This window comes from Delphinapterus leucas, chromosome 21, assembly GCF_059928025.1.
Source record: "Delphinapterus leucas isolate spDelLeu-1000000601 "Yukka" chromosome 21, BTC_Dleu_Yukka2, whole genome shotgun sequence".
NCBI classification, from domain to species: domain Eukaryota; kingdom Metazoa; phylum Chordata; class Mammalia; order Artiodactyla; family Monodontidae; genus Delphinapterus; species Delphinapterus leucas.
Window position 1 is genome coordinate 10,712,806 of NC_143149.1, and position 144,179 is coordinate 10,856,984.

General features: G+C 47.7%; 1 protein-coding gene across 1 annotated transcript; it reads right to left on the reverse strand.

Annotated features, from left to right (window-relative positions):
• Positions 1 to 8,468: 8,468 nt before the first annotated feature.
• DLGAP2 (DLG associated protein 2) lies at positions 8,469 to 104,730 on the reverse strand. The gene is made up of 11 exons (XM_030762544.2): positions 103,699 to 104,730; positions 90,675 to 90,886; positions 61,929 to 62,076; positions 56,844 to 57,063; positions 35,430 to 35,779; positions 34,485 to 34,526; positions 28,489 to 28,574; positions 26,454 to 26,869; positions 17,285 to 17,376; positions 11,109 to 11,261; positions 8,469 to 8,687 (listed from the first exon to the last, which is right to left on the reverse strand). Exons 1-11 carry the CDS (start codon positions 104,698 to 104,700, stop codon positions 8,469 to 8,471), a joined length of 2,940 nt encoding a protein of 979 aa, XP_030618404.2. The 5' UTR covers positions 104,701 to 104,730.
• Between the last annotated feature and the right edge of the window lie 39,449 nt (positions 104,731 to 144,179).

Sequence of the window (144,179 nt, forward strand, 5' to 3'; positions counted from 1 at the left end):
GATAAATGCTGGAGAGGGTGTGGAGAAAAGGGAGCCCTCCTGCACTGCTGGTGGGAATGTGAATTGGTACAGCCACTATGGAGAACAGTATGGAGGTTCCTTAAAACACTAAACATAGAGTTACCATATGACCCAGCAATCCCACTCCTGGCATATATCCAGAGAAAACCATAATTCAAAATGATACATGCACCCCAATGTTCATTGCAACACTGTTTACAATAGCCAGGTCATGGAAGCAACCGAAATGCCAATCGACAGACAAATGGATAAAGAAGCTGTGGTACATATATACAATGGAATATTACTCAGCCATAAAAAGAATGAAATAATGCCATTTGCAGCAACATTGATGGACCTAGAGATTGTCATACTGAGTGAAGTAAGTCAGGTTGAGAAAGACAAATATCATGTTATCGCATATATGTGGAATCTAAAAACATGGTACAAATGAACCTATTTACAAAACAGAAATAGAGTCACAGATGTAGAAAACAAACTTAAGGTAACCAGGGTGTGAGGGGAGGGATAAATTGGGAGATTGGGATTGACATATACACACTACGATATATAAAATAAATAACTATTAAGGACCTACTGTGTAGCACAGGGAAGTCTTCTCAATACTCTGTAACGGCCTCTATGGGAAAAGAATCTAAAAAAGAGTAGATATATGTATATGTATAACTGATTCACTTTGCTGTACACCTGAAACTAACACAACATTGTAAACCAACTATACTGCAATAGAAAGTCATAAAAAAAATAAAGAGGTACGGTGAGTGAAGGCTAAAATATTAGGTATGTGCTCTCAGTTATTTTGAAATGGTTTCTCTTAACTGAAAACTTATAAATCATGATTGTTCTCAGGCGGGTTGAACGGAAAGGATTCGTAAATGGGTTCAGTTTCCCGAACAGTCCTTACGCGGAACTCACGAGCCTCGGCAGGAATTCTCAACAAACGGCACACAACTCACCGAGGGAAATCAGACCACAGTCTCACCCGTCCTGACTAGAGACTTTTTTTCTCCATCTTGCCGCCGCCATCAACTTACCTCGAAACCTCAGCGAGGCCGGAGCGGGTGGAAGGAAGAAAGCAGTTTGCAGAGACGGGAAGCAAGTCCGGGGTGAACATGGGGCAGGTGCTGAGGAGCCTGGTTGCCCCCACCAGACTGTCCATGCTTCCTGGGGGGCTGGAGGGAGAGGCTCAAAGGGGGAGCCGCCTGCACTGACCTCCTGCAAAAGCCAAGGGGCCAGAAGCACGGAGGCGGCAGAAGCCACGGGAAAGCAGGGATTCCCAGCAGGCAGCGCGAGACTAATTGGCAACAGGCGGGAGAAGGAAGCACAGGTGCCCTCGATCACGCTGATGCGAGAAGAGCTACCCAAGCAGAGCGGCGCCCAGCCCGCGCCCACCCAGGGGCTTTTCCCCGCGGCGGCCTGGGGGTTCCGCGGAGACAGCATCCCCCGCTCCCTGAGCCTGAGTGGCAGACCCCACACGTGCCCTGACACGCCTCTTGTCCTGCAACGCAAGAGAATCTAAAACACGCCTTAACTGGTTACCGTCGTACTTACTAGTTTTAAGCTCATTTTCATCTGTGCCATTTTTTGCATCCATAGGAAACCTGTCGCCTTAATAAATGTCCTTTTCTTTTTAGCAGGTAGAGGAGGCGAGTCCATTTCAACAAGGAAGTATATACTGGGGGAAGGGTGCAGTTCTCCAGATAAGATTCTTTGGTCTATATAATTATTCTGAGTTTAAAATCACACGAGAATTCACTCCAATAAAAAGTAGACATTACTTTTCTCCAAAAATTTAATTGCAGAACTATTTACAGGAGGTGAACATCAACAATACAGAAATCGGATGAGAGAGGCATTATCCTGGAAGAAAAGGTGAGCGCGTTTTTCTTATAATCAGCGGAGAGTGAAAAGAAGTCAGGAGGAAAAAGAACCCAAATGACACAATCCTTCAACGCCTTGAAGTAAGGACCAACATTCTGAGAAGAAGTTATTGACAAGAAGAAAGAAAGTGTGGTGTGGACTGCGTCCTGTACATTCAGCGTAGGCATCCTGCATGCTAGGAAACAGAATTTATCAAAAGAACCAGAAAAGCATGAGAAAGAGAATTCCATAAAATCGTTTAATTCCAGTGAAGAGTAACTTTGTACAGATGTCGAATATTTGGCTCTCTGTTCATCCTCATTGTTGATGTGACTTCATATGTATATATATTTATATACTTTAAAAAAAAAAAACAAAAAACGTTAACAGCTCGTTTCCTGGTTCTAACTTTCCTTGACTTTCTGTAGGAGGCATTTCCTTTAGTCCTTAGGCCACACCTGGGTATTGTGGCATGTGACATGGGGGGTGGGTGTGTGGACCGCTCTCCGGGGCGGGGAGGACCCGCACGGGGAGGAGAGTGACAGCATTGGGAAATAAGAGTTCAGAAGTAGCCTAGGATTCACTACCGGCGAGGGGAAACTTTTTGAATTCAGCAAACCAGTTATAAAGTGGAGGGAGAGAGACGTACTGAGCCCTTTAAGTGATGTGATAGTAGTCAAGCGATGGGCTGGGCCGTGGCGGGGTGAGATGGGCAGGGGGGTGTCAAAGAGCGGGTGAATGGCACCTGTGAGGTACCACAGACAGCCTTGGAGCTCCCTTCTTGCCTGTTCGCCAGCACGAACCGACATCCTCTCCCTGGTCTGCTTGAAAGACAGAAATGTGTACACAGATCTGGCAGAGACCTTTCCTTTCACCGTCGCCTCTCCTCCACTGAGGATGTGATCGCTTGCGTTCCCGAGGCTTTTCAGGTTCAGGATAAGCACCCATGATGAAGAATCACATAAAATCTAAGGGAGGTAAACCCCTGTTACCTGTGTGTGTGTGTGTGTGTGTATATATACAAAATCTTTTAAAAAGTAGTGTTGTCGTAGGTAACTAACATTTCCTCTGCAAAGAAGTCATCTGTCAAGAGTTGAGATTGAAACTTGAAATAATTTCTTTAAATGCTGGATCAGAATGCCAGGGTTAGGACAGCAATTCAGGAAATTACGTGGATTTCTCGATGTTGCAAGGATGAAGAGGTGGAGTTTCCTCGGAGCGTTCCCACGGGGCACTTCACGTTCTCTGAGGTGTGAAACGGGGTCATCATAAAAAGCCAGGCCAGAGGGGCCAGTTTCACAAACCTTCAGCGATTTTGGTACGTCTGATTCCATCCTTGGCACTGTCCCACATGCTCAGCTTTCTGTTTCCAAATTAGTTTTTCTTTCTCACGTTCACGTCTCACTCAAGAGCTCGTCATTTCATCTAAGATGACGCTGTGCTTAAGCAGTGGTGAGGACATCACCTCATTCTGGGCGGTGCCTGGTCCTTGTTCGTGGAAACATCTAGAAGCGCTTGCCACCAAAGCCAGAAGAATCGGAGAAAGGCCCCCGGTAGTTCTCCATTTCCAGGCCTTCACGGAGCTCCTGGCAGCCTCCTGCCGAGCCCAGACAGCCCTCTCAGGAGGGGACCGCTGCGTTTGGTGGTCCTGACCATCTCTGAGATGCTCAGGAAGTGACTTGACCTCCGCAAGCATCCGCCACACAGAAGGGGGCCGTGGGCATCGGCTTTATCAAGAACGGACACTTTCACACCTGATTCCAAGGAGCTCAGAGAACGTGAATGTCATCAGTCTTCACAAAATGTCTGTGAGGGCGACGGGGGTGGGAGAAAACTGAGACGCGGGGTCAAGAGAAGTTGCGGCTGACGTAGGAACAGAAGCCGGGCTTCTCATTCGACTCGAGAACCGTCTGCAGCCGCTCTGTGCTAAAGGGCGTTTCCTTAAACTGTAAAAGGGCGCCTTTCCCAGCATTGCGTCCACTGCCCACACTTACTGCAACTGTCAACTTCGTAAAGGGACCAGGTGGACCCTTGCTGTGAAGGCACAGGGCTCTGACGGGACCTGATGCCGCGAGCTTTATGACAAATGGCGCAGGGGGTGCTGGTGAAGCCGCTTCCACGGCTCCAGCCTGGTGGTGAGACGTACCTACTAACCAGCAGCTGCTATGGTCTTGGTTACTTACGCTTGAGGTTTTCTATTTTATTTTCAAATTCTGGAACCCTGTATTCAACCGAAACTTTCAAACAAGTGTAAACAAGTATGCGGATGAAAACAAAGGAGAACCTCAGGGGCTAGTATATGAAACCACTGTCTTCAACTACCCGATTAGTATGTTAAATTCGCAGTAAAAAGAGAAAAAAAATCAGCGCTTCAGGCTCTGAAAAGAAAGGAGGTGCCTGGGAAACGTGCACAGGTGAAAGACGTGGGATGGAGCCATTTGGCTCATTGCTGGGAGACGTGACAGCAATGTCCCACTTTTCAGAAAGGCAGGGAGGTGCGACATCCAGGTGCCCTCCCCAGGCTGAACCGTTGGGGCTGCCCTTCTCCATCCGAGGTGGGCACGTCCCTGCCTCACTGGCCGAAGTTCTTGGAGGCCTCCACTCCCCTGGACCAGGTGCTGGTGACTCTGGCCAGCCTGGGGGCCCACACGTTCCCAAGCTGGTTCCAGATGAGGCACGTGGGACCTTCCGGGAACCCGACAGAACCCTGAACGAGGCTGATGGCTCTGCCAGCAAAAAGCAGCTCAGGCCTTGGCCACGTCTCCCTTGAGATGCCCCAGTGGCCTCCAGATCCTCAGGGCGCTCGAGGTCTGTGCGATTTGACCCAGTTACTGCCGATGGGAAAAGGCTTTCTGATGAGGACCGTTCCTCCTTTCTTCTGCTCCCTACTCGCCACTGAAAGCTTTGGCCCAAATCAGGCAGCTGCTTTGAAGAGCCCACATTCAGAGTCGCTCCAGGCACTTGGACCAAACGTCTGCAACATGACTTTTCTTGCCAGGCAGAGTCCATCCTGGATCGGGCCGTGGATTTGGGTGAATATGCAGCGCGGGATCTTCGAACCAAAGCGATGGATACAGTGGTTGCTGCACATGGTATTGGGAAAGGCAAGCGGGAGCACAGGCCCCAAAAGAAATGTCCAAAGCCCGAGCGTCTGCGGGCTCTGGAATCGTGTTGTCTTCTGGTCATAAATTTGGCCACTTCTACAGGATCTAGCAGGGAGAGTCCCTCTACTTTTAGGGTCACTGACTTGCTGGTTACTTTTTTTGAAAGAGGGAATCTTAAATGTAATCTCTTATTTTTCCTAATACACTTTTCTACTATTTACTGCTGGAAGTCTTTAGTATCGATCTTGAGGTGCAAACATCAACATTTCCTTTTAAACAAAAATGTAATTTTTTGCTATCACACAACAGTTCGATCCTTCATGCCCCGTTCTAGGATGGTTCTATAAATTTGCCGAGAAAAAAATGGTAATGATGGTCACTGAGAACAACTACTTTTAAGTTAAAGACAACAATAACAAATGAAGACGTATGAGATGAATTACATCGAAAGCGCACTTGTGAACAAGTGACATTTGCCTTGTTTGGGTTTTGTTAAACTTTAGGACCCTGTTTATCATACTTGTGTTCTGACTTGGAAAGTTAAGTAGGGCCTTCAGCATGGCAACATCAACTTGTTGGCTGTGAGGAAAATGATTTCTAAAGGGGTACCTGGGTTATAACGGTTATGGGCTGTATCTTCAGGGAATACAAGTCTGTGATCACAGAGAACATGGCACTTTCCATCACAATGTTCCTAGAACATCGTGCGTTATCATTTTCAACCATATTCTCAAATTTACGTATAATCTTTTAGTAAAGTTATATCCACGACGTGGTGAAACGATCACAGGATAGTTCTGTGTCTGTAGAAGTGACTGTAATAAGTTAGTGTGATGGACTAACACAGTATTATAAACAGTTTTATTTTTCTTTACATGTACAATGTGTAAACATGGCTTATCGTCTGCATTTCATGATGGGATGTCACCATGAGAACGGATATATTGCACTTGGTCGTGTCACACAAACGGGTACCATTCCATCAGACCCAGCCGCAAGCATCCCCCCTGCCCCCCGTCACACGACCTTCTTTGGAACAACGTGGACCAAACAGGGGTTCGTACACGTTCCCCACTTCGCATCAACAACTGATGTCAAATTTAGTTGTAGGTGAACTTGCTCACCAAGGGATGGTTTAGGCCAAGACTTTTGGGGATTTTAAGATAAAAATGAGTCTACAAAACATAAAGAAAATTAATCCAAATCCAGTGAGTACTTTGGTTTAAGTCAGCATCAGAGAATCTGGGATCTAAAATCATTATTGTCTAATTTTATAATTTGTTGGTATATATTTTGTACAAGTTCAAGGAAATGAGATAAAACCCATCAGCTTCCAGGCGAGGCACACGTGAGTAGGTTGGCAAACACGTATGCAGTTTACATTTCCCCATGTGAATGAGGACACACCGAGTTTTCTGTGGTTATTCCTAAAGAACTGTTCGTCTTAATAATACATCATGTTTAGAGTCTAAAATGCCAATGCTTGCAAATACATTTGTCTTTAACATAGTATACTGAATATAGGAAGAAGCATCATTATTGTATACTACTCAGGATTTAGGTATTTATTTAGGTAGAAAAAATGTTTAGAATACTCTGGGGGAAATAGGATTCATTTATAGAAGAATATTTCAGGGAATTTTTTTTTTTTTTGCATTTTTCAAGGATATACATTCGTACTGATTTTTGCTTCCAAATATATTTTAAGGCTGTTTGGTAAAATATATACCAGATATGAGGTTCCATTTACAGGGTTTTGTCCTTACAGGGAATTCTTAACTACTCAGCTTTAAAAAAGTAAAACTTTGAAGCTAAACATGCTTTAATATCATCTGTGCTCCTACGAACCCCATGCTTCGTGAAATGTAGAATACGAGGAAAAAGAAAAGCTGCAGGCGTTAAGGCGCGCCCCAGCTGTGCAAGGACCTCACCGAAGGCTCTCATACATTATCAGGCTGCAGGGAGAGCTGGGTGCGTCTTAAAGTGCGAGTCAAGGTAGGAATACAAAGTGCTATGGGGGAGGGTCTGTGCTGCTGGGCTGGGGGCACAGCACTCGGGGGGCCACAGGGGACCCGGCGTTCGGGCGGAAACGCCGCGTCACCTGCTTTTACCTGGAGTCACAGCGAGGACTCTAGTATGGGGTCAAATGGATAAATCCACAGGCGCTTCCTCTGAAGTGATGTCTGAACAGACACACACACCGTCGGATTGGAACAACGGTCACGGCATCTAAATTTCATGAGACGAACGGGAAACCTTCCGTTAGAGACCTTCCTATTTTTCTCTGGTGCCAATCAGAACCACGAAAACGAAGGACTTTTGCTGAAGTCCACAGGTGGAAATCACCATGTGCCCTTGTTCTTTTTGTCTAAAACAGGCAAGAAATGTATTCTTGACTTTAGCCATACTGCATAGGACAAACGAATTCTGGAAAAATACAAATGTAAACTACGTTTCTTCTTTACCATTTAAACTGAGAGATACTTACCACTCACATTCATGTTTCTTAAACTTTTTACAACATCACGACTGTCATTTTAAACAAGCAAACGTTTTGTTTTGTTTTGTTCTGTTTTTTAAGGATACCCTGGAAAGTCAACTGACAGAGCATTTGAGAATATATATACATCTATAAAGAAAAAAATCACATGGTGCATAAAGGGTGAAACTTAAAGACAGAACCATGTGTGACATTTTAAGTTACAAAGGAATAAAAAATAAATGACTCTTTTATCTGAGTGAGGACAACTCTTTGCTCTTTTCTACTCCTGCTACAGAAGTGCCAGCCTTTCTTAAGACTCTGCTCTGTTTCCATCTGTCTCTCCCTGTGTGAATGAACATTCAGCTGACTTTCTGACTGTGTAGATGCTGCGCTGAATATCTGTGGCGGGGGCGGACTCCTCACCCCCCAGGTTTCTGGAGAAGCACACGGCGGGGAGATTGGTGGCTGGAGAGATGACTTCTCATCACCATAGACTTGGCACAAAGAACCACGTGAGGGGTCAGCTGGGTTCAGGGCACGGTGACCCCAGGCCACGGGTGGGGTCTTTCTTTCCTGCACTCAAGCTGTAGCACCTTCCTCTTGGGTGTCTAATGCCTTGAGTGAGTGGTGAGATGCACCCATTCATAGTTTTTTTTGTTATTCTTGCCTCTAATATCACACAATTTATAAAAATATAAATAACAAAGTGTGAACTGGGTTCCATCTCGAGAGGTGTTCCTCGTACCCCTCTGAGAACAGAGTGGGTATGTCAGGTGTCCCCATGCCTCTCCATCCCTGCTGACGGGAAGCCAGGCCATCCGGGGAGAAGTCCTCATGGCCGTGAGCTCGCAAACCGTGGACGTCAGGGTGTTCCAGGGTGTTTATGGCACAAACACAACAGCCGGGGCGAGCTCGCTGGAGGAGTGACACAGGAGTGACCAGGGATGTGATGCACGGCACGGGTGATGGGAAGAAGGGGAGGGAGGGGCGGGCCCGGAGCCCTAGAGCCGGGTCTGGGCCTCGGGGATATAGATCTCGATGCTGTCGGCCCGCTCGCTGGCCGAGCTCTGGCGGAAGGACGCTGCCCTCTTGGCGGCCGCCAGACGCCTCCGGGCCTCCTGGCGCTGTCTGTCCGGCAGGTCCAGAGACTTCTCTCTGGTGATGGGAAGTTTCCCTTTGGGGGGCTTCTTTGGTATTGGAGGGGGGACCTTTCTTTCTTCCTGAAAAGCATCACAAGTCAAAATTGGGGCAGTCAGAGGAGCCCGGCCGTCCCCCCAGCTCACAGCCCCGCGCCCACCCGATGCCGCGTGACCCTGCCCGGGGTGGACCTGCTGTGCCTGCCCCCAGGTCCCCGGGGGGGGGGGGGAGTGTTTACACACGAGGACATCCATCCTGCATGTGTGCGTGGGACGCCGCCCTAGTCTTAGAGTTATTTTGACCCTGCTGCTGGGCGAACACTTGACAAGTGCTCACAGGCTCGCTCACGTTCTTGAGTTTCCCAGGGGTCTCGGAAGATGCCGCCCGACAGCCCTGTCCTACGCGACAGTCTCTTCAACAGACTCCAAGGTCCAAGGACACGGAAACCTTCTCGCAGGGTGTCCCAGGGAACCGATGTCCAGATGCTCTACTATGGGCCTTAAGCCCTTTGACATGAACTACATGTGATGTTTCGCTTCCTTGGTAAAAGGATGCAAACAACTATTTCTGACCCTTAGCTCGTGTTCTCAAACAAGTCACCCCAAGATACGTGTATGCCTCTTCCAGAAAGAGAAATGGCACAATTCTGCAGCAAAGGAACACACAATGCTTGCAAGGGTCCTGGTGGAAGGCCTGTGTCCCACACTGTGTTCTCTATTTGCTGTGGCCCCTCGCTAACAAGGCTGGACCTTCCCAGTGGATGGAGGGCGGGAACTCCGCAACCAGTATCCTTGTCAGGAAAGGGGATGTTACATACGGGGCCCGGATGCTGCCTTTTCTGAGAAGATAGCTGTTGGGGGGGCACCCACTCCTCTCTTTCCCTTCAGCCTCCAAAAGAATCCGAAGGGCACTAGATGGGCCCGGGCTTGGCCATTAGCACAGGTTCAGGTGAACACATGGCAGAATCTTGATGTTGTGTGCTATTGTTTTTGGCAGGACGATCGTTTTGGTGTCTGAAACTTTGTTCCCATGACTTATTTTAAAATGACTTGGACCAGAAGCAACGTCCCTCCCGGCTTTTTGGCAGGGGTACCATCAGGGGTAATTAATTTGTGAAGACTTGCAGCTATTTCAAAATTTAACCCCTGCCTTAAGTGCTTGACTGTGATTATCTCTCTCTCTCCTCTCTTTTCGCAGCCTCTGAAATATGGGACTGTAAGAAATCAACCATTCTTGTGAGTCTCCGTTTTCAAGAGGCTCACAGACTCCCTGCAGTGGAAGCGGGGGTGGGGGGCAGGTGGCCGAGCAGATCTATGAGGCAGAGGGTCAGGACTTGTGTCCCGAGTGCAGGACACGGAGCCTCGGCCGCGTTCAAGGGCTGCTCGCCTTCTGGACGGGGTGCTGTACCCTCAGCAGGAACCGTGTTCATTTTGAGGACTACTCTCTGTGTACAGTTGAGGCGGAAGGGATTATATTAGCTGTCAATTACCGAAGAATGAAAAATAGGGAGGATTTTTGCATATCATCAGACTAGTTTAATAAGTTGTATTTTTAGTGATTTCTTTGAAGAACTTTTTCATTTGGGATCATTACTTATGATTTCCTTCACTTCAAAACCGAACCATAGATTTCCTGGACTTGCTTATGTACAACCTGATGGTTTGCGGGCCCCTCAGCCCCGTTATCTGCGGTGAGGACTTTTTCAGCCACCCGCAATGGAGCGATGGCCTCCAGCCTGGAGCCCCGCAACGATGGTGGGCAGCACGTTTCTGGGAAAATGGATGCTGCTGCTGCTGCTTTCATTCTAGCTATCTAGATGTACACCCTGAACGACAGATTAAACACCACTGTCCCAAGTATGTTGGATTAATTTTCTTTATCATTTTAATTGATAATGTCTGTCCAGAAACATCAGATTATAATTACGCAGAACTTCTCTAAAATGTGTTAGGAAGTCAATGTCTTTATAGCTAATTCACACTTATCTATCAGCCCCAGTAAAGATGATCTCTAGAGGGAAGAGGTGAAACCATAGGTTCAAACTTAATGGACATTTTCAGCCTATTTCAGGGCCAGGAAGTTTACATCTTCAAATTGTTCAGGGAAGTTTCAAGTGTTCCCTGTCTTCAACTGCAGATGTGCAACTGGAAAGTTTATCTCCACAGGAGGCATTGTAACTGAACTGAAACTTCCCCGGTGGGAAACCGTCTCAGTACAATCCAAACAGAGGTTTGATGGCGATAACGCAGAGGACAGACCCTACCGGAAACCAGACCGCGGCAGACAACGTGAGTTTTGTTGGTGTCTTCCGGGAATTGTCAGCAAGAAAGGGTCTCATTACACATGCTGACGACTTTAGCTCCACCCCGATCACGTACACATGGGTTTATCCCTGAAAATCGGATCCCGTACTGTTAATCAAACACCGAGACACACATAATAACGTGGCATTTGGAGCACGTGGCCTGGACGCCGGGAGGTGGCAGCGGCAGGTGGGGGGTTACCTTCCTCTCCGGGGACGCCAACTCCTTCCAGTCACTGAGCTTCAGCTGGTGCAGCTCGTCAAACTTCATGCTGACGTCCTGGACAGACAGCTGCAGCATGTCCCAGTACCCGGCCAGGTCCTGCGAGGTGGGCCTGGGCATGGCGCTGGGGTCCTGCCGACACATAGGCGCAGGTTAGAGCTGCTCGGAGGGCGGTTAGAGAACTCGGAGCGCGGGGGCGGGGCTGCTCTTCCCAAGGAAGCGGGTTAGGGAGAAGCCCCACGAGTTCAGAATCGGGTGCAGATATACCCGAGGGCCCACGAGGATTCAGGAACATTTCCCTTAAGTATTTGCTGACAGTTAAAAAGTCTGAAGAGGCTACATTCTGTATGGTTCCAACTCTAGGACCTGCTGGAAAAGGCAAAACTATGGAGACAGTAAAAGACCAGTGGCCATGGGGGTTGGGGGGAGGAGGGGTGACCAGGTGGAGCACAGAGGATTTTTAGGGCAGTGAACCTACTCTGTGGGATGCTGTAATGGTGGATAGGTGTCATGATAACTTTGTCCAAACTCGTAGAATGTCCAACACCGAGAGTGAGCTCTGATGGGAACCACGGACCCTGGGTGGTGACGTGTCACTGGAGGTCCATCAGTTGTAATAAAGGACCACCTGGTGGGGATGCTGATGGTGGGGAAGCTGTGGTGTGTGCGGGCAGGGGGTGTATGGGATTTTTCTCTGTATTTTTCTGTATTTTCACTCAATTCTGTTGTGAACCTAAAACTGCTCTAAAAAATAAAGTCTATTAACCTGATTAAGAAAATGGGCAGAGGATCTGTCTTCCAAGGAAGACATACAGATGGCCAACAGGTGCATGCAAAGATGCCCAACATCACTGATCATCAGGGAAATGCAAACTGAAACCACAATGAGACGTCACCTCACACCCGTCAGAATGGCTACCAACGAAAAGACAAGAGATAACAAGGTTAGTGAGAACGTGGAGAAAAGGAAGCCCTCGTGCACCGCTGGTGGGAATGTAAATTTGTGCAGCTGTGATGGAAAACAGTATGGAGTTTCCTCAAAAAATTAAAAATAGAACTAGCACACAATCCAGCAGTTCCACATCTGGGTATTATGTGAAGAAAACAAGAACACTAATTCTAAAAGATATATGCACCCCAACGTTCATAGCAGCATTATTTATCAATACAATAGCCAAGATGTGGAAACAACCTAAATGTCCATCAACAGATGAATGGATAAAGGAGATTACATATATATATATATATATATATATATATATATATATACACACACACAATGGAATACTACTCAGCTATAAAATAGAATGAAATCTTGCCATTTGAAACAACATATAAGTCAGATAGAAAAAGAAAGATACTGTATGATTTAACTGATATGTGGAATCTAAAAATTAAAATGAGTGAACAAAAATCAAAATGAGTGAAATAGAGTCATAGATACAGAGAAGAAACGGCTGGTTGCAGAGGGAAGGGGGTGGGGGGAAGAGAGAAATAGGTGAGGGAGATTAAGGGCTATGAGCTTCCAGTTGCAAAATAAATGAAATGTACAGTGTGGGGGATACGGTCAATAATTATGTAATACCTCTGTGTGGTGACATATTGTAACTAGATTTACTGTGGTGATCTTGAAACATCAAATCACTATGTTGTGTTAACAGGAACTAACAGTGTCGTAGGTCAGTTGTATTTCAAAAACAAACAAAGAAACAAACTCTTAGAAAAAGAGATGAGACTTGTGGTTACCGGAGATGGGGTGGGGAGTGGCAGAAGGGAGTCAAAAGGTACCAACTTCCAGTTACAGGATAAACAGGTGCTAGGGATGCGATACCCAACACGATAAATACCACCAACGCTGCTGTGTGTTATACAGGTAAGCTGTTAAGACAGTAAATCCTAAAAGTTCTCATTGCAAGGAAAAATATATTTTTTCTATTTCTTTACCTTTGTACCCACAGGAGATGATGGATGTTCACTAAGCTTATAGTGATAATTATTTCATGATGTATGTAAGTCACATCATTATGTGGTACCCCTTACATTTATTCAGTGCTGTATGTTAATTCTATCACAACACAACTAGAGGAAATGAGAAGAAGAAAAATAAAGTCTACTGAAGAATACACGTGTAGTTACAGTCCTTCACTGTTTCATTTTGAAAACGCTTTCTTGGAACCTGGGGATGGTGGCACGTGTTAAGGCTCCAGCCGCTTGACAGTTTATTCAGGCCCCAGGGTTCTGGTCGCCTGTGCGGTTACTGGGAAGCTGGTGCCCGGGGAGGGTCTGCAGTGCTGCTGGTGGTCATAGGCGCTGGGGAGATGGGCCTGGAGCCACGGCCGTTTCTGTTTGTTCCCTGAGCGGTCTCAGCCCTGCTTCTGAAGGTCAGGGATGCCCTACAAATGTACCATGTATATTTCGTCGCTCCCATGTGGAGGGAGGGCAGGCGCGTCGATCTCCTGAAGGGTCAGAACTGTCTCGGGGACAGGTCCCCGCCCTTGGAACGTGCAGGTGATGTCACGGAGCGGCACACGGGCAGCCAAGGGCGCATGTGGCCCCAAGGTGGGTTTGCTTCTGCACATGGCACCTGATGTATGTGTAGTTTCAATGAGTAGTCTCTACTTAAAGCTGGGTGACTCCACAGGAGCAGAGAGCCAGTGGCCTGGCCACGCCCCCGGCGCCCAGTGATGGGTGGTGACCACGGCCTCAAGTTCCCCGGGCCGCGTGACCTGCCTGCAGGCACCTGAGTTTGCCACCCTCGGTGTGTGGATTTTTCTGGTGTGGTTCCCTTGATTCAGTGTGGGGCTATCTCAGGTTAAAGAGACAGAGAAATTTCTGATAGGTAAACTTTTATCTGAATTTGCTTAAAATGTGTCATTTCCGGCTTGTTCATAAGTCCTTCCCATGAAGCACATCAGGAACTTCTATTTGGTTGGGTTTAAACTTCCTTTAACCTTTGTCTTAGTCCATCTGGGCCGAGAGAACAAGAAAACCACAGACTGGGGGCTTATGAACAGCACAGTCTACTTCTCCCAGTGCTGGAGGCTGGACGTCCAAGGTCAAGATGCTGGCAGATCCTGTGTTGGGTGAGGACCCCCTTCCTGGTTCACAGACGGCGTCTTCTCTCGTGTCCTCACGTGGAGGAAGGGCTGGGGGCTCCCTGGGGTCTCTGTTATGAGGGCACTGATCCCAGCATGGGGGCCCCACCCTCATGACCTCGTCATGTGAATGTTTGGGGACACATTCAGTCCTGGTTCCACACCCACATCCACTAGGTCACTCTTTGAGCCCCGTCTGTTCTGCTGATGCAGCCAGATGGCAGCTGTGCTGACCTGAGGGCAGACGGTAAGAACCACTGTCCAAGCGACTTGCACAAAACGCCCTCGTTTTCTCCTTCTCCGTCTGGAGTGAAAGTTGCAACCCAGGGCCATTGTCTGCGGTTTGAAGCTCGTTCTCCATTGAGCCACCAGCAGGCGAACTGGGCGTGTGGATCGAGGAGCCCAATGGGCAGGTGCAGGGTCAGGTGCAGGGTCAGGGTCAGGTGTAGGTTCAGGGTCAGGGGCAGGTGCAGGGTCAGGTTCAGGGTCAGGGTCAGAGTCAGGGGCAGGTTCACGGGCAGGGTCAGGGTCAGGGGAAGGTTCAGGGGCAGGTGCAGGTTCAGGTGCAAGGTCAGGTGCAGGCTCAGGGGCAGGGGCTGGGGCAGGAGGTTCCTCCAGTCGCCTGGGTTGTCATGTACTTGCCTGTCTGAGCTCAGCCACTGCTTGTGAAGAAAAGCAGAGCGAAGGTCTTGCCTCCGGACCGTGCTCTGCAGGTGATGGGGGTGCACAGGGGCTCCCTGGACAGTCGGGGCTGGGGGGACTCCTCCCCCCAAAGGCGGGTCCTCAGCTGCTCTTCCGGAAGATGACACAAGTACAACGTCCTCTCCCGCAGGTGCAGGCGTGATGGGGCCTGAACGTGTCTGACGGATGGAACGGCTCCCCAAGTGGGACTTCGGGCCCTGGTCCTGCCCCACGGCTGTGCTGAGGCTCATGTCGCCCGAGAGTGGACTCTGTGGTCACCTACCCTCCCCGTTGGACCGGCGAAACCTTTGTCCTCTGGGCTCCCAGGGAGCAGAGGCCGTGGTGTCGGTGGAACTGGGCACGGCCAGGGTCTGGCTCTGCACGGGAGGTGGCTGCGTCTGCGTCCAATGGACATTCAGACGCCCGATCTGTTTGTCTCATTTTTTCATGTCAGTGGTGAGCCAGGCCGGTCCCCTACCCCAGCAACGTGTACAGAGCCATCCGTCCTTGCTAACCGCAGGCCGTGGGGTCCAGGTGGGATGTGGGCTCTGAGGCTCCATGTTCCAGAACATTCTCTGGGAGCTGTGTGTCCTGAGAAGGGCTGAGAAGAGACCGTGGGTCGTGTTCAAGTACACTGTTAGACCAGCCGGTCTGAGCGTGACTCCATTTCTCCCTGCTCTGGGGTGCTGAGCCGCTGGCCCGAGAGGTACCGGTATCGACCCGCCAGCTTCAAGGGTGGGTCCTGCCCGGTGTCGTCCATCCTAAACAGCTGGTGGGCTCTTGATGTATCTCCTTGACTGAAAACTAGTCACCGGCCTAAAGTTGCAAAGTGTGGACAGTGTGGCTTTGCTGAGCAAGGCCCCTGCTTGTACGGTCAGCATTTCAGCATTTCTGCTGACAGGCCTGCTTAGGGCCCCAACCTGACCTCCTCCAACAAATGCTCCAGACTCTTTTGGTCTAATCCTAGACGGAGGTCAAAAGAAATGGAAGCAGTCACGCCAGACTTTTGAAGGTTAACACAAAACGCAATCTGACATGTATAAGAGGGATCAAAACCATAAGAGGGTGGATAATTTTTAAGTCTAGTATAGCTGCTCTGGCAGAGAAGACACGCAGGTTTTATAAGCTTGAATAATGTGTCTCTGCTGAGTGCAGGGTGCTGAAGATGGGGACGACCCTCCCCACCAGACTCGGTGGAATACGGACCGTGCTCTCCAACGGCCTAAATCAATTCCTTAAAGATGATCCATTAAATACACACGACGGAGGATGCTAGAACATGCCCAGTAAACATAATAACTGAATGTTTCCACAGCTGTATGTTTCTTTCAGGGACTCTAAACCTGCCTGTTTCCCCTTTTAAATGTTGATTATAACTTCACGTCATAGGCAACCAGGCGGTAACTCTTTAAATTTCATGATGAACTTGAATGGGATTAAATTGGAAAATATTAGAGAAAACATACTTTTTAATGATCCTGATTAAAAGGGATAAATTGGCAACTCTGACGTGCTCTGCTGCCTTTGATGTGGAAGAACGCTCTGTAAATCCACACGCCTCCTTGTACATTTAAAAGCCGAACAAAACAAAATCAAATCACCTTGAACCATTGCTATGGGGGACCTTGCAGAGACTTACTTGTGTTTTAATGAAAATGTTTGGTCTGAAAGAAGTCAGTGTATGGATTATAAATAAAAGAACCTGTAACGTAGTGTGATTACTGTTTAGTTATTTCTCCAAACAATATCAAGTGAATATTTTCTTTAGTCAGATAAGGAAAAGTGTGTGTGTAACAATATACATTTATATTTATTTATACATAGTATAGTATACATATAAGCATACATATAGGTAAGAGTGTCCCCTTGATCTTTTCAGGAAGATCAGAACCAAGTTTAATGCCAACCGTATTACCTAATTTAGTCCATGGTATTTCTGTTCACTCCTGACTGTAACATATAAAGCACAAATTATTTCTAAAATCTCTTCCTAATCTCTTGCACTGTGGTTGTTTACGTGTTTCTATTCAAGCCACCTCCTAGCACCGTCCTCACTGTGACATCCACCGTGACAGTGATTTACGCTTCCCCTCCATCCTGGGGTCCCCTGGGGGACAGCCAGGTGGCGGAGCACACCCCTCACGGCTGGGGAAACACCTGTCTCCTTCCCACCCCTGCCCCTCCCCTGCCCATACCCCCATGGCCTCTCTGCTTTGGCTGCACTTTGAAATCACCCCCAAAGCTGGGAGTGTCCCCCTACTCATTCACCAGGCTGCACATGTGCAGGGATCTTTTAACAGGCGGGAACGCGGTGAGCACAGAAAGAACGGACGTTCAGCTTGGTTACAAGGGGCCGAGGTTACCTGAGGATCCACTTACCATGTTCTGTTGGCAAAGCCAGTAAAACTGTTGGAATTTCTGTGACATCAGAAGCTGGGCACTGCCAACAGCGCTCCTGATTTTCCCGAGAGCTGTTAAGAAAAAAACAAGGTCAATTAAAAAACAAGAGCAAAAGCATCACACAAAGGGGATATGACCCAAAGAGCAAAAGCTATTATTCTATCATCTCTGTTACTGGAGGTGAAACTGTTGAGTTAATTATGGCCACGGGCTGAACTGTCTTTCTGTCTGCTCCATTCCTGAGCAGGAAGGAAATTCAAAGACGACCTGTCCTACGGAGAGAAGCAAGTCAGAAAGAGAAAGACAAATACCGTGTGCTGACACATATATATGGAATCTAAGAAAAAAAAAAAAAGGTCATGAAGAACCTAGGGGCAAGACGGGAATAAAGACACAGACCTACTAGAGAATGGACTTGAGGACACGGGGAGGGGGAAGGGTAAGCTGGGACGAAGTGAGAGAGTGGCATGGACATATACACACTACCAAATGGAAAATACATGGCTAGTGGGAAGCAGCCAACAGCACAGGGAGATCAGCTCAGTGCTTTGTGACCACCTAGAGGGGTGGGATAGGGAGGGTGGGAGGGAGATGCAAGAGGGAGGAGATATGGGGACATATGTGTACGTATAGCTGATTCACTTTGTTATAAAGCAGAAACTAACACACCATTGTAAAGCAATTATACTCCAATAAAGATGTTAAAAAAAAAAAAAAAAAGACGACCAAATGCCAGCTACTAGGATGCTTCAGTGTTGGGGGAAATTTAGCTTAGAAAGGTACTGCTAACACCACCAAGCCCTTCGGGGGTCAGCAGGGTGACCAGTTCCCCCGACCTGCTCACATCACCATCCGTTCGGTGGTCGTGAGAACATCCCGCTTTGGGGCACCCTGTGGGCCAGCTCAGCTTTCAGGGGGTAGGAAGTGTCAGTTTAATCCAGGAACGATTTCTAAGTTGTAAGACTTTAATCAAATAGCACTTAAAAAATGTAAATAATATAGTTTTGTCAGTGGAAAGGATTTAACCAATTATCCGATAGCTGTGACAACTCTGGGATTTTCACTGGGCAGATAAAAGACTTTGGGCATGAAATTTCTGGGAAAAACCCACACCTGCTACCTCCAGGGGCCTCCATACTTCCCATCTTTCTGCCCCAGTCCTTCCTTAGCCTGTGTAAACGTAGTCATTATTTTGGAAATAATAGCTTTGGTGGATCCCAGCTCCCGTGATCCTCAAAAGCACGTAGCAATCTGTAGGAGAACGTTTCTGGCGACTATACCCAGGCCCACTTATCTCTGATGTTTTGTCTATAAGCAACAGTTCCCAGCTATTTCACTGAGCTTACACAGCATCTTCCTCTGATGGCCAGAAGCATCTTCTCTTCTGGGTCCCCCTCGAGACTCTGTGCAGAACACAGATAACAACCAGCCACACGGACCCCCTGAAGCTCAAAGTCGGGCCAGTTTGCTAGGCTGGCCATTCCCTCAGGCTTTCAGGAGAGCAGGGCAAGCTTGTCTCCAGTGCCCTGCGGGCAAGCCTTCAGGAAAAAGGGGGTTTTAGCCTGGAGGTTCGTCCGTCAAGCAGACACAGCCATCACCACTAACAGGCTAGTTAAGTACTTACTCTGGACAGAATGCTTACGTCCTTGAGGTTTTATCTGGAGAAGAGCCCACAAAGGCCAGCTCCATCAGCACGTGAGTCACCTGGGGGTCTGGTTACAGGCAGATTCTGACTCAGGGGGTCTGGGGTGGCGCCTGAGACCTGGCATTTCCACAGAGGTGGAGCCTGAGTCCAGAGAAGTAAACTCAATTTCGTTACCCTTCTCCCCAATTTCCCAAACATTAGTAATTTTGACAGGCAGCCTTCAATAAAATGACTTGAGACATTTAACGTGCGTTAGAAAGTGGCATCAAAGACTGATTCCTGAGCCTGGCCACACAGCTGCTGAGACCCTGTTCCTCGGCCTCCCTCGAAGGGAACGGAGTCACAGACACCGTTGGGAAGGGCCTCGATACCACGTAACCAAGTGTCACATGTTGGAACTGATGTCCCAGAAATAAACCCATTGCTGTGAGGGGTGCTGAGGACACATCCTAATGTAACAGAAATCAGCCACACAACAGAAGGGATAGCACAGCCTTCATTTTTACAGGGTGAGGATGTGGCCCCACAGACAACGTGTTCGTAACACGATGCTCTCCTGGGGAAGTTAATGGACTGCAACACTTCTTAGTTTGCCTGTGTTTTCTTACTTGTCCAGATTGTTGCTCTCCAAAGTTTTATTATGGCAAATTTCACACGCAGAAAACTTGAAAGAAAGTATCACAAGCAACTCCACCCCATCCCTTAGAATCACCAATCTCGGAGCGCGTTTATTTTCCTGACCCACTTGGATAAGCTGTGGCCAGAGCCCCATCTGCCATCATCCTGTACGACCACAGCGCCATGACTGCTCCTAAGAAATGAATAGTTCCCTAATATCATCCAATTCTAGCTTGCTCCTAAAATATGAAGAAGAATTAAAAATGTAACTTTTAATACAAGTGAGTTAGCTGGATAACACTCTGGCATCCTTTCAGACTTTAAAAAAAAATGTTGTCTTGTCAGCATCTTGACACCTGGGCCCTCGTGTCTCCTACCAATCCACTGCGGGAGGGGCTTACTCCCCCAGACCCCCCCATCCCGCCCACCTCCTCTGTCTGCTTTGCCTTCAGCCTTGCAGGAGGGCAGTGGGGTTGGAGCACCTCCTGGAAGGGCCGAAAATACTTCCTACTTTGTTTCCCCAAACTGAATATGTTTCTGCAGCTCTGGTCCCACTGCTGCTGAGTGGAAGAGTTAGTTTTGTTTTTGAAAAGTTGAATTTTCACTTGTAAACCCCTGTAACTTGCATGACTGACGAAAACCTTTCAAGAGACTTGTTTTAACCAACCTGTCACTGCAGGAATATATAGAAGTGACTCACGGATAAGTGCACTTCTTTTCACTGACTCTATGCTTCCTGAAATGGTATTTATTTATTTATTGTTAATTTCTCTAAGCCTCAGTTTCTTTTTTTTTAAATTTAATTTTATTTATTTTTTTATACAGCAGGTTCTTATTAGCTATCCATTTTATACATATTAGTATATATATGTCAATCCCAATTTAAAAAGTCAGTTTTACCCATTTTGAGGTTTTAATCCCCAATCTTCATATTCTTCTTTAAATGTACTTCCACGGAAGTGTTAATATAAAGTACTTCACTTTATCATCTTTAGCACAACATGGATAGGTGGGTGACATGTGGGTGTTGACTTAATGCAGTGGAGACTTATTATAAAGGGTATAAATTGATGATTGCTAGAGAGAGATAATAGCTGTGAGAGTGTAGCTAATGACCTGATTGCAAATGGCAGGAGAATTTGCTGCTCAGTGAATGGGGATGATTCTATCTGATACCTATAATGTAAATAGCTTCCTATAATTGCAAGGAATTTGAGGCGAAAATTCAATTTATTCTTTTCCACTATCCTTCCCTAATTTTGTCACAGTTTAGACACTTTCTTTCAAGAGCTACAGATTAGGACGTATGCTCATCAGAATGCAAACCTACAAAGAACCTGAGACAACCCTGGCCTTTGATGTACAAAGAAATTTGATGAACTGACTTTGCTCCTTTAATTTATTTTTCACGCGTGTTCCACAATTTTCAATTCTATCTAAATTTGCTGTGAAATGCCAGGACAACATTTACACTATTCTTTTCTTTCAAAATTCGAGGTGGGTTTTTCTAAAATCGGCAGACTGTTTGAAATGATCATTTGAAGATGTATTACTCCGGGATCTCTTGGGATTCCTGCCTGACTCATTTCGTAGAGCAGGCTGGGGGACACGGCTGCTTCCACAAACCGCCTCGCTTCCGGACCTCTGGCTTTATCGTTTTCGTTTCGTTTCGTGTTTCTTGAGCACACGTTTCTTTTTATGCTCCAGTTTGCCTGCGGCCACTGGGTGGCTGGGCTGTGTGGGGACATCTCCGTCGGGCACTTACCACATCCTTAGCAAGAGCCGGGACACAACCAGGCTTGTGTGTCCTAGCAGGGGTCTGGAAGCAGTGGCTGTACGTTCCCTGGAGGACTGGTCAGATCTCAGAGGCTGTAGCAGCTGTGCTGCTCAGAAGCACCATCATTAGCTCTGGTCTTCAACGTGCTGTCTTTGCCGATGGGGACTCCTGGGCAAACTGCAGACCCAGGGGCAGTTTCTCTGTGGCCCATGATCTCCTCGTCCCCTGCATTGCCACGTGGCCCACGAATCCTCGGGGTCACTCTACTTGTTGTCTGCTCTTCCCTGGGCACAGCGACCGAGCCACGCCCCCTGCCACCGCCGCCATCCAGGGAGCATCGCCCCTCCGCACGGAAGGACTGGGGGACCCATGCTGGACACCGAACCCCGACGCCGGCGTTAACGTGACTAGTGAAGCCGGGGTCCCTTAGATGAGGAAGGAAATCATCAAAGCCCCCAGCTCTGTGAGTCTGTGGGTCCATGCATCGGACTTGGTGATGTTCAGATTATTAGCTTTGGGGCAGAGCTGTTTTGGGGGCGAGAGAACGTCCCAACACCTCTCGAGAGACCCCATTGTTGAGTTCCTTATACCATTCATATTTCTACAGACCTGCTGAGTAAGATCTTTGTGGTTCTGGAATCATTTCTTTTATCTCAGAAAACATACTATTGTTTTTATGCCACTTACCCGTTTGGTTTAACATAATTAACACAAAAATCCCAAAACACTAGTCTAGTGATGGTTTACAATCCCTCCAGAAAATATAAATATATTATAAATATATATAATATATTTATATATTTATATAATATAAATATATTATAAATATATATTTATATATCTATATAAATATAAATCTAAATAAATATATATTTATTATATTTATATATAATATATAAAAATATATTATAAATATATATGAATATATTATAAATATATATGAATATATTATAAATATATATTTATATATTATAAATATATATGAATATATTATAAATATATATGAATATATTATAAATATATATTTATATATTTATATAATATAAATATATTATAAATATATATAATATTTATGTATTAACAATAGGAAGCCTGCTTTAACATGACTTAACTTAAACCAGTATTTAACTGGGCTCACGATGTTATTATTAACCACAGAGGGCTGAATGAATCTAAATTCGTTCAATCGATTCAGTGAGCTGTGATTATAAAATTACAGCTCGGGAGAAAAGTTATCTCATGTAATGGAAATTTCAATATTCCAAGCTCAGGGTTTTGGTTCAACAGCCATTTAATTTAAGCTTCGCTTTTTGAAAGGGCCGTAACCAATAACCCTGTATCTGTTCTTAAAATGAGGACTGGACTTGCAGGTGATCTGACCTTTAAACATGACTAGGGAAACAGCTAAATGTGACTGGTACGGTGCTAGTTTAATGGGCAAAGCATACAGTTCAGGTTCAAAACAACTGTTCTGTCATCCTTGGCCACAAAAAAAGAAAGCCAGGCAAATAAGAGAAGAAATTAAGAAAATCATAAAAAGGATCCAGCAGATCTGTTCTCTGTTCTTTGCCTCTGAGCCTCATAGAAATGCAGTCACACGTAGTTATTAAACGGTGGTAGGAAAACCCACGCAGAGTCATGATTATTGAGCTGGTGCCTGAGGAACGGGGTCTTCCCCAGCCTGGCCGAGGGCGACTGCAGGATGCGTGGGGTTTAGATGCTACGCTTTAAGAAGGTGTGAGCAGGGCTCTGACCCCACCCCCCCCCCCCGCCGGGTGTGAAGGCTGCACCTCTTCCCGCCTTCTTCCTCTCTCTGACCCTCAGCTGCACAGGGCTTCTGCCAGGCACTGCTGGTGGATAATCGATGTACCAAGTGTGAGCCTTCCAGGAGCCTAAGATGTCAAACGACAGCGGGGCCGGGCGGTAAGAGCTCTGGGAAAACGCAGAGCCGACCCCGCCTTTGAGCAGCACGTCCCCAAGGCAGTGGAGGACGACAGAGCCCAGGGACTCGAAAGGTAGTGGCTCAGCCTTCCCCTCGGTCAGGTGCAGAGTCCACGTCTAAGGGAAGGTCTTCCTGGTGGGTCTCCCAGCCAGTTCTCTGCCTCTGCTTGTGCCCCTGATCCTGCTCTCTCATCACCATCCCCCCACCCCCACCTGCTTGACCAAACCCACCTCCCCGGAAGGTCCAGCCCAGATGCCACTGTCACCAGGAAGCCTTCTCGGACTTTCCCTGCTGGCAGCATCTCTCAGGCTCCTGGGAGGGTCTTTTAAAAGCACTGGATCTGCACTGCTCTTGCTACACTTTATATTTCTCACTCGCCATGAGCAGCTCTGCCCTGGTCTTACTTCACCCCTTCTTAGGTCACTGCAGCTTCCGTGCTATACACTCCTTTTCGTATCCACCTGCGGTCTATCGAACGGCTCATAGTATGGGTTCAGCAAATATATGCTGGGTGTTTACAAGATACAGAGAGTCCAGAAGAAGGTCCCAAAGGTGCGAAAAAGGAAAAAAGCTTGTGTATGGAAATACAACTGAGGGACGGCAGAAACTCCCTTCCCTCTCTGCCTTGTTGAAGGAAAAATGTGTTCTCCAGATGTCCAGTAATAAGACAACTGAACATCCTAAGTGATGGACTGGGGTCACTGCAGATCATCAAATCGTATTTTAGACACAGTACACTTACGGCATTACTCCCAGAATTTTCTTGAACGCCCCAGTGGCAAGAAAATCATAACTTAGGACAATGCTTCAGCGCTGAAGCCTTTTAATTTCACCTCTTAATTTCCAAGGGCTGAGGCACAACCCAAGTATGTATTTTAAGGCTCAGGGATTCTCTCTGGACCACAAATGGGTGTCACAGATTCAGAGAATCAGAATGAAGTAAACGGCCAGGGATAGGGGCTCCGCATCTTCTAAAAGAGCAGAAGAAGACAGTGTTAGGATACAAAGGACAAGTTCCCAGGAATGGAACATCTGGATTGAAGAATATCGGGCAGCGTGGTGGGAAAGCACGGCTTTTGACAAAAGACAGCTCTGACTTCGAGCCTGGATTCCACTGCTCTACTCTGTGGAATGTGGTGCAAGATTTTAACCTCTCTGAACCTGTTTCTTTAATTCCATAAAGGTGACAGTATTTTCTAGGTATCATGATATGCTGAGCCCTTGAAGATGTAAGTGATGCACTTAGCGTAGCCCTTGGCACTGTGTTCAGTACATGACGGCTTAGAGATTTCTTTTAAAAAACATATCTTTAAAAAAACTATAATCCTTGATAAAATCATAACTGAATTAATGGTACACACTAAATATGGAAAATCATGACACGGCAGGTTTTGCTCTGTGTTGTCTTACAAACACAGCAAGGACTAAAGGCCTCCATCTCTTCCACGCACAGAGGGAGACCAGAATCCTGTGGATGTGTCCTAAATGGTGTAAATCCACATGATTCTAGAATAAAATGCTACAGACATACTGTGGGGTAAGCCCTGACAAGGGTTACCTCTTGCTGAACTGTCCCCCCATCTCCTCCCCTTCAAAGGCATTTCATGGAGGAACCACAGGGTGTAGGAAACACATCCCGACTCACCAACCTCAGGCTCACGTCTTACAAGCCCCGAGGACCGCTCACCAAGCCCGGGCTGAACGCGGGGGTGTGTACAGAGCGGGAGCTGACAGTCTCCTTCAAATCCCGGGTCAACTCTGGGTAAAGAGTATAAATCCCTGATACAATTCAAACGGTTTCGCCCCGTTGAAGCACATACTGACAAGTGAAGAAAGGCTGCGGGAAACGAGGGATTTTTAAACATCGGATTGAGCGCAGTCACCGTCGGCTGTGCCCTCGGCAGGTGACACGTGTGGACAAACGCATGGGGGCGGTGTGACTTTGGCAGCTACATGCAGCGATGCCGCATGGCCGGGGCACAGGCTATGCTTCCTCCAAAACCCTCAGCGTCTAGTACCCACTCCGGTGAAGGAGGCGTGGGGTGTGATGACTGACAGAGGGATGTGGGAGAAGAGAATTGGGGATCTGGAGGCATGGCGCCCTCCCCTTTCTTCCTAAGTTAACGATGTACATTTTAACAACTCAGGATCAAAACACCAACCATTCTCTTGGGCTCCTCAGTGGCCAGGGCCGCTGTGTCTATAAGTTACCGTCCTGATACTTTCATCCTTATGCCTCCACTGCCAGGATTATTGACATATTCTCCTACAGCAGAGTTCTGGACATGCAATGTCAGGGCGACATTTCCAAGGACATCAGGTGTGCTTTTGAACTTCAGGATTTATAGTGATCTAGCAATTGTACAAAGGACTTCATGGAAAAAGAAAAAATTTAAAAGAGCATGCTTTGTCGAGGTAAGACATTCAGAAACGCCTCTGTGAAACTGTATTTGGTAAAGACAAAATTTGTTAGTTGTATGTACGTTGCAATCATTCTTGTGGTATTCTTGGTCTAGAAACAAAAGTCAGGAGGTATCTGTTTCGAAATCAACACAGCAATTCATAAAGGATGCTGCTTCCGGACAATCCTGACAATAAGTTTCTTCAGGGAAAGGGGAGGCTGGTGCCTTTCTGCGCAAGAGCCGGAGACCCACCTGGCATAAAGGGTTGGGAGCAGATCTGCGCTGCCCACACGAGGTCGGGGAACTTAGATCCCCACCCGCCCGGGGATGGGGAACCGGGAGCCGCCATCACCAGCTGGCTGGTTAGTCGTCTACCGTAGCCAACGTTTCTTTGGCATAAAGCCAATGCAATTTCTTATAAACACCGGACAGTCATGATTCTAGAAAACAGCTGAACTGCTCCATATCAAGTCTTTGCCAGAATTCAAGAGAACCGGCACGTGGAACATGAGATAAACTACATCCCTGTGAGCACAAGCCATCCTGTTATCCAACAAACAAAACAAAACAAAAGGATGCCCTTTAATACTTTAGCGATTGCTTTTCTTCTCGTTTACTGTGTCTGAGAATTGGGGGGAGGCAGTAGGAAGCCCACTCATTTAAATTTACTCAGGGACCCAGGGACTCTGCCTGGGGATTCTGCCATTTGTGTTACGGCAACATCAAGAGTGTCTACAAGCCTCAGAGGAGACCTGGGCCCTTACTTTCCTCCGCGAGGTCGTTCTCCTCCGCTTCCCTCTCCATCTCTTTGCACCAGCCTTCCATCCTCTTCGTCTCGCTGTGCAGCAGCTTCAGAAACCAAGCGCCGTCCCTGTGGCACGGAGACATGCGGCCGCCATCCACCGTGTCCATGGACGGCTCCAGCCAGGGGTCGGGAGGGGGCAGGTCGGCAGTGTCCACGGGGGTCCGATAGTCCTCTCGGTAGCTGAAGAGCCCCTGGGTCCGGACGGTCCGCACCGCCCCGTACTGGGTCGGGGTGCTGGGCTCCGAGTGCCTCTGGAAGGAGGACCCGAACTGTAGGCCCTTGTCCTCCGTGGCGACATGTCCTGGGAAGCCCTCCAGCTCCAGGTCCGCCTGCACCGCGGCCGTCACGCTGTTGGAACGCTTAAAGCGTCCGCACCTGCAAGGGAGGCAAGGGGGACAAGTGGGGCCTTTGCGAGGTGGCCTCGTGTGGCAAAACCTGGATGCACTCATCAGGAGTGCGCCTGGGCCACAAGCCAGCACCTCGCAGGGAAGACGAGTGTTTTCACCTCTATTCCAAGCACTTTGGTGCTTCATCTATGGCAGAACACCATTTGGCTTTGCAAACAATGAACCTCTACCTTCTACCTAAGTTTCAATGTCTAAATAATGCCCACTTAAGACTTAAGTTTATTGCACGACACAAGGAGGCTTGATGTATCCCGTGAAACCACTATCTTGGAGTGGTCACTTGCCTTTCAGAAAGACGCTACAAGTTTACTGTCTTGTTTGTGGCATACACGTAAAACGAAGCCCTGCTGCTTCTTTTATGTCTACAATTCTTTTAAGTAATAACATCTGTGTCCTACTGAGTTTTGGTGGCTATTCCTGCCACAGCTTAGGACATGAGTTTCTTCTCCTATCTGAATAATGTAATATCATCCCGATTTTGTCTTTTATGCAAAACAATGAATCCAAATTCTGACCTCAGCAGGTGTTTAAAAAACATTTTCATCGTATGTATTTAAATGTCAGTCATTCCACACAGCCAGTTACTGAAATGACTGGCAGAAGTGAGCTTATAACAGGCGTGCAGATTTTGCTGGTGAGAACTGTGTGTGTGCGCGCGTGCGCGCACGTGCATGTGTGTCTACACATCCAAACTTTGCCCATGCTACATGTTTTGGCTCCGCAGCAACTGGCCCCCCAGATGGCACACAGCTGTGAGTACAGCTGGTTAATGGACCTGCCACCATCTCCTGCCCTGGAGGCAAAGGAGCTGAGAACAAGCCACCGCGGGGGATGGAGACAGCCAGCCCAGGTCCCCAGGTACAGACGATGACGACGTGCGGGTTCTGAGAGCTTGGCGTCCTGGGGAAGCCATCAGTTTGTGTTCTGAATTCCTTGGCAATCAAAATCTTTGCAGGTTGGTCCTAAAGCCCTCCACTGTGAGCGAATCACCGGGGCTTCGCGATGTAATGTGCTCATCAAAATTTGTGCTTATGAAATTTACAAGATATGCTATTTTAAATATAAAATAAAATAGTCATCCTGTTTTTGTTACAAAAACAACACTCCTGTAATGGACTTCTCTGTGTTTGACAGTTTGAGGGGTTCCTTTGAAGTGTCACAGTCCCAGCACAGCTAAGGTCTTAAACTTCTTTCAGTCTCCCTCCCTCTCTCTCTGTCTTTCCTTTTACTTTTAACATGATAAGGTGAGAAAACCTGTGTTTGTTTCACCCTCAGCCTGTTTTTTCCCTTTGGATAAAGGACTGTAACATTCAGAGCTGCCAGCCCCCCTGCTTTCGTAGGTGGTAAATTACTTTAGAAGAAGCGGGTCCCCTGCCGCTTGCAGAAACAAGGCATAGGAGGACGTTAATTCACACTTACAATGATATACGTTGAAAAGTATAAAGATATGACCCTGTTTCCTGGCCTGAATTATTGATGGTCAAATGGCCTGAATTATTGATGGTCAGTGTCGTCTAGACACTTGCAGTCAGGTTACAAACCAAGAGCCCCGCTCGGGAGATGGCGGGTATTTGGGGGGCTGGTTACCGTTTCTCGTTCTCCACCTGCACGCCAACAGACTGGTACTCCCGCAGGCCACGGCTCTCCGTGTCAGAGTCGGTAGCGGTTTCCACCTAATTCAACACAGAACACCTTATTTTAGAACCGAGACAAGGGACCTGGGTCAGGGACTATTTTTGTGTGTGTATTCATTTGTGGTAATTAATTATGTATCTGTTTAATTAATGCAGAGATGCACCTGACCCAGGAAAATGACAGAGGGAGGGAAATGCACTCATAGTGGTATAAGTTGCTACTGTGTTTCATCAAATTCTGTGTCACCACTTGAACTCAACACGGCACCTCAGTCTTTTAAATGTATGCAAATGAAATGGCTTTGTTTCGCTCCGGCAAAAAATAGGCTTGGTTAGATTGCATTATGAGAGGACTTAAAAGCTCTTATCACACCCTACAGGTACAGCATGAACCAGAGAGAGCTAAAAAAACACACACGCGATTTAATAGGACTGTGCTGATGGCTGCATCCACATACAAGAACACACGGAAGGAATTTAGGCATTTACCAGGAGCACCGAGGCAACCTCTCCATCTGCGCCTACACAGAGCTGTCTCTCTTTTTGCTAATGATGTGCCCAGAGCAGGGCGATGTCAGGACAGAACAGAAATCGTACATTCTACACACAATCCTTATGGCGGCTGCGCTTGCCAAAAAGTCTCCCCAAACCCAAAGAAGCATTTATGATCACCACTGGTGTAAAGTTAACTCATGAGAGAATTCTAGTAGCGCAGGTTTTCTAAACAAATAAACAAACAAACAACCCCCCACCTGCCCCGCAAACTCTCAGTATGAAAAGTCTGCAAAACCAAAGGTTAGTTTAGTCAAATATTATCCCAGCTACTACACTGTCCCTTTTCCTTTTCACAAAGAATATTGCCTATTGTCTCAAAAGGACTTTTGACCCCAATCCACAAATGTCATAACTAAACTGTCAAACACATCTTTTCTTAAAAATATTAATGATCGCTGCAAAGGTAAGATACAAACCATTAAACGAATAATCAGGACGCTCTCCTGTGAGTTATGAGAAAAAAGGTGTACTTAACAATCGTGCCTGTAACTTGGGATGCCCCTCGGCTAAGCCTTTGTCACTGGGGGCTGACTCATTTTGTGGCGAGTAGAAGTCGTGGTACTAAGAGCGAGCTGGCATTGGTTTTCCGCTGACCCCGCACCGGGTACCATGCTAAGAGCAGACAAGTGTTACTACACCTGGTGCACATGATACCCTGTGTCGTTTCCAGCCACATCGAACACTGAGGAATCAGAGAAGGTGAGTAACTTGCCCAGGGGTGCACAGCTTGTCGGGGGCAGAGCCATGCTCTGCACTGATCCGCTGTGGCCAGAATCAACATGGCCACATGGAGACCCTGCAGCTCCCGGTGGGCTGCGGAGCTGGGGACAGCAGCCGGGGGCTCCCCACTGTTTATTGGTGTAATTCTGAAAACATGCACAGAAGTCATCTCTCATTTGTGTTGCATATTTTGGCGGCTGGAACAGGAAATAGGTTGACTGCAGGGGGGAACGTGCTTGAATAAAATTCCTAACCTTGCTATTGATCACCACGTCTTTCGAGTTTCAAGTGGGTCATGGCTCACATAAATGTTACCTTGCTGGGTGGGGAGACTGTTATTGTTTTACACAAAAAGACTGCAATAAAAGTTAATATATTAAAAATGTTACCCCATGTCAGTGCAAAAGGAGCTGCCTTGTGCTTTAACTGCTATTCTACTCTATGGCTATAACCTGATTTATTTAATCAGTCTTCAATGGAGGGATAATTTGGTTATTACTAGTTTTCTGACATTGTCAATGACACCGCTATAAATACATGTCTGCACGTGCATGGACTTTGGTGACTATACTCCCAGCCCATGTGGTGGCTGAGGCAAAGGTATCCCATTTTACAATTTTGGTAGGTATTGTCGAGTTTGATAGATACATAATATGGGTGAATTTGCTTCATTCGTATAGTTTTAGAGAGGTTTGTAATGGAAAGAGCATTAGCTTTTCATCATAAAAATGTTCCAAGTATTCGCCTTACTTTTTCCAGTCTTAGGATTCTGGTCTAAAGAAGTTACCTCAACTTCTAACAAATTATAAGGTGACACGTGGGGACAATAGGAGGCTAGGAAAGTAGGATAATAGTAACATATGGTAAGTTTTCATTTCTCATGACACAGAATAGCTGTGCAGCTATGAAAATGATGGCTTAAGAATGACACCACGAAAGATGCTTACGATACAATGTCCACTAAGGAATGTAGACTAGCAGGTGGCGTGAGCGGTCAGATCACAAGACGTGTGTGCACACATACAACATACACATCTTCACAGATACATAAACATGCCATAAAGTGACGAAAAAATACAACCAAGGTATCACAAAATGCTTTTTTCTTCCTTTCTCTAGTGTGTACGTTTTCTCTTATAATTCTCTTATTTTTACAGTGAATGAGGAAAAGCAGCTTTGGAGGCAGTCAAATCCTGCCGCTTGCCAGCCGTGTGGTACTTGGGTAAATCTCTTAAATTCAGTGGAGTCTTTTCTTCCCACTCTCAAAAGCGAGGGAAGCGCTGGGCACCTGGTCTGATTGACGTTAAGACTCTTTGGGTGGAGCCAGATTCAGCTCAGTTTCTCCACAGCACATCTAATGCTCTGCCCTCTCACGCCCGCTTTTAAGATCATCAGCTATATTAACAATAAAGTATTAAATTCAAGGAGTTTATATTTAATGAATTTTTTAGATTTTACAGTGTTTGTCATATGAAGCCTTTGTCAGAAACACATGAAGACAGCTCTACTTTTCAGAAGGTAAAGGTGAAGGGGGATATGATCCAGTGGTACAAGGCCAGGATGAGCTAAATATTTATCATTTCAGAAATCCTGGGACAGCTCTATGTAGATGGGGAAAAAAAGTAAATTTGGGACAAAGAAAATGAATTACTGTTTCGCACGGTGGAAAGGAAATCAAAGGGATCTTTTCCCGAGAGAAAATCCTGCCTAGGAGGGTAAAAGGATTCTAAAGGTTTGGAGAAATATATGCGTACATTCATTTTTTTACAAGATCCACGGTGTTCCAGGCATTGAGAAGAAAGATGAAATCAGCAAAATCCCTGTATTTTAAGCGAACTGTCTGTGAAGCAAACGCTGTACTGGAGGTGCTCACTGATGAAAGGGGAGAGGGCCACCCCAGCACTGCAGGGAGTGGTGGGCGCCGGGGTCCAGAAGCCCCCGCCTCACTCTCCCCGGGCCCAGTGGAGGGACGCATGCTGAGCTCCGGGCCAGGAGGGCGGTCCCGCACAGGCCAGTTAGGGAACAAGGAGTTTGGTGTGGCCGGTGTGTGTGTGAGTGCACACGTGTGTGCGTGTACATGCCTGCACGCATGTGTGCAGCGCACGCATGTACACGTGAGTGCACACGTGTGACTGTGCACGTGTGCGCGTGGCCCGCGTTTTTGGGAGGTGAAGGCTGATCGCCGGTAGTTGGAAGCACCAGAGAGAAGCAAGCTGTTACCAGGATATTTGCTGGAGCTCCAATCTCAAGTTTTTGCTCTAAGCTGAGCTTATTTTAGGCTCTGCCTTCAAAACTTCACACAGAGCAAAGCGGGTACATTGCTTCCCATACAAAGTCCCCGGAGTTCCCTCAGGGACTTATTACAAGTCCAACAGTTAAATATGATTTGCCAGCCCTGCTCTGTGAGATGCTTGCAGCCCCAGCAGAAGCAGTTAGGAAGGTGGGCGGGGGGGGGGGGAGGGAAGGCTTGCTGGAAACATGAAACGGCTGGGACTCCGAGGGCGTCCTGGGTCAAGGTAAATCAGCATCACCACAGAGAGGACGTTTAAACCCAGTAGCCAGCTGGTGACACCGCAGAGTGGGAATCGCTCCCATTTTAGAGATGGGGTGACTGAGGCAGACGGGATTGAAGGATCCCTGACATTAAACCACATCACAGGGTCTGGGAACAGTAAACGTGTTCTACAGTTTCACACGCACACACACGCGCACACACACACACACACACACACACACAAGTAGAAACTGCAATAACAGACAAACCACAGATAAAAACAAAAGTGAGCACAAAGAAAATAGCTAAATGTCACCACCATCGTGAGGAAAAGTGAGGTAGGGCCAGGTGTGGGCTCCAGGTGAGAAGACAGGTGTGCTGGCCGGCATATGTCACCAGGAGGGACCCAGGTGTAGCGCACACCTGCAGGGCCTGGGGCAGGATGTCACGAGAGGAGCCCTGAGCTGAGCCCCTGAGGACCCTACACATCAGTGCTCATCCTGGGCCCGGGCTCCAGGGAAGGTGCAGGCAGGAGGGCGCACTCTGCTCGGTGGGAAGGACAGTGTCTGTACAATGAAAAGACTCTGCACTGTCTAAGTTTCCCCGACAGCTGTGGTTCTGGGAACCCGTCAGGTCCTGGTTCTGGCAGGCCAGGCGGGAACCCGCCCCCCAGCGCTGGACGGGCTCGCAGAACACCAGCCACCCTGCCCTGCAAGCTGAGGACAGCGTGATGGGGCCGGGGGCGTTGCCGCCCTCCACGAGGGGTCATGGGGTGAGAACCACAGCAGGCTCCCGGGGGGGTGTCACCGCAGGACCCTCATTTCTTCCCCTTCTGTGTGCAGCAGGAGACTGCAGGCTGGGGTCCCATCCGCCCCCTGTGGCTGTCGACCTGTAGGCAAGTCACTCACTCCCAGCCTCGGGCTCCCCGTCCCTGACAGGGATGTGGCTCCAGCTGGCCCGTGGGGCTACCGTGAGGATGAGGGCAGCTCGGGGCGGGGCTGGGACGCAGACTCAGCAGATCCACACGTGGCCCCAAGCCAGCCCCCTTCTTCGCCCTCAGCGTCACCTCTACTTTGTGCCCTGCCCATCCTGACGCCCTCGAGCAGTCTTCTAGAGCTTTCTAGGCATCTAGGGGTGGTGCTTCCATCGGCTCGGTCTTCACTTCATCCCTCTTCCCCCCTGTGCCCTCGAGCTGGCGCCCCACACCCATCTATCTCCCAATTATCCTGACACTCGAGTTTCTTGGACGACATCTTCTTTGGCTTCCAGCTCACTTCCCTTGGCCACCGCGAGGTGACAAGCTCGCATCGTGCTGTGACATGCCACCAGGAGGAAAGCGGAACCCCTGCATTCGCACGCTTGCCCACACTCGCCCACCGACACTGACCGAGAGCTCGCTATGTGCCAGGCGCTGTGCTAGGCGCTGGGTACCAAGAGGCGGCAGGTGCGCCCGGCCGGCACGCGATGCGCAGCTGGGGGCGGGTCCGGCGAGGCTGGTAGGGAGGGTGGCCTGGGCAGAGCGGGGGACCTTCTGGGGAGAGGCACTGCGGCCGGAAGCAGAATGGGGCGTGGGGGGGGGTGGCTCCTGGGGTGACTTGCAGGCAGGAAGTGGTGGCCGGATAAACTCGCTTTATGGGCGTCTGGAATTACCTGAAATTATCTGAATTACCTGGAAAGTTCCCGCTATTTTCGGGTAAGTTAGCAACTCCTCGTGTTTGGAAGTCGACACTCCAGCCTTGTTTGTGGCTGGGTGGGCCGCGCCCCTGTGGGAGGGGGCGGGTGGGCAGACCGGGGGGCACACGCGCCCAGGAAGGTGACCTTGGCCTCCTGAGCTTGGAGGCCTCACAAGTCTCGTCTGGAGACGTGAGTCTAACGGCAGAGCGACCCCCGAGTGAACGCCAGCTGACCCCGTACCAGTACCCCCCGCCTGGCCAGGCCTCGGCTGCAGCAAGTCGCCTGCCCGTTTGAGCCCCAGTTTCGTCCTCATCAGAGTGGGGCTGATTCTGTGTCATCACGGGATGCAAGGGTTCCCTGCAGTAATATGGGAGCACCTAGCATAGAGCCTGGCATATAGAATCAGGACAGAGAGAGGTGACATAAGCAGTTGTATGAATAATCCAAAAAGGGAGAAAAAATAAAATTCATGCGTACTTGGCTTTGGAGTATATTTTGGTACTTACATCTGACCTTGGGTATGGCTGATGCTCTGGGAATTCAGAATCCTAAACAAAACAACGAAGCCACAGTGTGGAGAACGGGTTCAGAGGACCCAGACCAGCGGGCAGTCTCCCCAGCCTGCGTCCCCCGGCCCCCGACGCCCAGGACACGGCTCCCCCTCACACCTGCTGAGCTCGCAGGCCCTCCTCCCTGGCGCCAGGGAAGCCCTCGGCTGGACTTGGGCTGGTGGAGGCGCCCGTGCTCGCCGAGGACGCCACGGGGAACCTGCCTGGCTGGCCGACACCACCTCTTGCAGGGAGTCACAGCAGAAATCTTGGGAAACGTGGTCCGCGCGAGGCCTGTCCTGGGCCGTCCCCGGGTTGGGGCAGGAGTTGGATGGTGCTCTTCCTAGCCAGGTGCCTTCCCCGCCCCTGCGCCCGAGTGGACGCGGTGGTGGGAGCTGGCGCAGGGGCAGCCTCTGCGGCCTGAGCGGAGGTGGCTCGGCCCTCAGTGCTCAGAACACAGTGAACCAGAGCTAACCCACCAGCGTCCTGGGGTCGGCGCGGGGACTTTCGGGGTCACCTCGAGTGGCTGTGAGCCCCTTTTTCGTACAAGCAGCCCTTCCCTGTCATTCACCTTTGGTCCCAACGCCCTTCCTCCCCACTCTACTGCTCGGCCACAAGACTAAAAATCAGGTTTCAACCACAAAACCTCCTTCTTAAGTGTCAGAATAACCTATTTCCATACTCTCCAAGCAGCTGGCAGCCCCTGGAAATGCCTGGGGGGGGCCCTCTGGGTGGCGGGTGGGCCTGGCCGGGGCATCCCGCCCGCTGCACCCACAGGCCGGCCTCCCCTGAAGGCCGGGCCCCGGCTCTGGATCCTCTGGCCCCCGCGGGGTCCCTGCGAGGGCCCGGGCCAAGGCCAGCAGTGCTTGGTCTGTGTCACCGTGGGGGGCACGCGGGAGGTACCTGGACCCCGATGGAGGAGCGCCGGCTCTGGAGGAAGCTCTCGGCCTTGGACACGAGGGTGGCCTTGTCACTGGTCCGCGCCGAGCCGCCCTGGCCCTCGGCGGCATGGCGCTGGGCCGCGGCCGTCTCCAGGGCCAGGCTCATGGCCTTGTTGCTGTCCAGACTGTCCGTGGAGTTGTAGAGGCCGCGGCCGTCCTGGGGCCACGGGGCCATCCTCTGGGCGCGGCCGTCCTGGTAGGCGTCCTGCGTGGACTCGGTGCTGCTCTGCGCCGTCACCGAGATCAGAGGCTTGGAGGTGGCGCGGGGGGGGACGGGCGGTGGCGTCTTTTTGTAGTTGGTGTAGGACACGGCTGGAAGAGAGACAGAGGCCCGTCAGCGGGGCCGGGGCCCCGCCGCCCGCAGGGAATCTGGTCCACGACCGAGCCCTCCCTTGGCCACTGGGCAGGTCTCTCCCCGACGTCTAGCCTAGCAAAATGAGGCGGACTGTGGGGAAAACCCTTTATGCTCAGAGAGAGTCGACAGGGATGTGTGTATAACCGCGAAAGATTATAAAAACACCCCCAAATCCAGCAGAATAAGTAACGTCTGACTCAGCAGGGCAGGAGGAAGCCACACCATCGTCTACACGCCGGTCATGGTAGCAGGCGAGATGCTTATAACTCCAAGTTAAAAAAGCGGGGCCTACTCGATTCTATCCAGCCTAAGATGGAATATATTGTAAAGAAAACCTGTGAATGAAGAAAGGTGAGACGCACATTTTAACCACGGGCATCATTCCTACTAACGCTTCTGATGAACAGGTATTCTTTTAATCACGGAGGAAAACACACAGTATCAGAAAGCTCTTTGCTCTCCATAAGTACACGCTCCCTGGGTACAAACCGTAGGAGGCAACTGAGAAGGGACCCGGGTCTCCACGTCTACCTGGTTCATAACCACCACTTCGCCTCCTCTGAGCCCTGCACACACTGGAGTTCTACACATGACGCTGACAGTAAACCCCCCAAAGAAAATAAGTGCAATTCGACATGAAATGATATTAAATGCCTCTTAGAAGGCACCCAAAATTCATCAGATATATTTGCTGGGCTCTGGGTGTTACCAATTTTCACAGCAGGAATATATCACATCTGCTCTGAAGGAATGGGTTTTCCATAGGTGCTGGTCGTGTTTCTTTACCTGGAAGGAAGGATTGGCCGAAGTGTTTCCGAGAGGGACCCGGGCACCCTCATCACCACGCAAAGCATGCACACCCACGCAGGGTGCAGGCGTCGGGGGCTGTTGGCCTGGGGACCAGACGTGCCCAGGAGGACGGCCTGGGAGGGCCGAGCCTCGTCCGTGAGGGCAGACGGAGCAGCTGTTTCCTTTCAGGGCCTCCAGACACTGTGCCCGGAGATCACCATCCTGCTGCGGTGTGGAAATGCACCATTTCCTCTCCTGTTTGTGGGGACTTCAACCAACATTCCTAACCTTTACCCTCTGCGCCAGTGATTTTTAAATCTGCGTGAATGGATTTTCCCAAGAAATAAAGCCTCAAATGTCATCCCAGATGAACACAGGCAAATAAAACAAAATGAGTTTGTCATGTCAGGATGATCTTAAGACATAACAACTTCGCATGAAAATTTATGAAATGCACACATTTTCGAAAGGATGCACGGGAAAGAGGCGCTGAAGGGTAGGAAGCACAGGGGGGCACACGATTATTAGAAAAATGGGCTTTGAATATGGTTTACACCCGAGAAACCTCTAAAAGCATTCTCTTTAAAGACACTCACCAAGCTCTAGAGGAAAACTGTGGAAAGCTGACTTTATTCAGGGCTTTACTGTGGGAGATTCCGGTGTTTAAGGAAAGGCTCCCAACCTCCAGCACTTACCACTAGTTGCTGTTCTAAATAAGCCCGAGTCCGGAGGCTGTGTCGCCAGCCGAAGGAAGTGGCCCTCCCGGACGTGGGGCTGCGAGTGGCTCTTCCTGTTTCCCCCGGAACGTCATCCACACCCCAGGGTCCTTGTGCCTCAAGTCCGCTTCTTAAGGGCACCTTCAACATCCTCTCAGCAGGCCTGTCCACCTGTGCTGTCCTAGTGGCTAAAACACTTTGGTTTAAGCAGACCTCTGTCCATCCGGGTTCAGTCAATCACAAGGCACCCACCACCGACCCTGCGGTCCCTCCTGCCCTGGTCCCGCCCTCTGTCCTGTCCTCTAAAGCCTGCAAAGCCTCGGGACCGCCAGACCTGCTCGACGCAGCCTTTTAACCTCCCTCGCACACCTACCGTCGCGGCCCTGCCAGGCCCCCTCAGAGCACACCCAGGACTGAACGGGCTTGCTGAAAGCCCGGCATCGTTCCCATGGGGCCCAGGTCACTAGGACACAAGGTCCTAGGAGTCAGGGAGCCCGGCCCCATCACCAGGCTAAGGAACTGCTCCAAGAGAGGAAAACTGCAAAGCAAAGAATACCTGCCTCTTCAAGAACGTTAACTGGTGAATGTTTTATAAAAACATGCTGTCACAGACATAGAGAATGGACTTGAGACACGGGGAGGGGGAAGGGTAAGCTGGGACGACGTGAGAGAGTGGCATGGACATATATACACTACCAAATGTAAAATAGATAGCTAGTGGGAAGCAGCCGCATAGCACAGGGAGATCAGCTCGGTGCTCTGTGACCACCTAGAGGGGTGGGACAGGGAGGGTGGGAGGGAGACTCAAGAGGGAGGAGATATGGGGATATATGTATATGTATAGCTGATTCACTTTGTTATAAAGCAGAAACTAACACACCATTGCAAAGAAATTCTACTCCAATAAAGATGGTAAAAAAAAAAAAACCAAACACGCCGTCAACCTGTGGATGCTGTGACTCCGGATGCTTGGAGTTTGCAGCTTCTTCCCCGTGGGCACGAAAGTCACCGGCTGGAGAGCGCGTGGAGAACAGGGAACCCGCCTGCACTGTTGGTGGGAATGTCAACTGGTGCAGCCACTATGGAGAACAGTGTGGAGGTTCCTTAAAAACTAAAAATAGAGCTACCATATGATCCTGCAATCCCACTGCTGGACACATACCCAGAAAAGACAAAAGCTCTAATTTGAAAAGATACACGCATCCCTATGTTCGGAGCAGCATTATTTACAAGAGCCAGGACATGGAAACAACCTAAATGTCCATCGACAGAGGAATGGGTAAAGATGTGGTACATACATACAATGGAATATTACTCGGCCATCAAAAACAATGAAATCTTGCCACCTAGAGATTATCATGCTAAATGAAGTAAGCCAGACAGAGAAAGACAAATATCATATGGTATCACTTATACATGGAATCTAAAATATGATACCATGAACTTATTTACAAAACAAAAACAGAGTCAGACATAGAAAACAAACTCATGGTTAACAAAGGGGAAGGGATAGATTAGGAGTTTGGGATTATCACATACAAACTACTCTATATAAACTAGATAAACAACAGGTCCTACTGTATAGCACAGGGAACTATATTCAATATCTTGTAATAAACTATAATGGAAAAGAATATGAAAACGAATATATATGTGTATATATATCTGAATCACTTTGCTGTACACATGAAACCAACACAACATTGTAAATTAACTATACTTCCATAAAAAATAAATAAATTTTTAAAAAAGAAAGGGAAATCTCCCATATTTCCATTCTGGTTCTTTTAGAGCTACAGTAAATCTTCCTTGCTTCAGACATAAAGTGATGTAAGTGATGTAAGCTGCCTTCTCTCAGCCTCAGTTTGCTCATCTGTAAAAGGGAAGCAGCCACAACGTCACTTATCTGCGGTCGCGAGGATGACGGGGAACAAAGCTCACGCAGGGGCGGCGGAGCGCGGTCTCGGGGAGGGCGGCCCTGACAGCCGAGGTCGCTTACAGCTGCTCATGGCTCCTTCCCCAATGGATAGAAAGACAAACACCCACAGCAACCAGCACTCGGCGCCACCTCATTTCTTCGGAGGCTGTTACCAGGTCACCGTAGGGGTGTTTATGAGACACAGCCTCGGGGAAGAACGATCAGTGTGCACCCCACCAGGAGCACACCCAGGGGCACGGCTATAACTGGGAGAGCGTCTCTGTGGCCATCTGAGCTCTCCACCCTTTAGCCTCATGGAAGCTGCAGAGCAACCTTGCCCGTTGATGGCACTTGTTCTTCCATTTCCCAGATGAGAAAACGGAGGTTCCAGTATCTTTAAACATTTTCCTGAGGGCAGCCAGAGAGTCAGCGGCAGGACGGGACCCAACACACCCCCAGCTGCCGACTAGAGAGACTCCTTCCTCCTTTCCCTGACCTCGACCCGGCTCAGCCTGCTCTAATCCCTGGGGTATTCTGGATGGGACCCCTGCATCTAATCCCCCGCCATCCTCTGAGGCAGCTGTCCTCAGGTAGGCAGTGTAGACTCGGGTCCCGGCAGCCTTGCCGGCTGGTTTGCACCACTGGCTGTGGAGTTCCAGGGCTGCCACGCTTCCACGATCTGTTCCAGGGGACGACCACGTGACGTCCCCCCAGAACGTGGGGCTCCCCTGAAGACATGTGGGCCGACGTTTAGCTGAGTGGCCCAGGGACCGTTCCGGCTGAACACGTGAGGATGTCCCACCCCCTGGGATCCAATCACCATCTTCTCGATGGGGGAAGTATGTGCAAGGGTGGGACAGTTTTAAGCCCCCGAATGTATTTATCACTTGTCACTTGATTCCCCTTGAAATGGCGCCAGTGAAAATCCAACACATACATTTATAATGAAATAAATAGGCACTACCTAACGTTTTGAGAATAAATTTACACAAGTTAAAGAAACACATTCAGAAAACACACATAAAGATTTCCAGGCACCCAGATATCAGATCCATTAGTACACATGAGTACAGAAGTCCAAATGGGGTTTGTAGCTTCAGACGTAAGACAGGCGTTTAACACACATTTTGAATGTCCCTTTTGCCACCCTCTCAGGCCCTATAGGCACACGATGTGATCCCTCGTGTGACTTTGAATGAGGCTGTTTACTGCTGACAAGGCAACACTTTTATATTCTTGGTCAACTGCATGCTTTTGAATTGGATAATTTAAAAATTAAGCGTCGGTTGTCAGTCTTGGGTAAATAAAAATTAATGTACACGAACTACTTTAGATAAGTAAAATAACACGGTGACAGAATTTTTGAAAAATAAAGTGTATCGGTGTACTCATTCATAAGTCCATTCTTTTGACCAATACATGTTGGTACCTACAATCTCATGGAGTAGAATTGTATATTCTTAAACGCCTCCTTAGAATTCGAATTAGAAGCTGGGAAACATAGTAAAGAAAGGACTAAAAATGCTAATTTGAGCATGTTAATTTGCTGCCACGGATTAAAATAAACCACTATAGGTAACATTTTACACATTCAAGAAAAATATTCGATTATTCAGTTGAACAGTTTAGGTAATGATGAGTGAGCTCATTGTTAGTTACAGGCTGTATCATCTATCATTTTCTACATGTAGGTCAGACAAACATTATATACGAATGAAAATTTTAATTTTAACTTAGCAATGTAATTCTGTCAAAGTGTATACAGCTTCAAAAAGCAGATGAATCAACAGAGAGATTTCGAAACATCCCAAGATTTGTTTCAATAAAAGTGATCGAAGATAAATTTTGAAGTAAAAAATGAAATGATTACTTAACATCTTTAGGTGTCTGACGGCCTGACTACTCTATTCTTATTTTTTAATTGCGTCCAGGCAGGAACATTCTTTTGAGTTTAAAAGCCTGTCATCGATCTCTTTCACCATGTGTCTAATGCTGTGAAAATCCCTGGAGATTTTCGAGTGGCTTCCTGATTCTAGGGAGAGAGATTAAAAGGCACTTGTGTTTTAATCCATTTCCTGAGTTAGTCTGGACTCTGCTTATGTCTTGGGGATCAGATGAGTTGGTGAGACTCACCCTGAAAATAATGGGGGTGACAGAAAGCAGCGGCTCTGTGACGTGCCTTCTCTCAGTCTATTGATACCAATGTGAGACTTTGTGCCACCAAGAAAAGGTTAATTACACTATTTAAGATGGAAGGAGCCATGCATATAATACATTTTAGGGAGATTTCTATGAAAATTGTACTAAACTAATAGTAGTGATACTTAAGGGACATGTTTCTCTTCCCTGTTAGAGCGGAATGAGAACCACGTTAGAGGCAGGTGAAAACCGTACTTTCCCAGATATATGCGGTATATATATGCGGGATTGAGTTAATCTCATTGGGACCCTTTCTGAAGAAGTGGCTCAAAGCCCTGGTCAGGAGGGTGTGAGCTGGGCAGATGGGGAGAGGCTGCAGCTGACCCTGCTGGCCAAGTGAACTGTGCCCAAAATCTCGTAGATGATTTATCCTGATTGCGTGAGAAGGGCCGCATTCCAGACGGCTTTGTCCAATAGCATAGCCCGGAGCCAAATTTAAATGACCTAAACTTCTGAAATATCTGAACACCTCAACTCCACTTAAACATCAGTTCCTCGGCATTTGAGCTGCATTTCAACTGCTCAAGAGTCACGAACAGCCAATGGGGACAGTACTGGACAGAGGCCAGAGAACATTCTCATTGCTGGACGGTGCTGGTCTAGAGGTTTTCTCCAGGCAAAGTTGAATCAGTATGAGCAGCCCCCATCTGTTCAACAGATGACATAAAGCAGAGGACATCGGTCATAAGGACTTCCCTTTAGGTCTTCAAAGTGTTGGGTTAGCAAATCTACTGACGGAGAATTTGGAGAAACACATCTTATTGGAGGTAAACTAACTTGAATGGGATGAGATACACTGCTGCTCAGTCTATACTTCCACATGGCTCTGAGTAATCTCAAATGTGAATACATCGTTACTTTAAATGCGTGCCTAGTTATCCCTCCACACCTGGAATTCTGGACACCATTTCTGAATTCAGTCCTTACAAGTCATTTGCAAGCCAAAAAGGAAATTTAAAAATTAGCATTCTGTCATATAAATACGTAATCAAGATAAAATATTTTTCGAAAGTCAGGCATCGCCGTTCTATATGAATGTAACAGCGACACTTAAATTCACTGCACTCTTAATTAGAACTTCAAAGATAACAGCATAAAAGGAATTACAGTCATCAAGCCCATGAATGTCTAATGAGAGTCTGGATACTGGAGAAACCAAACCAAAGGCAAAGATTCGACATAAAACATTAAAGCTATTTTGACACTTTAATTAATGTTAGTCTCAAAACATAAGCGTAGATCAAACAGGACACAGAAGTCTTATCCCACCGGGGTGCACACAGTGGTTTCCCTAAAGTTACAAAAACTTGCCTGGGTCCCCCAAGTTCTGGGGCAACATTGATGGGCTGGTGGCACAGACATCTACCTCGGATGTGTTAATTGGCAAGAAATTATAGTCTAACCAGCATCTAACATCTTGCAGACAGTAAAATGAAGTGATGACAGCTGTTTCACGGTTTGAGGCACTTCCTGTTTTCATTTTAAATATTTAAAACTCACTTTGCACAAGAAGAACTTGGATTTTCTGAAAAAAAAACTGAGAATGAGCCAACTTTTAAGGATGTGAAGAATCAGATAAGTTTCTAAGTACAGAATTCTGAGTGTTCAAGGGCCCAGGCAGTAAACAAAACGGTAACACAACAGGGAATTGATTATAATGACGGTAAGCGCTGAGCTTACAGAGATCAGATAACAAGACAAAACGATGAAAACGTACGGGTAGCAGAGGGTGTCTCTCCCCCCCCCCCGCCCAAATCAAGTGTCCAGTGTGACACAACCGTGTCCCGCGTCTTTTGAGAATGGGAGGCTTTAAACTTAGATGAAAAAATTTTTTGAAAAGAATGATTTATTTCAGTGGAAAAGCTGACAGACCAATCACAGGGACACAACTGGGTGACTTGGGTCAATCTGTTCGTGGAGAATTTGCAGATCAAGTAGTGGAAGGCGCTGTCCTGTCCTCACAAGCAATATGTGCGCTGCTCTTTGTTTCACTTGGGACGTTTAATCGTGAATAAAGTCTACATTAAAATTGTGCCAGAATTGTATTTTTACCACCAAGATGTGGGAGGGGGTAATTCTTGGGTGGGGTTTTGTTTGATGGTGAAATCACCGATTTTCATGTCTGCTCATGGCAAATAAGGAGTATGTAGCTGTGACCCACTGGAGTTAAAGTATCCAGAGTTACTACACTACTGTCTCTTGACTCAAGGAAAGAAAACGACCTTCCAATGAAAAAATAAATAAAATGATAAAGCTGATGCTACTTTCAAGGGTAAAATCAACCCATAACTTCTGAGCTATTTACACCTACTGATGCTCAGCGTCTAATGAATACATCCTAAATACTGTCTACTTCTCCCGGAAAGTTCCGTAAGAAGGTTGGAAGACCCCCCCAAACCTCTAATACGGACAACGTAGTCACAATCTCAAGGTGACTGCAGTAGAAACAGATACACAGTCATCGATCCTGACGCACAGGACAAGCGTCAGAGGCATCTTCTGTGTGTGCCGCGTTGAGATCAAGCAGTCAGCTGTGCCAATAAATCAGAGCTCCCGGCTGGGGGCTTCCCGGTGGCCTTTCTGAGCCTGCTTGAATCAGTAACCACTAACAGTTTGAGCACGAACAGCTCGTGCGGCCAGGATGCTGGCAGCCACTAGGGGCGTGGGATGGGGTGTAGCGGCTCTGCCTGGACGCAGTGAGACGGCCGTCAGCGGCCATGGGGCTCCAGGCCCCGCTCACCTTCTGCAAAGGATGGATCCAACTCCCTTACGAAGCTTGCAGACCCAGCACAAGGACAAATACTGTGCAAAGACAACGTGTCTGTGAACTCCTGCTTCGTCCTGGCCATGGAGCTATATCTGCTCTGAATTCCCCATTAATAATGGGACCCTGAAAACCAGAGGCCTCTAACAGCGTGAAGGGCTCACTGCAGCCTCCGATCTCCAGGAAATCGTGTCCCTCCCTGGCCTGCAGGAGAGGGTGCATTGAGAGGAGAGGTTGGCATGGAGACTGCACAGTGAGTCATCCCCGAGCCCGGCCCTGAGATAAAACAGGGAGGAGATGAGACATGGACCAAAGTGGCCATTTACTGTGCTTTTCAGAAACTGCTGGCAACGTGTCGGTCTGCCAGCTGCCTTCCATTCCTGGGCTCCACCTCCCACGATATTCTTTATTAAAAAGAAAACCTGACTCTGACACCTGGAGCTGGAAAACAGATGACGCAGAGTCTGTAATGAAGCACAAAGAGATTCTAAATGAGTCCCCACAAAGGGCTGGTTTGCTGATCCGTGCGTCCCTGGGTGTTTGCTGGTGACTGCAGTGTGCTGTCAACGTTACATGAAAAGTTTTATTCTCAGCTCTAAACTCGTAACATCAATCACAGAGTCAAAACCACCTGCACTGGGAACAGCGCTACCACCTGAGGGCAGCTCAGAGAGGAAAACATCCCTTACTAATTAACCCGTTTGTTCATTGTTTTCATTAAAAACTCACAACTATTTCTTCAATGTTTAGCACATTCCAGGCCATGGGGACCCAAGAGTGAGGAAATCCTGGCTTTCCTGGTCTTTTGTCCCAGGAGAGGAGACGCTGAGCCAGACGCATCATTAAAACACACAGGATGCTCTAGGTGACAGACTCCAAGTGCAACTTCATGACATGTTTGTGAAAAGTACCACGGTGTGTATAAAACCCAATTGACTTTTCTAGTTTAATATTCAGTTAGCACCAGGTTCATGGAATTATTTTCTTAAAGGAGAGAGAGAAAGAAACACAAACATCTCTAAATTCCACACCTGCATGTTAATGAATGCATGACTAGAAAAAAAGCCAACTTAACTGAAGGGAAAAGAGGAATCATTCAAATGGGGCTTCAGAAAAGGAACTCCCTGATCTCCAGTCACGGGCAGGGCTTCTAAGTGCCTGGAGTGTGGGCGGGGCTTGCCGTGGGCGTCCACACCTGCAGGACAGCATCCATCTTTCTTCTCCCTAACCTTTCATATTTGGCTCTGATGAGCACAAATCCAGACTGAGACTAGAAACAGAAGCTTTTCTGCAGCCTGGAAGGTGCCCAGTCAATCAGGCATTTTCCTGCGTCTAACTCTCAGTGGGGAGAAGACTCCACCTGCCCCGGTGGTTCTGCGGATTCGCGCAGTGAACAAAGACATCAGGGCGGCGTGTGAGGTGTCTGGTGGCCGAGCACTGCAGGCAGGAGCTGAAGGGCCACGCGGACCATCCTCGCGAGGGATGGAAGTCCAGTTGCCCACAGCTGCCTCTGTGGCCTCCACCCTCTGGGCACCCTGGGGCTTTGGGCCTCCCTGACGATGGAGCTGACACCTGACTGAAGACCAGGACAGCTGGGGTCGCTGATCAAGAGCTGAGCTGAGCTGAGCTGGAAGACACTCTAGCCTTGACGCTGAGGACCCTGGACTCCCATGGGACTTTCCCGCTGCTGTGACAGGTCTCGCTCATTTCTGCCAGCCTCAGGGCTGCCCACTGAACACATGGAACCTAGCGGGTTCCCCGTTTCAGCCACGCAGGACACCTGTCAATCCTATTGGCTTCAGCACTTGGACCTTGGGTTGTAGGTTTGAGAGAGTGAACGGGTTTCTTTGTTAGCACTACTCCCCAGATGCTTGCCGTGTGATGCCAGAATTATGCTGAGTGGGGATTTTCTTGGCAGAAGTGGGTATGGAGACCTAGATTTGGAGCAATAGTAATGGAGCCTGTATCTGTCCTTTCCCAAGTATCTCTGCTTCAGAGACTCTGTCCCCACGCTCCTGTCATCTACATACGAGGGATGCAGATGTAGGCTCTGAGCATCCTTTGAGAAGCACACAGCACCTGCCTCTTCAATGACCCCAAGTGCCAAAGTAACTCATTTCCTTTTGCCACCGTCTGCCACCTAGTACAAGCCTTCCAGAAAATTCCCTCACAGTGACAGCTAAGCCTCAGTCTGCAGGAAAGAGTGTGTGGGAGGAGACTTCTCTGTCCCACAGTTAGGATCTAAGTCCATGCCGTAAATATTCGGAAGAGAAGAGAACTTAGAGCATTTCGTGAATCATAGCCCACTTTGTAATAACTCACCATAGGGATCAAATGTTAACTACCAAGTATTAGCAGAGAAAATTTGAGCATGGTGATTATCTATTTGCAGATGTGTCCAGAGCTTCTAAATCTATTTCAAATTCTGTTTCCCTTCATTTCATGAAGCATCCCTTTAGTACTTTAGAGACTTCAGACACAAAATAAAAATCTGTGGATCTGATTCCGTTGATTGTGTGACTGATCAAAATGGCAGTGCAGGAAAGACCTGCTATAAACCCATAAACCGATAAAGAAAACACCAACTGTCCATTAGAGAAAGCGATCACAGCACACACAGACAATTTAAAGAACTGGAAAGGTGGCCTTGCCCCATATTTGCCGTATGGGTTTGTCTCCAGGAATTCAGCGGACCTACACCTGTTCATGCCAGAAACGAGCACTGTTCCTTAGCTGGCGAACCTTTCCCTTCTTATGTCTTACACTCATGGTAACACTGGATACGATCAATCAGTTCATTCTTCCTTATGTAAAAAAGTAATAGACTTCCAAAAAGTAATAAACCGATACAGAGAAGTATAAATGTTCTTTACGATAAATCCGCTGGGAATTTCAAAGCTCTCCCATTATTTGTGTTTAAAAAGCACAGCATGGCTCTGCATCTTAGTGGCTATGTTAGGATGAAATAAATCCAATGTTATTTATTTTATAAAGGAATGCTTTACACATATGAATATGTGTTTCCTATGGTCCATAGAACTACTTCCTTACTATGTTTCCCTGCCACCTATCTGTCATCTGAAAGGAATCCAGGCAGATATAACCCAAATCCCTAAAACCATAAACCAAGCCCACCATGTATATGTGTGTAGCACTCTACTTTTCTTGGCTTCTGAAAAGGGGTTGAAAGATTAACCTCAACCTCATTCAATCTCTTCCTCCAAACCTGGGAATGTTAAAATGGCCTAAACAAATTCTGTTTTGGCCTAATACCTCTACTGAAAATAAATGATAACCAGCCAGCACTAACTATAAGGTCGAGTTTTGAATAGCTCCAGTATCTTCGTAAAGGCAAAAGGAAGTTAGCGGTGGAATTTTTTCCTCACTTAAAAAATATTTTTAGCTATGTGTATTTGGCTTTTGGACATCCTCAATGTTAGAGAAAGGCAGTTCCCTCAAATTCAGTTATATGCCTGAATAATTCTTACCTTTTCAGGGAATCAAAATCAAAATTGGAAGGATCACCTGAAATGATTTTGCAATTAGTGGGCCGCTAAGGACCTCTTTTCAGAAGTTCTCAAATGTCATCTGAGGAGTAATTAACAGGCATGGGTTGCTGCCATTCTGGGAAAACCTCTGCACTTGACCTACATTGCAGGATAAAACTTCGGGATATTATTTGTATGTCTTTTCCCACAATCCTTCCCGTTGCAAGCAGCTCTGGGGTTCCTCTCTGCAAAGATTTTGTTGGGGGAAGGTAACTCCAGCTTAACCTTGTCTTGACTTTGGTAAAAACCTAGACTCAACAGAGGTTGCCCAGGGGTCAGCGGGGAGAGGGCAGAGAGCAGAGTTCTGCAGAGAATGGCGGCAGGAGGAGAACCTGTGCGTCTCTGAGAAGCTGAGTCCTGACCATGCAGTGGAGGCCCAAGAACCCTGAGGCCACGCGGAAAGGGACACGGAGACCTTAGGGCAGCGGGTGTCCGTGACCGGGGGCCTCCAGATGCCTTGATGCCACATGGGAATCCTGGCCTTGTAATGCCCTGGGTTCACCCCAAAATGACCAAGGCTGAATATCAGGCAGGAGGGGTGGGACACTCAGAATTGGTATTGAACTGATTTAAAGAAAATAAACTACTGTGTTATTTCTTGCCCAGCTAAGTTGTAGGTGATCCACTCACATGTCACACTGAATATCTGATAAAGAAGTTGGTGGGTACCATGAGTTGGTACCGTCCAAAGAAAAACATCGAGAGAAAAAGCAGAACGGGAGGTCTGAGCGAAGGGCTTAGCAGAGGGGGAGTTTAAATACTGAATTTTAAATATTAAGTGAGTGCAAACTGTTAGTGTAAATAGATTTAAATATTTCATACACTGTAAATTCTCAAGTCAACCATTCTTACATTCAACAAATATTTACTGAGTCCTGTACAGCCCAGGTGTACAGATCAGGAGACTGGGCAAATCGAAACTCAGCGGCAGCAAATCCCAAAGTGCCCAAGTGTGGTCCTGACCTTGGCTGATACTAGGGAATACAGTAACCAAAGATCAACGACGCCCCAGGACCATGGGTTTGTGCACTGTCTTGGGCAGGATGTGCCAGCCTGTGAGTGGCAGCCTTGCTTAGTAGTGACAGTGGCATTTGTGATCTCCAGCTGCTTTCACCAGAGCCTGGTGGGGTAAGACTGGTCATGTAGCTGCAGGTGCCCGTGTGGCCAGCGCGCCATCAGTGCACCATGAAAGACCCCACCCCGAGCACACCTCGGGCCTCCTCGCCCTGCGGTGTTTGCACACATGCTGCTGCTGCTATCAGAAGGCATGTTCTCTGTGACTAGCAGTGAGAGGACAAAGAAACCCTGGGCCTCTCTGGATGCATACTGCCCCCCTGTTGTGTACTGTGTCCTTTGATGCAAACTGAACACTCGTGGGTGGTAAACTCCAGCCCCTGCTCTAGAAGTTTCTGATACAGTGTTTAACAGCCCCTAAAGGTGCCCGCTCTCGTGGCAGTGGAGGAAAGACAGTCAACAGTAAAAGTTAAAATAATTTCTGATATCGATTATCTATAAGGAAACCCAATACTGCAAATACTGAAAACTGCACACATCGAGCAGAGAAATCCTGTGATACCTGCCGCTGGGCTGTGACCCGTCAGCAGCTCGGTCAAGCCGACACCCTCCTTCTCAAGACAACGTTTTAAATTCAAAAACTAAAGTGCAGAGGATTAAAAAGTTACATAAAATATAATCATCAAAATGTTAAAAACGTTTGTGATATGTTCCTGTCCATTAATGCAGTACATGATGAGATCCGGCGACGGGACTAATAACTACTGTAATTTCAAAGCCTGATGAGCGTAAACGGTGTTTTCAAGATCCCTGCAGGAATCGTAGGGCGACTCTGAACTGACACTCCCGCACGCTGAGTCAGACGCACTGCTAACGTGAGCGTGTTCCGTAGCATTCCTAACCCAGGGCATTGTGAGTTACAGTTAGACATCAGAAAAAATAAAGATCCACTTTTTATCCCAGCTCAGTTCATGTGGCCCCGAATTCCTGGATATATTAGGGACCCCCAGGGGCCCATGGATTCCAGGTTGGGGACCTCAATTCTGGAGCCCGTGGCCTCTGTGGGGAGACTGTTGCCAGCTTCCTTGTTACAGTTTCCTGCAGGGCATCAGCTGTAGACCCGCCAGGTGAGGGTGGGAACCTTCTCCCTGGAACTACATGCCCTTAACCCAGCGGTCAGGATGAGCTCCGGGCCCTGCAGCTCTGCTCCTGCTGAGTCCTGGGCCCTCCCTCAGCCAGCTGACTGTCTCTTGGTTGCGTCTGATGCTGGGCCTCTCACTCCCTCCTTTATGGTGATGGACACTGGCTTCTCCGGCTGCCACCCTCGGTTCTCTTCCTAGACCAGAATTTCACTTGCCCTCCGGCTCAGGCACGCTGACAGCCCTGGTTAACGAGTCACCCATCCAGTGCCAACCCAGTCCTGGCAGCGGGGACACTCTCAGGGACTCACCTGAACCGCCAAGTGGGACTTCTTTTCTCTGATGTCCCCGGGCCCCAGGGGAGGGTGTGGCCCCCAGAAGGTAGCATTTGCTGCCTTGGGTGTGAGCCTGGGCCACGCATGTCCACAGGGAGCACACTGTCCTGTAGGCCAGCTCCCTGGACGTGCCTAAAACCTGTCACGTGATTGTTGGTAACCGCCGGCCTTCTGAAAACGAATAGTGTTTTCATACTTTTAGATCTACCTGATTGACCATTTTCAACGTAGCTTATCAACATCTGTGAAAACACCTTTCATCTTAATGAACCCTCCCCCTGCCCCGTCCCCCCAGCCACAAGGACAGAAGATTCTGATCCATCTCGTTAAAGTCCAGGTTTTTGCCAGAGAGAGAGAAGGCCTGCTGGTGAAAATTCTCTGTGTAAATACTCTGACCATTTAAAATACAGAACCTGAAGAAATATTCTTTGGAGATACTGTATTAGTCACGTCCGTCCAGAGAAACAGACCAAGAGAATGTATCCATACATAGAGAAAGAGGTTTCTTGTGAGGCATTGGCTCATGTGACTACGGGGGCTGTCAGGACCGGAGGTCTGGGGGGCCTGTCAGCCAGCTGGGAGAGACAGCTGATGGGTAAGTTCCAGTCCGAAGGCAGGCAGGCCCAAGACCCAGGAAAAGCTGATGTTTCAGTTCAAGTTCTAAGGTAGGAAAAAGCAGATTTCCTACAGTCGGGCAGGGGGAATCCTCTCCTACTCTGGGGAAGGTCAGCTTTTTGTTCTGTTCAGGCCTTCAACTGATTGGGCACGGCCCACCCACATTACGGAGGGCAATCTGCTTCACTCAGTCTATTCACTCAAAAGTTAACTTGTCAAAGAAACACCCTCACGAAAACACCCGGAATAACGTTTGACTAAACATGCAAGCCTGGCAAGTTGACACATAAACTTAACCATCACTGGTATCACACATAGAATTTTCCAACGTTCCTCAGCTGGAAACACCTTAGTCCTCAGCCACGAGTCCAAAGCAAACATCAACCAACCACTAGCAAACAGAATGGGAAAGACAGTGATAGCATAAGACAAACAGGCTTCAGGCAGTCTCCTCTTCCCTTTCTGAACGATGCTTCAAAGGATAATTTTTCTTAAAGGCGAATTCTCCAGAAAATAGAAATACCTAACAGGAAACCATTTTGTGTAAGTCCAAATACACCACATTAAATTGTCAAAGTGTTTCTTGGAAACCATAAGCAAAGAAGAAAAATCTGAAGTTGCAAAAGTAACAAGTGCATTATATTTTTTAGTACATTTTAAAGATAATGTATGGAAAATTATTAAGTCCAGATAATCAATAAACTCTGTGTACATACAGGACTTTATGCACACATTTCTCTGATTTCCAATGTTAATTCTTTTCTACCTCATCGCAAGGAAAGAAAACTAAATCCTGACGGTGAGTGATTTGATTGAAAAGCATTGCTACACTCTTTCTTCCTGAGAGCAAAATTATTTTCTTTTCGAAGTTCTTAGAATATTTTATAATTTTGTGAATTTAAATAACTTGCTTTAATTTAATGTTTTTTAAACTAACATTGTAAGAAATAAAAGCCATAGTATTGATGCTTTCTAAACATATTTATAAGAGGATGTAAGTATATGCAAATAGTGAATATAATTTGCTACCGTAGCCTAAATGTTTTGCCATCTCATATCTCTATATCTTTAAAAAGGGAAGTACTTTTTTTTATTTTTTATTTTTTTGTGGCCAAGCTCACGGCTTGTGGGATCTTAGTTCCCCGACCAGGCATTGAACCCGGGCCCTCGGCAGTGAAAGTGTGGAGTCCTAACCACTGGACTGCCAGGGAATTCCCAGTACATTTTAAACATAAATGAAAATTAGGATTTTTTTGTTTTAGTAAATATGTACTTTTGTTGGAATGCATCTGATAGGGGGGTAGGAGGGAAGGAATTAGATGAAGAGCAAATCAGTGAAGGCTTCCTGGAGGAAATGATTCCTCGGTTGACTCTGAAAGCATAGCTAAGAATCAGGCAAAAAAAAAAAAAAAATCCGAAAAAGCAAATTCTGGTCTCAGCAAATAGGATATGCCAAAGCCCAGCAGTGAGAGACTGTGAGGAGGGGTGAGTGCCAGGCGAGGGGGTGAGAGGGCAGCTGGGGGCCGGGCCAGGTCATCCAGGTCACACACTGAGTGCAGACACTGTCGCCTCGGCTCATGGAAACCAGGAAACCATGGGGGTACCAGGTGGGCAGTGCTGGACCAGGCTGAATTTTCAGAAAGTTGGGTGGAGGGTGGGTGAGAAGGCACTTAGGGGACCAGCTGGAGGGCTAAGCAGAGCTCCAGGTAAGCACGGCCAGGTGCGCAGCAAAGAGGGGGACGCAGGTGCAGGGGGTGGGCTGCCTGGGAGGCCTGAGGGGTCGGCCCCACAGCGTTTGGATCTCTACAGGATCCTAAAATCTAGCTGAATGATTCATTCATCCATCCGTTTCTTTATGCCAGCATGAATTCATTCATTGAATCACCGATTATTCAGGACGTAGGATGTTAAATGTTAAATCCGACTGGTTCACTTCTCCACAAGTTAAGCAGTTATTTCTTACAGTGACTGATCACTCCTGCTGTCGTGATGGCCCCACGGAATCCCCAAGGGTCCTGGCTCGAGGAAGGAAGGAGGGTGGGAGTTGGAGGGGACGTCATGGGGGAACAGGCTGGAGTCACGTGGCCAGAGCTTAGGAAGGCGCCTGACTGCACACGATGGAGACTGTCTTGGGAACTGGAAATCATGATGTGTGCTTCAGGGACAAGGTACCATAGAAACATAGACAACCAAATAAAACAAGGTTTATGGCTGTTTCCTCTGTCGTGCTTTGAATGGATTTTCCCTTCCTTGTAACGACTTCTGGAATCAGTTCTGACATATGTTGAGACAATTTTTGACCCAGAGAAAAATCAGTATAATCTAATTTTATAGAATTTTCCTCCATGATACCAATAACCTTCTCTCCCTAGGAAAATCGGGTGAAATGCATATTTAGACAAGTAAATCTATCTGATAAATCATTTCACAGATGAGAAAGAAACCATGTGTGAAATGAAAGTAGATGTTTTCAAAGCCACTTCATTTAGCGAGAGGACCCTAATCAGTAAGTGGGTTTTTTCGTAACAAGAGAAATAGTGGGATGGAGATACGCCCACGGTTGCAGGTCCCAGGGCTGAGCAGTGGATTCTGGTCCTATTTCAGCTCCCTGGAGATTAGATCGCAAGCATCTGTTTCAGCTGAATCACCACCGCCTTGAAGGGTTGAGGGAAAAACCGGTGAACTCAGCCCCCCAAACAAGCAAAACATTTACTAGCAGCATGAACCTGGCAGGGTTGAAAATAGAATGCCTAGCATCAGAAAATCTACAAACAACAAACGCTGGAGAGGGTGTGGAGGAAAGGGAACCCTCTTGCACTGTTGGTGGGAATGTAGATTGACACAGCCGCTATGGAGAACAGTATGGAGGTTCCTTAAAAACTAAAAATAGAGCAACCATATGACCCAGCAATCCCACTACGGGGTATATACCCTGAGAAAACCATAATTCAAAAAGACACATGCGCCCCCCAATGTTCATTGCAGCATGATTTGCAATAGCCAGGTCATGGAAGCAACCTAAATGCCCATCGACAGATGAATGGATAAAGAAGATGTGGTGCATATATACAATGGAATATTACTCAGCCATAAAAAGGAACGAAATTGGGTCATTTGTAGACACGTGGATGGACCTAGAGTCTGTCATACAGAGTGAAGTAAGTCAGAAAGAGAAAAATAAATATCATATATTAACACATATATGTGGAATCTAGAAAAATGGTACAGATGAACCAGTTTGCAAGGCAGAAATAGAGACACAGATGTAGAGAACAAATGTATGGACACCAAGGGGGGAAAGTGGCAGGGGTATGGTGGTGGTGGGATGAATTGGGAGATTGGGATTGACATGTATACACTAATAGGTATAAAATAGATAACTAATAAGAACCTGCTGTATAAAAAAATAAAAAAGAAAATAGAATGCCTAATACATATTCTAAAGCTCTTAATGAGGCTTTCATGCATATGGTTGATATTTAATTATTATTAGAAGAATATTAATACTACATATTTGCATTCATATAGGTGAGACAACAAAAGAACACCAACTTTCATGTTTCAAGCTCAAAAAGAAACATTTAAATAAATCTTATTCTTCAAAATAATCACCGGGAATGTCTTTGCAAATAACGTTTTTGGGGAATTATTTTCAAAAGCTAATTTTAGAAGTATAAAAGAAAATCAATGTGTCAAAATAATCTCTCTCTCCACACATATGCACACGTCAACCAAGGATAGCAATTAAATGTTATATGATCTTCCAAGCAGTATTTTAACACAAAACCATTGAAACCCCGTTTTTGCCTCTCTGACAGGAGACTCTGAATCTAACTGGAAGTTCAGCTTTAATAGAAAGTGGGCATTTACATTCTGCTCACTTGCATGCTTTCGTTTTTCTACGTTTTTCCAGACAGAGGTTTCTCATTTCTTTGGTATTTTTCACAGTCTTATTAAGTAGGCTACTGTTGCATGCCATCTCAATTCTATTTAGGAAAGAAATATAAATATTCAGTTTACAATGCTTAGAGTAAAAACAGGGAAGGGAGGAATTAAGGATTCATCTGCACCTACATTTCTTCAAAAAGGCAACTTGTAATTCGATATCTCAATTATTTCAAGGCAACTCGATATTTCTCCTAAGGTTTTCCATCTCTTCTCTTACTTCCCAGACCATTCCCTAACTCTGGAAGGCACACCTGCTCTCTGGCTCTACCACAGTCTTGAGGAAACTGTGACTCCATAACTAGGCCAAGATCCAGGAGACACTTTGAAGAGAAGCATTATGGTTTTTTTTTTTTGGTGCACACATGTTGGGAATACAGAAATGTACTTGGTAAAATGATACGTACATAAATTAGAACTGTAGTCTGAGCTCTGCACTGGTTCTTGTATTACCTCTATGAAACCTGTTTTATTTTTATTCTCCCTGGAATGACAGCTCTATAAACTATAAAGTCATTTCCCACTAGGTAATTATTGTTTCAAAGCATTTCTGAAGGCCAGGAGAGAGCTTAATTGTCACTTGCTCACAGGAGACACTCAGCGAATACGGGTGACTGTATCAGTAATTACCCCTTAAGTGTGTTTTTATAAACTGCAAGGACGGTAAGGCTCGTTACTTCCCTAAGTTTGCTCATTTTCCACATTTTTTTCCACCCCTACGAGGGGCGGTCCCCAACTTCACGGACAACAGGGTCCCCAAGGGGTGCAGTCCTGCCACCCGCAAGCCCCCGACGGCCGCCCCTGCAGCCCCGCGTGGCTCCCGCAGGGCCGGGCTTCCTGAACAGCACCCATGGTGACTCCCGGCGTTTCTTCGGAAGGAAGGCCCCGGGCTCAGCCGTCGGAGGGCACCACCACCTCCACCCCGGGCCACAGGACAACATAAAAAGATCACCGAGGCCCACAGCACTCTGCTCACTAATCCTCAGGCTGACCTAATCATTTACTCAGAGCTACCACTTCTCTTGGACACCACGGAGAACCGCGAATCTGACAAGCTAACCTGCCCAAGGTCTTAGAGGGATGATGGAGTGGGTTTGAATCTGGTTCGCCTTGCGTCCCACCTACAGGTGCTGCGTGGGACAGCAGAGGTTTACAGCAGCGGCCTGAGGCCTGCAAGTTGTCATTACACGCAGTCGCCCCAAAGTCGTGCTCACTGTCTTGGCTTCAGACACACCCAGCTCCGTCCATGGCCCGGTGACACGGGCCCTCCCCCACTCTGGTCCCCAGTGCTGTCACCTGAGCCAGCTTCTCTCCAGTCCTTCCCAGAACTGTCCCTGTTCCCCCTACCCCACACGACCGCAGGTCCAGATCTCACACTCTTCGCATCACTGCTTGTGCCTGGGCTGCTTGGCTTGGCCTTTCTATGCGGCTCGGCGACTCTGATGCTGGCTGTTTTAGGGGTGCTTATTCACTGTGTTGTATAAATAACCATAGTGCAGTGATATTTAGTTTAGGTGGTAAATTTTCAAAGGGGTGGATGTGGTTTTCCCTAAGAACTGAAGGAAACTGTGACCTTGAACCTGCACAGCTCCGAAAAGATGAGTGAATTTACATTAACAATCGATTTGCCCTGCAGCACTGAACCGTGGTTATGCATCTCCTCACCAGGCCACAGAGACTCAGGCTGGACCTGCGCCGAAGGACCCTAGGAGGCATCGCACGTCAGCTGAGGCTTTCCTGCAATCTGTTAATCTTTGGGATTTGAAACACAATCACCATCCAAATTTTCCTATATAAAACTTTATGAAGACTCTACTTGAGTATTGTAAAGTACCTTGACAAGCAACAGCTTTCACCCTAAGAAGAAGAAAGGTTATCTAGGAAAGAAATGTTTCAAAACATCATTGCAAACAGGACCATGTCACAAGCGTAACTGGGAAGTGTTCAAACATTTGGAGGGTAACTTACACCCACTCCTCGCAGGACAGAGGTGGCACATGCCTGTACGTGCCCCCGGAAGGTCAGAGGGTGTGCCTTACCTGCCGAGGGTCTAGCAGTTGAGCTGACGTCAGAGGGAATCACCATGGGGATACGTTCATCGTCTTGGGAGTAACCAGCTTGAATGGCTCGGAGGTAACTGTGACTCCGCGTGCGGAAGCCTCCCGGGAGGTCCAGGGCATCCATGGCCTGAGACTCCACTTCACTGAAGACGGATTCACACACCGACTCGAGCTGCCCATTGACGTCCGCCTCGCTCATCTGGAACGACCGACAGCCCGGGTGACGGCGAGACCCAGCCGAGGTCATCACGGCCACGTCGCAAAAGAAAAGAGAGCACAGGTCACCCCCACCTTCACTTACCAGCTTCCATTTTCAGCGTAATTAATGTGAAATCAGCACTGGGAATCGTTACGCTTGGGAAACAGCTTATTGTGTTATTTCTTACAAAACACTAAGGAAAACCGCCAACTCCCAAGATGTCCTTGAAAGCCTGTGGACCCCGAGGCAGAACTTTAAAGCATGGCTGGTAGTTACTACCAGCGCAAGAGAGACGGGGAGCTTAAGAGTTTCGCACGCTGTTCACAACGTTAGTCTTCCCTCTTTCTCCATTTCCAGGTGATGCCTTCGCGTCCTGGACTGTTTACAGCTCAGACAACCCCAGGCGTGGAGGCTGTACCCGCGAGACTCATGGAAACGGCTCAAGCTATCTCACGCTGCTTTCTCTCAGCGTCCTGGAAACTAGCGCCCAGCTCGGCAATGCGCTCACATCCTTGTCCCAGGAGAGCAGCACAGGCCCGTGTCCGGCACGGTGCTGCTGGGCACACACAGCACGGGTATCACCCAAACTCCGGCGGTGCCGTTTCCCTCCTTCAGTCTGGGGTGGTAGTGCCTGCGCTTTGTCTGATGGTTCCGCAGGTAAAGTCATTATTTTCAAGCCTGAGATTTAATTTCCAGGTAGAGAGTCACCCTGGGAACCTAAACGTTCCAACTGTATTTAAAAAAGGAATGATCAGGCTTTGGCTGGTGGAGGGGTCGTAGGAGGTGTGCGCGCAGGGGCCCGACCGTCGGGGGAGCTGAGGGCCTCCGTGCGTGCAGCTGATGGCGGGACATGCCTTCTGAGGTTTCTAGGTGGGAACGCTCGTGTGTTTCCCAGGCGCCAAGTCTAGAGGTTTTAACTGGAAACCCAACAAAGTGACATAGAACACTAATGCAAGGTTAAAGAGCACGGGGTGGGGGAGGGATGGAAATTTTAAGAACGAAAAGCCCCAGTTGGGCAGGTGACGTGCAGCTGCTCCCAGGCCCAGGGTTCGTGGGCAGAGGCGGGGGTGGACCTGGGGGGCTGGTGTTTGCCCCGTGGTTGGAGGGGACTTGGATGAACGGCCCCGCCCTCACTGCTCCTGTATTTAGGGCCCACCCCCCAGGGGGCACCGTACACGTTAACACGGAAGCGTGTGTGGGGATGCTTGCGGTGACCCTGACACGGGAGGGCTGAGGCTCTGGGGGGCGTGGGAAGGTGTGAGTGGAATCAGGGCTCAGGCAGAGGCCACAGACGGGGCTCGCGGAGGGGCCCGGAAACCTGGGCTGGTCTCCCTGCGCAGGCAGACCCTGCCCTCCGACCCCCTCTGCTCCCCAGCACCCAGTGACCCCTCCCAGCCGTGTCCTTACAGCTGCCACGACCTGGTCACTGTCTCAGGCCAGCACGTCCATTAGTCATTCATTCCACTGCTTGAAATGTCACCCACAACTTCCTGAACACCCCCGGTTATGCTGACAGGTAAATTAAAAAGTATTGTTTTAAACACCAAATTAATCCTTTCCCTCTAATTGTTCACAGAGTAAAAGCAGGTAAAAGAATCAGATTTCCCCTTCAATAAGGAAGACACCTTCTGCCCACCTCTAATTTCACACTTGGGTATGGGTCCTGGCTTCTACCTGAGATGCTTTACCTGGCTCCCCTGCTTCTACCTGAGATGCTTTACCTGAATCCCCTGCTTCTACCTGAGCTTATTCAGGAGCTAGAATAATGGCTCCTTTCCTTTCACTGGACAAATCCCAGTGAGAACAGCCCATGGAGGAAGGTGCTGAGAGGGACTTAAAGGCGGGACTGCTGGCCCGAAGCCCAGGGTAAGAAAGAGAATCTTCAGGTTGTTCAGTCAGAAAAGACCAGAGAAAAATTAATGCGCGACTGCATCACCCGAGGGTGTCTGACGTCGGAAAGAGACACACAAATTCAGGGCAAAGACGAATGACGACACCCCACCACGATCGCCTTGGGTGCCTAGTGAGGGAAACGCATCTGAAACACTCACACTGGTCTGAAATATGACATTTTCTGGAGTACAACTTCCTTTCAATCTAAGTTTTCCCTTATGTGGAATTATATCAAAAAGGCTCAGATTGTGTTATGTCATTTACGTCAAAGATCCACGTTAGACAACCTGAAAAAGCCAGAAACAGTCATGCTGCCAGCGTCCACCAGCTCCAGGACGCAGGATTTCGGTGGATCCCTCCCTTTCTGCAAACCCGCCTGCGCCCAGGAGCTTCTCCATCGGGAAGAGACACTATCGACCCTGCACGTGCATTCCACAAACGAGTGATGGACATTTCCGTGAGGACCATTCGGCCAATGCTTCCAGCTACAAAACTGATCAGTGAGGTTCTAGAAATGAAGGGGACTTTTTTTTCACCCAAACAAGTAGTTGAGAAGGATCTCAAACTGATCTAGACAGGAACTGAAATGACCTGTTCTCTGAGAGCTGATTGGTTTACTAGCTTGAGGGAGATTTGGAAAAGTGGGTGTTTTGCTTGGCAACTCAAACCACAGCTCGGGCCCACTGGAAATGTCCCAGGAGGACGTTAAGCCAGTGCGGTAAATAACCAGTGTGGGCTGAAGCAACCAATTTCTTTTGTGAACTATAAACGCAGAAAAGCACTTAAAGTGCTTCTGGAGAATGTGGGCACCGAGAAACGAAAGAAGAGAAAATTGGGAAGATGGTGAGAAAGGTGACTGTCCCGTTGGTAGCAGAGAGGTCGACATACAGCTGGGGGCGGGCTCCTCGGGCGTCAGGATGGATGACAATTCCAGAGCAAGCATGACGGTGAGGGTATGGGGGCCCTGGGACCGTGCGCACAGCTGCTAGGGGTGAAAAATGGGGCGGCCGCTGTGACAAACCATATAGAGTTTCCTCAGAAGGTTAAAACTAGAACTCCTGTCTGATGCGGCAACGCCACTTTTGGGTATACGTGCACAAGAACTGAAAACAGGGACGTGAACAGACACTTGTACACCCGTGTTCACAGCCGTGTTACTCACAGCAGCCAAGAGGGGGAAGCAACCCAAGTGTCTGTTGATGGACAAACACAATGTGGTCCGTTCACACAATGGAACATAATTCAACCTTAAAAAGGAAGCAAATTCTGAAACAGGCTACCGTATGGATGGACCTGGGGGAAAGTGAAATAAACTAGACACAGAAGGACACATACTGTATGAGTCCCTGGAGGCCTCAGATCCACAGAGACAGAAAGTAGGCGGTGGGCAGGGGCTGGGGGAGGGGAAAGGGGAGTCAGTGTTCAGTGGGGACAGTGTCAGTTTGGGAAGACGAGAAAGTTCTGCAGATGGCGGCGGTGTTCGCCCAACAATGTGAATGTACTTAATGCCACTGAACTGGACACTGAAGCGTGGTTAAGATGGTAAATTTTATGTTATGTATATTTTACCATAATTAAAAAAGGGTGCGTGACAGAGAGAAGCTACGATCACACGGAAACAGCTTTTCAAAGATGAGAAAAAGATAAGAGACGACGGCAGGAGCTGACACGGAGGAAGACAAACGTCCTTCCTTCAGTGAGGGAGGATGCAGGGGGCCCCCCGCCCCCGTTCGGGTCTCCTGACATCCCCCTGCCCCGGCACCCGTCCTGATGTGTGCCGCCGCAGCCCTGAGCCTCCCGCGTTCCTGGGAAAAGGGAGCATCGTCAGAATTATCCGAATGGTGGATGAGCAGAAACAAAGCAAACGCAGACTGTCTAGGGACCGTGACCTCAGGAGATTCGGCCAGGCGGAGCCTCAGCACAGATGCCGCCCCAGGGGCAACAGGAGCAGCTCAGAGCCTCACTCACGCCCTTGGCCTCGGGACCTTTTTTTTTTTTTTTTTTTTTTTTTGGCTGTACGCGGGCCTCTCACTGTCGTGGCCTCTCCCGTTGCGGAGCACAGGCTCCGGACGCGCAGGCTCAGCGGCCATGGCTCACGGGCCCAGCCGATCCGCGGCATGTGGGATCTTCCCGGACAGGGACACGAACCCGTGTCCCCTGCATCGGCAGGCGGACTCTCAACCACTGCGCCACCAGGGAAGCCCCTCGGGACCGTTTTGTCTTCCCGCCCAGGGAGTGGGCGTAGCTGTCCCGTCCCCAGAGCTTGCCCGCTCCCATGGCAATGGCCACATTGTGAATCCCAGGGCGAGACTGAAAATATTCCATCGCACTGGCCATACGTTGGGTCATAGGCACACTGAGAAGCAGGCAGCGGCGTGCACGAAGCGGCGACTAGGATGTGAGGGGTGAGGAGGGCCGGGTCCAGTGGGGAAGAGGGAGAAGGTCTGTAGGGACGCGGTGAGGCCCCCCGGCAGGTCCTCCTCTTCCATCTGGGGCCTCCGTCTCGCTCAAGCAGTAAGAAGCCAAGGGGGAGGTTTGGACACACCTGCCACCTGGCATCTTCAAAGCATAAGGGAGGGTGTGACCTTGCCGTCTTTCCTGGAGCTGAGAGGGTGTCTGTCCCCAGAAACACCAGCAAACTTGGGCAGCTGGCGCTGGGAGATCCTGTGTGTCCCCTCGGGGTGGGACCCAGACCCTCCACATGGGGGGCGTGACACAGGGAAGGAGGCTGCTCAGCACGGAGTGGACGGAGGCCAAGACGGCCAGCTAGTCAGCCACCCCGGCTCAGAGCAGGTGGGAGAAAGAATGACAGAGCCATAAATGCAGCCCCTGCCCCCCGCAATTAACCTTATAATGTTCCCGGGGGCGCAACCAGGCCAGGATGACTCCAGGCTGGAATGTGCGTCTGCTCGCGGCCTGCGGCCCTGGCAGGGGCCGACTCAGGGCGGGGTGGGAGGGCGGAGGGACCCCACCTGGCTGACGCAGCTGGCCTGGCTGAGGGTGCTGACGGCCCGCATGTAGCTCTGGTTCCGGGAGCGGAATTTCGGGGAGCTGTAGTTGGCAGAGGGGTCCAGGCTGTGGCCGGCAGGCCCGTCGCTGGCAGCTTGCAGGTAGCTCTGGCTACAGGAAAGACACGGAGAGAAGAGAAGAGGCTTCCGTGAGCATTGCCGCAGGGCCTGTGCGAGCATCGCCCGGAGGCTGTTACCAAACTTCGTCCTGCGGTGGACACACCTTTGCCTCATGTAAACATGCCTGACAGACACTCGCATAGATGCGATTTCCTCAAAAGCAACAGGGGAGCCTATTTACAAACTTGCTTTGAAACCTGACTTTTTATGATCGGGTAGTGACATCAGGATCACTCCACATAGAATAAAAAAGTGCTGAAAGCACAGGTAACTCACACACCGTAAGAGTGAATTGGGGTCAAAAAACCATGAGAGTCTCATAAAAATCACGGTAGCTTTTAGCAACTTTACACACTCAGAAAAATAAAAGAAAAAAATCAAAGGCTTGCCTTCAGTTTTAACTTATGAGAAGTTGTGCAGATCACGCGATACAGGCAGAGAGCAGACTGAGAAATCAAATCCACATTTTGTTATCATAATGATCATTTTCTCTCAAACAGCTTTAAAAATCTATTTCCTCTGGTATCCCTTCTTGTTATTTTGCAAAATGTTAGAAGTACGGGAAAACCTTGAGGGTGTCTGGCATGTAGAAGGTTCGGCTTAGCTTACGTTTCTGACTAACTGAACTCCTTTCAGGTTTTGGTGACAGACTTTCCACAATATAGTAAGAATTCCTCTTATTTGACCCCAAACTGGAATAATGTGGACACAGATCATGAGTTTATTCTTCTTTCGTATTGCAGCTCACAATGGGAACGTGAAATAGGATCAGTGCACAGGCCTGTGTATAAAAATCAGGTTGCTAATTCTGACTCTGTACTTGGCTGAAGAATGTTCCCTTGTTTTTCAAAGTAAATTCTTGATGTAAATTGTTTTCTCTGTGTCTTACTTCTTTAGAAATGGGGCAGAAGAGAAAAAAATGGGCTCAATGAAAAGTTCTGATTAAGCAAAGCCCATTTCTTATAAAGTCATTACTTTGGGTAAAATTAATAATATGTATTTTTAGATATTAATAGAATACAATTTATATCATTACTTATTATAATAATAATTTTTGTTTTAAAACCAGGTGTATAACATATTCCAGCTCCTACCTTCCTTCTCTCTACTCAAAACAAAAAAACAAAGAAAAAAAAAGAAAAGAAAGGAAAGGGAATGGGAGAGAAGTGAGTGTGGAGCCAGCTCTGACCTTGGCTCGTAAAGGGTGCAAGCCCCTGCCCACGTCCTCGTCAGCCCCGCTGCTCCGGGCTGGGGTCTGCACCAGCACGGCCGCGGGTCCCTTTGCGCCTCCGTGGGCCCGCAGCTGTAAGCAGGCAGGTGTGCGACCACCCACAGCGCCCACGGCCGCCACGTGGGGCGCAGGCTAGCTTGGACGTGACCTCGTCAGCCTCACCTGCACCGTGTTTAGTCCAAGGCCACCTGCAGGGGCCTGAGCATCGCGGCCTTGGTGGTGTGTGTGGAGGTGTGCTGCCCGGACCCTCAGGCTCTCGGCCTCATGTTTGTGTTTGCAAAAATGAAACCTTTCTGGGTTCCCCTCTCCTTCTGTTTCCTTGAATCGCTGACCTCACACTACGATTTCTACCTGTTAGCACTTTTAGCTTCCTTCCTTCCGATAGAAGAGCTTTCCCTGCTGAGTAACACCGCTCTTCACCGTTTCAACATTCTCAAATTGAAGTTCTGAGAATCTTTAAGAGAAGGGCTGTGTCTTCTTGATCTCTGTATCCAGATTTCCAGCCCACAGCCTGGCTCCGTGAGCCGGGGGCTGACTCAGAACTACAGCAAATGCCCCTTTGGTGGTGGCTGGGTGGGACCCACACACGATTCCATGTATTTGTGATTCTACGTTTCAAATGCATTTTAAAAAACTCCCAGCTATCTCCTTATTCCAACACAGGGTAGCCCCTTAAAGAAGAGCTTCCGCTATAGAAAGCTAATCAGGTTGTTTTCTTTTACAGACTCACAACAGTTAACGTTTGCTATACACTGTTATGCTGGATCCCTGCAAGCTTCTGACCCGGTACCAACCCATTCAGCGCTCGCGGGAACCCCACACGGTAGGGCCTCGTTGTGCAAACAGGCAGACCGAGGCGCACCTTGCCCAGGTGCCCCCGGGACGAACGCAGAGCTACACTCCGGGGCCAGGCAGCCTGGCTCCGAAACTCACACTTTTAGCCCCAAGATTGCGGCTGGTGAGTCACAGGAGCAGACGGCCCGAGAGGTCTGGTCCTCTATCACCAAATGCTTTACACAGTTTTAAAAAAAACCCAACTGTGCCTCATTAGGGTTAATAGCACTTTCAACATTTTAATAGCTTGGCATCTTCTAATACTGCCCAGGAAGGCCAGCGATCCTCAGGAATCCCAGACCCCAGATAGATCAGGAGCTGAGACGGGGAGGAGAGTCGACGGTGGAGGGGCAGGGCTGCCGGGACCCACTGGAACCGGGGCCGGGACCCCAGGACCTGTCCCTCTCCCTCAATTCCTGACGACAGAGTTCTGCTCTTCAGAAATCCGTCTTCGGGAGTTGATACCATTTTGAAGTTCCCTTGAAGCCCCTCAGTTATACCCTCCTACTTCGACATCCCAGTTGTCAGGCGTGGAAATACATCTTCATGCATAGACTTTCCGGTGGCTCAGAAATTCTTAAGAGGAAACCATAGAACGTTTTCTAAAATAACATGAAACATTTTTTTCCAGGTTTTTTCCCTTTCAAATGATGCCCATGTTAGACAGTCATATGTGCGTAAATGAGATTGGAAACCTATTTTGGAAAGCTGTAAGAGTGAAAAGGAGTCGTACAAAAGAGGTTTCCTAGTTTTCTACTTCTTCCTTTCCCTCTGCAGACTGTGTCAGAGTTGTTTGCTGGATCACAGGCTCACAAACCTCTTCTGTGACTCTGGATCACTGTAAAAACAAATTCACGTAACAAAATACATGCCAGGCCTCTGTATTCAGCTATTCAGATCCACGTGGATATGCTTGAATATTTAGACAAAATAAACAATTCTCTTTTTGTCACCTTAGAAAAACAGTAAAGACTCTAAGTAGGTTGTATGAAGGAGAAATAAAAGTAAACAATTTTTTCTAACTAAATGTTTATTCTAGATACAGAGGGCAACTTTACATCTTTATAAATGGAATCTGACTGGAATGGCGTGCATATATGACCACTGTCTTCACTGCATTACATGGAGAATGGAACATTCTAAACATCATTACATCATAGGGGTGTGAGAAAGTGTGTGTGTGTGTGTGAGATATAGATGTGTGTGTGCTACTCCTCCTACAAAATGGAAATTATTCTAATGTCTTTCAGCACGCATGTCACATAAGCTTGCAATTAAGTGATTTCAGAAAATTTTTTTTCCAGATTATTTCCATATTTAGACTAAAAGTGTCCTTTAAGCTTTAATTGGAGTCGCAGGAGATGAAGGTGTGCTTGTGCCCTAATTACACCATGCTGGGCCGGGGTGTCTGTTGGTGACAACGCAAGCGCTCAGACCCTAAAAGTGACACTGGAGGACCTGGCACTCGGGGCCTGGGGACAGCTGAGGCCTTCCCGCCTCTATGGAGCCTTCTGAAACGGGTCAGGAAACAGGCTCAGAATCAGGTTCCTTCACCTGACTTGAAGGCTGGCGGGGCTCACGGAGGAATGGCTCATGTCACGTGGCTGGAAACGCATCCGGAGAGGAGGTGGCTGACGTCCGGGGTTCATTTGCAGCCCAGAGTCCGTGAACTTCCTATGCTCTGCCGAGGGTGCCCTCGCGTCCTGCACTTTCCCCTCGTGCCTCGCTCGACCGTTTGCACCTGCCGCTCTGATTCTGCTCCTCTGTTCCTCACGTGCATTATTATACTGACCAGCACCCCCTGCGGGGTAAGGCCTTTTTACCTTCCCACTAAATTCTGCAGATTTCCTCGAGCGGGTGCAAGGAAAAGCGTCAGGCACGGAAGACAGCAAAGATGGAGGAATAACTGCTGGATAAAAACGCAGGGCACCCAGTTGAGTTCGATGTTCAGAGGAACAGCAAGTACCTCTTAATATCAGTATGTTCCAAACGTGTCCCAAATGGGATATCCCTATACTAAAAAAATGCACTGTTGACCTGAAACTCAAATTTCACTGTTTGTCTTTCTTACATCTGGCAGTGCTACAATGGAGGTGTGCTCAGGGTCATGGTGTCGGGGACGCAGACGGGAGCGTAGGTGTTCCTAATGCACAATGTCTGGGAGTTTGGTAGAAACGTCTTAGGACACACCTGGGGGAGCTGACGGGGGGGGGGGCTGCTCAGATGGGGCCCTCATTATTCCGGGTCAGATTTTGTCCGAACGAAACATTTCAACCGTTTGATTTTTTTGAAAAGAACAAACCTATGTGAAGTCATCAAAAGAACATATTTTTTTCTAAAATAGAAATCAAGGAATAGAAAAATAAATACCACTACATTGTGATAAATTGAGACAAATTGATACACGTGAAATGCGCAGATCTCATATTCAGGACTCAGGGAACTCTGACAGTTTCTTTTCTGTAACCCTCAGCCACGTGCTCATCGGCATTCTGGGTTGTCACTGTCCTCAAGCTGAGCCATTGTACTGAAAGTGAAGTGGTGTCTCGTTCAAGTTTACTCCCCATTTCCTGGATGACTAATGATGTGATGATCGGTTATTTGTACATCTCCTTTTGTGAAGTGACTTTTCAACTTTTGACCCCCATTTTTAATGGGGTTATTTGTCTTTATAGCTTTGTTTTGTGGGAGTTCTTTATGTATTCTGTATTCAAATCCTTTGTCAGATATGCATTTTAAACATTTTCCTTCACTTTGTGGCTTGCCTTGTCCCCTCCTTATTGGAGTCTCTTGGTGAGCAGAAGTTTTAAATTGTGATGGTTAGACTCACTCTTCTGTCACATTGATATATTCTGTCTTTTTGAGTTTTCCTTATCCTGAGAGATTTCACCTCCTGCGGGGCAACTGGAAATGCCTGGAGATATTCTGTTGTCACAACTTGGGGGGGGGTGCTGGGCAGAGGCAGAGATGCTACCAAAACTCTATCGTGCACAGATAGTCGTCAACTGAAAAGAGTCGTCTGGCCCCAAATATCACTAGTGCTGAGGTTGAGAAACCCTGGTCTATTCTGACACCAATAGCTCTCTGTCTTAAGGGCAGATGGTCTCCAACCCAAAACAGCATCATCCATATTCTTCTCCAGTGAGTGCACATTGGGCATTCATCAAAATAGACTATATTATAAAACAAACCTTAACAAATTTGAAAGAACAGAAATCATACAAAGTATGATCTTGGACCAAAATAAATTAAACTAGAAATCAATAACAGAAAGATTTCTGGAAAATGCCCAAATATTTGAAAGTTAGGTCTGCAGTGACTCAATTTCGATATGAAAACAGGTTCTGAAAAGCGACCTGTTTGGTCCATCTGATTAGACTATTTGATGTCCATGTGATGAGTATTTGTTCATCTTTATTGGCAAGGATTAAGAGATGAGCAGATTATCAAGACTCCTACATCTTTTGGTCAGACTATGTATTTTGGCAGAGTATGTGAAGAAGAGACTCAGTTTCTAACTGAAGAACTCTACCTTTTCTCTGTCATGCTGAAAAGCTGATATATAATACTATGTAGGTAATATTCCTCCCCTTAACTATGCCTTTCTTGGTTTTGTATATGTTGAAAGAGATAATATCTTTTGAGGAACTTTGGCATGGATTTGGTTTTAGTTGTTTTAAGGAATAATTAATGAAATGCCTTTATCCACTTTCCAAACTTTTTTTTAAATATATGAATAAAACAGACCAAGGAGCTGGATCTCCTGCTATACTCACATGCCTGCTATCTATCAACTAAAGCTATCATTACCGTCTTGGACAAAGTGGCAAAAGATAAAATAAAATCTTTGTGTGAATTAGTCAGTAGGGTCTGACACATGCTAACAATGTTGCTGACTAGCATAGCACCTCAGTATTTCAGCACCTTAGTACAATAAATTTCAATCAGTCGACAATAAAGTGAGTGTTTCAACTAGAAAAAACAAAGACAAAACAAAACAACATCAGTCTTCTGAACTGGTTCAAAGAGGAAGTCTCAATGGAAATTTAAACCTGTCCTGTACAGATAAGCAAGGGGAGGGAGAAAATCTAGAATGAACCATGTTGTATTAGATTACAGTCAGAGACATCGGTATGAATTCATGTTCAGCTTGATACAGATGCAGATGGGTAGACAAAGTAAATGATTAGAGATAGAAGCGTGTACACCAGCTCTGCCTGCTAAGGAAAGCAGCAGTGAGCACACCCAGTGCCCAGATCTTGGTTTCTAAACACCATTCTCCTGAAAGGCAACAGGGGTCCTTGAAGAGACAGCTGGTTCCAGGGCTGGAAAAAAATCAGATAGTGCAGGTTGTCTAACTTTGTTCTTCTTTGTCAAGATTGTTTTGGCTCTTCTAAGGTCCTTTGCATTTTCACACACATTTTAGAATCTTCCTGTCCATTTCTCTAAAAAGTGAGGCTGCTTTGAATGGCATCGGCTTTGACTGAGGTTGCACTGAAATGACCTCAATCTGCAGAGAATTAACATCTTAGCAACACTGCAGTTTCCATCACAAGTTCTCTCTCCATTTGTGTTGGCCTAATTACATGCATACATGCTCCATGTATACGTGCACATCTCATACATATACAGTGAATTCACAGATAAATGTCTCACACAGATATCTAGCACATTCATAACACACTCCAGAGTGTATGGCTGCTTTCTGTAGCAGAGGTAGTTCTCCGGAGCTCCTACCTGGGGTGTTTTATTTTTACATTATGTGGTGGTGGTCTTTGTCATCTGTTTGGCTCACAGACGTCTCGGTCCTTTTGTTGTTGTTTGTTTAGAGAATTCGCCACTGTGACAGGCAGAGGTGGGCTCCTCTTGCAGGACTACACACGTTAACTAGTTCCTTTCTCAGACTCCCCTGGAGCTGGGGGAAGGGCACATGACCTACGCTCCTCTGATGAGATGCATTCCCCCAGACCTGGGTGAAAGCCAGGATCACGAAGCAGGGTCCACGCTAACGGCCGTATCTCGTTTACAAGGTCATGTGGCCGGGGTTCAGCCCGTGGGTGTCAAACCGGGAGGTGTCTGCACAATGGGGCTGGCAGGCACTGGCTTCACTATGGCAGTTCCTCCCAGTGAGGCTCTTTCCCTGCTGGAGATCCTCCCTTATTTTCCCATACATGTCCCTTCTGCTTATTTTAAGAGCCCGCTGTTGAGTTTATGACCCTCTAAGCCCTCTGTGTGATGATGAAACTGTGTTTCATGGATGCCGAGTATTCCAAGTGGCAGCTGAAGCCACACCTGGATTTTTACAGAGAACAGCGTCCCCCAGGGTCCCTCTGGCTCCACTGAAAGGCTCCTCGGGTCCATTTTACTGAAAACACCGTTGATCCCAAGACCCTCTAAGGCACATATCACAAAACTGGCCTTACTACCCATATTTGTATTAGAAATTGCTGAGTGTAACCAGAATAGAAGGTATCCACTTAAACCTCTGACATTCAGCATTTCTGAGGTTTATTCTTTGAAATTCAATTTGCTAGCATCTTTCACTACAATTTATTTTTCCAAAGAGACACAAAATAGAGGTCAATATTAGTGAACTGTGTACGCAGAGTCCGTATAAACAGAGAGGAACCCAGAGGCCTGCAGACCAACATCATCAGTAAGGACCACAGCAGAACAACCTCTCTGAGGAGATGTTTTTCGGTGTCAAAATGCTCTCCCCAAATATGTTTACCCAGCAAAATGAGTCATTCATCTAACACACATTTATTGGGCACCAAGGACAGAAACAAGATGATTGAATACTCGCCCTTGTTCTCAAGGAGCTTGCTGGGTGGCACATAAATTTTAATAGAATTTGATTTTCCAAAGGATATATTTAAAGAGACCCAATGTCTTTTGAAAAATCCTCTTCTTTTCCATTCAAATTGCCTTATAGTTCAACTTATGAAATGTATTTTAAGGAAAAGGTGGCACTATTGCTCAAAGGATTATGAACTAGATTCCACTGTAAGGAAAGCAGAGAGATTAAAAAATCAGAAAGAATGACGAGTATTAAGGAAAAGCTCCAATTATTTATCTTTCATGTTATGACACTCTAGCAGCACCAATGCTCTTGTTACAAAATGATGTGCCTGTAAGCCTTCAGAGATGAAAGCATAAATGGATATAAATAAGAAAATTAAAAAGGTAAAATGAGGGATACATTTTATACAAACATATTTATATTTATACATACAGCACAATATAGTATAGAATACATTGAAAATTTACATTATTAAGTAGATGAGGCTCAGCCAGTTTAAAAACAGTCTGGGAGCACAATAGCCAGGACATGGACGCAACCTAAGTGTCCATCGACAGAAGAATGCATAAAGAAGATGTGGCACATATATACAATGGAATATTACTCAGCCATAAAAAGGAACGAAATTGAGTTATTTGTAGTGAGGTGGATGGATCTAGAGTCTGTCATACAGAGTGAAGTAAGTCAGAAAGAGAAAAATACCGTATGCTAACACATATATATGGAATCTAAAAAAAAAAAAAAAGGTTCTGAAGAACCTAGGGGCAGGACAGGAATAAAGACGCAGACATAGAGAATGGACTTGAGGACATGGGGAGGGGGAAGGGGAAGCTGGGACGAAGTGAGAGAGTTGCATGGACATATATACACTACCAAATGTAAAATAGATGGCTAGTGGGAAGCAGCTGGATAGCACAGGGAGATCAGCTGGGTGCTCTGTGACCACCTAGAGGGGTGGGATAGGGAGGGTGGGAGGGAGACGCAAGAGGGAGGAGATATGGGGATATATGTCTATGTATAACTGATTCACTTTGTTATAAAGCTGAACTAACACACCATTGTAAAGCAATTATACTCCAATAAAGAGGTTGAAAAACAGAAAACAAGCAAACAAACAAAAAAAAACAGTCTGGAAGCTCCTCAAAAGGATACATCTGATGTTCCCAAATGACCCTGCAGCTCCACCCCCAGGTATGAGAGAATGAAGATAAGCGTCCATATAAAAACTTGTGCAAGAATGTTCACAGCAGAATTATTCATAAGAGCCCCAAAGTGGAAACAACTTAAATGTTCATCAAGTGATGGATGGATAAATAAATGGTGATGTAGCCACATGATGGAATATCATTCAGCCAGAAAAAGAGAGGAAGAACTGACACCCACCACAAAGTGGAGGAACCTTAAAAACATGCTGAGTGAAGGAAGCTGGACACACAGGGCACGTATTGTAGGATTCCACGTCCATGAAACATCCAGAACTGGCAAACCCGCGGAGACACAAAGCACATTGGTGGCTGTGGCTGGGGAGGGATCTGGGGAGTGACTGCCGGTGGGTGCGGGGCTCCTTCAGTGTGAAGACACGTCCTGACATTGATCACAAGGACCTCTGTGAATATACTACAAGCCACTGAATTGTATACGCCAAGTGGATGAATTGCATGATCTATAAACTATATCTTAGTAAAGCTGTTAGGAATCAGACAAGAAAAGGACAATATTTAGTTTTCTGTCACTTGTCAATTGAAGTGAAATGTATGTCCACAAGGATGATTTGGGAGGAATTTTCCAAAGGAAGCTGAGGCCCCACCCACCAGTTCACGGTGTGTTCACGGGCCCTGGGCATCACCGAGAGGGGAGGGCACAGGTGACCACAAAACGGTTTCATTGTGCTCATCGCCTTTGAGGCTGTCTGTGATTCTCTGGGGAAGGGACGACAACCCACTTACTTCATGAAGGCAAGGGGATCCTTCCTGAGAGGGGACCCAGGGCCCAAAGGTCCCAGAGCAGGCGCTACAGATTCTGCACAAAGATCACTACCTCCAAAGCCTGCACGTGTTACTTTAGTTTTATACATATATTTTAAAACATTTGCAATGCATTATTACAACTGTGTGATAAAATAATATTTCAGAAGAATACAAAACCGCGCAACGGTTTCTCTCCAGAGCAGAGAGCTGCCAGCTTTGGTTCTGGCGCCATCACTGACCCAGGGCCTCAGAGCCAGCACAGGGCCTCGTGCTTTGTTTCCTCCCTTAGATGAGAGAACTTTAAGTCACGGGGCTGGGGGTGGTCGCTGAAATGGAGCAGAGTGCAAGGTCTCAGATTGCTAAGTGGAAAAATCCTACCCTGAAGCGGCATCTTAGGCAAACAAGGATGGGGAAAGTTTGTAAAGCTAATGGAAAAAGTACAGGCTGGTCTCACTAGACGGTCCGATTGGTGCAATCGGGAGAATTTCTTGCCACCATCCGCTTTCTGAGCTGTGAACAAAAAGACCTCATGAGGATATGGAAATGGCCTTCCTTCTCCGGGTTGTGATAAACCTTCTACTCTGAAAGGACCTGCACGTCACCATCCACGTGACCGGAGACAAACACAAAAGGAGGGCTTTCAGCTTCACCTTAACATGAGCCCCCCAACCAACCCCTGCAAAGAGGGAGGGGCTGCGGGCCGAGAAGAGCAGAGGTTTGCAGCCAGGGGACCTGGGTCCGGGGTCTGAATTTCCCTCTGTCCACCCTCGCAGTGTGAGGCTGAGCGCGTCGCTAACGTGCTTGACCCAGACTTTCTCCCTGTGACAACAACCAGCCCAGCCCCACGCACTTCAGGGTCGTGCAAGCGGTTCAGTGACTCGGGCCGCGGCAAAGGTTCAGAGAAGCTCGCTGCCGAGTCATGACCTCCATCCCAGTTCTCTTACCAGAGCTTCAAAGACAGAGGCGACCGCAGTATGTACCTCGTCACACCACGAGCCCCGTACAGAGTGTCAGGCTTCCCTCCGGCAGTGCTGGGCAAGGGCTCCGCTCAGCGACTATTCTCAAGACCATCGCAGGGGAATCTTCCTCTGGCCTGAGATCCTTTCATTGCTATTTACATCCACACCTTCTTCTATGTTTGAGATGGTTTTTTAAGCAAGTACAGAGCTTTTTTCTTTATTAAAATTTCTGACAGTTGCCGGTTTATAGTAAAGGCTAGTGTCGGGGCAGCAGGAAAACATCCATTTAATGGTCTCACAAGTGCTAACCTGTATCACAATCCCCTGGGGGCTTGCCAATAATGCAGGTTCCTAGATCACATTCCCAAGATGGATTTAAGGGTGGGGTCAACCCCAAATCCAAATTTTAATAAACATTCTAGGTGATTCTATGCCAGGTGGTCTATGGACCAGCCCTCACTGTGAGAAACGCAGGTCTACTTGGATAGAAGAAGAGGGGACCCCACTGAGGGACCTTTTGGAGAATCTAGATGTTTATTTCATCCACAAACAATAATAAACACACTCTTGGAAAGTCTTTCCGCTGGTGCTGGGAGACGAGGTTTGTATCTGCGTGACGGGCAACCGCCGAGCACTTAGAGCTGGGCCCCCAGGGCACAGTTCACTCAGCCCTGCTTCCTGGAGAGAAAGCCTGAACCCACACAGATGCTGACCACCTCCGGTCAGAGTCCAGAGCGTCTGGTCACCGGTGTGGTCGTTGTTTAAACATCTCGGGCACCCCTGTGCCAACTCTGCTCTGAGCACTGAGAGTGGTGACGTGTGACTGTGGAATCCCTGACACAGGGCAGGTGGGGATGCAGAAATGGGGCCCTGAGGTCCTTGTAGGGCGGGGAGGCAGGGTCGGGAACTCTTCTCTTGGAGGAGACTCGAGTGTAGTCATTGCTCTGGAGCTCATCAGACATTAAACAGTCACGTGTTGACTGGCGTATCCTGCCCGGAGAACAATGAGGGAACGTGCAGCCCGGCTTAGAAGCATCCTAACCCTTTCCCAGGCCTGGTCCCTTAGACAAATAATCACCAAGACAGGACGTATTGACTGTTCAGCCCTGAGCTGGGCTCGGTGCCTCACCCGAGGGCGGGGAAACAGGACACCAGGTCAGTGACGTGACGCTTATACTGATGTCATCGCCCGGCCCAACGGTTTTACCAACGGCCAGGACATTAGGGGTGTGGGTCAGACAGACCTGCGCCTTCAGGAAAGGCGCTCTCGGGGCCTGTCCGAGGTGGCGTGCGGTCCAGTGACCAGCTTTCCGAGTCCCTGCTACGTAAACATTCAGAAGAAGCCTACTAAATGGGACAAAACGAGCACTGCTGGTCGGGCTAACCAACCTGTATGGCTTATAGGTAATGGCGGTCCCTTAGGGAGTTAATTCCATTAACATGCTAACTGGTACATTGGATGAATACCTTACCACTGATTAACTTGTTACCTATGTATTTAACTACTGTACCTCTTGGGTGCCACCACGCTGGGCACAGACGTGAAACACAGAACTCGCCTGCATGTGCACGGAGCTCATGCTCTCGGGGGGGAAGAGACTGCACACAGACGATGATAATCGACGCTAACTAAATACCTTTGGATCGTGGTGCTCAAAGAAAAGTTAAAGTCCACATTCAATGACTCCAACGTACAGTCGGCAAAAGGAAGCAAGATAATGGCAGTGTGGAAGAAAACGGAGAACCCCGAGAATTTGGAAGTGACGGGTGCAATCAGCCAGCCGTGGAAACAGCTGGCTGCCCTGGGAAGCACTGCTACGGGTCCAGCACCCGTATCGTAATCGTTTCTGGATTATCCAGCACAGTTATTGCAAGGACGGTGACTTTCTCAGAAATTCTGCTGTCTCACACCCAGAATCTGACTGTTTCTTGCTGTGGCTTTTTCTGCCCTGCTGTGGCCTCCATCACCTGAATCAGGAAGGCTGGTTACTGCAGCATGACTGGTCTCCCTGCCTCTGCCCTTGCAGCTTCTCCAGGCCAACTTCAACCCTGGAGCCAGCGTTCCTGCTGACAAAGAACTTCTCCTTGACAGGCTTCAGTTGGGCCCCTCCGAGCCCCGGCCTCCTGACTCTGCCCCCAAAGAGCCCAATTTTAGGGAGAATCCAGCCAAGTCGGAGTAGCCAGCATCCCTCACCCGATATCTGCTCACTCCCGGTTCCGATGGGGTTCCCTGTGCCCCACTCTCCTCCAGGTGAGGTCTGATCACCTGCCCGCCTGCAGCAAGAATCCTGTAAGGTGAGTTTGGCCTTACTGAGCCCTGATGTTTCCTCTTGGAGACTTTCCGTCCGCGACCCCACCCTGCTCCCGGGCTGGAACCCCTGCTTGTCCTTGTGTGTTCACAGTTGGGCCTGGTCCCTCTACCCCTGTAATACCCATCGCAGTGGTGGCCACACCCACCGTGATGGCTCTGGACAAAGTCGGCCTCACCCTTCTAATCAGGGTCATGGGTGACTTTTCTCCCTAAGGCTGTTAAGACATGAATTAGATGACTTCACCTATCTGCTCAAACCACTGGCTCCCTCTGCCCCCGAAGTAACGCGCCAATGGATTTGTGATCGTGTGGATGGTGGGGCCCGCTAAACTGCCCTCCCACCCAACCTATCGCCCCTCGCCTCTCTGACAACGTTTCCCCTCCTGGTGACTTATTCCAGCCTCACCGGACCCTGCTTCTCCTGTGACTCTGCAGCACGCCCCGCTCCCCACCAGGAACTCAGACATCCTCTCAGAGGTCCTCATGCCAACACCTGCGCCTGGCTGTCCCCTTCCCGGGAAGCCCACCCTGACCAGGCCACTTCAACTGCAACCCCCTCCCCAAGCCACCCACATATCCACACTCGCAGGCCTACCAGACCCCCAGACTCGGATCAGTTTTCCCTGTGGCACTTCCCGCCTCTAACATGCGATGCCCTTCGCTCATTTATTACTGACTAGTTATCACGTGAATGGTGTGTCTTCCTCTGTTGCACACTAAGGACCACGAGGCCTGGGATTTCCGTCTGTTTTGTTCATTATGTTTCTAAAGCACCTAAGCAGTGCCTGACACCTCACAGGAGCTCGGTATCTGCTTGACGGGAAATGAACAAATGCCCTGAACTGGACTGGGCAGTGCCAGCCTGGATGGGCCATGGCCATCCCTGCCTGGCTTGGGAGGGTCTGGATGCAGCCAACACACAGCAAAGCAGGAGTGAGTCTGCAGGATTGCTGCCTGGACCTCTGCGGATGCAGGCCTCAGGGTGTCTCCAGCCCTGGACACTTTGGTTTTATCAGTCAGCACATTCCCCACTTTGCTTGAGCCTTTCACCTTCAGAGCTAAAGATCCTGGATCAGACATGACCTCCAAGCAGTGATGTGTAAACGGATGGCGGAATTGCTGAAGAAAGACCCGATTTCAGTGACATTTACCAGCCACAGCATATCATTAGCTACAAACAACGTTTTGCAATAATTTTGAACCTACAAAAAGTTCCAAGAATATTGCAGAATGTTTCCATACACCTTCCCCCACCGCTCCTTAATGTTCACATCTTACATAATGGTAGTGTAGTCAGAAACACCAGGAAATTGGAACTTATTAGAATTTGACCAGTTTTCCCACGAGTGGTCTGTTCATGGTCCAGGATCCATCCCAGGCTGCATTTGGTTGTCCTGGCTCCTGAATCTCCTCCAACCTGTGACGATTCCCCTGTCCGCCCTTGTCTGTCATGACGGATCTTCGGAAGAGTGTTCATCACTTACTATGTAACTATGCCCTCACTTGGGGTGTGGACTTTTTCCATCATCAGGTGGAGGTGATGCATTTCTGGTGAGAACCCCTCAGAAGCTTGCTCTGTGCATCGTATCCAGGGCGTATGATGTCTTTGCATCTCAGAGGGTTGATGTCAACCCTAATTACCTGGTTAAGTGGGGGAGGGTCCTTCTGGTTCTCCACTGTGACATTTCTACTGTTCCCTTGATAACTAATACACGTCTTGAGGCCAAGCAGACATGAGCCTTCGCTCGCCCATCGGTCACTCTTGCTGCGTCAGTTAACGTGGCGGTGCCGGCCCAGGCGTGCTTTTCTTTCCCCTAATCCTCCTATGTTAAAAATTCTACTGCAAAAAAGCACTATCCTGCTTCCCCATCATTTATTTATTCAGTGCTTTGGAAGTATCAGTATGGACTCACGGGCGCTTCTTTTGTGGATGACAATCCAATACTTTTATTATTTCTTCTGTGGCTCAAACTGTCCTAGTTTTGGCCACTGGGGCTCCTTCAGTTTAGTCTGTGTCTTTCTGACATGTCCCCACCATGCCCACCCCTCCACCAGGCCCAGAAGACAGAGAGAGCGGGCACTCGGCAGGTAGGCAGCACCGGGTCTGGGAGGTCTGGTCACCAGGACTGTGGGGGCCACTCCTCTGCGCCACTGTAGACTCAGTGTGTCCAGGCTGGACTCAGCACCTTCCCGATGTCTGCTTCTCCTGCCCCCTCTCACTGACGCACACCCCCAGCCCCACCCAAGTTGCAGCCTTGGGGGTTCGCCTGTGCCTGCTCCTGTGTCCGGCTCTGTCCCTAACGTGTACCTCCCAACACATTTTCTCCACCCCGACTGCCATCACTAAGGCAGCCCCTGACAAGTCATCTGGATTTCCTCATAGACACCTAATTCTGTCCACCCAGACAGACCGATCTCTCTAGAATAGAAATCTGCTAGCCTCCTTGAAATCTTCAGTGGCTCTGTATGACCTTCAGGAACCATTTTTAAAGACAATTATTAGCCTCACAAAGGAGCTGAGCGGGACACAAAGTTACAGTAAAAATTATCTCTAATAACCACACATAATGGGCCCCAGCTAAAACTTCCTTATAAGCAATGCCATCCATCAAATATTATTAAGCACCTAGTCTGTGTCAGGATAACGAAGACGTGTTCTGTGCTCTCAGGAGACTTAGAGGGAAGTCTGGTAACGGAGGCCACATCGAATAAATAAATTCCACGTCAGCTGGTGTGCACAGAGGACGGGGTATGTAGGGAGGACACATTCTGTTCTACCCTGCAATCACCGCCTTTGTTCCAGTATTTTCCCTACTAGCACCTGAGATTAAATGCCACTGAGGCAGTTAAATACGTATTTCCATTTTTCTCACTCCATTATATTTTCTGACTCTTGATTTTATAGGTTAAATATTTGATTACCTACCACTGTATAAAATAAGAGGTACACGCTACTTAAGAAGAAAGGGTTCTTTGACTATTGCAACGTTTAATGACAAATGCTGAATTTAATAACTATTTGATACTCACTGTACAAACGTAAGAATCAATAGTAGAATCTACTACCCTGTCGTGATAGGAGATAATCACTAAATGTACCTCCATTTGAAATAAAAATAAGAGTGTAACTGTACCACAAAGAGATCATAAATGGGGTCCCAGTCAGCTAGCAATGTTTGCTGAACATTCACTGGATGACAATTACAGGGATAATAAAAAGAAATGAGCATACACTGTCATTCAATTTAATCAAGAAGTAGAGAAAAACACAGAAGATAAAAAAGAAGAATTATGACATCAACTGTGCAGGAAAATGACAGATGGAAAACTCTCAGTATGGGAACTCACCCGATGCTGGGAAGGGGGCCCGATGCTGGGAGGGGCATCCGTGCTGGGAAAGCCCTTGACTGTCTGGACCAGGGGTATGTTGGAGGCTCCTTTTCCAAGTACTCCTTGTGGTGTTGGACTTAGAAGTGATTTTAGAGAACTCCAGGTAAGTAACCCTCAAATGCTCATCCCTTTCACTCCATCATGGAAGAGGTTCCCTGGTGACAACACCAAGCCACAACTACTCCCAATGACACACATCTCTCCACCAGCATCTCTTACTGTAAGTCTCACGTAACATGACTCTTGGAGACACAAAATGTGGGAATACTACTGGGAATAAATTTCATTTTATGGCTTTAAAATCCACATAAAATTATAATTCCACTTGCAGCTGAAAAGTCTAATGAAGTCACTGAGCATAAATTTATTACTATTGTAACTTTACAACACAAGAAAATTCATTTAAATGCAGTGTTATTATTGGAGAGACAGTAATTACAGGTTACGAGGGGGCTTAGAAGACAATACAACTGATTTTCGATATCTTTTCTTATTTTAACATTAATATATGCTTTTGGAAAAAGTTTAAAAATATTAAAAAAAAATAAAATTCAGCTACAAATCCACCACCCAAAGATAACCATTACTAATATTTTAGCAACTTCCTTTTTTTTTTGGCTGTGCCACTGGTTTTCAGGATCTTAGTTTCCTTACCAGGGATTGAACCTGGTCCAGTGGCAGTGAAAGCGTGGAGTCCTAACCACTGGAGTGCCAGGGAATTCCCTAGTGACTTCCTGTATTAGTTTTCCACTACTGTGTCTGATGGTTCATTTTATGTATCGACTTGGCTACACTGTGGGACCCATATATTTGGTCAAACAGTATTCTAGATAGTGCTGTGATGGTTTATTTATTTATTTTTTGGGCTGCAATTAATATTTAAATTGGTGGACTTTGAGTAAGCAGACTGCCCTCCATTATATGGGTGGGCCTCATCTAATCAGTTGAAAGTCTTAAGAGGAAAGACTAACCTCCTCGGGAAGAGAAATTGTGCCTCCAGACTGTCTTCAGACTTGAGCTACAGCCTAAATTCTTCCTTGACCCTCTAGCCTGTCAGTCTGCCCTGCAGAATTTGAACTTGCCAGCCTACACAATCATGAGAGCCAGTTCCTTACAGTTAATCTCTCTGTCTCTGTCTCTCTCTCCACACACACACACACACACACACACACACACCCTATGTTTCTGGAGACCCTGACTAATACACTGCATAACACATTACCATAAATTCACTGGCTTAAGGCAACACTCAAGGGTTAGCTCACATCAGAACTGTAGGTCACAGTCTGGCCCGTCATGACCGGGTCCTCTGCTCACGGTATCACAGACGGACACCAAGCCTCCAGCCAGACTGAGTTCTCACTGGAGGCTCTGGGAAGAATGAACATAAGTGTTTTTTTGATACATATTGCCAAATTTCGCAATAAGAGAGATTTTAAAAACACTTTTAACCATGATAAAATGATTATTTCAAAAGCAGTTTAGCTCATCAAAACCTCACTTTTTAAACTCTGTGAAAATGATTTCTGTCATTTAAAATTAACTGTTTAGTTTTAGATGCCTAGTTAATATCCTGGCACTCTGTACATTTATTCATTTATTTACTTGATATCTTATTTACACACCCAGCCCTTAACATACACTTACTTATTGGATGAACAAATAAATGAAGAATTCATATATTAATTATCATACACCAAGGAAGACGATGATTTCAATAGACTAAATCATCTTTACTACATTTGGGAGAACTGCATATAATGTGATTTAGTAAAAGTCACTGCTGCTTCAGGTTTACTATTCGGCTTAATTTTATTTAATTTTGCACCCAGATCTTACAGATTTGCCTCTCTTTGCTCTAATCTCTTTATTCAGTGCATTCTCTGGAAACAGTCAGTGCTTTGACAGCCACTGGCTTCTGGTTTATTAACAGAAAGCCCTGTCTGACCTCTCACAAGTGCTCAGCTGATCCATCTGTGTGTCACTGTTAGACGTTTGAAGTCCACAGAGGTAAAGACAGTGACTTGTGTTTAAAGAGTGATTGCTTTCAACACTCTTCACTGTTCAAGTGTGACAAATTCTTTGTCCATTATGCTATCTGAACTCCGGCACTCAGCATGGGGTGAACTGAGGAAACGTCCTCAGCTCTGTGCTGGAAAGCACATGTCACACTTAGATGAATGGGAGCACAAAGGCCAAAAGTAGCTCTGCGGTAGACTGAAGAGTGAGTGAATGCATATGCAGCCGTGAGAGTGACCGGGAATGACGACTTTTGGGGGAATCGAGAGCTCATACAATGAGAAATGGGAAGACATTGGAAAAAAGAACAATATTTTATCTGTTTCTCTAAAATCAAGTTCCCTGCCCAAAGGGCTGGAAAGGAAAGGTGGTCAGTATTAAAAACTCTACACAATACTTAAGTTTCAAAAAGTAATTAAAAGGAAGAAAAATAGTTACTAGTGGCTACTACATTTATCCTAGTAAGTTGATCTTTCCTTCATTTAATTCATTCAAACCCTTGATCAAGGTGAAAATCAAAACAAAATTGCAGACTATCCAGAAAGTAGGGACAACAAAAGCATCACCTATCAGGGTATGTGTGAGGCAGGTATAGGTACACCCTTAGGGGTATTCATCATAGTCTTAAACACTTTCACTACTAGTAAGCATTCAGCTGAAGGACGAGAGAAATAACAAGTTAGATCTAAGGAAATACAAAGAAAAAATTAACAATAAGAGCATAATTACTGAATTAGAAAACCAGAAAACAGTAGAGAATAACAACTCAACACAGAGCTGATTCCACAGTCTGAGAATCAAAAGCTGAGCATTTACTAGAGAAACAATCAAAATAAATGAAGAGGTGTGAGGGTGAGATCCTGGTGACATCCATGAATAGAGACAGAAAAAGGCCACAGTGCTGTACAGGTCCACCTTCCTTCACAGGCAGACGCCTGCGGAGTCTGCAAAGCCTGCAGTGGGATTGCTTCGCCAGTGAGTGGAGACCTGAGGGGCACAGCTCCAGGTGTCCCTTGGTCCCTACCTCCTGTTCAGTCTCTGATGAGAGACATTTTCAGCTACCTGGGAAGCCAGGAGGTCGCACTCTTCAGAGCTGCAAATACACACTCGCAGTGCTGGCAACAGCTTTAACGTGACCTGGCACAGAAAAAACCCCCATGGTTTCCTCCAGCTGAAATGGAGGGTGTGGAAGTCACCAGACCATGGGTAGCAGTGGAAACTGTGAAAGAGAATACTTCTCCATGGAGCATATGGTTCCCTATTGGTTGAAGATTTGCACACTTAAGGTGCGTGATATTTTCAAGGAGGCTAGCATCTGGTCCTTTTGGGACTAATTATTAGAGAGTTTAAGGGGTTGAGTGAATGTGAATGGGCTTTCACACATCTTTTCAACTTATAAGTTTTACTTTTAGAAACTTTAAAAATGATGATTTTACTGGTGCCCTTAATAGCAGTTCACTTATTAAGTTGATTAACAATGATCCCTGACTAGGGATTCATAAGAAGTCAGTTTTCTTCATTCATTCAGTGTGTATGGGGCCCGTATAAAATGCCACACAGTGAAGATACGATGGCTGTTATAGACAGGACATCTCTCTGTTAGGGAAAGCAGACACGCGTATGGCAGAGGCAAGGGCGGAGGACTCGGGAAGCGCCCGGCAGGGCACTGACTCAGGAAGACCCCCAGAAGGAGGGAACCCTGAGCTGGTGCTGAAGGGTGAACAGGAGCGCGGAAGTGTGAGCCGATGGTGCAGTCAGGAGACTGCAGGGAGTTCAGCAGGGCTGGAAGGCAGATTGCCAGGAGGCTTGGGAAGGGTGAGAAGAAAGGCTTGCCAAGCTGCGAGGGGCTGGAGGGTGAGGGATCTGCCCTGGGGCTCAGCCAGGTGCCCTGGGTGCGAGGATGCTCAGAAACTGGACGCTAAGGGGAGACAAGCCTGTGATACACTGGGCCTGGGGTCGGTATGTGAGAGATGCTAGGAGCTGGCGGGGGGTTTTGCCAAATTCAAAAGGGAGCCACACATCAGGAAAGAGCAGAAAAGTCAAGATTGATGGCCCTAGAAATGGGGAAAGTGGCCTTGCGGGATGCTCAGTGAGCTGTTCTAGATGGATCCTGCACGCCCTGTGCCTTTCGGGGTTTCTCGGGTTGACCCCACTGTGGCCCCGAAGCAGACCTGACCCCTCCCCAGCAGCCAAGGGGCACGACCAGTTACTACCGGCCAGTGAATTCCAGGAGAGTCACAGGGCAGGTGTCTAGGTCATCGAGATGACCAAGTCAGTGTACATCTGGAGAAAAGGAAGCTCCCTTCTCCGAGCGCACATGAGGAGCCAGAGGGCCCATCTGAGCGCATCTTCCCAGCTCTTCTCCAGCGCTCACCTCCCAGCCGGGGTTCTCTCCTGTGACTCGTTCGATCTCCTCTCCAACCAGCGGCCAAGGGGAATGTCTTATGTTGCCTGATGTGAACCAGCAAAAAGGGCGTGAGGCTGCAGGGCTCTCCCCTCCTCCTGTCCCGGATTAATGTTTATGCCTCGCCACAGAGGAGCTGCTTGCACACACTCCATTTTACCGCCCTCTGTTTTTGATTTCGCAGGATTGGGTTTTCCAGTTCTGGTTCAGTTGCCCACTGTCAGCATCCCTCCCTTTCTGCACAGCTCTGGGCATGGTGGCAGGCGCACGGTCCTGTAGCTATCATCACAACGCAGATATGGAACGGTCCTTTTTTTGCACAGCCCCAGATGTCTGTCTGTCCTCGTACTATCCCATATTCGTGCCTGAAGAACTTCCTTTAATATTTCTCCTAGTACAGGTCTGATGGCAATGTTTTTCTCTGCTTTTGTTTTTGTGAAAAAGTCTTTATTTCACTTTCATTTTTGAAAGATACTTTCTCTAAGTCTAGAATTCTGGGTTAATAGGTTCTCTTTTAATACTTCAAAGATGTTACTTCATTATTTTCTGGCTTGAATACTTTATGACAAAAAGTCTGTGAAAATTTTTTGTTCCTCTGTATGTAATGTGTCTTTTTCTCCAGCTTTCTTTAAGATTGTCTCTTTACCCTTGGTTTCTGGTAGTTTGAAAATGATGTGTGTGGCTTTTGTTTTGTATCTGGTACTTATCTTTCTTGAGATTTTCTGAGATTCTTCAATCTGTGATTTAATGTCTTTCATTATTTTTATGAATTCTTGGGCGTTATGTCTTCAAATGTTTCTTCTATTGACTGCTTCCCCTTCTCTTTTCCTCCCAGGATTCTGGTGTGTTGGGCAGTTTGATATTTTCCCACAGTTCTTGAATGCTCGTTTCCACTTTTTATTTCTTACATTTTTTTCTTTGCGTTTCAGTTTGGTGATTTCTGTGGACCTATCTTCAAGCTCACTGATTATCACTCAGTTATGCTGAGTCTGCTGAAGAGCTCAGCAGCAAAATTCCTTACTTCTAACACCATGATTTTCATCTGTAGTATTTCTAGCCGCCTCTTTCTTCTAATTTTTCTCTCTCTGCCAACTTCCCTTCTGTGTATGCGAGTAGTCCACGTTTTCCCTTAGATCCTTTGGCATTAATTCGTTATTTTTAGGTTCTCTCTGATAGTTCTGTCAGCGGTTATCTCTAAATCTCCTCTTGGCTGCTCTGTTTTTTGAGAGTGGCTTTTATTTTCTTTTATTGTGTCTTCTAAGTTCTGATATTTCTGAATAGATGGCACATTTGCATAAATGAAGGTTAACACTATATACAGAAAAGGGACCTATTGAGATGTGCTGGTCCCAGCCCTATTGCACCTACTTCCTCTTTACTCCTTAGAGGTAAACATTTTTATTAGTTTCTATTTATCCTTCTATTGTTTCTTTATGTAATGTAAATATGATTATTTATATTTATATAAATATTTATACTATAATTTATAATTTATAAAAATTTATCATATAAATATGATATGAGTTTTAATCTTATCTTCCCATTTTATTATAGAAAAGTGGCAGCTATATACTAATGTCCTATGCTTTGCTTTTTAAAGGTGATGTAACCTGGATCGCTCCAAATCGGTACATAGAAATCTTCCTCATCTTTTATAGCTGCCTAATATTCTAGTATATTCTATGAATAATATTCTACCATTTTAATGCTTGTATATCTATTAGTCAATCAGTACGATAGTGGTGAACTCTGGATCGTCTTAAACTTCTGCTATTACTGATGATGTTGCAATGAACATCATCTTACTTGTGTCACCGCTTACAGGTGTATCCAGAGGCTAGGCTGTCCTTACAGTGATATACAATGGAATTGTGCGCATGCTTGACAGCAATTTCTTTAGAATAAGATTTTACATTTTTAGCTTTAAGTGGAATGCTAAAATACTCTCTAAAAGTTTCAATTATCGATAAGGTATGTAAACAGTCTTGTTAAAAAACTAAATTAAATTATTTTTGGCTGCATTGGGTCTTCGTTGCTGCACGCGGGCTTTCTCTGCTTGCGGTGTGTGGGCTTCTCATTGCAGTGCCTTCTCTTGTTGAGGAGCACGGGCTCTAGGTGCGTGGGCTTCAGTAGTTGTGGCACCTGGGCTCAGTAGTTGTGGTTCGCAGGCTCTAGAGCACAGGCTCAGTAGTTGTGGCACGCAGGCTCAGTAGTTGTGGCACACGGGCTTAGTTGCTCTGCGGCATGTGGGATCTTCCTGGACCAGGGCTCGAACCCGTGTCCCCTGCATTGGCAGGCAGATTCTTAACCACTGTGCCACCAGGGAAGTCCTGTAAATAGTCTTTTCTGGCCTTTGTCCATTTTTATAGCTACAGTGCTCACTTTTTCCTTACTGATTTGTAAGGCATCTCTTCGTATTAAGAGTACGAAAATGTGTCACCTGTATTATGGAACATTTTCCCAGGTTTTTATGGTTGTTTTACTCTGGTGACAGTACTTTTAGCTTGTTGATTTGTTTGTTGGCTTTTACCATGAATACGTTTTTAGTTTTATGAATTAAAATCTGTCAGTGTCTTGTAGTTTCTCACTGTGGAATAAGGTTTGGATATGCCTTCTCCAACCCAAGATTGTAAAATATTCATATATACACGTTCATGTATCTATATACACATATACATATACATACACATGTATATACACATACATGTATACACACACGTATATATATATACACACACACACACATACCTGTATATACTCACACATACAAATATGATTCTTATGCTTATATCTGTAACCCACCTGAGTTTATCTTTACATATGAAGTAGTTCTTAAAATAAGCTCTCCTTTCTCTATAAATTTAAAATGCTACCTTCTTGAGAGAATGACTCAGAGATGTTCAAAATTATTCGAGCTTTGACTTCTCAATTCAACTAAGCAGAAAAAAATGCCCCAAATTAAATTAGTTGGTCTACCTTTCATAATTATAAAAAGTGAATTCTCCAGATACTAATACATAAGCTAATTTAAAAATCTAGTAAATCAGATTCAGTAGCATCTTGAAATTTGCACTTCATTTAAAATAATTCTAAATTGTGTCTGCCTATGGGCAGGGTCTGACCCACAGAGAGACAGGGTCTGTCCCCGGCCTGGGGGTCTGATTTTCCTGATCAGTCAACAAAACTGTTGAGAATTCTGAGCAGTAAGACAGCTGTGACAGGTCTTTACGTGTCTGTTTTTGTTTCATTTTTCTTTCGAGAGTGAAAAGACTTTCTCTCACCTTGCACTCTATAGAGAACACAGCAAGGTGAAAGCGAAAATCCTTGTATGTGTAATAAGGACATGCACTCAATTATTAATGAGAAGACTGACTTTTTTCTCGGTTTAACAGCAGGAAGACAAGACAGTGTTCAACAGAATCACTGTTCCCAGAGGTCAAGCATTTTGAGTGCGTGCAGCCTTCACAGAAGGGGTTTTAGATTATACGGCTCAACAGGGCTGGTAACAGGCAACTAAACAGCCAATCTCGTTTCAGGTCTTAGCTGGGCAGATTGAAGAAGGGCTGCTGGGAAAGTTCATTTTATACCAGTGTTTACTGTGACTTGGGAGGCTCGTAAAATTCCTAAGGTTTCAGTGTGCCCATATGATAATTCAACGATAAGAACATCATCAATCCATCAAATTAAAACTAAAGTATAATTACTAGGTTCATCTGACTATTTCATCTGCATTCTTAAATACCATTATGAGTGTGAATAGAATTAACGGTGCATACTGAGAATAAAACCTAAAGGAGGTTGGCAGACACCAATTCTTATGTTTATCACTTGGCTCTTAAACCGTTCTGTCAGTCAGCTCCTGCTGGTGAAGTTCTGTCTGTGGTGCCAGAGGGAAAACATTCAGTGCACTGCTAAATCTGATGGCTTTCAGTCATATTTTAAACACAACTTTAGAACTACCACTTCCTTTCCCTCAGAGGTCATGCTGGGCCCCAGGCACACGACCCTGCTATTTGGGTGAGATACTTTCCTCGGACATGGGATTAAAAGAACTTTTCATTTCAAACCCCTGGTCCCTTCCGTGGCCTTCAGTACCTTGTTCCTCTGACTCAGGGTTCTGTTCCATAAAATGGGCACAGTTTTTATTTCCCTGGGTAAAGAGTTGAGTTTTCATGATGCCATTTAGGACGAAAATAAGTGAAATTATATTGAAACCTATAAAATCCTAAGATGTGCTAAGAGCCTAACAGGCAATAATAACAACTTACTTGATATACCTCCCAGTAACATATTTTAAAGAGAAATTTCATATGTTAACACAAAGAGCGACTTGTTATGGGAGTTTCACGGACTTTGCAAATTAGCAGAGGAGTCCTGCAGGGCACGGTGTCGTCTGGACATGTCACAGGGTGCTGCCCCCACCCCTTCACATCTCCATCGCAGTGTCAGATTTGGGGGAAAAGAATAATCCACACACTTGTAAGGAGAACTTAGCACAGTGCCTGGCACGTGTCGGAGGGATGAACGGAGTGATAAACACAGAATAACGGGAAGAAGGGCCCGACCGAGGGCTTATCTCTGCAGACAGAGTGGGCAGTGTTTGCAAGGCCAACGCAGACGTAAGTGAGCTGAGAACAGGAGCAGGTGTTAGGCAGCATCTTCTATTCATTTCCCCCCAAGTTTCCCGAGGTATGAAGTGCAGTGGGTGTGCTGGGGTTAGAAGCCTCTGTGGATGAACCCCCGGCTCCACTTCCACACGCGGATGGTGAATGGTTACTCTGTCCGGTGGCCTTGCCTCTCCATCACTCTCTTGGGTTTTTGAGGGAATTTTTACGATGGTGGGTAATGATGCGGGTTTTACGAATGTAAACTCCTAACAATATCTTCTGAACATCGTCAGCACTGGCGCCTGGTACAGATGAGGGGAGGGACGAGAGGCAGGTGCTGACCGCTGAAGAAGGGAATCGTGGTCCCGCGGGGAGGACTCAAGGGTTGGGGACAGGGCTCCAGGGAGCACGACCAGTCTGGGGTCAGCAGACAGGGGTAAGGGACTTTGTCAATAGGAAAACAAAGTGCGTAATTCTTTTTTTTTTTTTTTTTTGCGGTACGTGGGCCTCTCACTGTTGTGGCCTCTCCTGTTGCGGGGCACAGGCTCCGGATGCGCAGGCTCAGCGGCCATGGCTCACGGGCCCAGCCGCTCTGCGGCATGTGGGATCTTCCCGGACCGGGGCACGAACCCATGTTCCCTGCATTGGCAGGCGGACTCTCAACCACTGCGCCACCAGGGAAGCCCCAAAGTGCCTAATTTTTTTTTTTTTTTTTTTTGCGGTACGCGGCCCTCTCACCGCTGCGGCCTCTCCCGCTGCACAGCACAGGCTCCGGACGCGCAGGCCCAGCGGCCATAGCCCACAGACCCAGCCGCTCCGCGGCACGTGGGATCCTCCCGGACCGGGGCACGAACCCGCATCCCCCGCATCGGCAGGCGGACTCCCAACCACTGTGCCACCAGGGAAGCCCCCGTAATTCTTAAAAGGCCTGATCCCTGCTCACAGTTCAAACACTGCTTGCTTTTATTTCTTTTTCATGGTTTGCTTTCAAAGTGCACAATCATGAAATGAATCACGAACTTTTAAGATGAGGAGTTAAGTCGGTGGCCCTACCCAGTGGATCAGAACCCCGAGACCTACTAAGCACAACTGCTGCCCAGGGAGGTGGGGTTTTCAGATAACCCAGGGTTCTCAGATGTGTCTTCAGGCACCCCCAAATGAAGCTGGGGAGACCGATGCCTGGTCCAGCCCTCGACGGCTGCGTGCCTGGGTCAGGTGATGCCTCTGGTTCCCCACCCCTAACCCCTCACTTCTTAAGTTCCCAGCACAACCTTCCACTGACAACCTCTTCCAACGGTTTGCTTTCTTTGCTTACACGCCCCCTTCCCGTTATCCCTCTGTGAGCTCCACAGGGCGAGCCTCTGGCTTGGCTCCTAGGCACTGATTCACAAACCTCCCCTGACCACCTCCTCTGTGTAAGGCAGCGCCTTACCTTAGGGGACCCGTAAGGGACGAGACAGGCGTCGCTGCCTCCCTCATCTGTTCGTGCCTGGCATCCCCAACACAACTGCCGAGGGATTTAAGTCAACGAGGTCATAAAGGTACCGTTCACGTTTGTCAAATGTAGGATACGGGTCAATTCAAAATTTAAATTTTTCATCCTGTGAGGTAACATTTAACGGACGACTGGATTTATCAGGAGAAATCACACCATTGTTTCACATGTCGCCATGTGCACGGGGCACGGGTGGGGGATGACACAAAGGTGACACCCTGGTCACAGCCTCATCCTCTCACTACGTTACAAGAACAACTCTGGATGCAACACTGGCAAAGCACTGAGCTGCTGTTTCACCCTCTTGCTGAACCTTCACACCAGAGAAGCCACAGCTCGTGGTGGGAAAAGCAGACAGTTCTTTGCACTTGTATCCAGACTTAGCTGGAAGGACCAAAAACACACAAGGTGACTGCTAAGAATTACAGTCATATTTCCATAGTTCAAATGAATAGCCGAGTTCCTAGTTTCCTCTGTTTATATTTTGGAAATTAGTTAAATTTATCAACAGTGTGTCTTTGCATGCACCCCTATGTTCATTGCAGCACGATTCACGATAGCCAAAACATGGAAACAACCTAAATGTCCATCGACAGAGGAATGGATAAAGAAGATGGGGCACATATATACAATGGAATACTACTGAGCCATGAAAAGAATGAAATAATGCCATTTACAGCAACATGGATGGACCTAGAGACTGTCATACTACGTGAAGTAAGTCAGAGAAAGACAAATAACCATATGATATATCACTTACGTGTGGAACCTAAAATATGGCACAAATGAACCTATCTATGAAACAGAAACAGACTCACAGATACAGAGATCAGACTTGTGGTTGCCAAGGGGGAGGGAGAGGGATGGAGTGGGAGTTTGGGATTAGTGGATGCAACTAGTATATATAAACTGGATAAACAACAAGGTCCTACTGTAGAGCACAGGGAACTATATCCAGTCTCCTGGGATAAAACATAATGGAAAAGAATATCAGAAAAGAATGTCTCTGTGTGTATAACTGAGCCACTTCGCTGTACAGCAGAGACTGGCACAACATTGTAAGTCAGCTACACTTCAGTTAAAGAAAAAACAAAAAAAAAACCAATGTATTTTTGGACAAATATATAAAGTACATGCTATGATATTTGTAAAATTAATCCAGTTCCTGCCCCTACCCTGCAAAAAACGTGTTGCCTACATGTGCACTTGTAAAGTTATAGTAAACAAAAAATTCCCCATTGTGATTTTCACACACACACACACTCACACAGATGTGCTCCTGATCAATTGCTGGAATGATCTGAGAAGACACGGATGGGTCATTGGCTATGATAGGTACTTGAAAATTAATATTTGACATAGAAACTGCCCAAGTGTATTTCCTTAATTACTATGCAATGAGTAAATAACCGAAGGTCTGATTGCTTTTTTTTTAAAGGACTTGAAAATTGACGGCCATTGAGCCTAATATTTTCAACCCAGGGCTTTTTCCAGCGTGTTTGGACAACCGGCCGCAGTCAGTGTGAGAAGAGCCCTGGGCTGGGGTGAGGGAGGCACGTGGGGGGCTTACGTTTGGAGGTCTCCCGGCGGCCTCTGTCCGATGGACTTGAGCAGGGGCTCTGGCCGGAGCGCCACCTTGGGGGGCATTTTGGGGCTGGAGTCCGACTCCCCGCTTTCCTCGTCACCCATGGCTTTGATGTAACTGCCACTCCTCGTCCTTCTGCAGGGAATTTCCTCGTCTTTGCCCCCCGTGGGGTACCCTCCCCACTCGTCCTGGGGCACCTAGGAGAAAACAGATAGGGCGTGCGTCAGCCTTGGCGTCAGAATCCCGTTACTGCCTCTTTGGGGACAAATCCTCGGAGCTCGTGAAGACACAGCTTGTTATGGTCACTCAGCTGTGAAAGTCACACGCTTCTTAGGGGTCTGTCATTCAAATCCCCAAAGGACATTAATATACAACTATTGTTTTCTCCCCTGTTATAAAAGTAATAAACGTTATGGGAAAAGTGAGACAATGTTAGAAAGAAAAACCCGTTTGTAGTCTCAAAACCTGGAAAAAAGCACCACTAACATTTAGATTTATTTCCTTCTGGTACGAAGGCAGTTGAAACTTGAGAAAACTGGAAAAAGAGGTCCCCAGTGTGGAGAACAAGAAATAAGAGGAAGAAGGAGACCAAAGGAGGACGCCCTGCTGCGTGGTGAGGGCTGACAGGGGCGCACCCCACAGTCGGGCCCCCACGCCAGGGCCCTGCACTCCCGGGAAGCACACACTGCACTGGGTGGGGACTCAGACCCCGAACGCTGTCCACGGTGTGGGTCCCAGCAGAGCGACGCCCCCTCAGCGCTTCTGTGTCACTTCCGGGGTGCATGGGCTACGCCGCGTAGAGGATGAAGCAGGCCTGTAACTCCGTGTCCACCCCCCATCTGGGAAACCCGGCATCCTCACAAAGCACAGACAAGTCGCAGGGTGTCTACACCGCATGCGCCTGCCCCATGCAGCTCACCTTCCACCAGCCATGACCCTTACAAAGACCCAAACCACGCCAAGCAGCGGCCGAGGGTAGAGGGCTGCACGATTCCGCACGTGCCCGCACCGTCACACGGAGTTCTGCAGTCCAAGGACCTAACACACGTGCTCTCTGTGCTGCAGGACGTGATCTCCCAGAGTACTCTTCACGGAGACAGAGGACAGTGCAAGTCTGTACTGACAGTCTTCGGAGACAGGGTTCTTCCTGTGGTGACTATTCAGAGACTTACGGACACTCAGATCATCCTAAGAGGAGTCCTGCCATTTTTCCAGGGTTTTTAAAAAATTTTATTGAAGTCTAGTTGGTTTACAATGCTGTGTTAATTTCTGCTGTACAGCAAAGTGACTCAGTTATAGACGTATATATATATTTCATATTCTTCTCCCTTATGGTCTATCACAGGAGATTGAATAGAGTTCCCTGTGCTATACAGTAGGACCCTATTGTGTATCCATCCTATATATAATAGTTTGCACCTGCTAACCCCAAGATCCCAATCCACCCCTCCCCCAGCCCCCCTTCACAACCACAGTCTGTTCTCTGTGTCTGTGAGTCTGTTTCTGTTTCGTAGATATGTTCCTTTGTCATCTTTCCAGTTTTGATGGTGCCAGTGGGCCCATTTGTCACCATCCCCGCCAGGGAAGCGCATGCCTGGATGGAAAGGCAGAGTTTTCAGCTGAAGGCACCTTTTCTCCATTTTCTTAAAACACATCTTCAGACATCTCGCATGTTACAGCCCAGGAGGGGAAACGGGGGATGGGACAGGATGTACCTTCTGCGGTTCCGGCCAAGACAAGCAGGGACAGGGCGGCCCCTCACTGAGAGGTGAGGGGGCGGGCATCAAGCCCCTCCAGGCCCCATGGGGACATGTCGTGGGTCCTGCCTGCAGTTTGTGTTTTAAAACAGCTCCCCCTCCGCCCACCCCAAGCTGGCTTAGGTCCACGGGAAGTGCGTGGAGACATCGCAGCCACACACAGGAAGAGGAGGGGGCTTAACAGGGTGGAGATTCCAGGTCCTCAGTGGACCTTGGGGGTCCGCAGCCGAGTCCCTGCAGCTGCAGAGCAGGGGCCGTGTGGGTGGCGTTTCCAAGCTCCTTGTTGCCGGGTGCTGAGTGCCTGTCTCCAGGGGGTTTCAAGAGGACAGTGACCCTGGGGGTGGTCCAGAGTGGGCGGGCGGGCACGAGGCCACAGACGGCAGTGCAGACCCGCCAGAGACACGGTGGGAGGAGAGAAAGGCCCGGTGACGGAGCAAGCAATCAGCCCCCGGGGAAACAGGCGTAGATTTACACACATAGAAGGTATATCCTGACGCTCAGGATTTGGGGCACGAGGAAGAAATGACTAAGGAAGAAGGAAGACTGAGCTTCTCTGGGCATTTAGGTCCTCATCCATGGGTTTTCTTACCAAAAGTCAGTTTTCCACCATCAGAACAAATTACCAGGATGGAGACAGATGTGGGCACAGGCATTTCCACGCCATTTCATGCCAGGTGGTAATGTGGGTCCAACATTTACAGCCACGTATCAGAAGACTTCAGACTGTGGGCGCCTCTGACCCAGCAATGTCCCCAGGCAACAGGATTCATGCCAGGGACTGTGAACCATTCATTAGGGTCAAAGGAGGAAAACTGATAATATCTGATGGGGTGGCGTGAAATATTTACTACAAGCATGCCATGGATACTGTGCAGAAGAACTAATATTTAGCCGACGAAGGGTGTTCATGGGTGGGAGCATTTTTAGAGTATGCACTCCATGTTCTTATACTTTAACGACAGATATGCCTGCAACATGCATAGACACATAGCCAGAAGGATGTGGAATCATCCCTGGGAGATACTGACTGCGGGTTTCTCAATGATTTTTCTTTATACTTATGTCTTCTCAGTTTTCTACATGGACCATATATCTTGCTAGGGTAGTAAGAAGTAAACTTTAGAAAATTTAGTCCCGAATGACAGTACATTTCAGCAGGAAGGCAGGCATAAAAGAAAGTGAATTACGGTTTAATTAGGGCTACAGAAGCAGGTGTGGAGGGAAAACAGGGAAGCAGCCAGTGGAAGCTGTGGACAGAGAGGAAATGATCTGGGAAGGCCTCCTGGAGGAGGGGTGTGGGCTCTAATTTCCTGGGATTTGAGCAGCAGGCAGATAGCCAGGACATGGAAGCAACCTAAGTGTCCATCAACAGATGAATGGATAAAGAAGATGTGGCACATATATACAATGGAATATTACTCAGCCATAAAAAGGAACGAAATTGAGTTATTTGTAGTGAGGTGGATGGACCTAGATTCTGTCCTACAGAGTGAAGTAAGTCAGAAAGAGAAAAACAAATACCGTATGCTAACACATATATATGGAATCTAAGAAAAAAAAAAGGTCATGAAGAACCTAGGGGTAAAGACGGGAATAAAGACACAGACCTACTAGAGAATGGACTTGAGGATATGGGGAGGGGGAAGGGTGAGCTGTGACAGGGCGAGAGAGAGTCATGGACATATACACACTAACAAACGTAGTAAGGCCGATAGCTAGTGGGAAGCAGCCGCACAGCACAGGGAGATCAGCTCGGTGCTTTGTGACCATCTAGAGGGGTGGGATAGGGAGGGTGGGAGGGAGAGAGACACAAGAGGGAAGAGATATGGGAACATATGTATATGTATACCTGATTCACTTTGTTATAAAGCAGAAACTAACACACCATTGTAAAGCAATTATACTCCAATAAAGATGTTAAAAAAAAAAAAATGAAGAGGGAGGCACCAAAGGCCCAGGAAGGAGGAGGCCGGGGGTTCCTCTATGGGCCGGGCGCTCCCGGGAGGGAGGCTGCAGACGGCAGGAGACAGATGGAGAGGAGCCGGGAAAGATGCGTCCCCACTGGCAGCTTCATGGAGTTTTTGTGAATTAAAAACATGTTTCCGTAAAAAAAACAAAGATTTCTTCCCCAGCAGCTTGTGAATTAACTAACAAATGAGAGCAGCTTGTATTTTTTTGTTTCTGATGTAAGCCGCCAATTTCGCAGTCTCTGACAGGAGAGATTTCAATACAGAAGGAGTGTAAACCAGAGTCAAGCGTGGGCTCTGAATACCGCTTCCAAACCACATGTCTCCAGACTATCAAAAGAACAAGGGAGTGACACGAAAATGCCACCGTGCCTGAGTCAATAACTCTTTCTTGGGTACATTACAGCATCAAAAACCTGCAATGGCAGGTAAGGGTGGCCAGGGTTGGCCCCAAACCAACAAGTGCTTTAATGAACGAACAAATGAACTTCCTTTCACAGTGACCACTGACCTCTGCTAATCCATGCGGGAACTTTGCTGCAGTTAGCGATAATTATTACTTTAGTTCCTACTTGCACAGTGTGATATTTACGATGTCTAAATAGGCATTTTCCTAAGGTTGAGTTGAGTGTACAGTTCAGTGTCTCCTGCTCCTTGCTTGAAGGAAACTTCAACGCGGCAGGTTAAAATGTCCTTTCTTCCTTTCAAGCAGCAAGGCACGGGTGACAAGGGCCGGGGTTTCGTAATAATATTCTCTTTCAGGTGTTGAAACAAGGAAGAAAATGCCATCAAACGCTGCGTGTCCCTGTAGGGAAATGTCTTCTCCATTCATTCCAGAAAGTTTTTGTGTTTTGTTTTAAATGTATACCAGGCACGCTCGCCACTGGGAATATAATTGAGAGCAAGACAGCTGGGCTTCTCAGTTCCAGGTTGTTACAGTAAACAACAACGGTTCCAAGTGGGGACACCCTCTAGGGCCACCCAAGACATCCATCGGGGGCAGCCGTGAGTGCCACATACTTGGGGGACACGACCAGCATCCTGGGGGCCAGAGATGCTCGTTCTCAGGAAAGCACGACACAATCCCATCCCCATGAAGAACTGGCTTGTGTGCTGTATGCTTTTCTGTCTATAATGACCTGAGCCTTGAATCTAACTCTTCTTTGTATGTAAACTAAAGTCTTTTTGCTTTTTTCATTTGCATGGTTTTAATGAACAGTGGATTTTTCAGGAATGCAACTAACCACGTAAATCAAGGGAAGAGAGAACTTTGTTTGGTGTGATGCTTCCCCAAGAACTGTTGACCATTGCCGATAATCCCATCTGGTGGGTGAATCTGCTGGTGGTGCGTGAATCATTACTACTCCCTCCACGGGTCTAAATTATTGTGTCTTCATCCGGAAACAAGCTTCCGAATACTTCCTTCTGTACATGTTTGTCATGTGCCCAGACATTTTTATATTAAAATTCATGTTCTTAGTTAAAAGTGACCCTCCTTTTATTTCTCTGTTTTATTAGCGTTTGGGCACATTATACACGTAAACAAACCTATACAGCTGACCCTTGAACAATGCAGGTGTTGGGGTGCTGACCCTCCATGCAGCCAAAAATCCGAGTATAACTTGTAGTCAGTCCTCCATATGCTTCGCTCAGCATCTGAGGAGTCAACCAGCCGTGGATCATGTAGTGCTGAGCATTTACTACTGAAAAATTCCACCTACAAGTGGACCCATGCAGCTCCAACGTGTGTCGTTCAAGGGTCAAATCTATACTCAGAATAGTGTATGTAGGTCGGTTACACATGAATTTCATTTTAGAATAGTCCAGGAGACACCGTGAAATATTTGCTATAAACAGGATACTTGGTTTGACATGTTTAGGAGCCATGGTTACAGGCAGGAAAGTTGTTTAAACAATAGCGCAATGGGTATAAATGCGTGGACTTTGGAGAGGGTTTGGTTTAGCTATCAACAAGCCTCCTAGGACCTGAGAAGGCGTCTCACAAGAAGGTGTCTCACATGTTCCAGAACCACTGCGTACAAAAACAACTTTCTGAGGTTACCAACTTAAAACAAGGGATCAAGGTTAGCATTACCCCTGATACGACATATAAACATCACGTACCCCTTGATATGATGCACTGAACAGGACACGATATCACTTTTGGGTATTCTTGCCAAAAATGCATAACTTTCATCATGAAAACATCTGAGAAACCCAAATTGAGAGACATTCTACAGAATAACTATTATTCTTCAAGAGTGTCAAAGTCATTAAGGTAAGGAAAGATTGGGGAACCACCATGTATTGGAGGAGATTAAGGAGACACGATAACAGAAAGAGGCCATCGGGGAAAACTGGTGAAATTCAAATGAGATCTGTTTTTAAGTTAATAATATTATAACGTTGTTAATTTCCTGATTTTGATAATGGTGCTATGGTTATCTAAGTTGTTAACACAGGAGAAATGGGGTGAAGGGTATATATACCTCAGTTTTCTTTTCTATTATTGCAACTTTTATGTAAATCTAAAATTATATCAAAATAAAAAGAAAAAAATTAAAAAAAAAAAAGGAAGGCGTCTCATAAGAAGGCTTCCCAGCTGAGCTCGGACACCTGGGAGGTGGGTGGTGCTGGGAGGGGTGCTGAGGGCCGGGAGGCAGGGCCCGGGAGGAGGTGCAGGCGGAGGGGTCCCTGCCCCCAGCCCAGGAGAGTCGGCTTCCGATGAACCCAAGTCCACCTAGTTCTAACTCTCACGCTCTTGGGACGACCCCAGTGGTTCTCAGCTGGGGGTAATTCTGTCTCCCGGGGACACTTGGTGACGTCCGGAGACAAGTTTGGTCATCTTCAAGGTGGGGGGACTGCCTCCTGGCCGCTGGAGGCTTGAGGCCAGGGATGCTGCTAACATCCTTCCCTGACCCCCGTGCACAAGAGAGAACCGCCAGCCCAAGCGTCAGCTCTCCTTTGATTTCTACCGTGCACATTCACAGCCACACACAGCCCTCGTCCTTCCTAACTGGTAAACGTGGGCAGGGTGGAATGCTCACCCACACGATATTATTATAGGGTTACATTCACAGCCACACACAGCCCTCGTCCTTCCTAACTGGTGAACGTGGGCAGGGTGGAATGCTCACCCACACGATATTATTATAGGGTTACATTCACAGCCACACACAGCCCTCGTCCTTCCTAACTGGTGAACGTGGGCAGGGTGGAATGCTCACCCACACGATATTATTATAGGGTTACATTCACAGCCACACACAGCCCTCGTCCTTCCTAACTGGTGAACGTGGGCAGGGTGGAATGCTCACCCACACGATATTATTATAGGGTTACATTCACAGCCACACACAGCCCTCGTCCTTCCTAACTGGTAAACGTGGGCAGGGTGGAATGCTCACCCACACGATATTATTATAGGGTTACATTCACAGCCACACACAGCCCTCGTCCTTCCTAACTGGTAAACGTGGGCAGGGTGGAATGCTCACCCACACGATATTATTATAGGGTTACATTCACAGCCACACACAGCCCTCGTCCTTCCTAACTGGTGAACGTGGGCAGGGTGGAATGCTCACCCACACGATATTATTATAGGGTTACATTCACAGCCACACACAGCCCTCGTCCTTCCTAACTGGTGAACGTGGGCAGGGTGGAATGCTCACCCACACGATATTATTATAGGGTTACATTCACAGCCACACACAGCCCTCGTCCTTCCTAACTGGTGAACGTGGGCAGGGTGGAATGCTCACCCACACGATATTATTATAGGGTTACATTCACAGCCACACACAGCCCTCGTCCTTCCTAACTGGTGAACGTGGGCAGGGTGGAATGCTCACCCACACGATATTATTATAGGTTCACACAACGACTGATGATTTTCCAAGCGCCTTTCTTACACTGTGTTGAGTCTCACCACAAAGGGTGATGCATATGAGTTCAACGAGGCAGAACGGTTGACAGGGCTCACGGCTGGCAAATACTCAAACCCCAGCATCCTTCAGTGAAGAATTTATCTCAACAATATTTCCCAAGTGCCTGTCACAGGCCTGAGACCATACGAGGGACTCAACACGATGCACTGAGCGGGCCACGGCCTGCTGGAGGTGATCCTGTGTGCTGGTCATCCATGAGTCCCCCCTGTTGGCACTGTCCATATCTGCTGGGCACTGTCCCCATGTGCTGGGCACCGTCCATATGTGCTGGTCACTCTCCTACACGCTGGTCACTGTCTCTATGGGCTGGTCACTCTCCTATGGGCTACTCCCTGTCCCTGTGTGCCGGGCACTGTCCCCGTGTGCTGGGCACTGTCCATACGTGCTGGTCATGCCCCCCATGCCCTCTCCGGTCCCTGGTCTCCTCCCCCCACACCCTTCCCTGTGCCCTGACACTGAGGGAGCCTCTTGCCAGTCTGGGTCCCTTAGCCTCCGGTTCTGGTTGGCTCTGCCGAGGGCTGCACTGCGGGGGGAGTTGGGGGGGGCAGTGCGGAGCGCCTTCCAGAGCTCTCTCCAGCTTCGGGCCCACGGTCTGCCAGGAGCTGCCTCAACCAGGCCTCCGAATGCTGGGGGTCCTGCTTCCACGGGCCCCCTCTCTCCGGACCCTGCCCACAGGCCTAGGATGGTAATGGTTTCCCCTGTGCTCTGGGAATGGCTCCTTTCAAACCCTTCCCAGGGGATGCCACTGCTCTCCAGGACCCACCCATCCACTGTCACGAAAGAACAGAGACAGCAAAATGACCCACGATGTGAGCGTGTCTTATGTGCTGATGAAATCGGCCAAGACGTGCACGTAGAAACACAAGAGACCGATTGTGAGAAGTGCCCGGAAGAGGGACGAGGGTTTCCATGGGGACTCCGGGGGAAGGGACCCTCCACCTCAGCAGGTTTGGGGAGTAACCCAACCCACAGAGGGGCCAGAGAAATCTCCTAGTGGCCACGATGCCAGCCATTCCTGGCGGGGACAGCCCCGGGGCTCCGGGGGTCTGGGAACTGGGTGAAACAATTAAGTTTGTGAGAAGCTTATCAGAATTACTGGTTTTCTGTAGTTGGATGGTCTTTATGAGCCCTAATTCCAACCATCCTGAAGAGTCATGAATCCCGTGAGAGCACAAGAGGCTGGGGGCTCATCCATCCTCCTGATCACCCCGATTCCAGAACCACCCAGATGCCTCCAGTGCCTGGAAAGACGCTGGCTTTGTTGAACCGACATCTGAGTATCTTTTCACTGCTTCCAGGTGTCCTGCGGCATCACAGGACAAACGAGCCTCCTCGTTCCTTCATTCGGGGCTTTATTACGAGTCCGACCCCACCAGACGCAGGAATGATGCGGTGACGGGGGTGCGGAGTCCTGCTGGGGAGACAGATCGTAGACCGGGGAGCAGAGCAATGCAGGCGGAGGGAGGGACGGGGACACGAGACACACTCAGGACAGTTGGGGCGGCCACGTCAGCCAGGGTGTGGAAGGTGGTCAGTGTCACAGCTCAGCTCTTAGTCAGAAGTCAGCTTTCACTTCTGATCGCGTGGAAGCACACGTCCAGGGCTCTGGAAGCCTGAGGCCCCTTGAAGTGCTTACTGCAGAAACCAGAGGAGGCCCCCTTTGGTAAAGGTGGATGGTTTTTCTAAAGCACAAACAGAACCCACTGAACGAATGTCACTGGGAAATGCAGTGTTTGTAGGACGTACTTCAGTGCGCGCGCCGCGTACTTCATCAACTTTATGACCCAGCTTCCGCTCTGGGATGGAGGATGCTCACGACTCACGGAGCGTTTGGAGCCCTTTCCCGTGAAGGACGGTGGGGCAGTCTCGGTGCCCAGGTCTGGGGGCGTGCGGACCTCGGTGGGATGGAGGTTGGGAGCGGGGCTGAAATACTCTGCAAGTGTGGGAAGATTTTCACGCTTCCCAGTGGCTCTCGCCGCTCCACGGTCCTTCTGCCCCTCCCCTCTGGCGGCTCCCTGGAGTCTCATGTTGGGACGGGAACTCTTCCTGAATTAAACACCAAAGAAGATGCTGCCTTTGGAACAGCAGCGTCATTAGCACAGACGCACCGGGGTGAGACCCCCCGTTGCCAGGAGACCCTGCGGGTCTGGACCACCAGTCGGGCAGAGACAATCAAGAGAGGAAGGCGGGAGGGAGAGTGAAGGAGGCCTGCGGAGAGGCCAGGAGACCAGGACGGGAGAAGGGGGTACCGAGCTGGTGCTGGCCCCGGGCTACGTGCCACTGCAATGCGATGTGACGGGGGCCAAGGCCTGTGTTCCTGGCATGTTCCCACGTGTCCCCGCCGTGTTCTCTAGACGACGCAGTTGCCCTCACCTGTCCTCCCATCAGGGCCGGGAGGGCACCTCCTACCTTCGTGTCCCTAGAACCCAGGGCAGCACATGACAAGGGGGCCACCTGTTCCCTGAGCTAACCCCCCGCAGGTCACCCGCCCAATTAACGTGACATTCATTAACACTCTGACCTTAGACGCTTTGTCTGCTGATGGAGAAACTACCAAAACAAGCTCTTTCAAAGAAAAGGGACCATAATTTTCTTTCAATTCTGCCTATTGTCTGTTTTGACCTACTTAAAAACATAAAGACTCTTGCTATAATGTTAACTATGTATTCTGTACAAACCAAAGGTAAAAATGAAAAGCAATCCTTTGTTCGGCTCCAAATCTCTCTAGCTTTTGGTGGAAAAAGAAAAGCGTACGAGCATTTATTTCTCCCTTCTGTTCTTGTAAATCTTATTCCTACTGTAGCATCTACAGACAAATTCTTCCGATCCCCCTACCTTCTGGCTGTGAAATAAAATCTGCGCTGGCGAGGATCCAGAGTTTTGTATCCTTCCCCAGAAAGCATAATGCAATCAGCACGGTGAAGCCCTGTAGCACAAGGTCCTGGAAGTCCTAGGCCAACAGGACAAAGGAGCCTGGGAAGGAGGCGGAGCTCGCGATGCTCCTGGCCTCAAATCTCCCCCTCCACCCGTCCCCCCGTGATCCAGCGGGGCCCCAGGGAGGGGGGCGCTTGGTGGGAACCCGTCTCCTGAGTGAGCGCCTCACCCACGTTTCTCTGGGGCCACGTGGCGCCGCCCTGCCTGCGATGTGGCTCCCACCGCGGGCGACCGTGGCCCAGACTGTTCTGAGGCTGCATCGTGAGTGGCCTTCAGAGTGTCCCTTCACGAGGACCACGCGGCTGGGTCTACGACTGCCCACTCCGAGTGAGGCCCTGGGGGGTTTGCGGGCCTGCATGATGTCATTTAACACCGGGGGTTGTTCCACCAAATCACAACTTTTCACGGGACCCAGTCACTTGTCATTTCTCACACACTATCATATAAGGACGAATGTTCCGAAGTCTGGAAATGGGGTTTTGCTGGAGCCACGGCTGGAGGGACGACCCTCTCGCTCCAGCAGGTGAGGTCCTTAGTGACTCTCACGCTAGCAGTGGGGGACCACGGGCGGGGGCGCTGATGGTGGAGGCCCGACCACCGCCTGACAAACACGAGGGCCCAAGATGCGGCTGCGTGACCCCTTGAGACCCCACAGTTGGAGCCCAGACTGCGGGGAATGTCAGACAAATGGGTTCCTACCCACCCCCCAAAATAAAATCCCTGGGGAGGACAGTGGTGGCAAGAGAGAGCAAAGAGAAGGAGACAGAGGAGAAAGCAACAGATTTTTCATGGACAGGTGACCCCACCCCGCGCAGGCCCCTGATCTGGACGCCGATGCCAACACACCGTGAGAGAGGACTGTGGGCAGACAGGGAACCCTGGACATTGACCAGATATTGACACTCTGAAGAACTGTGATTCTTTAATGTCTTAACGGCATTGCAGTTCTGCTTCCAAAGGAAGAGCCCTTACCTTCCAATGTGGGTCTTTTAGAGATAAATACAGAAACACCTACCTAGGCTGTGTGGGCTTTGTTTCAACATAACCTGGACCGGAAGGCAGGTGAGGTACTGATGGGACAAGAATGGCCCTGAATCGATCGCTCCCGAGGCTGGGTGATGAGTGTTTGGGGTTCATTATGTTGCACTCTTGCCTTTATATTGGATTACTAGTTTCCATGATTAGCAGATGTTCGGTAAGTGGAGAGGGGACAGAAAACGTTTAAGAGGGAGGCCCTGAGGGGTACGAGGTGCCGCAAGAAGTGTTGTGGAAAAGTCAGGTCATTGAGTCGGGCACCCAGGGGCCCCATACCCCAGCTGCAGGTCCATCCTGATGTGCTCAGGGGACACTGCATTGGAGATTTCCCAGGACCAAACACGGACACAAACAGGAGAGTTTTGCTTCTCTCACAATGACTAGACTGGGCCCTGGATGGATTCGTCATATTTCTTTAGAGATGTACAGGTAAAAATTTCATATTTCTATATCACTGGCATTTGCTAACTACAAGCAAAATTTAAGTCTCTCCCATTGCTACAAAAATACTATTTTATCCATCTGCCAATTCGTCTCCTTGAATAAATCTTCCTATAAAAGCAATTTGGTTAGCATTTCCTTTGCAAACAGAACCACTGGGTTTTGGACCACGTTCCAGGATGGCAATTGGAGTTGCTAGAATGATTTGCAGCCACCTGACGCCCGAAAAGATTCACAGTTGTTTATCTGTTCCATTAATTGACCGTCTGATGACTCAGCCAGCATTTAGCGCGATTACTCATTATTCCGTGAGGATTTCTCTAACCCAGAGCACAGCCTACAGCAACTGCTGTTGGCCAAGTCGAAGGGATTGTGAATTGGAATACAAATTATACATACACTGGAGGAAAACTTCAGACTTTCCAGCTTTGCTAACAGCACTGTTAGCTAACAGAAGTGATTGCAGAGGCCTCTTAAAAGGGGTGGGTGCCTCTCAGTGGGTGGCGCTCCCCTAGCTCCCTCGGGGGTGGCATGGTTAGGAGGCCCAGGGGAGAAGGGAATGACCTAAAACAGAGAATTCACAATATGCCACCTCCAGCCAGCCACTGCCTTTAATCTGTTTTTGCCTTTGGTGAATGTAGTTCATCCGCACCCCAGGGGAACGCATGTGGTTTCCATAATCACGCTCCTTGGCTTAAAGATGCTACTGTCGGGTAAGACCTGTGAACTCACTCAAGCTCACTCCTGGACCAAACCAGCCACTTTCAAATGGGGAAGCACTACCATGGGCTGACACACGTTTGTGGCCGGTGCTACATCCTGGCCCGTCGTACCCAGGGCTACGGTCTGGAGGAAGGACGGGGCGTCCTCCAGGGCCCTCCCCACTCGGCCTGCCGAGACGGCACGCAGTGCCCTCTCTTACCTGCAGGTAGTGGCAGGGCCGCAGTGGCGGCTTCAGCTCCGGGGGCCCCAGCGGCTTGTCCAGGTGCAGGGAGCTCTTGCGGTAGGCCTCCTTGGCCTGGCTCACCGTGAGTGTGGACCAGGAGCTGCGCTTCATGTACTTGGCGTCCGGCGCCAGGGCCAGGCCCTCACAGGCTGAGCACTTGACGTCGCTGTTGCTCTTGGAAATCCTCAGGGAGAGGTCCCCGAAGGGGCCGGCCAGGGCGTCGGGGTAGCAGTGGGCCGCGGGGTCGGCGGGGTGACGGCTGAGCACGCTGGAGGCTCGGTAGGTGCTGTCACTGTCCAGGTTGTCGTCCGAGCTCCACCAGCTGCTGAGCCCCGAGCGGTGCCGGCCCTCGGCCTTGCGCTCCCGGCTCTTACTCCGTTTGCCGTGCTTGGAGTGGTGGCCGTGGGCGTGCTCGTCCGCCCGGCCGTCCCCCTTGGTGCCATTGACGTGGCCCTTGGACGAGCCCTCCAGGGAGTGGGACTTGGTGAAGAGCTTCTGCACGGAGTGGACCAGGTGGCGGATGCGGCCAGGGCTCTCGCTGCGCTGCTCGGCAGCCGCGGAGGTGCGCTGGTACTGCAGCGTGTGGAAGCCGTCCCTGTGCAGGGGCAGCTGCTTCTCGAACTGGTCCAGCAGGTTGGCCGGGATCCGGTTGGTCTTGGCGCCAGCGTGGGCCACGGCACAGTCGTCCCTGGTGTCGTAGTGGGAGCTGTAGTGCATCCGGGGAAAGGTGCTGCTGGACACATGGTCTCCCAGCGCCACCGGCAGCATCACGCAGTCGGAGTGGACGGAGGCCCGTGGGGAGCAGCGGTGACGCTCCATCGGGCAGCTCTCGGCCGGGCTGAGCAGGTAGGGCTGCCGCACCTCCGGGCCACGGTGCAGGTAGCTGTGGCTGTGCTCGCAGTCCTCGGGGGGCGTCAAGCCACAGGTGTGGCCGGAGCACAGCGGGGGCTGGTTCCGACTCCCGGGTAAGCCTTTCATAGCCCTCAGCGCAGGGGAGTACCTGTCTTCATTGAAGTGCTGAGTCGGGGACCATGAGTGCGGCTGGTCTGTCGAGAGAACACAGAAGCACCGTGTCAGACTCGGTGGGAACACGGACGGGAGCCCTCGCTTGACACCCTTCCCTCTACGCGTGGACTATTTGTATCCCGTGGCCACTCCTGGTCTGGACGCTCAAGTGAACAACCATTGTTTTATACCACATCGCCCGCTCCAAGGTGTTAAGAGCATTAAAAGTAACTTTGATATTCCCTGGTGTGGTTTGACAACTACGAATACTTAATGCCTAACACATTCATCAGGTCTCCTGACAGCAAGATTTTGTGGTGTTAAACAGATGAACAATTTGGGGGAAAAAAACAAGTTACATTTCAACTAGACTTGCGTGTTGTGGTTCAGTTTAAGAAGTCTGAGAAATCACACCTGGTATTTCATCAGTGATGCTGCCTGGTGGGCTGACGCACCACGTGCTAGGGTGTTGGTCACGAATCATTTAAAGCTGTGTCCTCACTACGCAGGCGAGCAGCGGGGGTGACTTTCTCAAGGCCACCGTCCGCGTCAACGTGAGGATGGAACCAGGATGTCCTGACTTCCTATTTCAGATGGTTGACTTTGAGTTGTACGGTTCTACTCAGAAACGTCAGGGAAGAAAGGTCTGATTTTGTGAGCTGCACTATTGAACACAGACCCCCGAACCACCAGAGCTGATCTCTGCAAGATGCTGGGTTTGCTGCTGCTGGGTGTCCCGGTAGGAAGACAGCTGAGCTCAGTGGTCGAAACGGGGGCCTCTGGGCATGGGCTAGTTAGGGTTAGGGTCCCAGTTCTGCCAGCACTAGCGTGGGACTCCCGGCAGGCTTCTGTCACCTCAACTGCGCGCTGGCAACAAGCAGAGGTCCAGGAGGAGGACCCGCTCAATGATTATTTTTAGCTACATTACGATGATTATAATTGTTACCATTTTCAATTCTCTTGGGTCAGCATGTATAAAGTCCAGGGTTTACTGGATTCCAGGCTTTGCTAGAGAAGCCCCTTGCTCCACTTCTGCTTCCTGATGTTCCAGCGTCTCTGCTTCTGTTGCTTCCAACTGGTCACCAAACAGATGCAGGAGACACAGACTCTATTATAGTATATGATATGCCTATATACTATGTATGCATAATGCACATATCCATATAGAATATGCAAACCTAGTATATAATATGCATATAATATAATCTATACAGGAAATCCAGACTCTATTATAGCATATGATATGCCTATATACTATGTATGCATAATGCATAGATCCATATAGGATATGTATACACAGCATGTTATTTGCATATAATATATAAAGGAAATAGACTCTATTATAGCATATGATATACATATATAGCATGTACACATAATGCATATATCATATATAATATGCATACATTGTATATAATATGCACACATTGTACATAGTATGCATATAATACATACAGGAAATACAGACTATTATAGTATATAGCAGGGGTCCCCAACCCCTGGGCCACAGACAGCTACCGGTCCATGGCCTGTTAAGAACTGGGTGGCACAGCAGGAGGTGAGTGGCAGGTGATCCACGGAAGCTTCATCTGTATTTACAGCCGCTCCCCATCGATCGCATTACCGCCTGAGCTCCTCCTACTGTCAGATCAGGAGCGGCATTAGATTCTCACAGGAGCGCGAACCCTACCGTGAACTGCGCATGCGAGGGGTCTAGGCGGCATACTCTATGAGGATCTAATGCCTGGTGACGCGAGGTGGAGCTGAGGCGGTGATGCTAGCGCTGGGGAGCGGCTGCAAATACAGGTTATCATCAGCAGAGAGGTTTGACTGCACAGAGCCCATAATAAATCCATTGCCTGCAGACTCATATCAAAACCCCATCAGTGATTAGCGAGTGAAAACAAGCTCAGGGCTCTCACTGATTCTGCATTATGGTGAGTTGTATAATTATTTCATTATCTATTACAATGTAATAACAGAAATAAAGTGCACAATAAATGCAATGCACTTGAATCATCCTGAAACTATCCCCACCCCCCCTCCTCCCCCGTCCGTGGAAAAACTGTCTTCTACAAAACTGGTCCCACGTGCCAAAAAGGTTGGGGACCACTGGTATATAGTATATATATATAGTATATAATATGCACATGTGGCATGTAATGTAATGTATACCAGAAATACAGACTATTATAGTATATACTATGCATTTATAGCATGTATATATAATGCATATATCCATATAGAAAATGCATATATAGTATGCGTATAATATGTAGAAGAAATAGATCCTATTAGAGTGTATAATATGCACGTATAGCATGTATGTATAATGCATATATTTGTATATAACATGCATGTATAGTATATAGTATGCGTGTAATATATAGAGGAAATAGATCCTACTATAGTGTATAATATGCACATATAACATGTATATGTAGTGCATATACTCATATGTAATATGCATATATAGTATATAGCATGCATATAATATACACACAAAATAGCTTCTATATTATAGTGTATAACAGGCACACATAACATGTATACTTAATGCATATATTTGTGTCTAATATGCATATACTGTCTATAGCATGTGCAGGAAACACAGACTCAGGATGGCAGGCTCCCTGAGGCTACCTGCTGGCCCCAGCCCCGTGCCAGGCCCAGAGCGTATGCTCCAAGCTGCGTGGTGACCAGATACACCGGCAGAGCCCCTCACTCTAGGTTCATCTCTCAGCTCTCCTGGGAAGTATCCTGTGCTTTGTCACATCAAACTGCTGCTCCTTCTAAAACTTCCTCCGCAGGTCCTCTCCACGCTCTGCTCCCCAGGCTGGGGTGCTTTCTCCAGGATTTGCTCTTCGAGACTCGGCTCCAGCACCACCCACCGCAATTCAGACAACGCCTGGGCCCCCTGTGCGCTGTCCTCAGGCTGAGGGTCCAGAAAGGGACGATAAGGGGATCTTCTCAACGCGTGAGAGCCTCGTCTCCTCAGGAAGGAAGCTGTCTGAGCCCCGACCCACCGCGGTGTCCAACACCCTCTCCCCAGGGCCACTGCCCGCCTCGGCACCACTGTCCTCCTCCATCAAGAGTGTCCCCCACTCACCCTTAACTCACAAAGCCTCGCCTGAGACACGCACAGAGCCACCCACCCTGACCCCCAAAGTGGCCTCCAAGGGCCACTGTGCGAAACAGGGAAGAAAGTTGAGAGACATGAGGCTTCTCCCTGATGACTGCCAACCCAGCTCTCCCGGTGACCCACACAAGGGAAACGTCACCCCCTGCCAAGGACACTGGCCCAACGACTGGTCCAAGGTGTGGAAATGGAGCAGGACCCCATGGGGCCCCCCAGGTACACAGGCCCTGCCGTGTCCCCCGCTTCTTGCTGGTAGAAAAAGGCTTTCGTTTCCTAGGCCTTCCACGAGTCCCAAAGAGCAGACTCAAGCAATTACTAGTTAGGGAAGTGAGGGAATTGCAGAAATAAAGGAAAATCAGTCAAGCAAGAAAGGTAATGAGAGATTAAACAATAGTCCAGTGATAAAACAGAGTCCTAGTTCCTCCTCAAGGGATGTGCCTACCATCTGACACATAGCTTGGGGCTGCTCTGTAGAAACTAGGACCCCTGCCCGGGTGGAAGAGGGTGACTACAGGCTGAGACCCCAGACAGGTCGGAACCAGGAGGTTGAGGATTGAGATCTCTGGAGCATCACCCCGTTGCCTCACCACCGACCAGAAAGTCAAGAAAGTCACGGTCCCTGCAGCTCTCACCCCAGAGGTTGCCTTTAAAAACCTTATGCTCAGGCCAGCCAGTAACACGGATCAGAGACAAACCTACGTCTCCCATCTTCTTGGTTGTTGCCTCTGGATCAATGAACCTTCTCTGCTCCAAACTCTGACCTTTCGATTTGTTTGGCCTCGCTGTGCATCTGACACACGGACTTGGGTTCGACACCAGTGTGGGTTCCAAAGGTCCCCTTTTCAGGCTCCAGAACTGCCACCTGTCAGGCCAGCTCAGATGTGGGAACGCATTATAAGAAAGGGACTCGGTTTCACGGATCCCTGAGAAGTTAGGGGCACCCTGGGAGCAACTGACAGCAGGAGAGAAAGTAAACCTTTTCTGAGGATCCCAGGGGCCTGTCTCTCATTCTCTCCTGCACGTTCAGAGCAAATGGTCCCCAATTCCAGGGTCCGTGGGCCCTTTATCTCCAAACAGAGCTTTGCTTCCTCCCAGTGTGAGGTGCTTCTCTGTCTCACGGGAGTGGCCATCCCATAATAGCTACGCAGTGTCTGTCCTTCTCAACAGCCAAGTTATAACTGGAGCGCTTCAATATATCAGGAAAGGATATTTCTGATTATATTTTAATATAATTAAAAGCAAGTTTTCAAAGGAAATTCAGTATCCAATTGATAAACAGCAAAAACTGTGCTCTGTAATGTAGACTTTACAGCAGCATGAAGTTGGCATCCTATTATCTTTTGCTTTATTTTTCCATTAACATGTAATTTAATACAATTCTAATCTTCCTCCATATTAAAAAGCCAGCCCATTATTGCTCCACTCACGTATCCCGTTTCTACCTAATGTTTAGCCTGCAAGCTACACTATGAATGTGGCTCCATAAAAGAACAGCATAAAAGAGAAAAGTTTAACTGAAATGAATTAAATTTGATTATGCCACATGTTGATAATATTCTCATTTCCCCTGAATTCCCTGACATATGCGTGGAAGCTTACACATTACCTCTCAAAAATAAAACAGTGACAACACACAGGATAATAATCCGCCGTAAATAATGGTGATACCAAAACATATAATGAGGGCTTGTACTCTATAGGTTTTTTAATAAGTCTACATAACATATAACAAATACCTTAGGGGCTGGTAGTTTCTCTTTGTGAAAGTGAGGTAACAAACACAAAATGCGGAAGGCGTCTTAGCTTCCTAATTTACAGCTATTCACTGAACCCTTTTTTGCTATTAAGCAAAAGAAAACAGCAATTATCATCATTAGTCATTAACTGTCTCCCCAAATTCAAGCTAGAATGTAAATGCACATTCTACTGCTGGATTTCATGAGACTGTTGCCATACCCAGTCTAAAAAATATATTTTGAGTGGTGGAATGAAACCTTTTAAAATACAGCTAATGTGATGCAGTGCTCACTGTGTGTGAATCGTGTCACAGGCTTTACCCTCCTGGCGGCCCCCTGGGAGCAGTGCCTGTCCCCAGTGCAGGCTGAGGGGGCCAAGGCTAGCAGGGCAGTTGGGCAAGGCTCCCCAGGTGGCACCACACGCAGACACACACATGCACATGTACACTCTCATATCAGAGCTGCATCGGAACCCCAGCATCCCAGCTCTGGGCTGCTGATGGATAGGGAGGATGGAGGGGGCCCCTGTGCCCTTTCTGGTTAAACCAGGCTCGTGGTTCCAACACCAAGCCCAGCCTGAGCCACCCAGGCTGGACACACACTGCGGCAAGGGGCCCAGGTGTTTGGGGAAAGCGTGGAGGCCCCTGCCTCCGGGTACAGACAGGCATGGCCAGGCCCTCCCCAACCCCACTGTGGGTGCTTGGAGGTCCTTCCCCCGAGGAAACCAGCTTTGTCTCCCTCTGCCGGAAGCTCACTTACACCCAAGCTGCCTGCCTGCCTGCATCTGCCTCTGATTTTATCCCCCATCGGGGGGAGGGACAGACCTTCCACTGTGTCACTTGCCCCTGCCCTCACTTGGGAAGGAAAATCCTGTAGGAGGGAGGGGGCCGCTGAACTAAATGGAAAGAACAACCCAAGGAAGACAAAATGAAGGGGCAAAAACTTTATCCAGTGGACCACGGTGTTGCTTGCTAAATAAAGAAGGATATATTTTCCCCAAACTAGTGGAACTTATCAACATTTCCTCAGAAATTTCAGCTGGGTCTTGTGCAAAGCCGTGAGGCCTCCCTGGTGGTCCCTGGAACCGCCACTCCCTTTGCCTGCTGACTTGTCCTCCTCACCACTCCTGTGTCCTCCCCGCTGGCCCCAGCAGCACTGGCTCAGCCCACTTCCCTTCACGACTCCTCAGGAGCTGCAGGCCACCTGGCCATCTCGCCAGGACCTTGCGACACAAGTGCAGGTCAGGGAACCCAGAAAGAAAGAGCCAAGTGGACCTGTTCCCGTATGTAACGTGTGAAGGTATGAAAGATGGGGCCCACCATGTCAAAAGGAGCCTATCTGAAGCTCCTTTAAAAAAGTTTCCTCAAAAATTAAACAGAAACGTTCAAGATTTGTATCCTGACAGCTACAAAATAATTGCTGAAAGAAATTAATGATGCTCTAAGCAAATGGAAAGATATACCCAAAAAAGAATGTATAACTGAATCACTTTACTGTACAGCAGAAATTAACACAACATTATAAATTAACTATAGTTCAATAAAAAATAAAGATATCCTATGTTCATAAATTGGAAGAATTAAAATGGTTAACATGGGAATATTCCCCCAAATGACCTACAGATTCAACAATCCCCATCAAACCCCCAACTGGCTTCTCTGTCAAAATTCAAAACCTGATCTTCAAATTCATATAGATAGAAAATGAAAACTAAATCTAAAGCTAGCAGGAGGAAGAAAATAATAAAGCTCAGAGTGGGGACAAATGAAATAAGAAACAATAGAGTCAGTGAAATCTTCAATATACGCAAATCAATCAACGTGATACACCATATTAACAAACTGAAGGAGGAAAACCATATGACCATCTCAATAGATGCAGAGAAAGCTTTTGACAAAATTCAACACCCATTTATGATAAAAACCCTGCAGAAAGTAGGCATAGAGGGAACTTTCCTCAACATAATAAAGGCCATATATGACAAACCCACAGCCAACATCGTCCTCAATGGTGAAAAACTGAAAGCATTTCCACTAAGATCAGGAACAAGACAAGGTTGCCCACTCTCACCACTCTTATTCAACATAGTTTTGGAAGTTTTAGCCACAGCAATCAGAGAAGAAAAGGAAATAAAAGGAATCCAAATCGGAAAAGAAGAAGTAAAGCTGTCACTGTTTGCAGATGACATGATACTATACATGGAGAATCCTAAAGATGCTACCAGAAAACTACTAGAGCTAATCAATGAATTTGGTAAAGTAGCAGGATACAAAATTAATGCACAGAAATCTCTGGCATTCCTATACACTAATGATGAAAAATCTGAAAGTGAAATTAAGAAAACACTCCCATTTACCATTGCAACAAAAAGAATAAAATATCTAGGAGTAAACCTACCTAAGGAGACAAAAGACCAGTATGCAGAAAATTATAAGACACTGATGAAAGAAATTAAAGATGATATAAATAGATGGAGAGATATACCATGTTCTTGGATTGGAAGAATCAACATTGTGAAAATGACTCTACTAGCCAAAGCAATCTACAGATTCAATGCAATCCCTATCAAACTACCACTGGCATTTTTCACAGAACTAGAACAAAAAATTTCACAATTTGTATGGAAACACAAAAGAGCCTGAATAGCCAAAGCAATCTTGAGAACGAAAAACAGAGCTGGAGGAATCAGGCTCCCTGACTTCAGACTATACTACAAAGCTACAGTAATCAAGACAGTATGGTACTAGCACAAAAACAGAAATATAGATCAATGGAACAGGATAGATAGCCCAAAGATAAACCCACGCATATATGGTCACCTTATCTTTGATAAAGGAGGCAGGAATGTACAGTGGAGAAAGGACAGCCTCTTCAATAAGTGGTGCTGGGAAAACTGGACAGGTACATGTAAAAGTATGAGATTAGAACACTCCCTAACACCATACACAAGAATAAGCTCAAAATGGATTAAAGACCTAAATGTAAGGTCAGAAACTATCAAAATCTTAGAGGAAAACATAGGCAGAACACTCTATGACATAAATCACAGCAAGATCCGTTTTGATCCACCTCCTAGAGAAACGGAAATAAAACCAAAAATAAACAAATGGGATCTAATGAAACTTAAAAGCTTTTGCACAGAAAAGGAAACCATAAACAAGACCAAAAGACAACCCTCAGAATGGGAGAAAATATTTGCAAATGAATCAACTGACAAAGGATTCATCTCCAAAATTTATAAGCAGCTCAATAACAAAAAAACAAACAACCCAATCCAAAAATGGGCAGAAGGCCTAAAGAGACATTTCTCCAAAGAAGATATACAGAATGCCAACAAACACATGAAAGAATGCTCAACATCATAAATCGTTAGAGAAATGCAAATCAAAACTACACTGAGATATCATCTCACACCTGTCAGAATGGCCATCGTCAAAAAATCTAGAAACAATAAATGCTGGAGAGGGTGTGGAGAAACGGGAACACTCTTGCACTGCTGGTGGGAATGTGAATTGGTACAGCCACTATGGAGAACAGTATGGAGGTTCCTTAAAAACTACAAATAAAACTACCATATGACCCAGCAATCCCACTACTGGGCATACACCCTGAGAAAACCATCATTCAAAAAGAGTCATGTACCAAAATGTTCATTGCAGCTCTATTTACAATAGCCAGGACATGGAAGCAACCTAAGTGTCCATCATCAGATGAATGGATAAAGAAGATGTGGCACATACATACAATGGAATATTACTCAGCCATAAAAAGAAACGAAACTGAGTTACTTCTAGTGAGGTGGATGGACCTAGAGTCTGTCATACAGAGTAAAGTAAGTCAGAAAGAGAAAGACAAATACCATATGCTAACACATAGATATGGAATCTAAGAAAAAGAAATGTCATGAAGAACCTAGGGGTAAGACGGGAATAAAGACACAGACCTACAAAGAATGCACTTGAGGATGTGGGGAGGGGGAAGGGTAAACTGTGACAAAGTGAGAGAGTGGCATGGACATATATACACTACCAAACGTAAAATAGATGGCTAGTGGGAAGCAGCCGCATAGCACAGGGAGATCAGCTCAGTGCTTTGTGACCACCTAGAGGGGTGGGATAGGGAGGGTGGGAGGGAGGGAGACGCAAGAGGGAAGAGATATGGGAACATATGTATATGTATAACTGATTCACTTTGTTATAAAGCAGAAACTAACACACCATTGTAAAGTAATTATACTATAATAAAGATGTTAAAAAAAAAGTTAATTCTTCAGAAAGATCAATAAAACTGACAAACCTTTAGCTAGACTGAAAAGAAAAAAAAGACTCAAATTTCTAAAATCAGAAACCAAAGTGGCAGATTACTACTAATCTTATATAATTAAGAAGGATTATAAGGGAATACGATGAACAATTGTATGCCAGCAAATTAGATAACCTAGATGGAATGGACAAACTCAAAGAAACACACAAATTACTTTGAGAAGAAAGAGAAAATCTTGGCAGAACTATAAGACAGAACTATTGGGTTGGCCTAAAAGATCGTTTGGGTTTTTTGTGCAACCCCAAATTCGCAGGATCCAAGATCAAAACACAAAAATCAGTTGTGTTTCTACATATGAGCAATGAACAATTTCCAAAAAGGAAATTAGGAAAGCTATTCCATTTACAATAACATCTAAAAGAATAAAATACCTGTGTCTACGTTTAACTAAGAAGGTGAAATGTTTGTACGCTGAGCATGAGAAAGCAGTGCTGAAAGAAATTTAAAAAGACCTAAAGAAATGGAAAGACATCCTATATTCATGGATTGGAAGACTTAATATTTTTAAGAATTCAATACTATCAAAAGTGACCCACAGATTCAATGCAATCTCTATGGAAATTCCCGCCGGCGATTTTGCAGAAGTGGAAGAACAAATCCTTAAATTCAGTGGAAATTCAATGGGCCCCAAATAGCTAAAACCATCTTGCAAAAGGAGAACAAAGTTGGGGGACTCACACTTCCCAATTCCAAAACTTGCTAAAAACCTACAGTAATCAAAACAGTGTGACTCTGGTATAAGGATAGACATATAGACTAATGGAATAGAATTGGGAACCCAGAAATAAACCTATACATCTATGGCCAATTCATTTCTGGTACAGGTGCCAAGAGTGTTTAGGGAAAGAGTAGTCTTTTCTATAAAACGTGCTGGGACAACCAGATTTCTACCTGCATAAGAATGAAGTCGCACCCCTATCTCACACTGTGTGCAAAAATGAACACAAAATGGATCAAAGACCCAAAGAAAGGCGTAAAAGTATAAAATTCTTAGAAGAAAACACACATGTACTTCTTTGTGAATGTGGATTAGGCAATGCTTTCTTAGATATGTCATCAAAAGCACAGGAAAAGAAGAAAAAAACAGATAAAATGGACTCCCTAAAATTGAAAACTTCTGAGATTTAAAAGACACCCCCAAGGAAGTGAAAAGACAACCCGGAGTATGCGAAAAATACTTTGCAAATCAAGTATCTGATAAGGAAATTGTATCTAGAGTATATAAAGATCTCTTATGACATAATTATAAAAGACAAATAGTTCAAATAAAAATGGGCGAAAAATCTAAACAGACATTTCTCCAAAGAAGATACACGAAGGGCCAATAAGTACATGAAGAGATGCTCAACCATCACGGGCCATCAGGGCAATGCAACTGAAACCACAGTGAGATACCATTTCACATCACTAGGGTGTCTAAGTAAGAGACAAAGTAACAAGTACTGATGAGGATACAGAAGAAATGGAACCTCATTCCCTGCTGGGGGCGGGGGTGTCAGATGATGCAGTCGCTTTGGAGACTTCTTCAGAAGGGTAAACACAGAGTAACCATGTGACCCAGGAATTCAAACGTGAGGTACATGCCCCAGAGGAATGAAAGCAGATGTCCCCACAGAAACTTGTATGTGAATGTTCATAGCAGCGTTATTCGTAATAGTAAAAAGAAGGAAACCACCCAAATGCCCATCAATGGATGTACAAAAGTGGTTATGTCCATCTAAATGGAATATTATTCTCCGATAACAACCAATTAAGTATGGGAACACCGTACAGCATGGATGGACCTTCAAAACATTATGCTAGTGAAAGGAGGTAGTCACAAAGGACCACATATTACATGATTCCGCTCATATGAAGTGTGCAGAAGAGGTAAATCCATAGAGACCAGAAATTGATTGTTGAATGTCAGGGGCTGGGGCAGGAGGATAGGGGGTGACTGTCAGGGTGTGGGGTGATGAAAGTGTTCTAAAAGTGACTGCAGTGGTGGTCGCACATATCTGTAAATACAAAAAACACTGAATTGTACATTTTAATGGTGAACTGTATGGTAGGTGAACTATATCCCCATAAACGTCTTATAACTGAATAAATATATACGAAGACATAAAAACACAAAATTGACTATATACAAAGTTCGCTTTAAAAAATTTTCCTCATGTATTTAGAACTCAGTAAAAGACCTGTTTAGTAAAATTTAGGAAAGCAGTATGCTTGTTGGTTTGCTTTTAAACGTCCTCTCTCTCCATGGTAGGACGGAGGTGATTGAGCTGAGTCCCATTAATTTGACTGCTAGGGAGCTCAGGGCCAATTTGGGGTCCACAGACAGTCACTTGTTTCCCTTTGCTCCTTCATTCTTACTGAAAGTTCTCAGATCATGGTTTCAAATTTGCATTTATATTTCATCAGTATATTTTACATGTTTTTGTTATTCACACGTCACATTCTTATAAAATGAGATGAGGAATAAATTAGGGAATAAATTAACTTTAAGTGGTACGATAATATTAGTTCAAGTTATACAGTAAACCGATGAGAGCTGTTGAGTCACCAGCCGGACGACGGCTGGAGAAGCGCGAACGCACTCCGGCTGCACTGGGGTCAGGGTCAGGAATCCAGCGAGCTGGGGGCCAGCACTTTGCTCACTCCTGTTATCCAAGGTCTGACAGCTTATGCACATTTGAATTTCCTTACCCATTTGTGGTTTTGCCTTTATTTGCCAAACAGTTCAAAGCCCTTCAAACCTGGGCTATGCACCAGTATCACCCGGGAAGCATTTCAAAGCGCGGTCCCCAGGCATTACCCCAGACACGGTGGGACTCTGTCTCTGGAGCCGTGGCAGCTCCCCAACCCGTAAATGTCGGACGCTGCCCTCGGCTTCACGTGGGGCACTGCTGTCACTTGTCAAGTCCTCCCCTGTGGCTTGTGTCCCCAACTAGCGCCTTTCACCTCTGAGTCACCGTGTACCTGGTGGGGGGGGGTCCCTTGAACGACTGTCACGTCTCCATCATGGCTGGTAACTGAATGAATATGTAAACAAGCAAAATTAATAAAGAGGATTTGTGCCCCGGGCTTTGCCAGGGGCAGGACTCGCAGGGAGGGCTCCAAGGTTCTTAGGCAAAATTTATATCCTCTACCAGCTTCTAGGCTGGAGTTGCTGGAATCACAGAACTGCTTTCCAGCAGCTGGAGCCTTTTGAAGGGAAGGTTCTGTACGAAACGCTCGCCGCTTCCAAACTGTGAAGCACTGGGGGCAGTACTGTTGAAACGGCTCTGCTGCCGAGCTTTTCTGGCCCTTCTCTCTGCTTGTTCTTTAATGCTTTTTTTAAATTCTGCTTTTGTAAAATCACGGCCCTCAAGGGAAAAAACGTTCAAAGCTTGTGCGCTTTCAACCCGTTTTCAGAGGCACAGCCGCGTACCCCCGGGCGCTAACGCTGCCACGGTTCTTAAGCTGAGGGCCTTCGGGCCTGCGGGGCTCAAGACCCTCCCCTGTGTTACAGATGCAGGTCAGCTCCCTGGGCCCCTGGTACTGTCCGTGGAAGCAAAGTTCTCAGCTGCTCCCTGACCTCAGACGGGACAGGCCCGGAGGAGGTGCGTCTGGGCCGTGATCCAGGTGTTTTTCTTTTACTCGCGGGGTCACAGATGCCCGGACGGAGCAGCCCAGGGGGAGAGGCTGAGGCAGGTCGTCCGCGGTGAGAGCCTCTGTCGTCCCCCTCCTCTCGTAATGACCTGACCTCATGGTTCAGTCACCAGTCCACCCTGCATGTCCCAGAACCTGCCCAAATGCAGGTGGTGACAGAAACCAGGGGCACGCCGCAGGCCAGGGACGGAGGGAAACGCGGACAACCAACCCGGGAGGGGTGACAGTGTGTGTGAGAGCCTCTCCCCTCTCGTGAGCCTCGGGGTCTGGGAGGGGTCGGGCCTGGGCCGGGGAGGGGCCTGGCGGGGATGCGCGGACAGGGTGGAATCTGCGGGCAGATCAGCTTGGAGGCTGCACGGACTTGGTCTACTCCCCGGAGCCGAGCAGCGGCAGAGGGCCGTGTCTGAAGCGCTCCGGAGCTGTGAGCACCGTAGGGGATGAGGCCACGCGCTCAGGCCTCCTGCACGCCCCAGCCCAGGGGACGACGACAGGCAGTGCCCTGCACCCACGTGCCCTGTTCACAGGTCGCAGCTCTGACCCCCAGAGAGTCTGGAGACGGGGCCCGTGAGGAGAGCGCTGAAGGTTAAATGAGGTCCCCGCAGGGCCCTGACCCGCAGCACTGGTGTCCTCAAGGGAAGCGGGGAGGACACAGCGAGGAGGGCCCTCTGCCCCCGGGCACCCTGGCCTTGGACTCCCAGCCTCCAGAGCGTGTGAAACAGACGTCTGTAGTTTAAGCCTCCAGCCTGTGGCGTCGGCTGTGGAGGGAGCGGCAGCGGGGTGGGCGGAAATGCCGGCACGTGGGCAGTGTGACCTCCAACGCCACCCTCCCCCGAAGCTCACCGTCGGCGTGTCCCTGTGAGGAAACGGGGTTCAGAGGGGGCAGTGGCAGCCCTGAGCCCGGGCCCCAGCATGGCTCTGAGGCCTCCTCCCTGCCCACCTGTGACGCGGGCTCCAGGCTCCGCTCCTGTGGATGTGATTGCTGCCCGCTACCTCCAGGCCCATCCAAAGCGGGGTCCGTAATACCGAGTCACAACCGTGTTGTAACCCTTGGTCACTCCTGTCCCCGTATACAAAGGTGTCCTCCTCTCAGGAGCCTCATGGGGGTGTGAAAACCAACACCGACACGTCCACAAGTCCACCTCTGACCCCCGAGCCAGGGCCCCGCGAACACACGTTGTTTCAGCTTCTTCGGGTCCCTTTGGACACGAACGCTGTTTGTTACGAAAACAAACAAAACCCACGAGCGTCGGATCCCATCCTGGGGAGGCTGAAAGACAGGACGAGGAACCCCTTCCGTGACAGGAGGGTGTGTGCCGGAGCCAGGAAACCTAGGCTCCGTCCTCCGACCCCGCAGACACGGCCTCCGCGATCCGGCAGCTCGGTCCTTTCAGAAGCTCCGGGGGAACAGCGTGGGCCTCCGTCTCGGACGACAGGGTTTGAATCGTGAGGGTAACATCGAATTCCTAGAGGAGGGGTCACAGCACCTGGCAGAATCTCAGTAGACAAGGCAGCGCGAGCCGCCCCCACCCTCAGGAGGAGGAGAGGGTCACAGCATCTCCAACCCCCGCGGCCCCTGCAGGGCGACCACCACCCGGGAAGAACTTTCCTCTCCTTACAAAGAGCTTTACCGGATCGTACGCTGAGCCTTAAACAGAGAGCAGCACAGGGATCGAAACAAACTTAACATGCTTTCCATTTTCCCTCCATTCAACTCTGGTCTGGTTTCCAGGGAATTTCGGATGGTGGAGGGAGCGTGTTTGGCGGTGAGAAGAAGGCACAGCCTTTCTGAGGCACAACACAGCCTGCGGAGGAAGAGTACCGCGGCCGTAAAGTAGTTCCTGAATGCACTGTAGAGCTTTGCGTTAATGCAGAAGTGTATTTTGGGTGGATTTAGGTGGAGATAAAAAGAAGACAGAATTCAGCATGGACGGCAGAGTAACCAGGAAGGACAGGAAGAAGGGAGGAGAGAGGAGGGGGCAGCCTGCAGGCTGCAAAAAGGTTCCTGGCCGAGGGGATGCTTTCCCTCTGCCAGAAACCTGCGGTGGGGGGGGGGGGGGGCTGCCCCGCCCACTCCACGCAAGGCCACGCCCTCCGCAGGGACCTGCATCAGCCTGAATCCATGATCTCCCGCGAGGCGAACAGCTCTCTTCCCTCCAAGGTCCCCCCTGTTCCCAGGGCGGTGCTTCTCTCTGCGTGACCCTCCGCACTTTACTGGACCCCACCCAGCCTTGAAGACCCACTGCACGGGCTTTCTCCTCCCACGGGTGTTTCCCCAGACCCTCCACCTAAACTCACTCATCCCTCCTGTGAACGTAAACAGAGTGTCTTGGCTCTGACAGTTACACATTCATTCACACATTCTTCCATCTACCCATCCTCACCCTCAGCCGCCCAGCATCCACAGGGCACCAGCTCGCGGTCAGGTGTTGGGACCGTCCCTGTTCTGAGGCAGCAATGCCTGAGACGCTCATTCCAGTAGAGGAACGAGCATGTGAGCAAACAGAAACCTCTGTGACGGAGAGAGGCACGTGCAGACGGCGGGGAGTTGGGTGAGAGGGACCTGGGCCGGCGAAGAAGGGTCAGGGGGTCATCATCCACAGCTGACACGTGACAAAACCACTGCTCTAAGAACGCGATTTCCCAGGGTCAAACGGCTCAGGGGTCCAAGTTCCCGCTAGACCCCCAGTGCCCTGACTTCAGCTGTCCTCCTTCCGCCTGCCCGCAGCTTCATCCAGGACAGCGCTCACTGGTCCCTCGCCTGCTCCAGGTGCTGGGGACCCCACGCTGCTTTTTCCTGCTCCTCTGAGCTGACGCTCGCAAAAGGTTTAATCCCGTAGATGGATGAACTGAATGGGGGCCGAAGCTGCCCCCTGTCACCCCTGTTGCATCCCGGCAGGGACACCAGCCTTCTCAGGTCTAGCCACTGCGGGACAGCACGTGTGTTGTCTACAGCCTGCTTCTCTTCTGGCTTCTCCACCTCCTGGAGAAATGGCTCACCTCCCAGCCAAGCCCGGTGCACTCACAGTCTAAGCTCGGGGCCCTGGGGACGGGGACAGAGCTGGCGTGCGCTGCCGCCCACACTTTGCAGGCGTCTGGACTGTGGGTGCTCAAGCGTGGTGCACCCAGGGGGGCTGCGAGAGATTCTCAGAAACACCTCTTCCTGCAGCCCTGTGGCCGCCTTGTTCAGGTGGATAAAAACGGCCGTCTGTACAAGCACGTCAAGGAACAGTGCAACCCCAATTCACTATTTTTAGTAAAACCAAATCCACTGCCTATTCTTCCAACTATGCACATGTGGACAAGAGGTCAGTGTGCTGCCCCAAGGCACAGCTGCCTGACCACTCATGACCTGCCCACATGTCACACGACCTTCCATAAACCCTGCTTCCCGGCCATCCTTCAGGGGATGAGGGATTGAGGGAGGTTCCTGTTCCATCGTGGCGTGAGGCCAAGCCAGCACATTGCGGGTGCATTGATGATGGAGAGAATAAATCACACCTTCTTTCTCAGGGATTTGAAATCCAGACATTTGGAGAGAGAGCTTGTCAGTGCCGTAGCAGCAAAGCAGGGGGACATCTCAGAGGCTGTGTGGGATGCCCAGGTCCGAGGGCACGATGCCCAGAGCAGCAGTGACCCCATCTGCACGGCCACTCCATCTGGAAGGATGCTCTGGTCCCCGGCAAGCAGCAGCTGGGTACATGCTGACAGGGTCCTGTCTCCTTGAACCCTCGTGACCCCTGCAGCAAACTGACCTGAGGCATCTGTTCCTGGCAGCAGAAAGAGCTTCATAAGGGGACACTTGGGGGACGAAAACTGCACCTCAGGCAAATGGAAGCAAACTGCCAACTTGCAAACCTAACTGACCAAAGGAGGATTTCACCCATTCAAACCACAGTCTCAGCTAATATTTAGGATTTTATTAACTCCTGTAATTTGTTCCATAGTGTATCCTGCAGTGTTGATTTCGCGCACACACACACCCTAGTGATTTAACTTGGCTCTTAGATCGGCAGTTTCAATCAATAATTTGTAAGACATGCAAGTAGCTTTCTTTTTTACCCCCATTAACTCCACACAGATCAAAGTTCTACTTTAAAAGAAAAGTTGCACCTAGATGTCTTTTGAAAGGACAATGTCAACATGTGGAGTTTTGTGATTCTAAACTCAGGTGCCGAACTCTTCAGCTACTTTTCAGAATTTCCTTATATTTTTGATTAAGCATTTATGGTGAGCACGTTGGCAACTTAATTATACTTAATTACCAAATGACTTCTTATTTATGGGCTAAATAAATAGTTTTTTTTTTTTTTTTTGCGGTACGTGGGCCTCTCACTGCTGTGGCCTCTCCCGTTGCAGAGCACAGGCTCCGGACGCGCAGGCTCAGCGGCCATGGCTCACGAGCCCAGCCGCTCCGCGGCATGTGGGATCTTCCCGGACCGGGGCACGAACCCGTGTCCCCTGCATCGGCAGGCAGACTCTCAACCACTGCGCCACTAGGGAAGCCCAAAAAATAGCTTTTAAACAGATCTTTATTCTGCACTCAAAAACAATGGCTTCCAAAGCACAGAAGAAAATTGCTATCAGTTGTAAACCCAAACCCATTACTCATGAGGCCCAAAGTCATTTCTGACTCTTTATTAGGAAATTTGCCTTGTGAAATACGCGTGTAGCTTCACAAAATTATAACTGTTTTCCAATTCTCTTTCTCCCTGAGTTCCTTTGATACAAATCAGTCTCCTTAATTTAAATCAATCTCTCTCTCTCCTTTTACATAGTTTTTGATGATTATCTTATACTTCTGCCTTGACAAAAATTTATAAGCTGTCAGCAATGTCTGTTGCCAATTCCCAACGTATATATCCAGTAAAAGAATGCTTGTTTTAAAATATTTGATTTTTGACAATTACTTCATAAGCAATTTTGAAATAGGAATTCATAGTAAATTTTAAGGTAGTGATGATTACCTTAAATGTCTCAATTTATAAACTTGAAGTTTTATGAAAATGAACTTCATTTTAAGATTTTAGATGATGGAAACTCATAATACAATCCCTGGTGTAAACATTTTAATTTAAAATCCATGCTCTCCACCGGAAAGGAGTCAAGACAGGATTCATTTAGCGCCAGCGGTGCCTGGCAATTTCCAGCAGCAGAGGGCTCTTTTGCTAAATCAAATGATAAAGGAAGCAACACCAATATGGATTTACGCCATTAGCTCATTTTCCCCCAGTATCAATGACTACGACTGAAGCTTCATTAATAGGGAACATTTCTTTGGGGAGAATGTCTCACTGGAGAACATTTAGATCAGCCCTATGCATGCGAATGACGCATCTGGAAATAGTTTACATGTGGGAAGAGGAGGGAGAAGTACAGAGGCAGGTGCGCGGGGCCCACCTGCAGCAGGTGTGGTGCTGACGTTTCCTGTTCTCTGTTTGACCATACTTCTCCCTCCTACAAAGATCCATTTTCAAAACCTCTGAATAGAACTGAACCTTCTTTTACTGTGTTACAAGTCAGAGAGAGAGGTGTGTCTACAAACCAGCCCCTCCTTTCTACTCATGTAAAAAATAAAATTGAAGTCAAAATAAATCTGCACATTGCTACGAATCAAATAGGTATGTTAATAATTAAAACAAGCTGTTGTGGCCAGAAAGTGGCAAAGCGTGAATCCTTCACTACGGGAGGGTGTTTATAAATTAGTATGACCTTCTGGGAAATAAATGAGGCAAAATCTTAGAAACCATGAGAATCTTTATACCTCCCAGCCAGGGAAGCATGCGTACAGTCTTCTGCAGAAGGAGCAATCTCAGAAGATGAGGTCACCTCTGCACAAGGATGTTTCCGGTGATCTTAGAAAACCGACCTCCTGTTTGTTTGCTGGTTTATACGCTGACACGTTCCAGTGAGGATTTAGTTTGTTTTTACAAATACAAACGAGAAAGCACCAACCTCAGATGGGTTGAATGGCAAATTCTACCAAATATTTAAGGGAGAAATTATCAATATATCAATTCTCTACAGTCTCATCCAAAAAAACAGAATCAGACGGTATATTTCCTTACTCATTCTACTAGGCCAGCATCACCTTAATATCAAAATCAGACAAAGATATGACAGTAAAGGGAATCTATAGACCAATATCTCTCATGAACACAGATCAACAGACTATTAGCAAATCAAATCCAACAGTGTGTCAAAACATTTATATACATCATGACCAAGCGGGATTGATTCCCTCTTGGAATGCAAAGTTGATTCAAAATTTTAAGATCAATTATGTAATCCACACATCAACAGGCTAAAGAAGAAAAATCTATTCAACATAGTATTGGAAGCCCTAGCCCAGCAATCAAACAAGAGAAAGAAATAAAACGTATCCACATCAGAAGGGAAGAGGTAAAACTGTCATTATATGCAGAAGACTTGATACTCTATATAGAGAACCCTAAAGACTCCACGCAAAAACTATTAGAACTGGGACTTCCCTGGTGGCGCAGTGGTTGAGAATCCGCCTGCCAATGCAGGACACACGGGTTCGAGCCCTGGTCCGGGAAAATCCCAAATGCCGTGGAGCAACTAAGCCCATGTGCCACAACTACTGAGCCTGCGCTCTAGAGCCTGTGAGCCACAACTATGGAAGCCCGCATGCCTAGAGCGTGTGCTCTGCAACAAGAGAAGCCACCGCAGTGAGGAGCCCGTGCACTGCTACAAAGAGTAGCCCCTGCTCGCCACAACTAGAGAAAACCCGCGTGCAGCAACGAAGACCCAACACAGCCAAATAAATAAATAAATAAGAGTTAAAAAAACCCCAAACTATTAGAACTAATAAATGAATTCAGCAAGGTAGCAGCATACAAGATTCACATACAGAAATCTGTTGCATTTCTTTACACTAACAATGAAATAATCAGAAAGAGAAAGTGAAAAAAGAATCCCATTAAAAAATACCTAGGAATAAACCTAACCAAGGAAGTGAAACACTTATATGCTGAGAACTATGAAACATTGATAAAGGAAATTGAGGATGATTCAAAGAAATGGAAAGCTATCCCATGCTGTTGGATTGGAAGAATTAATATTGTTAAAATGGCCATATTACCCAAAGCACTCTACAGATTTCATGAGATCTCTATCAAATTACCCATGACATTTTTCACAGAACTAGAACAAATAATCCTAAGTTTTACATGGAATCACAGAAGACCCAGAATTGCCAAAGCAATCCTGAGGAAAAAAGAACAAAGCAGGAGGCGTAACCCTCCCAGACTTCAGACAATACTACAAAACTACAGCAATCCAAACAGTGTGATATTGGCACAAGAACAGACAAATAGATCAACAGAACAGAATACAGAGCCCAGAAATAAACCCATACACCTACAGTCAATGAATCTTCAACAAAGGAAGCAAGAATGTCCAATGGAGAAAAGACAGTCTCTTCAGCAAGTGGTGTTGGGAAAGCTGGACAGCCACATGTAAACCAATGCCGTTAGGACACACCCTCATACCACATACAAAGATAAAAAAGTGGCTTAAAGAATTAAATATAAGACATGATACCAAAAAACTCCTAGAAGAGAACATAGGTAAAACATTCTGTGACATAAATCGTACCAATGTTTTCTTAGATCAGTCTACCAAGGCAAAAGAAATAAAAGCAAAAAATAAACAAATGGGACCTAATCAATTTATAGCTTTTGCACAGCAAAGGAAACCATAAACAAAATGAAAAGACAACCTACAGAACGGGAGAAGACATTTGCAAATAATGCGACTGACAAGGGATTAATCTCCAAAATATACAAACAGCTCATACAACTCAATATCAAAAACTAAATAACCCAATCAAAAAATGGGCAGAAGACCTAAATAGGTATTTCTCCAAAGAAGATATACAGATGGCCAACAGACACATGAAAAGATTCGCAACGTTGCAAATTATTAGAGAAGTGCAAATCAAAACTACAATGAAGTGTCACCTCACACTGGTCAGAATGGCCATCATTAAGAAGTCTGCAAATAATAGTTGCTGGAGAGGGTGTGGAGAAAAAGAAACCCTCCTGCACTGTTGGTGGGAATGTATGTTACTGCAGCCACTATGGAGAACAGTATGGAGGTTCCTTAAAAAACTAAATATAGAGTTACCACATGATCCAGCAATCCCACTCCAGGGCATATATCCAGACAAAACTATAATTCAAAAAGATACATGCACCCCAGTGTTCATAGCAGCACCATTTACAATAGCCAAGACAACCTAGATGTCCACCAACAGATAAATGGATAAAGAAGTTGTGGCACATATATACAATGGAATATTACTCAGCCATAAAAAGAATGAAATAATGCCATTTATAGCAACATGGATGAACTTGGAGATTATCATACTAAGTGAAGTAAGCCAGACAGAGGAAGACTAATATCATATGATCTCACTTATATGTGGAATCTAAAAAAAGTGACACAAATGAACTAATTTACAAAACAGAAACAGACCATAGACATAGAAAACAAGTTTATGGTTACCAAAGGGGAAAGGGGTCGGGGAGGGATAAACTAGGAGTATGGGATTAACAGATACACACTACTATATATAAAATAAATAAGCAACAAGGATTTACTGTATAGCACAGGGGACTATATTCAATATCTTTTAATAACCTATAATGGAAAAGAATCTGAAAAAGAATATATTAGCTACCTGTCTATCTGTCTATCGGTCTATCTACCTACCTATCTATCTGAATCACTTTGCTGTATACTCAAAACTAACACAATATTGTAAACCAACTATACTTCAATAACAAATCAATTATATAACCCACACATCAACAGGCTAAAGAAGAAAAAAAATCACACGATCATACTGATAGATGCAAACAAAACATTTGACAAAATCCAACACCCACTTACGATAAAAACTCTCAGTGAACTAGGAATACAAGGGAACTTTTTCAACTTGATAAAGAACATTGACCAAAAACCTACAGTTAATAGCATACTTGGTGGTGAGGAACTAGACATTTTCCAGCTAAGATCAGGAACAGGTAAGGATGACGACCCCTCTCACCACCTACTCGACATCACACTGGAAGTCTCAGCTAATGTAACGAGACAACAAAAGGAAATAAGAAGTATACAGATTGGGAAGGAAGAAATAAAACCATTGTTGTTTGCAAATGACATGATTTTCCATGTAGAAAATCCCAAAGAATCAATTAAAAAATACCTAGAAATAATAAGTGACTATAGCAGGGTTGCAGGATACAAGATTAATATTCATAAGTTAACTGCTTTCTTATATACCAGCAATGAGCAATAGGATTTTGAAATTAAAAACACAAAACCATTTATACTGGCAACAAAAAATGAAATAATGCAGCACAAATCTAATACAATATATACAAGATCTATATGAGGAAAACTACAAAATGCTGATGAAAGAAATCAAGATCTAAATAAATGAAGAGATATTCCATGTATACTGGAAGACTCAATATTGCCATGATATCAATTCTTCACTACTTGGTCTATAGACTCAATGCAATCCCAGTCAAAATCCCATCAGGTTATTTTGTGGATAATGACCCACCACCAATTATAAAGTTTATAAGGAGAGGCAGAAAAGTCAGAGGACTGGCTGCCTGACTTCAATACTCACTACCAAGCTACAGTTATCAAGACGGTATAGTGTTGGTGAAAGAACAGACGAACAGATCAATGGAACAGAACAGAGAGCCCAGAAATAGACCCACACAAATATAGTCATTGATCTCTGACAAAGGAGAATGGGAAATTCAATGGAGAAAGAATAGGTTTTTTTTTTTTTTAAACAAATGGTGCTGGGGGACTTCCCTGGAGGTCCAGTGGTTAAGACTCCATGCTTCCAATGCAGGGGGTGAGGGTTCGATCCCTGGTCAGGGAACCAAGATCCTGCATGCCACATGGCGCGGCCAAAAAACCCCCCCAAAACAAGAAAACAAATGGTGCTGGAATAACTAGGTATTCACATGCAAAAAGAAAAAACCAATCTGGATACAGACCTTTCACAAACATTAACTCAAAATAGATTGTAGACCTAAATGTTCAATGCAAAACTATAAAACTCCTAGAAGATAAGAGAACATAGGAGATAATCTAGGCGAACTTGGGTTAGACAATGAGTTTTTACCAGAAACATCATCCATGAACGAAACAGCTGATAGGGTAGACTTACTTACAATTAGAGACTTATTCATAATTCCCCAAACTCGGAAGCATCCAAGATGTCCTTCAGTAGGTTGATGGATAAACAAACCAACAGGCCATCCAGACAATGGAATATCATTCAGTGATAAAAAGAAATGAGCTATCAAGCCATGAAAAGACATGCAGGAAACATAAATGCATATTCTTAAGTGAAAGAAGTCAGTGTGAAAAAGATACACCCTGTATGATCACTATTATATGACATTTTGGCAAAGGCAAAACTATGGAGACAGTATCAGGATCAGGGCTTGTTAGGGTTTTAGGTTTGGGAGGAGAGATGACCAGGTAGAGCACAGAGGGTTTTCAGGGCAGTGAAATTACTCTATGATACTGTAATTGTGGATACATGACATTGTACATTTCACAAACCTACAAAATGTACAACGCCAAGGGTGAGCCCTAATGTAAACCATGGACTGTAGTTAATAATTATAGTTAATAATCTGTAATAATAATAATGGAACCATACTGGCTCATGTACCACATTAATGCAAGACTTGATAAGAGGGGAAACTGGGGGGGGTTGATATATGGGAACTCTGTATTTTCTGCTCAACTTTTCTCTACACTTAAAACTGCTCAAAATAATAAAGTCTATGAATTGAAAACGAACAAAACAGAACCTCCCAAGCGACAACACATGTTTATCTTAGATTGCCTGGCTCAGAAATCTGAACTAGATTCCAGTGGGCGGAAGTCCAGACAACAGCAGGGCTGGGTCCTCCCGGGGGGGGGGCGGGGGGCAGGGGGCTCCTCGGGGAACTGGCTTCTCGCCTTCTCCAGCTCTAAGGCCCCCCCCCCACCCCACGTGGGCTGGGCCTCCTCCGTCTTCACAGCTGCGGTGAGTCCTTCTAACTAGGCTCTCTTCTCCTGTCCCCTGAGGATGCCGGCGGCTGCACTGGGCACAGGGGGTCCTGCACCGTGCACGGCCTGGGGCCCAGGATGGTGCTGGCTGTGCAGAAGCCCCCTTCCTTCCATCAGACCCAGCATGAGCAGGTGGAGACGCCCCAGGGTGACTCATCGTCCCGCCACAGAACGAAACCACGACTTAGAACACGCATGTCACAGGCAGGGCGAGGTGGGGATGGGTCAGAACCCCGGGGTCTGGATCTCAAGTCCAGTTCAGCCCCTCCCCAGCTCTGCCTGAGTGACCTCCACCATGCCTGGCCAGGAAAGCAGTGGGAAGACCACGGGCCCTGGTGCAAGAATTCATTTTACAAAGTATTTAGGGATCAGCCAGCACTGTGAAACATATATGCACAGACATATACTTAACGTGTGTGTGTGCATGTGTATGTACATACATAGGATTAAAACATAATTAATACAGTTGATTTTTTCAGTGGCCGAAGAAGGTGACTAGAATAGAAATATCTCACCTTGGCCAAGCTTGATTCTCAGAACCCTACAGAATTTACATATTACTATCACAGTGTTTGGAAACTAAGAAAGGTAAAGCTCAAAGATTCACCATAACTTACTTAAATCCACAGTAAATAGCAAAAGGAGAAATAAAAATTTTTATCTGACTCCACACCCTCCAGAAACACTAAAGCTGCCAGGAGACCTGGGCCCAAACCATGTTGAGGTCATTTCCTAGCTGATCAGCGGTTTGACAAGTAACTTGATTCTGAGACTCAATTTCTTTATTGGAAAACTGGATCCTCACAATAGCTTTGCCGTGAGCTCCAATGTTATGTAATTGTCCGCGAGCTCTATTCCACATACCTTACGTCCACACCACCCAGACATGTAGTATGTATTTGCTTTTTCCCTTTATAATGTGCATTTAAAAGTTCGTTTTTCATTTCGACTTGGTCTGCCACAGCCAGAGATTAGACAGTTTGAAGACAAAGCAAACAAAACCCCACAATAGCTAATAGGCTCCGTCCCGGTAAACGAGGATGGAGCAGACAGATCTCATTACGCCCGGAATGCAATTTGGGTGCAGCAGCCAGTCCAGCTGGGGCAGGGCAGCAACAAACTCGATTTTGTGCCTGAGTCCCGTGGACAAGTCACCCAACCGGGGAAGGGAACGCTCCGTGTTCTGGACGGATCTGTGGGCGGCTCCCAGTCAGCACCGTCTGACACACACCAGAGTCTGTAATCGAGCGGGGCCATCAGTTTTAATCACTCCTAAATGTTTCTACTGATGTCATTTCAACAAAACAGTCTGCAGATCTGCCTTGAGTGGAATTCAGTTACGGAGTCACCGTGACCCCGGGCGTTCCTTCATGGCAATTGCCTAGTTGCGACGCCCACGCCCCCGGACGCTTACTTGGGGCAAAGCCCCCTAATTCCCCACCCATATGCCATCACTACCCGGGGCCGTATTACAACGTGAGGCCTTGTTTTTGAAAAAGAAACACGGATTTGTGGCTCCTGATGCAACGAGTACGTGGGTACTGACTTCTCGGGTTTTCATGGAACCAACAATCCAAGCGTGACAGCAAAGAGAGGCTTGCAAAGGCCACCTCCTGTCCCGACGAGGACGGTCATGTCCAGAGACGGTGCATCCCTTCTTCTAGCAGGCGCGGCTGCCTCGGGATGGAGGGTCCCCCACCAGGACGTTTACGCAGAGAAGCTCTCCTTAGTACTTTGCTAAGAGGAGCGACTCTTTTCCTTTCCTGGAGGTGGCCCAGGCAGTGCTGTCAGTCATGTACACGGTGGGGAGAAATGCAGTGGGGACGGGTGTGGAAGTAGGGGGGAAAGGGGGCGTGTACACCGGGGGTAGGGGACGGGGTGTGGGCCCCTCTACTGTGGCCTCTGTGCTCACCCTGCGGGTCCTGTCTTTCTCCCATCGCTGCAGGTCTGACTGCTCCAAATAGGCCCCAGGATCCCGCAGATGTCCTGCTTCTGCCTGGTCAGGAGGCGGAGGCTTTGGGGGCTGATGTGGTCCTGAGGGTGGAGGCCTTACAAATGGGATCAGAGCCCTGATAAAAGGGACCCCCGAGAGCCCCTAGCCCTTCCCCCATGTGAGGACACAGCACGAAGACGCCGTCTGTGAACCAGGAGAGGCGTCAGCAGACACCAACTCTGCGAGCACCCTGACCTGGGACGTCCAGCCTCCAGAACTGGGAGAAGCAAATGTCAGTCGTCTAAGAGGCCCGGCCGACAGTGTCCTGCTGTGGAAGCCCAGAGGACCGAGGCTGCCGCCCCCTTTCCTCCACGTGGCTGACAGAATCCACCCCCAGGCCCCAAGCACAGTTCTTCCAGAGACAAAACCAGACACAACTTTCATGGCTCCGGCACCTTCCGTGCGCAGGAAGCCTATCCAAGCTGCTGGTTGGTCCAGCCTCAAGTGGCCGCCTTGGCCGCCACCCGCTCAGCCCGGCCTCACCTGCGCGGCACTGGGAGGGGGTGAGTGCAGAGGCTGGTGCTGGGGCCCCGCGGGTGCCGTGGGCGTGCGGGCCCGTGGAAACGCTTTCTGGTGGTGCCGGCCCTTACCCTCGCCCTAATGAAACCAGGAACCTGGACGATGAAGGAAAAGCTCCCCTTCCGTTTGCTGTTTGTTTGCTCACTTGGTTTACAGAACAACACGTGGGCCCCACAAAATACGTGCAAGGGGCCCTCTGGGGGCTTGCAGGGGCCGCTGTCACTTCCAGACGCGCGTCTGCCCTGTGCTCAGGGTGAAACACACACCACCGACCCCTGCAGCACGTGCCCTTCAGCGCCCACATGACGTGCACCCCCCTCTGGGGCCTTGAGGGCTTCCTTCACAGCGCCCCCCGGTGATCGCAGCTGCCGCTGCTCCGCACGCCGGGCGCGGCGGCTTCCCCACACCAGCAGCCGCTCCCCCGGCCCCGGCACGTGCGTGTGCGCGAACGTGATCCTGTGTCTGTGTGCGTGTGTGTGCAGTCTGCATGTACACGCATACCGTGCATGTATGTGCACGTGGTAGTGTGTGCTTCTGTCCGTGCGTGCATGTGTATGTGTGCATATACATGCACATGTATGCGTGCATGCACGTGTATATGTGCACGTGTATATGTGCTCATACGTGTGCATGTATATGTATGTGCACGTATGTGTGCACATGAGTGTGTGTGCACGCACTGGCCGCCATGCTGTGTGTCTTTCTGGGGAAGGGACACAGACCTGGTCTCTCCCTTCTCCTCCCTGGTGGCCACCCGTGCAAGTCTCTCATGCTGGGACCTTCTTCGTATGAAATGGAAGGACGACACCTGAGCCAGGCAGACTTTCACGCCCAAAGTGGGTTCAGCCACCATCCGTACACACGATAATTCTCTACGGCTTCTGCCCTAGGTGTCCAGCTAGATGCCCTCGTCCCACCCTGATGTGTCACCGTCCCCACGTGATCCAGACTCTGTGTCATCCGTGCATGGTCCTCGCCCCTGTCCCTCCTCGGGCCCTCACCCAGCTCTTCTCCATCACCTGATTCCCAGGCTGAAGTGCCAGTGCCCACATCCAGGATGCTGCACCTTCTCCCATCCCCGTATCATGAGACGGGGGCCACACCAGCCACGGGGTGGCGGCGGGGATGGGGGGAAGGACAAATAAACCAGTCCTACAAGTGAAGTGCTTTAAGCAGAGCCTGGAACTCCAGACCGGCCCATTCAGTGTAGACCCAGGGGCCACCCAGGTTCCCCAGACCCACACGTCTACCATTTACTCAGACACGAGCACTCCTGTCCTGAATCCCTGTTGCATCCTCCTACCCAGCATAAACTGCTTTCACTTTTCTCTTGATACAGTTGCAACCACACTAAATTTTATAACATTTCATTTCGAGTTTTAAAAAATGGAGTTTCAAATGCACTTGCAGATTCTGTGCGATAAGTAATAGAAAGCAGAAAACAGGGCTTCCTGGGTGGCGCAGTGGTTGAGAGTCCGCCTGCCAATGCAGGGGATACGGGTTCGAGCCCTGGTCTGGGAAGATCCTACATGCCGCGGAGCAACTAAGCCTGTGCGCCACAACTACTGAGCCTGCGCTCTAGAGCCCACGAGCCACAACTACTGAGCCCACGTGCCACAACGACTGAAGCCCGTGAACCTAGAGCCCATGCTCCACAACAAGAGAAGCCCACGCACCACAACGAAGAGTAGCCCCCGCTCGCCACAACTAGAGAAAGCCCGTGCAGCAACGAAGACCCAACGCAGCCAAATATAAATAAGTAAATTCATATATATAAAAAAAGCAGAAAACACGTACATGAAATTTAAAAATCCCTGGGCTGCTCGGAATTAACCTCACTTTGTAGGATGTACGTGGCCTTCTGGGAAGATTGGTGTAAGCAAAAAAATGAGGGTTGAATTTAAAATCAGGCAGGGAGAGGACATCTTGTACTGGACAGAGAATCTTATTTCTGACTAATTATGGACACTTGCGTCCCCTCCGATTCCACTTCCTCCCCGCTCACTGTCTAATTCGGCACCAGCCCCACGTCTCCTGCTGCCCGCTCAGCAATGCCCACAGGATGCCTGAGTAGCCCTTCTCTGCAGGGAGAGAAACGTGCTTGGTGAAAGCAAATCTAACCCCCTACATGGCCTAAAAGAACCAAATAATTTGAGAGAATATGTAGAGTTATTTGCATCTTTTGGTTCAACAACTAAACAGCATTTTGTGCACAGCGGGGTTTCAATAAACACTTGAATGGGATGCTGGCTGGCTGGACCTCTGAGCTCTGCAGAGTTACATGCTGTGCTGTTTATCACGATGTGAGCATGGGAGGGTACTGGGAGACGGGGGCCCTGACCTCTCGGCATGGGTTCTGTAACTTCCCCTGGTTCTACGATTATTTACTAAAGAGTGTGCCTTCCAGTTTTGAGGACTGGAGTGTAACTCCTAGGAGCTTTTGCTGAGGAAGGTGGTAGCTCCCAGGCCTTGCTGCAGGTGAGGTTGGGAAGTCTTGCCACCATTTTTGGGTTCAGGAACTCTGTCTCGTCAGTCTCCAGCCTGTACCTGTGTCTTGGAGGTGGGTGTACACTGGGTTACGAGAGGCTGGTGCGTACACAGATGGCTGGTGTTGGTGACAGCTAATGTCCCTGTGACAATACAATGCCTTTCTTCCTCCCTCCCTCCTCCTATTGCTGTCGGGCTGGAGGACACAGGGATGGCATCTTTGTAAGAACTCTGCACAGGCTGGGGCCTGGGGCCATGTGGACGCTCCTGTCCCCTCCTCTACGCCGCCCCTGAGATGCCAATGTACAGTTAGAACAGCATAGCTGCATGCTCACCTCCCAGGCCAGAGCCAGGGTCACTGGGGAGCCAGATTAGAAACTTGGATGTCGGCCCTTCTTTAGAAAATGTTAGCAACATACACACAATTTGTCTAATGAGTCTTCAGATGAATGAGTAAAAGATACTAGAGCTTCCTGGTCTCCCCTTCACGGCCACGGCAGTGAGCTAGTGGGCATGGGTATTTGCAATCAGCTGGTTTGCAGAATTTTCAGCAAGGAGATTGCTTGACAAGACTGATCGCTACGTCGTTTGTTTTTAATTATTAATAACTCTGAGTGTGGGTGCTTTGTATTTTGGTTTGCTGTGAGTTTTGGCTTCACTTAAGAGTATGTGGTGAGGCACGTGGGGGAAAGCGAGGGTTTGGGGCTGTAATTTTCTAAAACTAGATGCTAAAGTATCAATGCATTAAGGCTCAAGGAAGAATTCCCATACACCCATGGATAGAGCAAATTCCCTTTAACCTCCATTCCTAACCTCTGGTAAGTTAATGACAACTTGCAGGAATAGTGATGTTCTGTTTAGGAAACTGTGTGAAATAAACAACTTTGATTATATTGTCAGGGTAAGTATAATACAATTCCTGGGTTATTTTTAGTCTATAGGGCCGTTGTTACAGTTAAAATTTGTGTGTATTAGGTCATATTCCTGTCCTATAATGTAACTAAGTGTCTGCTTTCTGCGATTTGCATATGGAGTTCCACTGCAGTCTCTCCACCCAGGGCTCTCCCGCTGCAGCGTGGGAGCTGCGGGATGCGGGTGAGTGGGCCTCCAGCCTTCACTCTGCCGCCTGGGTGACACAGAGCAGGTGCAAGGGGCACTGATGCAAGGAGCCTTCTGCAACATTGTTAGTTACAAGTTCAATGTTAGTTACAGCTAGCATTTATGTGAATCAAATCTGTGATTTGGGAGAGCTAAACTTGACACAAAATATGTACGCTCTTTACTCCATTTTGTTAAGACGAAGCATAATGTTGCTCTTTTAAATTACTAAACAGACTTTGGGGTTCAAATTTGTCCATGTGGCACATTGTCATAGGCTATACAGCCGTCATCCCAAGGAAGACCCTCACCTGTGGAAACGCTTTTCAGCTCCATTTTGTGGTGAAAATGGGGATGCTTGTGTATAACAAAGGTTTTCTGCTGAATTAAGTCATGGCCTGGAGAGCAGTTTCTGGTCGAGAAGCTGGAGCACATACAGACACGCATCCAATTCCTGAATCCAACCGGTGAAGCAGATAAACACATGCACTCACATACACCTGTTGGTCTATGTTTATTCCAGGTGCAACTTGTTATCAGCCACATAACAATTCAATTTCAGGTGCCAAATACAACAAACTAGATACACTGGACCGGACACAGGGTATTTTGGTTTCTTGTGGAAGGAAGACGTTCCCACCCTGGTTTAGCTCAGGGCCAGAGTGGCTGCTGACTCTTCAGGGACCCGGTTCAATCGCTGACCTCTGTGGGCTTCAGGCCCCGCACAGGTGCACTGAGGATGCTGTGGGGTTCAACTCACTGGGCTGGATGCCCAGCGGGAGCAGGGAGCGCCGCAGGGGTCCTCGGAGACACCCAAGTCCCCTTCCTGCTCCTCTCCCACTTGGTCCCCTGCATTGCCAAGGGCCATCTCACTCTTGATGCCAACCATAAACATGGAATATTGGTAAAATTTCTCAAAAGCCCAGGGCATCTGCTACCTTTCATTTTTCACAACTACAGAGTTCCTCTAGAAGCCCAGCACTGGGTCAGATAATTCTGCTCCCTTCCCTGCCAGCTGACCGTTCATTTCCTATATCCCGGATGCCAGACTTCACAGGCTCGAACACCCGAAAAGATCAGCACGCCGCCCCGTTTCTACCTAATGCTGCATCCACTCGACAACACAAGCGCATCTCCGGATGGCTTCTGACTCACGTTTGAACGCACGTGTGCCTGTGAGTCTCCTGCAGTTGGAGCGGCGAACCCTTACAGGCACACGAATCCTTCAGAATCAAAGCGCAGTCTTGGAATCCGTGTTTTCAGCTTTTGCAACCTGCATACAAATTTAGTAGCCATGGACATCGTGTTCTAGACTAACACTGAGGAAACCAGACGTCCGGGAGCTGGCGCCCATCTTCCGGGATACGATCTCCGCCTACGCATCCCTCACTCTTTCAGGCTTGGATTAGTGAAGGTGGGCGGGTGACAGCACAGTGGTCGTGACGTCACAAGGGTGACAGTACAGATGATGGAAGCTAACCGTGCACCAAGTGCTGATAAGGCTTGCTAAGGTCTTATACTTCTGGGTTTAATCATTCTAATAATCCCGGGAGGTAGGAAAGTCCCCTTAAGGCTTCCGCTTTATTTGTAATAAACAGGGAATCAAAGGCACAGTAAAGTTAGGTGGAGGTGAGGTTCCCAGGTGCAGGATTAGGTGGATGCGAGGGCTTCGGGGCTGCCTCGGTGCTTCTGTCCAAGTCACACGGCGGGATCCCTCTCATCTCCCGCCGGATTCTACAGGGCGCAACTCTGCCAGCAGTTTCCCACCCACGCCCATCGTGCCCCACACACGAGATGCCTTGTACATTGGCACCTAGTCCACACACACACACACACACACCCGAGGTTTCCTTCAGCGATACTTGCCCTACTATGTGTGATGTGCTTTGATATTTTCTACTCTATACATTCCATAGTTTCCTGTTCTTTTTTTATTTAAAAAATCGCTGGTAGCGACCCAGTAACTTGAATTCACGACCCCACTGAATGGGTTGCAGCCCACGGTTTTACAATCAGTGTCATGGAAATATAAACAGGAGAGACAGGAAACGAAATGAAAATTACATGCTGACTCAGCCAATGGCCCATTCAACGGACGGTCTCTTCTCGATTAGATGGCTCATCCGTCACCTTCCTCCCTTCCTGTCGGGATCTGCCTCCACCCAAGACCATGTCACCTAGCGCAAAGGCCATCGCTTACTTGTCATAGAAGCTGACGGGTTGAGGCGCGATTGCAGCAGAAGTGTCATTTCAGGAGGAATGGCTTTGAAAGGCGAAAAGAAGACTTCCCGTATTACTCCAATTTGCATGGGTGTGCGTGTGTATACAAAGACAAATGCACGTGTGGAAATACTTGCTTCCTTTAAGATAGACGGATTTCTGCAGGAATGGACCAGAGAGCAGGTGTGTTGCAGACGTAAGAGCATCTGGGCAGAATCAGGAGGTGGGGCTGAGGGGATGCCCCCTGAGTCTGGCTGGGTCTCTGGCAGAAAGAAGCACGTGGAAGCTGGGGTCTCCTTATGCTCGGCCACTAGACAAGCCCAGCGTCCTCACCGGGTCCCTGGCACCTTTTCTGACCTCACATCACTGCACCCTTGTGACATCTACACACTGTCCGCTAGACCCAAGTCCAACCTCCACTGAGTCATCAAGCTCTGAGCCCAATGCGATTCTATTTTGCCATAATCCCATATTGAAATGCCGATTTTATCAACAGGTCCATAAAAAGATGCTCAAGACAATTAATCACCAGGAAAATGCAAATTAAAACCACAATGAGATATCATCCCACACCTGTCAGAATGGCCGTCATCAAAAAGACTAGAAATAAGTGTTGGTGAGGGTGTGGAGAAAAGGGAACCCTTGTGCACTGCTGGTGGGAATGTAAATTGGTGCAGCCGCTATGGAAAACAGTATGGAGGTTCCTTAAAAAACTAAAAATAGAACTACCATATGGTCCAGGAATTCTACTCCTGGGCATTTATCCAAAGGAAATGAAAACACTAATTTGAAAAGACACATGCATCCCAACGTTCACTGAGGCACTATTTACAACAGCCAGGACATGGAAGCAATGTAAGTGTCCATCAACAGAAGAATGGATAAAGAAGATGTAGTATATATATATATATATATATATATATATATATACACATACACATACAATGGAATATTACTCAGCCATAAAAAAGAATGAAATCTTGCCATCTGTGACAACATGAATGGACCTAAAGGTTATCGTGCTAAGTAAAAATAAGTCAGACAGAGAAAGACTTTTACTAAATGATCTCACATATGTGGAATCTAAAAAATAAATGAACAAAAACCAAATGAACAAATATAACAAAACAGAAACAGAGTTATAGATACAGAGAACAAACAGGTGGTTGTCAGAGGGGAGGGGAGAGGGGAGGAGAGAAATAGGTGCGGGAGATTAAAAGGGACAGACTGCCAGTTACAAGATAAATGAGTCATGGGGGTGACACCTACAGTGTGGCGAACACGGTCAATAATAATGTCGTATCTTTGCATGGTGAGAGAGGGGGTCAAAAGGTACAAACTCCCAGTTACAAGATGACTAAGAACTAGGGATATGATGCGCAACATGATAAACAGAAGCAACACTGCTGTGTGTTATACAGGAACGTTGTGAACAGTAAATCCTAAAAGTTCTCATCACAAGGAAAAATACAAAAGAGAAGACATAGAAAAAGTATCTATATGGGATGATGCATGTTCACTAAACTTATTGGGGTCATCACTTCACGATGTATGTAGGTCACATCATTATGCTGTACACCTCAACTTATAGAGTGGTGTGTGTTAATTATATCTCAATTAACTGGAAGGAAATAAACTTGATGTACAATTTGCAAAAAAAAAAGGCTTATTTTACTCAGAATGAATTCATCTAGCTACTTTTTGATTAGTATTGATACTTTGTGGTTTAAAAAAAAATGATTTCAAAGCCAAAATGTAATCTTGGGAGTTGTCTCTCTTTGTTTTCTGCATTATTTTTTACTGAAATCCCCCAATTTTCGTGCTGTTCAGGGGAGGGTCTGGAAGCACAGGTCTCTGTGAGGGTTGCTCTGTCCAAGGGCACGTGTGGTTGTGTTTGCCTGGGATTTGGGGGACGCTCAGAGCAGCCTCCTGGATGGAAAGCAGCCTCCAGGTTTGCAGGACTGGGGCTGAGAAACCCGGGTCCGGAGCTGACTGAATGGGATACAGCTGGTGGGCTTCACCGTGAGAGTCCCTCTCCCACCCTCTCCTGAGCTTCTCCTCCCTCCGAGGTCTGTCTGTCCCCTCCCTGTGGGCCTGGTGATTCCGCTGGTGGGATCACTGATGCACCCCCGGCAGCCCTGGGTCGGGCTCATAGCCCCGCACGTTCCATACGAGCCTGTTTCTCTCCATCTGCAGAAGCCAGAGGGTGGGACAGTGTCTAACTCCTGATCATCAAGTATTTACACACCGGGCACCTTGTCTGGTCCCGCCGCTCCAGACCCGCGGTCACCCTGTGACCTTTCAGAAGCCCTGGCGGGAGGGGCCTTGGTACGGCCCCCCATCACCCCGCACCTTCCGGGAGGAGCCCTGCCCAGGCCAGCATCTGGGTCCATCACTAGAGCACTTTTTTTTTTTTGCGGTACACGGGCCTCTCACTGCTGTGGCCTCTCCCGTTGCGGAGCACAGCCTCCGGATGCGCAGGCTCAGCGGCCATGGCTCATGGGCCCAGCCGCTCCGCGGCATGTGGGATCTTCCCGGACCGGGGCACGAACCCGCGTCCCCTGCATCGGCAGGCGGACTCTCAACCGCTGCGCCACCAGGGAAGCCCATAGAGCATGGTTTTTCAGAATGCATCCTTAAGGTCCTGAGTTCACATGCTGCCCTGATGGACGTGTTGAATAGAGTTCAGGGGCGACCCCGTGCCCACGCGGCCCTCCCTGCCCGCCCCCAGCCCCCTGGAAAGGTGCGGGTCCTGACGCGTGGCCCCCTCGGTGCTCAGGTGTTTGGCAGCAGAAACGGCCTTACAGCTCCTCTGTGTCTGGAAACCTGCTCATCCCTGGGACCCCAACTGAAGCCGCCCTGCTCACCAGGCTCTCTAGGTCCCTAGTCTGCAGCAATTTGATTTTGGTCACAGTATAGAGAATACTGTCAGTGCCTCTCTAACTGCACTGAATTCCTTTTCTCTTATACACACAGCGGTGACGCACCTGGCTTTTTCTAACTCCTTAGCATGTGGAGGCCGCTGCATCAGGGAGCTAGCTGGTCATGCACGTGGGCGCATCCTTCAGGGCAGAAAACGCTCAGTAATTGTTGTTTGAGTGAAATCTGCTATAGACTGAATGTCTGTGTTCCCCCAAAATTCATGTGTTGACTCCCAACCGCCAAAGTAATGGTGTCAGGGGGGCCTTTGGGAGGTGAGAGGTCATGAGGGTGGGGCCCCCAGGATGGGATTAGTGTCCTTCTAACAGAGACCCCACAGGGCCCCCAGCCCTTCCTCCACGTGAGGACACAGGGAGAAGACGCCGCCTGTAAGCCAGGAAGAGGGTCCTCAGCAGACGCCGAATCTGCCAGCACCCTGATCTCGGACCTCCAGCCTCCAGAACTGGGAGAAGTAAATGTCTGCTGTTTACAAGCCCCCAGTCTGTGGCATTTTTTTTCTTTCACAGTAGCCCAAATGTAGTAAGACAAAGCCACACATGCACTGATGGAGGCGTGAATGCATCAACTAAAGATTTACTGTGTGAGGAAGGGAACCAACATGGGAGAAGGTACCGTAATTCATTCGGCAGCAGCCAGGCTTGGAAACTGTGCAAGGTAAACACTGATATTTAGCATAAAAGCTAGGCAGCGCAGTCCAGAAATCTAGATGAAAAATCCCAATCTCCTAAGTTCTATAGACACGTGTTAGTAGCTTTAAAACTGATTTTGATTTGTTTGTACAAAGTTTTAACATTAAATTGTCAAATAAAATACATCTTTTGGACTGTCCCCTTGATTAGCTGGCATGTGACCTTCCCTCCTCTGCAGCACGTGACGGGGACTCGACGTCACATGCTGGGAGGAGCGTCCCCCGAGGGGTGTCGGGATCCCCAAGGGGCAGGTGGGTAGGAGGGGGCTGCACATCCTGAGGGGTCTCCGCTGTGGAGGAGGGAGGATGGAGGGATGCAGTAAATAGATACATTGTTACTGTCCAGACAGAACCTTGGCAAGGCACCGTGTCCACTATGTCTAGAAACTTCTAGAAATTTCCCTGAAGGAAATAAGTGTGGGTGCCCCTCAAGTTACAGAGTTACACATCTATACGTACGTGTAGGGGTGTTAATAAAAGGACACAAAAATAAATTTCTAAAAGGGGAGTTCTTTTAAAATGAGTTATGTATTATAATTACTTTGAGACATTCATGCAGTTAGATGGTGTGCAGACGTCAAACAACGCCATCTAACATCCTTTATATAAAAGTATTTTCACAACATGAGCCTGTCCTGAAGAAGGCTTTAAGTATTGGCAGGTAGTATTTTATATTCAGGTATTTTTAAAATTACATGGTGTGTCCGTTTTCTCCGTGCCGTCTCACATAATACCTGCCTAACGTTCTTTAATTGATCGTTTCATTTTGTCTGCCTTTTTTCATTTCAGTTTGCAATTGACTTGCCAGTGCAAAATTTGATTCAACAGAACAGTCCTCATAAATGCTTATAAATTGCCAACTCTTTACAACTGACTTAAATTTAACATTCGTGGGAATGAAGAAAACCCATTATTAGCGATCACATCTCCTATAAATGAGCCAATGTCACAAAAATTACTGGTAGGGCAATTTAATTTCAGTGTGTCTGAGGGCCTTCTCTCAAAATGTTTCTCCTAGAAAAAGTGGGTTTTCTCTTCCATTGTAGTCATTTTGAATGTGCTGTATTAATCCACTTTTATCACTGACTTTAATTTCATAGAAACCTTCTTTATCTTCCTCTGTTCCATGGCCATTTTCCTCATCATAAAATTACTTTTCATACATTGCACCCTATGAGCTTCAGAGAATGTCTGTGCCCTAAAATGGAATTGTTAATGGCAAGGGCATGGGGTGTGATACTCACTTCTAAAAAGATGACTTTACTCATTTGTCTTGTCTGTCACTAAAGAAGATTTTAGGGTCTTCAGTAAATGTCACTCACCTTTCCTTGGAGTTTTTAGATACTGAGGCCAATTGGGAAAAAAAAAAAAAAAAGATTGGTATTTTGAACTGGATGAGAGGCAAATGCTCCTGCATTGTTTTGTGCCTTTAGCCTCTACCAGGCTGCAAAACGTCCCTCAGTGCTCTGTAAATGACAATGACTCATTTCACTGCAAGAGCATTGACATGACTATAAAGCATTTTAAATTTTAATGTGGGACGGTAGAATCAGAGACTCGGAGGAGATGTTAAAAACCTGTCCAGTTTCACCCTCTCGATTCAGAGATAAGGAAACTGGAAAACCCAGTTTGGAAAATAAAACGTCTAAAATTATGGTGCTTGCTCCCAACTAGTTATTGTAATAACACTGGGAACATAACTGATTCCTTCTCTCCGCCCTTCCTCCCCCACCCTCCTTCCTTCCTTCCTTTTTTTTTTTTTTAAACCTTCCTATAAATTATCCTTTCACACACTTTACATCAGCATCCCAGACCCGAGGTGCGAGTTAGAATCACGTAGGGAATTTTTCTAGACAATAAGCCCACCAGGGACCAGTATTTAAATGCCCCCCAGGTGACAGGGACCCACGACAGGCAGGTTGACCCTCATGTTTCAGCGAAGGGGCTGCTCGAGACCCCTGGATCGATGCTGAGTTTATCCGGCACTCCCCATTTCTAAAGGAGCATCTGCCCCGTTTCATGTAAGCCCGACTCCCTGTCAAATGGTGATGGCCAGATCCAGCTCCAGCTTCACTGTGTCTGTGGCAGCATACAGATAACATTTCCACATGATTTCTACGAGCGCCGGGGAAAAGAGAATGTGATAGTAACTCGGAGCTCCCTTGGAAGCAAGCGTATAGTTGCACTCAGCACCCAAGCCACGTGGAGCTGGGCTTGCCTGGAGAAACCAGCTGTTTTATGTCAAGTAACAGAGTTACCTGAGAAAAATGCAAACACAAAAGCTTTTCCCTCCCTTAGACTGACTTAGGGTTTCGTGACGAAGGAGGGAAGGAGAGATGTGTCATTCCACATGTGCGGACAGGTCTCAATTATGTTAATGCAGCTTCGCTGATTAATTATGTAAATAACCGCCTTAATGATTAATCTGTGATGATCTGGAGCCAACTGTGTTCTCATCTAGATCTCCCATAACGTTTACAAACCGCTATTTAAAAAAATTTCACTGCGTCTTACTTAGTTCTCATTAGGACCCCCTAAAGTCGAATGTATACTTAAAACATTTTGCGGGGAGGGTCACCGGTGACGGACATGCACGTCGCCCCCGCCCGGAACGCCCGTCTGCTCTGTGTCGCACTGGTGTGTACTCTACCTAGATCCTCCTTGGCCGGCCCCGGAAAGCTGATGCCCGGCTGGACCAGGTCCCCGCCCTCTTCCTCTGCAAAGAGAGAAACAAAGTCACTTTTCAGTATGTTGCTGGTGTGGCCCGCGTAAGCACAACGCATCCCCTACACGCCCCCGCGACGCTCAGGCACGAGCCACGCTTTCCGGCTTACGCCACTGCTCGGGGCTGGCGTTTGGGGCCGAAGCCCAGGAACCACCACCTTTTCTGACAACAGTCCTGCGGTCGCAGGTGCACGTCTGCCCCACGGAGGCGCCGACTTAGGTCGCCGTGCAAGGGTGTTCACAGCTGCTCCTTGGTCTCCTGCAGACTTTGTAGACTTTGTCTGCATGTGAACTGGATTCTGTAAACTCGGCCGCACGATTGTTTCCCGGCTGGTGAATCCCCTGTGAGCCCTACACGGTCCTGAGCACGACTCCTCTGACGTCTGGAAAGTCTTGTACTACCTGAGGCCTCATCTGGCAAACTGGAAGCCTGCGGTTACTGTTGTCATCTTAATGCTCGTTAACCTTAGGTCAATTTTGTCCACGTCTCATTTCCGTCTGTTGTGACAACAGGTCACCGGCATTGATTTTCGATTGCTGGGTCTGTGATTAGTGCAGAAGCAGACACGGCATTCTTCGAGGGACACGTCGTGCGGCTGTATAAGGTCTCAGGGGTCATCTCGCTCTGGCCCTCCCTACCCAGATGAGGCAACAAAGCCAAAGGGACAAAAGGCCTGGGCTCTGTGTCCAGCCGGCCCTGGGGAGCTGGACACAGACACAGCAGCGGCCTTCCGTCCTGGGCTCCGCTCGGCGAACCAGGCGCCTTGGTCTGCCGGCCTCTCTGGGCCCCATGAGTGCTGGCAGGCAGCTTAGATATGCTGATGCCCAGGGACT

Excerpts from the sequence above, each read along its gene's own strand:
- DLGAP2 (XM_030762544.2), bottom strand. The coding sequence starts at position 104,700 with ATGAAAGGCTTACCCGGGAGTCGGAACCAGCCCCCGCTGTGCTCCGGC. Across the intron at positions 62,077-90,674 it reads CCGCCGGGAGACCTCCAAAC|CCAGAGCTACCTGCAAGCTG; the intron begins GTAAGCCCCCCA and ends TCTTTCCTGTAG. Across the intron at positions 8,688-11,108 it reads TGGCGTCCCCGGAGAGGAAG|GAAGAAAGAAAGGTCCCCCC; the intron begins GTAACCCCCCAC and ends GATGCTTTTCAG.